The 144,179-nt window shown below is 31.9% G+C and overlaps 6 protein-coding genes across 6 annotated transcripts; 2 read left to right on the top strand and 4 right to left on the bottom strand.

Annotated features, from left to right (window-relative positions):
* Nucleotides 1-23,041: 23,041 nt before the first annotated feature.
* On the bottom strand, nt 23,042-40,534 carry LOC132757774 (glutamate receptor ionotropic, delta-1-like). Its single transcript, XM_060749161.1, is given in 17 exon segments — nt 23,042-23,356; nt 24,243-24,375; nt 24,660-24,792; nt 25,163-25,167; nt 25,986-26,210; nt 26,829-26,993; nt 27,361-27,538; nt 28,471-28,567; nt 28,846-28,946; nt 29,798-29,992; nt 30,333-30,440; nt 31,669-31,845; nt 32,152-32,342; nt 32,979-33,079; nt 34,275-34,354; nt 35,274-35,416; nt 40,441-40,534. Coding segments are annotated over 17 exon segments (2,403 nt in total). The 3' UTR covers nt 23,042-23,079.
* A 3,581-nt stretch (nt 40,535-44,115) lies between these two features.
* On the bottom strand, nt 44,116-52,907 carry LOC132757769 (major facilitator superfamily domain-containing protein 1-like). Its single transcript, XM_060749157.1, has 14 exons — nt 52,554-52,907; nt 51,917-52,125; nt 51,510-51,577; nt 50,525-50,633; nt 49,753-49,849; nt 49,252-49,368; nt 48,855-48,963; nt 48,312-48,368; nt 46,642-46,798; nt 46,234-46,331; nt 45,919-46,031; nt 45,423-45,470; nt 44,982-45,039; nt 44,116-44,745 (listed from the first exon to the last, which is right to left on the bottom strand). Exons 1-14 carry the CDS (start codon nt 52,684-52,686, stop codon nt 44,691-44,693), a joined length of 1,428 nt encoding a protein of 475 aa, XP_060605140.1. The 5' UTR covers nt 52,687-52,907; the 3' UTR covers nt 44,116-44,690.
* Nucleotides 52,908-55,825: 2,918 nt separating this feature from the next.
* On the top strand, nt 55,826-61,284 carry LOC132757768 (uncharacterized). The gene is made up of 2 exons (XM_060749156.1): nt 55,826-57,422; nt 58,177-61,284. Exons 1-2 carry the CDS (start codon nt 56,079-56,081, stop codon nt 58,891-58,893), a joined length of 2,061 nt encoding a protein of 686 aa, XP_060605139.1. The 5' UTR covers nt 55,826-56,078; the 3' UTR covers nt 58,894-61,284.
* Nucleotides 61,285-61,989: 705 nt separating this feature from the next.
* Nucleotides 61,990-67,134, bottom strand: LOC132757767 (stimulated by retinoic acid gene 6 protein-like). The gene is made up of 3 exons (XM_060749155.1): nt 66,947-67,134; nt 66,136-66,276; nt 61,990-65,723 (listed from the first exon to the last, which is right to left on the bottom strand). The coding sequence occupies exons 1-3, from the start codon at nt 67,104-67,106 to the stop codon at nt 65,353-65,355; spliced, it is 672 nt and encodes a 223-aa protein (XP_060605138.1). The 5' UTR covers nt 67,107-67,134; the 3' UTR covers nt 61,990-65,352.
* A 432-nt stretch (nt 67,135-67,566) lies between these two features.
* LOC132757773 (uncharacterized) lies at nt 67,567-108,551 on the bottom strand. The gene is made up of 32 exons (XM_060749160.1): nt 108,357-108,551; nt 105,306-105,490; nt 99,520-99,580; nt 98,210-98,295; nt 96,456-96,589; nt 95,840-96,003; nt 94,979-95,202; nt 94,557-94,639; nt 93,576-93,637; nt 92,773-92,944; nt 92,108-92,183; nt 90,836-90,914; nt 90,216-90,264; nt 89,796-89,910; nt 88,572-88,673; nt 87,960-88,123; nt 86,774-86,929; nt 85,844-86,350; nt 81,309-81,387; nt 80,852-80,912; nt 79,829-79,914; nt 77,396-77,526; nt 74,328-74,491; nt 73,560-73,783; nt 72,299-72,384; nt 71,988-72,049; nt 71,279-71,450; nt 70,501-70,576; nt 69,996-70,074; nt 68,735-68,783; nt 68,174-68,288; nt 67,567-67,636 (listed from the first exon to the last, which is right to left on the bottom strand). The coding sequence occupies exons 2-32, from the start codon at nt 105,377-105,379 to the stop codon at nt 67,567-67,569; spliced, it is 3,762 nt and encodes a 1,253-aa protein (XP_060605143.1). The 5' UTR covers nt 105,380-105,490; nt 108,357-108,551.
* A 3,749-nt stretch (nt 108,552-112,300) lies between these two features.
* LOC132757766 (zinc finger protein 678-like) lies at nt 112,301-121,986 on the top strand. Its single transcript, XM_060749154.1, has 5 exons — nt 112,301-112,386; nt 114,110-114,230; nt 114,755-115,252; nt 115,775-116,014; nt 118,057-121,986. Exons 2-5 carry the CDS (start codon nt 114,125-114,127, stop codon nt 118,917-118,919), a joined length of 1,707 nt encoding a protein of 568 aa, XP_060605137.1. The 5' UTR covers nt 112,301-112,386; nt 114,110-114,124; the 3' UTR covers nt 118,920-121,986.
* The last annotated feature ends 22,193 nt before the right edge of the window (nt 121,987-144,179 follow it).

Genomic DNA, 144,179 nt, shown 5'->3' with positions numbered 1-144,179 from the left:
TTTGAAAGTATCTCTGTACACAAGTACAGCTTTCTAAAACACCATATGAACATAAATGACTCGTAGGAAACAATTGGATTAAAAAAATATTTCATGCGACACTGACCAAATGTCTTCACAATGTTCAATGAAGCATTTATAATGTTAAAACTTACAACAAAAAGAAATTGGCTTTTAAATATAAGTTACTTGGACAATTCAGAACCTGCTGTCAAAAAAAATGGAGAATCTCAGTTAAAATTAGACAAAATAAGTCAAGAAAAGGCTAAAATGGTAAAAGAAAAAAAAATTATGTCAGTCAACATAAACAATTATGAATGTACTATAATAGAAATATTAAAAAAACAGAATAAAGCCTAAAAGCTACATTAAATAAATTTCATAAAAAAGAAATAGCTACATTTCGTTAATAAAATATGTTTCGTATCGACTCCCGTTTTTTTTTGGTGTCCAGAAAACCCAGGTGAGTTTTATAAGCCATAAATCTACAACTAAAAATTACATATGTAAAGTGTGCAGCAGAGCAGATAGTTATTAATAAAACTGTCTATAAGTGGTTAAAGGACAGGGAATAAACTTTAATATTCAAAGTTTCGAAACAAATCTGGAATTAAACCTCAGGGGAAATTCCTTTAACGATTCAATAGCAGCATAAGACAGGCAATGAATCTTAAACACATCTTTACTTCTTCTTGTTTGGCATGAAAGATTATATTACCATACTAACTGTTTCTAAATGTAACTAGAAGGATCTAGAAGGAACTGAAATCAATTGTGTAGCAGCAAAACAATTAAAGTTAAACAAAATATGGATTGTGTTTCAAAACTGATAATTATATTATATCTAATATATTGTAACACAAGTTAGCTAATTTATATTTTGTCAAACAAAACAAAACAAAAAAACGCATTTAAACGATTGGCTTTTAGGCAACAGACAAACACAGGAGAACCCAGAATGTCTCAAGTCAATAAACACTTATATAACTGGTAACAGGTGGTAAATTCAACATTTCCCCACTTTACAAAATGTTAAGCGATAATGACTATTTTTGAGGGAAAAAATGGCAACCAATTTAATTGTTAAAGCTTCACCTTAATTTTCATTCGTAAAATTTGTTTGACAAGAAATGTATATATAAGAACATCAAATTTATTTTAATCCTTTCAAATGAAAATATGTTAGAAACGCTTGCGTTTTTATTTAGACAAATGCCTTGTTATTCAGCGTTCTTGCATGTTTTGAATGACATTTGGCCATTTGATATATTTATTTTATTGTTGATTAAAATATACGGCTTGTTATATACACAAGAGGCATTGAAAATATTGTCTTATGAAATAATTGAACCTACGGAGTTTGTTGTTATTTCATAAATACATATAGTGTGTTTTTTGCCCATTTAAGCAGCGCTTAAGGCACATTTATCACGTTTTAATATGTCTGTTGAAATATATATATAATTAATTCATTTTTAACAGTATAAAACTTATGCATATTAATTTAAAATATATTTACAAATATGAGATTTAGTTTGCTTGACATTGTCATGTTTATGAAACAATGGCCCCACTGTTTGTTTTATGTCCCGGTAATGACTGTTAGTTCACAAAATAATATTTGTGCGATTTTATTATTGCTGAACACTAGCTGAAGAAAATATATGCATTCAGTGAACAATTTTGTTACTCATTTAATATATGATTACAACAGTGTTCTACAGGAAATAAAGTTGCAGTTTAAATAACTTTATAATTAACATCCATACTTTTACTGTATCTGTTTTTTTTCTGCTTAGGGTTTAACATATAGGAAATATTTAACTAGCACCATATTAAATAATTTACAAACTTAAATCAACTTCAATATTAGTTATTTGATATGCACATTTTTGTAATTTGAAATAAACACACAGCTTCGAACAAATATTCTTTGCAATGTTAAAAATCTTTGCATTCTGTTCGGTTTAGCAATAAATTTTATCATAAATGATGCAGTCTCATAGCCAAAAAAAGCTAGACACTAGTACTATTTCTTTTGGCAACCCACCAATAGCACAGGGTTTATGATGAATCTGAATAAAAATATCTATGGTGACATACCAAAATAAGACAACCACAGCAACAACAATAACAGCATAGATAACAGCAAATATCTTAAAATATGCAATTGTTTATCTTCAAACTGCTTATTTAGTCTTTATTTATCACTGTTTAAGGTGGACGAAAATGTTTCTTTTAAATATTAAACATAACCTCATTTTAATAACATCATCTTTACAATTAGATTTCAAATTTTAAAATGGTGGTCATTTTGGTTAGATTTTTATATTTCCGTGCTTGCACAGAAGAATGGTCTGGTTTTACTTATTTCTTGCACGACTAAAGTTATGGCTAAATTGTTTATGAACACTGGCTGCATCACGAATATAGCTGTAATGCTTGATATGGTGGATGTTTCCAGTGTTAAAGGAAAACATATAAGTCAAGTCTGGTAACAAAAATACCTGTAATTGACTGTCATAGCATCACAAAATTATAAACCCAAAACGTATATACAATTTATGGCAAAAAAATGGGACAGAATCTGTTCTTGCATTGCAATAATGTTTCCGAAAATACATGCAATTTAAATGACAACATATTTTCTAGTATTTAAAAAATATAAATAAAACCTTTGCATTACTATGAATTAATTGTTTATTTCAATAAACCTCTTTTGTTATATTCCATTTAAAAGTGGGATTGTAATCGGATTTTGTAATAGTAGCTACACATGGCGGGAGATTTAAATTCACGTATAAAAAACTTCAATGACTTTGTGTTAGATGATAATCTATTGTTTATATTTGGTGATGATGTACCATACCCAGAAGATGATTTTAATATGCCTAGATCATCTAAAGATACAGAGTTTAATCGTTTTGGATTATCACTTATTGAATTATGTTGTACTTGGTATACATGTTTTTAATGGAAGATATTTTGATGTTATTCCTGGTAACTATACTTGTTTAGCAAATAATGGAGCCAGTGTTGTAGATTATATGGCAGCTACTACTAGTTTGTTTAAATATGTAACATATTTCAAAGTTTATAATAATGACGAGTCTGTACATTTTCCTATTATTTGCCATTTTTCATTCCCTTCTATAGGTAGTCATAATCAGTATAATTTTGAAATTGGTGAGAATATGTCACCATGACTGAAGTATAAGTGGAAACCAGAATTTAAAGAAAATTTTATAAATAAACTTACGCCCAAGTTTCAACAATTTGATGAAATACGTATTAATTCACAGAATAGAACTTTATCCTCGTTTCTTCCAGACTTTTTAGATATCTTAAAAGTTTCTGCAGATGATATGAAAAGTAAACACCACAAAAACGTAACATCTCAACCATTATGGTGGGATAACCAATGTCAAACTCTAAAAAGAGATAAAACCCGTTTTCTTAGACAGTTCCGGGTTTCAAATGAAAGAGATGATTTAATAAAATATAAAACGTCCAAAAACAAATTTAAAGCACTTTGTAAAAATAAACAGTATTTCCACTGCAAAGCTAAACGGAAGCTGTTGGTTGATTCCAGGAAAAATGCAAAACAATTCTGGAATATTCTTAAAAAGGTAATAGTAAAGAAAATGTAGATTCTTTAATAACATGTAATGAATGGTATGATTATTTTAAATTACTCTTGAATCCTGTAACTGGGGCAAATAGTTCGATGAGCTACCCATGGTCAATGTGAATCGTGATTACTTAAATTGTGACGAAATTAAGTTCCTATATCTGATCTAGAAATAATGCAAAGTATAGACCATTTACGTGCTAACCGGTCGCCTGGACCTGATGGTGTCTGCTTAGAAATGTACAAACATTCTATTCATATAATTTTACCATTTTTGAATGCTCTTTATAATAAAAATTTTGAAAACGGAAGTATGGAGTCAAAGTATTATCACTCCAATACATAAGAAAGGTTCTAAATCAGTTCCAAATAATTATCGAGGTATTTCTTTAATAGATTCCTTATGTAAAATATTTGTTAATATATTAACTATTCGTCTTACTAAATGGTGTGATAACTATAATGTAATTGATGAGTCTCAGGCTGGATTTAGGAAAGGCTATTCAACAATTGATAATATTTTTACTCTTATGTCTTTGATCCAGAAGTACTTATCGAAGAAACGGGGTAGATTTTATTGTATATACATAGATTTTGCCAAAGCTTTTGACAGTATTCAGCATCAAATATTATGGGACGCTTTTTCTAGAAATAAGATTAATGGAAAATTTTTAATGATAATTAAATCTATGTATGCAAAACTTAAATCATGTGTTAAAGTTGATAACAAACTTACAAGCTTCTTCTCATGTAATACTGGAACAAGGCAGGGCTGTGTTGGAAGTCCGATAATTTTTTCACTTTTCATAAATGATCTAGTTACTTTTCTGCATGAAAAATGTAATAGAGGTATTTTTGTATCCAATGACATTGAAGAGTTAATTGCGCTTATGTTTGCTGATGATGTTTCTAGCTTTTCTGACACCGTTATAAATCTACAGCAGCAAATAAATTATATTGAAGATTATTGTAAATCTGTTAAGATGAAGATAAACTTAAGTAAAACGAAAATTATTGTTTTTAGAAATGGCGGTGTTTTGAAACAAACTGAAAAATGGTTGTTTAATAATGAACCCATTGAAGTTGTTCCATTTTACAAATATTTAGGTGTATTTTTCACACCAAAGTTAGTATGGTCCAAAACACAAGAGATGCGCAATTTTTGTGACTTACCATTTTTACGAGTAAGTGTTGTTGAAATCGGACAAGAAAATAATTTACATTATAATTCTATATGTAAAGAGTATCTAGAGTCCTATGCTATGATAAAAAATCAATCCACCGTTTTCTATAGAAAATATTTTTTATTCGCTACATTAAACGAAATATATTTTGCAGATCGTACCCGTTGTTATTAATATATTAAATTGACATAATTTCAATTTTCTTTGGATGCATAACTTCTGTGACATATTGTCACCAGTTATCTTGAAATATATTGATTTCCGTTTGCATATCGTTTTGTGCATTTAAAAAACAATTAACTTTTGAAATTGCCTCTCACTTTAAACAAATTATTTAGAAAATTAATACATCCTTTGATATTATCGATTATCATTAATGTCTACTGAGCGCTTCTAGACAATGTTTAACAAATACATTTAATCGTCTATTTTGGTAAATTGTTCTTTTTATTATATTTCATAAACATAATTACTTTGAAATTGATATTTCTAATAAATCTTTTTGAAGTTTTAGTTAAGTTTGTAATTTCTGAACTCGGCTTTAGTTTCCCCTAGCCTTTAAAATTTGACAAACAACATTGGTAGAAAAAGATAAATTTCGAAAAATTTAATTAACTTACTTTTGAACAATTTTTAACCTTATTAAATGTTGTTGCATCAAAAATGAAGGTGATTACAGTGAAAACATATTAAACAAAAAAAAAATGTAATAAATGTATCCGAGTTTCTTGATCAATGTATAACTACTCTTAAACACATATTTTACAGAATGATAAGCATTTGATTAAGAGAAATTTAAGTATTGATCTTTTACTGGTAATTATTCTTTTCCTTGCAAATTATTTTCTTATACTGAACTGTTTTGATAATTGAAGATCGTTGAGCGCGGCTTTAATGTTTTGTGTAAATGTTTAAATGTTTGTGGTATTTTCACACCTTTTTGACATTTCTTTCGAACATAGATGGTTCCAGTATTCCTTCTGGAAAAGTGTGTAATCACCGTTGCGATACGGTGCCTGTCATTTAACTTTGTCTTTTGATGTCTTAGCTGTGATATTCAGGCTTCATAACCTCTGATCTACTTTCAAAATGTCATTTTGCTTAGTTACGCCTGTTGTTTTTCGTTCAGGGCACTCGCTGTCTTTTAACATAGGCCTCTTTGCATGGAAAGGCAAGAAAGTATGACATTGTAGGTTTGTCTAGCAACAGACAATGTCTTGTCATTATTGATTGAGGCTTACAGAACAATGCATAAAATACATTTTTCATGTTACAATGTGGAAATAAAGTAAAATAATTAAACCTAAACAGATGAACTAATATATATCATGAATAATGTTCTCAAAATTGATTGTACACTTTTATTTACAAATTGAACAACACATTTTTAGATTACCGTTTTACAAAAAAAGAACACTTTCTCCAAATAAAAGAAAAACATTAAAAAAATAACACACATACATAAAAACAAAAACAAACAAATAAAAAACAAGAAACAAAAAACTTGAACTGTAAATTAAAACTTTGTTCTTATACGAATTGTCTGAACTTGTCAAAACTGTCAATGAAATGGACGTTTTTGTAAATAGTATTAAAATTAAATTAAAAAAGATGGTTTATAATAAAATTATTTTTAAGTGACAATGTTATATTAAATAGCTAGCTATAGGTATTTGTTTTTCCTATCAACCGAACGAGTCTCCTACTTGTTGAAGTTCAGGAGTATTTTGTGGTTTCCAGTTAAGAGTATAAAAAGATATATTTCTACAACTATTTCAAAACATGGAGGAATAGAGTTCACAACTGAACATTAAGCTAAGACGATAAAATATTATATTTCTTTTTGTTGGTGTTGTTTATTTGTTGTTAAAAGTGCGTCTTCTGTTGGTTCTATCAATTATTTTTCATTAGGATAATAGTGTGTGGGCGTTTAAATATTAACACCAGAAAGCTTTTCCCTAATTTAAACATTCTAAATTATTGCAAAAACAGATTTCTCTCCATATCAACGGATATCGGCAATTTTAACATCATTTTCAGTATTCATTAGAAAAACTGTACAATTTGACCATGTTTAGTACCCTTGTAAAATAAATGCATTTTAGACATTATTGCGCAAGTGCTGCGTCATAAACATATATATTGAATGAATTATGTTTGCCCATTTATGTTACTAATTTGATTGAAAAAAAAATAGTTTAATCAGATTTATTCCGCTTATGAGATACAGCAATAACTATTAAAAAGAAACGGAAAAAAATGTGGTGGTCTGTTTGTAAAATTGTGGAATATATTTGTTTATTGGCAACAAAACGTATAAAATATTTAGAACAGAGACTCATAGGACTTTACCGTGAAACATTTTATTGATCATTAGTTGCTTTATTATCATTTTGGTAGTCCTTCTTTATCTCGTCGTCAGATTACGGTGGTAGTTATTTTATGCATAAAGTATTAAGTGGTCTGAATCACCCTTGAATTACGTTTGATAGGCTTACGAAGATCTACGGAAAGGTTTATAAAAGTGCTGCTTATCTTTATAAGGTATATATATCATTTAAGTAAATTAAATGATGAAGGTGTTGTACTTTATGAAAAGTATACATTCTAAGCCTTAGAAACTTTTATAAGAAGAGTATCAGGTGTTCATAGACCACTTATTATACACTTTATTGATGTTTAGAAATAACACTTTTAGCAGGGTGTCTCAATAACTTTGTCTTAAGATATACAGATGAGACAGGAAAGGTGTGCCTTGTTTGTGAAAACAATAAAAAAAACTATTCCTTTCAAAGTAAGATGACCACTTAACTTCAGATCACTTGTTTAAGACTTAATTTGTTTTCATTTTCAGTTGCTATTTTGTCTGGCATGTGGATTATGATAAATAACTAACATGTCTTAAAATTACAATACACATTGTGTTAACGGGTGAGAAAACAGAAACAATAAAGAAGAAGTATTTCAAATAAATTATAATGTAGATCAAAACAGGTGTTATTTTCGCCAATTCAGTATCATGATTTTATCTTTTATTATAAAAGTATGTATTGATTGATGACAATATTTGTTTTACGATATAGTAGATTCTTCTACAGTAAAATGTTGATATTTGTGTTTGGACATGTTGTATCATATACTTTAGCTTGACTTTATACTGTATAAAATAGAGTTTGCTGGGAATTATCAAAAGATAATGTGTGAATGTCTCGTGTAAGAAGGTCGCTTAGACTAAATATCTATCCCTCAAAGGAAAACCATTGATATATAACGTTAGACAGAGTGTGGGCCGAACCATGTAGTGTTATAACTTGTTCATTTAAATCAAATTAAATATCACAGAAATAGCGTATTAATTACCGGTTAATTTTGTTAATAAATCGGTTAAGTATGTTTTATGTAAACGCTGTTGTCAATGACTTTTTGGACAGCCCACATATAAAGAAGTATTGAAACATGTTTGTTGTTTTACCACACGGAATATTTACAGGTCGAATTCGGAAATAAATGTCTGTTACCGCAGTATCAAAGAGATTTTACAAATGTTATGTTATACGATCATACCAATCAAAAGTAAGATATAAGTGTTTTAATTAAATAATGAGTTTTATATATTAAATATCATTTGGAAGAAAAAAAAAACAGCTGGTTAGTTTTAATATCACAAACCGTTTGACATTTTGCAAACAAAGAGCGATGAAAATTAACCAGGCGTAAATCTCTGTAGCATTCTTATCCGTAATACAATATTGACAGATGTGCAGCTTATTATTGTACGAAATATGAACAAATGAAATAAAACAGAAGTTTTACTAAATGAATTATCTCTTTGGTGATGACTTGCATTTGTTATAGATGCATCGATCATTCTTACATTTTCTAAGAATAGCATTCAAATTTGAAAATACATTTACATTGCTGTCTTATATTTCCAGTATTTTGCGCAGCAATAATATGTTTTTTTAAATATATTGATATGTTAAAATTCCATTTTTTTCTCGACTTGAGAGGAAAGTTCTGGCTTCAACTGGTTTTTGCATGGCACATTTTGACGCAATTTGAAATTTTATTTGAAGCTCATGAATAGTTTATTGTTTGTGTACAACTTCACTGATAAGGAGTGCTCTAAATATGATAGATATTCAAATTACATCTATTTAGATGCTGAGGGACAAATAATGTCAAACAAAGTGCAATGCTGAAAACTCATGAATTAAAAATGAATGAGAAAGTCGTTTGTGTGTGATATGATAATATTAAGTTTGAAGCTGTGTACAGATACAATATAGTCATCATTTTGCTCTAATGTGGTAGATCAGACTTTGGAAAAAGAAACCGAGATCCGAAAAGTACAACAGTGATTTGATAATTATCGTTTATACTGTGGACTTGAAATGGAGACTGATAAATATTATCTAATAGGAATTTATATAAGGAGATCACATGATGCAAAAACTTGAAGTTTATTGGCTATGTTCCACAAGGTGTAAAATAAAATTCAAAAATATTTTAAACGAGATTTGTCAGCGTGGAAAACTATAATATAAGTTGAGTATTCAATATTTAGAAGAAAAATTTAAACACATGTTAAAATAATTCTGTCTCCAAAATGATGAAACCCTACTATAAACATTGATTGGTTTTATCGATTTTCAGATGACAACACTGCCATTGATATTGCTAGTCAGCTGATGGTACATGCTTTTTTTGTAAAATATAACCCAGCATAAAAATCAGGAAAATAAAAAATATCAGAATTCATCTAAACGGGAAAATGTACAGTTCGATTATTGCTTCAAGCTAATATTGATTATACCAGTGTGGACTCATCAACTTATTACTCAATGATGTATTTGACATATTGTTTCTGAAATTATTAGATTTCTAACAACATGATACCAATAGTAATTGATCAAGTCAGAATGAGTGCAGGAACGATAATTGTCTCTGTCACTTTGTTATTTGTAGCATAAATACAGTTATTTTACTGACCATGCCACAATTAATTATTTAATTGTGATTGTTTCATATTGCATTTAATTTAGCATTACGCGAAAAGCTCTCTCTTTTTTCAAGATTTTTTGTTATAAATATATTGTTCAGTTGTAATAAAATCTAAAAAAATTTGAACGACTGAACTAAACCAGTATCTCTGTCAAATCAGGAAAATTGCTCCAGGAGAAATGAATTATTGCAAGCTTTTCACTAACACTGTAGAACAACCTTAATACTTTACACTCTTCTTATTTACTTTTTTATTTGTAATTGTCTTTTCATGCATAATTCTCCAAAGTTTTTCTCATTAATTGTAATTAAATGTTATTGATACCATTATCCACCTTTCTGTCCACTCTTTTTGTTCTTTTTATAGGGTTGGGAGCAGATGTTGTTGTTGTTTTTCGTGTCACGCTGAGTGTTAAACAGTTGAGACTGCATATAATGATTATTGATTGACTATTGGTCCATTTGTTGATCATAGCTTGAAATCAAACGTATTATTATATATACTTAATAATGTGCATCGTATGGATATATCACTCGATCCTATATATTTTACAAATACCGAATTATCATTATATTCTCCCTGATTGACTCTAGTAAAGTTTTAAAAGTTTCTGAGCTAAACAATAATAAATTTTAAAGAAAAAAAAACAGAAATGTATTATAAAGAAGAAAAGAATTCGTTGCGCATTATTTTGCATGAAACAATTAAGTTATATTTAAACAATACATTACTACCCAAACAAAACGTAAATTGTATCAAAATTGTAAATTAAACTTGCATTTCTCAACGTGAAAAAATGTATGACTAATTATATTGATAAACTGATTATATTTGCTTGATTTTTTGTTATTAGAATTAACTATCGAAATGCTATGAATTATGTAATGATTTAGTTATGACCCCCCCCCCACTTTGTCTATATAAGGAACTGTAAAATTGACAGCATTGGTCAGTTACATTCCTTAAAGGACGCCTGTATGCAATATTTAAACAAAGTCAACCGTATGGTATACGAGTTACCGAGATGTTTCTTGCTTTAAACTCGGCTATGAGAAGGGCTCTTTTTCAGAAATAAGGAACTCCAAATAACCTTTTATATCACCATTATGACAAAACTGTTTTACTTTTGAACATTGAAAGAAACAAATAATAGCTTAAGCTAACAAATCACATGAGCAAAATGAATGCCTCTAATCAAATGTTTGAAATATGTATAAAGATGTTGCCCTTCCCCACCAATTTTAAACACTTGTTTGACCATTTTCCTACGTAGAGGGCCGAATTCAAAATAACATTAAAATTTAATAAAATGAGCGGCTTTTTTCAAGGTTTGCCTAAATGTTTTTAAAGATATATTGGTTGATGTTGTCAAATATAAAATTATTTTACCGTGTAGATTTAATTTCATTAGACTTGAACATATCAGGTACCATATATGAGATTTAATTTGACATAATTTAGCTTATAAATGCCGAAAATAATTATATAATTAAAATAAAACACTTTTCTTTTAAAGAGTAATTCTAGGGAGACATAATTGTTTTAAAGAAAATAAATATAAAGAAAAAACATTTGCTTCTTTTCGGGTTTGACCCCGCGCCCCCGTTTAAATGCAGTTGACAGTCGTTCTAGCCTACCTCATCAAAGCGTAGGTATTGTATTTGGGGGCTCGCACCTAAACGTAAATTACTTTTTGCAGAAATTTATTAAATCAGGAAATTTCTTGGCCCTATGTACTTTCGGTAGTCAGAGAACCCAACTAATGGTCTTTCTGTTCAATATAATCGCCCTCTACATCAATGCACTTTGCCCACCTGTCCTCCAACTTGTTTAACCCTTCAAAATAGAACCCTCTATTTTGGTCCTCAAAGAACTCCTTGACCGCCTCCAGGACACCTTCATTGCTTCCAAAACGGCTACCAAGAAGCTTTGTTTTCAGTTTTGGAAACAGGTATAAACAACAGGGGGCCAAGTCCGGAGAATATGGGGGAAGGTAAAGAATGTTAAAGCTGCAGTCAATTACAGCAGCCATCGCGACTTGGTATGAGTGTAGGAGCAGAACGCCTTGAGTCAGTTTGCCCCTCCTTTTACGCGCAATGTCTTGACCTAGACGTCTCAATTCGTTAGCATAGTATGTACTGTTTATGGCTTGACCTTGATCAAGATAGTCAACCATTGTTATCTCCTGACTATCCCAAACAAATGAAGCCATCACCTTCCCTGCTGAACCAGGGTGCTTCCAAAGTGATGGACCCATGTTTCATTCTGAGTTACGAACATCAAGTTCATCCTCGTAGCGAGACAAAAGATATCTTAAAATATCAAGCCTGGTCCGTTTTTGATCGTCAGTCAACTGTCTGGGGACCAATCTAGCGAAAACCTTTGACATGCCATAGCCATCAGTCAGAATTGCTTGAACTTAACCAAAGCTTGTACACAATTCTCTAGCGATGCTTCGCAGGTCTTGCCTTCTGTCGCACATGACCAGATCGTGCACGGCTTCGGCAGTTGCATCTTTAGTTGCCTCTTTTGGCCGCCCAGGCCGCTCATCATCTCCAATGCTCTCCCTGCCCCTCTTAAATTCAGCAGCCCATTTTTTCACAGTTCTATTGGAAGGTGACTCCTTCCCAAGTGTATCCATGAAGTTTTCATGTATTTCCTTGGGGAACAGAGCCTTTCTTACAGAGGTACTTAATAACGGCTCTGATTTCAACTTTCTCCATTTGGTTTTAATAACACACTCTCTATTGATCAAAGTGTGTTTTACTTTCTTACTTTTTACTGATTTTTACTTTCTCTATTTTATATTAATATTCAATAAGATATCGGTATCGACGTATCGTGTGTTAATGTCAGTGTACTAGCTTGAAGTATATTGGGCCGAGGACTTTTCGATCATACCTCGTTTGCACATGCTCCATTTGATTTAAAATGCGCAAACTCATTTTAGAAAACTGCGTATCTAGATACTGGTCGAGTCAGTGTGGTCTCGTTTCTTATAAACAACCTGTCAATAGTTTTAATAACACTATGTTTTAATCCTGTTTTACCTATAGTTTGCAGAGCATAAGTGTAACGAACTCCCCCTGTGTGTACTAAAAAAATGTTTGCTAATTATTTAAGAAAGGACTGTATAGCAATTGTCAGAATTTTCATGAAATCAATTTTGATCATTTGAAGTACGAAGTTCTACAAAATAATAAGCGTGTCAGATGTTTTTATATCAGTTGTTTGGTGTTCAGAATTAATAATAATGAATAACAGTGTCTCCTACGCTCCCTCCGCTGTTTACTGAATGTATTTGACCGATGCGCAGGAGAGTAGGTGTCTCCATACACAATAAATAACGTAATTTTTCCCTCCTTAAGCTTGTTAAGGAAAGACACGTCTTGTTTGGCTGACCATTTAATATAAAATACAAAATTTATGGATTACTTGCATCTTATAATTTATTTGTCTGTCTCAGATATTATTTTTCTTCTTATTTTGTATCTTCTTTTTTCGTTTTCAAGTTGATTATGATTTTGTTTTGCTTCGAATTTCTTCGACAATTGGGAATCTCTAGATAATAAAATATATGGGAGTTTAATCCACTTTTCCAATTTTATTAAATTTACTAACACATATAATTTGTTAGCTCGTAGAATAATCAATCATAAATATTATATGATATTTAAGCTAGCAGATCTATTGTAATAAGTCAAGAAATATATTTTTAAATACTAATCCTAATATTCTTAGTAATAAATTCTTATGCATTAAGGTGTATAAAGTTATATATTTTCTGCCAAAAAAAATGCTTGAATTATAAAAGAAACCAACAATATTTCATAAATACATGTATAAAGAAATATGGTAGTAAATCGCTGGACCGGCAAATACACGAAATCATTGCAAAACGGAAAGCGCCCAAAATTGCAGAATAATATTTTGTTTCGGAACATTGTATTCTGTTTACGTACAATAGTCATGTGTGTTAAATAACAAAGACATTCCATGTTACAACTCTTTCGAAAATCGACCAAAGTGTGATGGTAAAACATAATTTTACTATTGATTAATATATTTAAAAAAATCATAAGTTATAGCTTTATACGCTTCAATAATTATCACGAAAATCTGTGTTACTTTGTTCTTTTTGAATAAGTTGTCTGGTTTAACAAACGCGACAGTAAGTTTCCCTTATTTCATCACAAAAGAGAGAAAATATTGATCTAAGTAATGTCACCGAGTTCTGTGTATAAATCAAGGTCAGCGCTGCCTTTCTGTGGCATTTCCTGACTCCAGTAATACTTTACTGGCATGAACTTCTTGACATAATTTCAACTGTGAATCATACGGTGTCGGTGCTTTATTGAAACATTTTGTTTGATGCTGTGTGTGGTGTTGTGTTATGTCCAGTTTTGCATCTTAGGTAACATGAATAATTCATATTTCAAAATTACTTTTTACTTGTATAATACATACATATTTGGAAAATGGGACATTTCCATGATAAAACGAAATATTTTTCTAAGGGTAGTACGTGCGTACTATCTATATCACATTCTCTCGTTTCCTGTAGTTCAGAAAATGCCAATGACCAACCAACTTCTTTTAAATTAGAGAACGCAACTGGTAACAAGCTTCACAAATCTAATATAGAATTCTTCAATGTAAAATCTTGTTAAACCCGCACTGATTTTGAAAGCTTATTGTCAGTTTACCTTTTATTTTTATAATACCAAGCTTTTATAATAATGTCCAAAATTGGGGAGCTAGAAATATATTAGAATATACTGACAAACGTATTACTTGCATACTACTAATAATAATGATAACCGTGTATTACTGTAAATAGGTATATTTTTTATTTTGCAATGAAATAATTATTTACATATTGATATAATTTTGATTTTTGGTCAGTTTTGTCGTAACTTGACAATTGACTACCTGATTTCTTGAAGCAATAATCTAAACATTCAAGTAATTAGATTATTTTCGTCAAGAAAGATAGTAATTCATTAAAATGTATATCTAAGAATATAATATGTGTGGCTTGGTATCAATCCATGGTTCGTTTTGGGCTACGATCCCTACAAGACCGTTCTGACCACCTATTTGTACGATTATTCAAAACCTATTCAAGGCCTTTACATTTTTGACATATTTTATGGAAACCACTGACTGAAAAAGAATGTTAACAATACATGTAGCTCAAAATAAATATAAACAAGCTATACAGCAAAAATATTTTGGCATGTTCAATTTTTGCTGTATTTATATCAATTATAATAACCAAGTTGTTTCTTTTAACTATGGTTCTTTGAGAATATTCTATTTTTTAAACAAGAATACAAAACTGAAGCATTGTACTTTTTATCTATGGTTTCAATAATTGCATTATTTTCTTGACAGTCTAAGATTTTTCTGTAACACTTATGTAGTTGAACGAGAAGGCATTTTTTCTATCTCCAAGTTGCTCAATTATTTTAAAATTGGGTTTCTCTCCAAAACACCGGATACCAGCAATTTTAACCTCTCTCTTTCATGTTTTCATTTAAGAAAGTGTAAGAGATGGCTTCGCTCAATTTTTATATAATCATTTTTGTTCGCTATAGGACATTAATTTTACAGAGTCAGTGTAATGTAAAATTCAATAAAACATGAAAAAAGAAAAGGCTTAAGACCAATACATTTTAATCAGGTACTACTTTTCCTTTAGCAATCATCTTTACACATATCTTTCTAAACCCCTACAGTGAAGTCGTTATTATGTCATAAAACGTGCCGTTGTGGTATCTTATGGTTGTTGTTTTAGTTTTTGTCCTGTGGACTGTTTAAAACAATAACAAAACAATAAACATACTAAATAAATATATTAGGCATAATATATAAGGAACATCAAAAAGAATTCAAGGTAAATTATGTAATGGCTCAATTTGAATAGAACGGTTTTACCTTAAATGCGTTAGTACCTCAAGTCAATTAGCTTGACGCTAAATCTGAAACGTCTAACATAGCTGCAGCTGCTTCTTTTGAGCAATTTGAATCGTCTTAGTTTCTAATAAGCGACTAACAGTTTTGTTATTCCTTCACTGACATTAAAACAGGTTTATTTCGAGAATGCTTAACTATTCTAACGGAAAGCGCTGATTTAAGTGCCACTAAAAATCATTAGGTTAATTTATTCTACGGAAGGTGCATGAATTATGTAAAATTTGAGGTACCACAAGATTTTCAAACTGAAGTTCAAGGATGCAATCTAAGTTTTAAAAATCCCAATAACTAAAGTTTCAGATGTTCGCAGACAACTTAATGAATGTTTAATATTAATGAATCGGTCTCTCCTAGACATCCTAAATCATTTTGTCTTATGCAATTCATATAAGTGAATGTACAATTTAACTACATATCATTTCATAAATCATTTCGCCAGGAACAAATATTACAGTTTAGTTTGGAATCTTATTTTCAACATTTTAACATAATAGAAACTTAAGCGTTTATATCAATAGTTTAAGATTGTTTACAGTTTATACAAGAAATTATAGCAGAACGTACAATAATACAATACTATAAAAGACATAAATATAAAGTTTATGTGACATTAGGTACATGTATGTTTACCCATAAATTACACTTCAATATTTTTGTATTGAAGCTACTATACACATGGCAACTACAATACTGTAAAAACAGCAGTTATTTCTTCATGATTCTAAAACCTTGTTGTTTTGAAACAACTGTCTGTATAAGACAACCGTGTCTTATATCGCCATACATTTATTTGATAAAATTAATTGACATGTAATGAACATTTTCCTGCACGTAGATCCCGTGTGTATTCTAATCCGGTAAGACATCACTGACAAGTGTACAATTTGTCATTATGTAAGTTATTGACAACCAAGATGAAACAGACGCTCATTTATCATATTATCTCTATTGCTGAATTGCAACATTTTTTACCAATATATTGTATTGCATTTGTAATAACTGTATAGATGATTCTCATATTTTCTCTTAAGGCAAACGTACATAAGAATATTAATAATTTACAGAAGTTCTAATACACGTTAATTTTTCATTGTTTTCGCAAATAGGATCTGTTTCAGTTTGTTTTACTGGCTTCAGCTGGTTTTAGTTTGATAATTTGGTTGGATACTCGAATGCGTAGTTATTAATATCATCATCATCATCATCATTGTTGTTGTTATTGTCGTTGTTGTTAGTTTTATCATCCTTCAGACATTTTGCCTGTCAGCAGCTAATTATATTTTATTTACTTACATCAGAAGACACATGTCTTATGACTAAAAACTATCTCACGTTCCCTAATATATGCTTTAGCAATTAATTGTTTTTAATTTAAAAAGTAATGGATTACAATTTTGACGCTTAATGATCAACAAAAAGAAATATGAAAATAAAAATGTAATTGCTTAACAAATGACGCAGGTAATAAACTCTCCTGTTTTTATGCATCATGGGAGAACATAGTGATGACTCCAGTAAAACAACTATTGTAATTATTTCTTTTTATGACTAAATGTTACACCAAAGACTATGAACATAACAATTTTATATTCCAAATTAACACATCTAACACATCATTTTCATATATATTTACAAAAATAGAAACGAATATATATATTTAAGTACATAGATGATGTATTTTAAAGCGAGTTATGTTTGATACATATTGAAGCTTGTATTAAGACAGAAAGGTGTTACCGGCATTTAGCAAAATAGCACATACACAAATAGCACTACAAGATGATAAGACATGTAATTCTGTAAAACTTTAAAAACAAAGCAAATGCAATGAGTAACTTATAACGCTAGCTTTATTTGGCAAATAGTACTGTTTTACTCTTGAAATACCGCCCCTGCTTTCCTCTTCATAATTAACTTGGCACCTCAGAATAAAGTTAAGTTATGCAATTATGATATCTAAAGTACATTTTCAGACCTTTGGTATTTGCGCCACATATTCGAAACAAATGATTTTTATAAAGATTTTATCTGTAATTCTCTCCGGATTTTTATGACTTGAACAAAATGTTTTATCTGATTTTCTGTGACAGTTTTCTGCTTGTTTTATCACTTTACAATATTCAGTCATTTACAAAATCTTATCTTAAAGTTGTTTGCTGAATTGATTTCTATTTCCGCATATCACTTTATATACTTTAAAAGTTCTCTTTGATTTGATATATGATACATGTAAATAGAAATAACATGTTACTTTTGTAAATATAAGAAGTTTAAACACTTTAAAAGTTCTTAGATTTGGTTACTTTAAGGTTACTATTGTACATAATTAGTAGGTTAAAAACCTCTTCATATTGTAGAAAAACCTGTCCTACACGAATAAATTGAAGTATCAATGCAATCATTATTCCTTTAAAATGTCACACCGTTAAATATCATGCAATTTACGTTTCAACCACATGTTGATGAAATGAAATATGACTGACAATGCACTAACGTTTTTAATTGCCTTAATGTAGACTCATTATGTAACACAAATGAAAAAAGAAAACAGAAACAATTGCCCGGTTCTTACAATTCTGGACATTTACGTTCAAGTTTTGAAGTTTTTATGTTTCCATAAAAATAAAGAAGCATTATCAAATATAATATGAATATCTATGAGCTAATACATGTCTGATCATATATGATTTTTTAATTCTTTCAAAACGTAGGTACCAAAAGTTATATAAATGTCAACTCTTTCGTTCTCTGTATTTCTGATAATGTATCAAATAAATTAAATACGACATTGCGTTAAATTTATTTCACCTTTAAGATATTTCCTTTCAAAAATCTAAAGGGTGATTTTAAACGTGTACAATAAAAATGTACTGTTTATACGGAATCAGATATTCAAAGCCCTCCAGTCATTGCCTAAAGGAATTTTCCATGAAACATTATGGCCTGGCCTACCATTACACATATTCCTTAAATTGTTTTGTTGATAAACGAAACGATAATTTTAACGCAAGGTATAAGAGGAGCGTGTTAAAGAAAATTATGTATAAAATAAATGTAAAACTCGGGAAAAAATAAGCGGTTTCACTCATGGGAAATTAATTTGCATAGCATTGTGACATCTGCTGACATAAATTACAATAAAAAATGTAATTGAATGTCTGTACCTGACTATCATAGACAGCCAGACAATATTTGGTTATTTATAAGTCCTTTGACTTATACATATATAACAGATTATAACATATTTTACTTTAGATAAGATGTTTCGAAACATGAAATATACTGTTTTTTACAAGACTTAGTAAAGTATACTTTATGTTCTCTTCTGGATATTGTGCCATAATAAATAAAATATTTTTGAAAGTGTAATTCCAAAATGCCTGTATAAAAGATATTTGTTGGTATATAATTCGTCAGCGCCTTCCAAATAAAATCTAATTTTAATTAAAGACCTGAATTCTGTAAACAATTATTTATTTATTCGTCATTTATTGATAAACCTTACATATTCGTTCTTAATAATGTGAAACAAAAAAAAACACTATCAAATTATATAATTAAAGCCAGCAAATGGAAAACGAAATGTTTTGCTTTAAACGTTGAAAAGATATTGCGTTTATATCGAACTTTCAAATAGGTCATAATTTACCATAGTAGATATAATATGGTTCTGACAAATAATATATCTTTCCAGAAATACTGTATGATTTTCACCGTAAGCAATAATGTTAATGACAGGTACTATTATATATATATATATATATATATATATATATATATATATATATATATATATATATATATATATATATATATATATATATATATATATATATATATATATATATATATACAGTAAAATGCCACCTAACGACCACGCCACAAATAGGACCACGCCGCTATTACGGGCACTTTTTAAAAGTACAAAATATTTGCCTTCTTTATTTAATGAGAAAAATGACCAGAATACCGACCACGTCTCTAATCCGGCATAACGACCACTTCTGTCAGACATTTGTGTGTATTTCTTATCAAAACATTAACCTGTATTACGACCATGCAACATAATGGCCAGACATCACTTGGTGTTTATTGCCCCCAAATTAATTGTCGTAATCTTCCCTCTGGCGTAAACAAATACACCGGGTCAAATGAGGTCATTAATATACATCAATTGATTAGACGCTTGCTTTACGATGTATCTGTAGCATTCAAGCGTCAACATGATCAGTTTAAACCACTTCTGGCTAATTAATCTCAGCAGCTATGGTGCGAGAAACGATTAATTTGTAAGCGTAATTAGGATGTGATAAACAAGTAAATAGCACGTAAAATTGTTTGTTGTGCATCACAATTTATAGCAAGTATGGTAAAAATTGCTAATTACACCAAATTATCAGTTCATGTGTGCTTTATTTCGATATGTAATTAATGTATAAATCATAATGAGAGTCATACATATTAATACCTCATATTTTTCTTCTAAAGTGGAAGTCGTAAATTAATGTTTTCATCATATTAATGATGTACAGTATAATAATTATTATCATGCATTAAAATTTTTTTTATTTAAAAAAAAATGTGTTTCTTTTTACTCATTTAATTAAGTACATTTACCATGTGCATAAAACTATACAAGATATACATTAAGTTTAGTTGGACTTCGTCGGCTGTTAAAGTGACTTATTCACTATTAAGACCAGTTCACTATTAAGACCACTTTGAGTCAGACCCGTTAGTGGTCTTAATAGAGAGAATTTACTGTATATATATATATATATATATATATATAGTAAGTACAACACGTAGTTATCAATAAAATATGAGTGAATCAAGGTCTGTAATTGACCGACTTAAGCAGAAAAATTGAACTCATATATTTTCAAGACGTTTTTATACTTAAATTCTATTTTATATAGTCTATTCTTATTTAATTTATTTCAAATTAGAATAGCAAAAGTTTTGCAAAACATAAAAACAAAATTGTATGAATCTTTGTTAAAGACAATATCATTAAACTAAAACTTAGTCGAAGAATGTTTCAATTTAAGAGATATTATGCCTATCTTAGTTCAAATGAACAATGTACGGGCGAAAATTAAAATAACATTTTCCATAATTGTGTTCAGTATTATACCGAAATTTTACAATGAAAAATGAATCAATAATCCACGTGACCAAAGGAAAAGTCTATAAATAATTCAGAATGTTTCGTTTAGATGAATAGGGTAGTTTTTGTTATTATAATTTAGGTCCTTTTTCGTATTGTAAACATTTTTCATTATAAATTATCGGTCTATCGCCATTATAAAAGTCAATCTTTTGAAATATTTTACCAATTCAACTCAGACTTGACAGCAAAAAAGAACTGAGCCACATGGCCCTTTTAAGAAGATATTTATTGAGAATAGTGTTTATTTTGTTTGTTTCTGTTTTTTTATTCAGTTGCTTAAATCGTGTGAACGGGTTTAGGAGCTTATTCTTGTCATTATATAGAAGTTAAAAATCTTACAATACTCTGTATAGGCCTCAACAGACGGTAGGATTTTGAAGAACAACATCAATTAAAACTAAGATGTACAAGCAAATCTTAATGTGACAAGGCTACTATTTCTTGAATTCGTAAACCTTAATACTAGATGTAAGGGATAGGACATGTTCTATTTTGAAAATCTTGTCGTACAGACTTCCCGCAATGACAAGTAACAGATTGCCCAATTATCTCCTGATAATGGGTGTAATGAATAAAATTCCAGAATAATTAGGGCTAAAAATGTAAACAAAGTAGTAAGATGGGGTAAAAATGATGTTGAAAAACTCTTCAGGAGACCCAACGTGATGGTATGTTCGAATCCAAATTAATCCGAAAATGATTATGTCACGGTATTGAACTGTTCTCTTATCAGGGCAGATAGTTTGTAGGCGGCCGGATAGCTCAGTCAGTAGAGCAGCAGTAAGTATTCCTAGGAAGAAAAATAGAGGTGCTTCAATCATTACTCGTGGGGAAAAGAAAATAATTCAGTGAGTAAAGTATGGAAGGGATCAATTAGGTGGGAACTTTTTTAGAGAACCTCAGATGCTTTTTACAATGCAGAATTACCGTCTGAATGCAAGTGTTGTACTGCTTTGAAAATTGTACATCGTATCTCTAATTAGTGTTGTACAACTTAATCCTACCGTCTGTTGAGCCTTAAGCGATACACTTTATTTGATCTGGTACAGATAATACCATCTAGCTCTAAAATTGAAGATTATTTAATATTAAATAAACTTAAACAATACCGAACTCTTTGACATGTTACTGATGGAAAGTTTAAGTCCTTCATTTTGTACAAGAAAAATAAACAGTTTTTTACTTTTGTTGTTAACTACATGTAATTCAATACACTTGCAGATAATAATAGTTAAAGAACAAGAGCATTCTATCGCAGACAAAGTAAAATGTAAGTTTAAAAATAAGCTAGCAAGTTAAGCTTAATTCGTTCACACCACAAACATTAAATTATGGTTTAATGTGCATTACCCATACCATTTAACAATACTGTTACCTTTATATCTTATTGAAATTTGATTTATCACGGTATCAAAATGCGTATGTTTTACTTTCAAGGTCTAGTTATCTTATCTTCTCGAGATCTAATTTCAGTATATGCGCAGCTGTGTGTTATCAGTGTAATCGGTCTTGTTTTCATGCAATTACTATGTAGTTTTGTTGTGATTAATGCTTCCGAGTGATCACTTTGTTTCCAGATTTTTATACTTCATTACAGCAGGTGTCAAGTGCTGTGTGGCAGCTGTAAAAATTTGCCTCGTACTTCACTTCAGTGTTGTTACATTTTTCAGGTCCTTCGGGATCATTGATGCAAGCACTATTAAGCGTTAAGAATTGAGTACCGCTCAAGCCGGTGATAGCGGGCGTGAGTGATGTTGTACTTATCCATTGTCCCTCATGTACAGACTCAATCAAACCGAGTTTACAATTTTCATGTACTTTTGTTGTAATTTATGTTTCCGAGGAATCATTTTGTTTCCAGATTATCGAAAATCAATAAGCATGATGACTAAAATGTTGAATATAATATGATATTTTATAATTATTTTATGATTGAACGATCCTGAATAACATACAAACACCATGTAGAATGACAAAATCCAACCAAGTAAAACGGCAATGCAAATCACGAATATATACACTTTTATAAGACAAACAAATTGAAACAACATATTGTGTTAAATCATACTTGGAGTTCACAAACTTATTCACTTGAAAATATCATGCCTCATTGGCTGTGTGATCCGTTATTCTTTATGTTTTCATCCTGCCGTTCGTTAATGCGATTCCTATAATACCATCTGTATTTGTTCAATACTATTTCAGTTAGAAAAGCAATCATACTAAGGACCAAACCAATTACACAAACATAAAAGGCACTTTGAACATCCATTAATGAAATTGGTTTTGCCTCTGTGATTGAATTGCCAGCGCAGAAACTTGACTTAGGCCACCATTTCCTTTTCCAAATTTGCAGTAAGCCTCCTTCGTGAATCTTCATCATTCTGACAATTAAAGAAAGCTAATTACCAAGATATGTCAGTCATAATTATAAGATAGTTAGTTTTTGGGGGAATATTAGTTCAAAAAGCCAAATTATGCGTTTAAGCAAATAAGGTATATTTGTGAAAATTGTATTAAAAAACTGCTTGGTAAATCACCGAACGGTAATTGTAGACGTAAAATGACTTTGTAAAGATTTTCGATAAGTACTTTATGGGGAATGAGGTATTAGGATTATTAAACTAACAATTTTACACTTTAAAGGATATGTATAAGAGGGTATAAAGCTATATCTTTTTTAATAACGTTTATTTATTGTAACATCAAGTTGTCTCGATAATCTTGGTCGATTCTACAGAGTTGGGACATAAAATGTCTCTGTTATTTAACACGAAAATTGTCTGTAAACTAAATAAATGTTCAGAAACAAATTATTACCCTGTTATTTAAGGTAGGGTTTTAACTGTAACGGTATAGAAATGAGTTTCTGCATGCGCCATTCGCTGTTAGGATATATACGAAATATTTCTTCCATTCAGGTAATATGGAAGTATTCTTAAAAACTTTTAACGCAGATATGTAGCTTTTTAAGGCGATTGGAGAATGTGCTAATAGCATGATGCCGACATTCCCATTGTAATAGCAATGATATAGAGGTCACGTCATCTATGCTAAAATGTATTTGATGATAAGTCAGTCCTGGTTGTTATTTGAATACTATTGAACGCAATATAATATAACGTACAGCGTTATCAATAAATTAGGAAGCAATCTGATGCAAGAATGGACAGGATTAACATGCTAACAAAATAACTTTTGAGCAGAAACTATTTTCTATGGCCTTTAGAAAAGGTTGAAAATTAGTATTTTGGACAGAATATTACTTACTGGTCTGTAAATATAGCAGCATGCGAGGACTTGTCCTTAAAGCCAAACACATAAATTAGTGGCATAAACTCCTCCTTGATTTTCATCAAACTGCATTCAGTGGCCATTACAATCTCTATATATGTTTTGTCCCCTACAAAATAATTTCCGAACTACAGACCTACTTACTTTTCCATAGCTTTGATAGGTGTTATTTGTAATGGTTTTAATTACAATTGTACTATAATACGTTTAAATAAAAGAACTTATATGTTGCTTCATATTGAAATGGCTTTTAGATATTAATGTTTAAATATAGTTCAGCGGCTTGCTGTACAGAATGTAGGATCAAATAAAAGCAAGAACTGGTTTGTTATCAAGGACCACATTGAATCGTAATTATTCATAAGTAATATGAAACTTTGTGCAAAGGTATACCTATCCAGGCATACTTCCCTTCCTTTACTCGATTCACATGATAATCTGGATCCAGGTGTAAAACACTTGGGTCTGTTTTGTTGAACTCTATAAATGCTTCTCCAGTTGCTCTGAATGCTGAATGACTAGAGTTCTAAAATGAGCATAGAACTACAAGCAATTATCTATGTCATGTATGCAGTATAAATATCGAATTTCCATACACACTGGAATTCAGCAAGGTGTAAAATTACCAATCATCAGAAACCAGTCAAATCAGAAAAGACTCGAGTAAGAAGATGAAATTTTAAAGCAATTTCTAACTTAACATTAAGGAGAAAGTGAAAATCGCAGATTCGTATTTTCGTGATCATCTGTTTCACGGCCTCTGCCATATGCATTAAATTTTATCGTATTGTCTGTCAAGAATCTAATTAACATAAGACTTCATAAATAAACAAAAGAATGCCTGGACACGGCATATCATAGTTTTATATATTTCTTTACATAAGGTGTACATGTACCGCTCCTAACATATGTAAGAATGTCATTTGGAAAGATTACGCTCATTGTTTTAACGCGTTTATATAGGCAACTTGGTGTTGCTTACTTTATTAATCTTACGTCAAGGGACTACCGTGGCCGAGTGATTATGGCTGTTGACTTCATACCATTTTCCCACCACTGTGGGTTCGAATCTCTGAAAGGACTTTGGATTTTTTTCATGTGAGGAAAATATGTAGCATGTTTACGGAACTTCAGTGGTTCTAGTCAGGTGCCCGTTCGTGTCTTAAGTAGTATTGCAAGGAGAGGCTCCGGAGGTCTTCTTCCACCAGTACGATGACGTAAAGCCCGGCTAAAGAAGATTACAATACTAACGTCGATAAGAAAACGTAAATAAAAGGTTGTGTCATTCTGATTTCGTTTTATTGTTAATGTATTTGGTTAAATATTAACAACAGAAGCATAATTTGAACAGGTATGATACAAAACTGGTTAACAATGCTATGCATAACAGGCATGACTTTATGCCTAATTGTGACTGACAAAAAGCTTAAGACTTGCTTTATCAAATAAATAAAATAAAATAAGGGAACGACTTTAATCCCGATGGCATGCTTTCTATATCATGTTGTAGATTGCCATGGCGATGCAATATGCTAAAATCTAAGACCTGTGTATTGTAGTGTATTGAAATGTTAACCCATTTAAGCACATAATTTGATTGTTCAATCGTTCTTGTTATTCATTACGAATTGAGGTTGAAAAAATATAAAAAAATTATGTCTAAATTTAAAGAAACAAATTAAACATACTGATATGACATTCTTTTCTATTTAATGCTACTTACTGGAAACTCCCACTCCCAGATTGTTCCGCCAATAGTCCCCCATTTATATGTTCCCTTCAGTTTATTCATTTCTTGTAAGGTATTGAATGGAGGTTTTTCTTTTGTTACGGTAAGAAAAGCAATAAGGTTGCCACAATATGTGCCTACGGTAATTATACATGTTAGCCACCAACAACTCATCAATGTCCTTCCAGCTGTAGATTCTGGTAAATGTACCCCTCCTGTGAGGTCAATTGTATTTTAAAAAATTATTTTATTACAATATTAAGTTTAATATTAGTATGCAGTATTTAAAGATTCAATTTAACGACTGTCGTAAGCTACAGCACGACTTTATCGATAGCCTGTTTTACCTTCCCCTGAATGCCATTAAGATGATCATTTCCAAAATGGCTGCCATTTTTGGCATGCGGGTGGTGGTGATGATAATATTGTAATATCTATACATGTATTAGAAGCTTTGTACATGCTATTCTTTTCAACAGTTCTAAAATGTTTTAGGGAATTTACAACTAAACAGCTCTGTGTGTGGCTGTTATAAAAAAATTAGTTACAGATAATAAAAACTGTTAAACTAAACTTCGCAAAATGCAAGTAAACTGAGAATGAGTCATTTCAATGGAAACTTAAGTTGTAAAAGAATGCTAACGTAATTGTGTTTAAATTCAGAAACTGATCATATCATGATTAGATTATTTAGGCTTGTAAAGATTCATACTTTGACAGTTTCACTCTGAACATAAACCATTTAATTGTGCTCTTTTTTAAAGTCACTGTAAATCAAACTTATGTAATTCAAAATTACTGTAATATACACATTTAGATATAACTCAATTTACCTTGACAGAACAACGCTCCAAATATATGCCAAAACGAGCGGTCTAGTGTTCTTGGTGTCCCGTTTATTTGTCTGTTTCCGCTTCGGTTGATGGAACTAGCATCATAAAATGGATTGTTCTTTTCAAGAAGATAAAATATTATGGTAACTATCAACACAGACGCACCTGAAAATAAGATACAGTACTACAATTTTCATTAAAATATTACAAAAACAGCATTCATGTTGTTTAAATAGCGGTCGTTAGTGTAAATTAGAACAAAGGGGCACCACAAACCCTTAGTATGCTACTAAATTTTACAATAAAAGGTATTTTAAATAAAATTTTTAATCATATTGGTAAATATGTTGACCCAAATATGGTTGTTTTCAGGAAAGGAATCGACAGTATGTCGAAGTATGTCTATAAGGTCATAGCTTCTTACACAATCGGGATCAAATAAATTCCGTATTTATTTTTTTTTATTTTATTTATTCATTTATCTATTAAATGTATATTTTACCGGCACATGAGAAGAGAAAAAATCATAAACCTATAGCAACGAAAACCTCCCACTTAAATGGATCGATTAGAGTACGCCACTTTGTAGCATTCGCATCCGGTTTTTTAACTAGCACCGTTGTATATTCATAAAAGAAAGGGTAACTGTAATCCATGACAGATTCTCTTTCTGCTTGTACTGATATTGGTGCAGCAACAATATCAACTTCCTGAAATTAACATGCAAACATGAACTCATTATTTTTGAATATAACCATTTAACAGTTCCTACAAATGCGTTTTACAATAAACAAATATTGACGATTAAGTAAATATGGGACAGGCTATGGCCATGGAATAGGCTAATGTGGTACTTGAATATCACATAAGTCTGGATATTCAACCAAATTTCCACCCTATAACTGTTGTATAATATATCTTAGTTTGAATTTTTCATTTACTCGTAGGTAACTTGTCATAATTGTCCGATTTTCTTTTTCACGCAAACAAGCCCAAAAAGCGGGCGGAAAGGGCAACCGTTGTTTAAGATTTTTTGGTAAAGCAGGTAAGTACACAGGAAAAAAATACACGTTTTTAATTTATCCTTGTATTTTTGACAGAAAGAAAACACTGTCTTAATCTGTAAATTACACATGATGATTGATGTACGTAACGTTGTTAATGATTGGTCGGACCTAGTATTCTATATAACGTAATGTCATTAACAATTGATGTTTAACAATCTTTGGAAAATTTTAATTTTTACTGTTTGTTCGTTTTCAGTACAATCTTGACAGCAGAGGTCGAAATCTTAACATAATCGTAACGTTCATAATTATTTGAATACATGTGGCTCTTATAATGGAATTTTTAACCTCACCGCACTATCTTAAAAATCTTTAATGGACTTGTACATATTTAAATTCCGACTATACAATGAATTTCTTTAAGGGGGTTTTCCTAATAGATGCTGACATAATAATGGATGTTGCAAACCAAGATTTTGGTCTGTACAAGTTGGGAAATACCAGTTGCAATTAGCACGCTAAAGTTTAAAAACCAAGTTAGGGCTGTTTGTTTGGGTTTTGAATGTTTGGAATTTAACAAGGTTTTAGATAGATATATAGGAATATTTTAAAGGTTGTTCATTAAGTAAACTAACCTCTCTCTGCAACTGACCGACTAGACCATTGAAAGTTAAATTCTCTTTATGGCTTAAGCCTCCCCATTTGCCATCGGCTGGTTCAGTCAGGTCATACCTACACGAAAGAGTAATTGCTTACAACATTAAAATACACTCCGTCAAATAATTATAATATTTAATGATTTTATATTTTAATAATTTTAACAATAACGTTTAAAATAAGTTCATGTTAAGATAATTCTGTACTTATGTCAGGTTTGTTTATAGTTTATTCATGATCTTCCTGATGAATACTAACGATGCGTATTCAACATGCGAACATTCGATAAGCAGGAACAGAGTGAAAATAAAGAATATGCATAATGACTAATCCTTGTAATTTAGTATATTTACGTAAAGTTCAGCTTGCTGGCTAGCTCGTTCAACAAGTCCATACAGAATCCTTCGTAAACATAGGTATTATTTACTAGTTTCTTCATCACAAATGGTGCGTACTGAAACAAATAAAAAAAACTAAATATATCCCAAATGTAAAGTAACAGCAGCAGCCCCCCGTTGACAGCAGATAGCTAAAGTACCTCTTTTCGAAGTATTTGTTTGAAAGTGCTTTGAGATTAAATCCCGAGCTTTGTAATAGAAGACCGATTTTTTTTACTTATGTTTCATGGTATTTACAAAAACAAAACACACACACTTAAAATGTTTATCCAAAACGAATTAAAGCCCCACTTAACAATATAAAATGTAGCAATAGTTTGAATAAGCCACTGGCCATAAGCACAATTTATTCACATACTTAGATAACATCATATACCCGCGCCGCTTTTATGATACCGTTAAAACGGTATTGTACTATTGGCATAATATAATTTGGCGTGACGTCTTTTGCATTATGGAAAAAAAATAGAGTAAATATGCGCTAAATGTTAGCGTTACATTAAAAATACGTCAATTTAAAAGTGTGTGTTTCTTTTTATTGTAAATAATTCTTGTTTTGCATATGTTATAAAGAGAATATACATGTACATGTATTATGCTTGCTGAAAGCTCGCACAATATGATAACTATTTTTCAACTCATTCAATAAATTCCGTATTGAACCTACCCTTATTCAATATCCCCTTTTAATATAAAATAATCTAGATCGTTCTTGACATAGTATACACTTTTTAGAATTTATATTTAAGCAATAAATAACAGCCTGTATTGAACAAAAAAATTCTCTTGCAAAGATTAAAAGGATATAGCAAGCTAAAGTTGATTTACATTTCTATCTTTGTAACTGAAGACACATTATATAAAGTGGTACGTTTTATTACATCATAAATAAATATATAACACTTACAGAGAGCGTAGAAACAAGAAACGATCTCCTATTGTATCCGTATTTTGTGTTTGGAAAAATGTCTGACAAAGCGGCAACATTGCCGTTAAAATCCGTATAGCCAATACGACTGAATTCTCTCCCTTTATTCGTCCACATCAGCGTGTCTATATGGTAACCTTTACATTTGCTGGTTGGATTCCAATATTTCGCTTCCTAAAACAATCATTAGAATGTATAAAACTACATGAAGCATGAAAACCCTGGACCGTCAAAGTAAAACTCAGCAAGAATCTGTTTGTCTATAATTTGCGATGATAGGTATTCTTTGATAAGTGTACTTGTTATGTGAATCAGATATTTATGATAAGTCTACGATGAACATATAAGGAAAGGTAACTCATAATGTGTCTCATATAGCATGGTTGTTATATCAAAGTAATTTTTAAAACTGATATTGAGTTTGAAACAAACGGAACTGTGACAGAAAAAGACCTACCTGAATTTATTATATACATTAAGCAAGCGTAACGATTTGTAACCTTTTCTAACCTACCCTTTCCAATGCGGTGATGAATCTCACTTTAAAGGCATTGAAATTTGTATCAACTACTTCTTCCCTCAAAGCACCATGCATAGTAGATTCGACATGCTTGCATAATGCCTTAAATAAAACGTAATTTATTCATGTAATTACCGTTATACAAGTATATGTTGTAGCTGGCATAGAAATCAGTGAAATTCCCTTCACAAGTGTCTTCCTAAATACGTTCAAATATAAATATAAAATATTATAAAATTTCAATATTTAAAATTGACTTTAATTCAATGTCTTACATTCTTATGTCAATTTTCTCAAACTTCTTTTCAAATTTTATCTTGTGGCCTTTAGGGTTGAGGCATTACAATTGCAATCACCGTTAAATTCCTGCGTGATCGTTGAAGACGAATAAATGGGTTCGAATTATAACCGTCTCTGATCTCTGACCTCCAGCAGGTTAGGTGGTTCTGACCCGCTGTGTTGCATTTAAGTTTGTAACACCTGAGGCCAAAATGCGTTTTCCATACTAACATAATTTTTTTGGAGCGCCGTAAAACAAAACCAAACACACACACACACGCGCGAGCACGCACACAGACACACGCACACATTAAGAAATGTTTTGTTCAAACATGTTCAAATCATATGATTTTGTGATATTTAACTAGATATTCCTTTCAACAATTAATGTACATATGTATATGCCACTATATGGTACTGCGTTTAACAAAAGGGCTCTGATAGCCGTGCATCTCTCACCAGAGGTACTTTGCTAGTTTGTTTGTTTGACGGCATATCAACACATAACTTGCTATACCGCGACGAACACTATCATTGTTAATATAAGATTATTAAACCAGAGCAAAGCTTTAGTACAAGGTTATTAAATGAGCAAGTTAAATTTATGAATACATGTTTATTTCCTTTAAGTAGTCCCTCACTTTAATTTAGTTCATCAATTTTTTGAAAAGGAACTGAGTAAGTGCATTTACAAGTGTTACCATTTCATGTTGAATGTTGAATTGTTTTTAAGCCGGTTCTTGTGGTGGTGGGGCGTAGAAGGTTGCTTGCAATTACCACTACCGTTCATGAACAGACTCGATTAAATAGAACCTACAACATTTTCAATTTTGCCTTTTTGAACACCCGTTAGGGATTATGTTTTGCCTTTATTTTATGGTCAGATCACTGTTATTTGTGCCGTGTGACGGCTGTAAAAAGTATCACCAAGGTGTCATATTTGGCGTTTTTCTAGACAAAAGACGGATGCTATTTTATAGCTCAACTATAAAATTACTTTTTTATGTTTTCTATATTATAGCATTATGCAATTAAAGAAAGTGATACATACTTCAATATCCATGGTTTGAAACTTTGGAACAGCGAGAATTACAACGTTGTCGAGGTTATTTGAGAACTTCTTTAGTAAATTCGAAGCTTTTCGGCTGTAATCGTACAGAGCAATCAACCATCTCGTAGACATCGTGAGAAGCGTCTTTTTGTGGTTAATTATATCAAACTGATTTGCCTATGATTAAATGAAAATCGAACAAGTACAATGCAAAAGAAATTTACTAATTATTTCATTTTGCACAATCAAATGTACTTACAAATCGTTGGTTTGTATAATTGGTTTCGGTGGGTAGCATTTTGCCTCTACTCCGAAACGAAAAACCAAGTTAAGTTCCATTGATATGAATATGTGATTGACTATTGAATAAATAGTTTACTTCTTGAAAGCAATCTGGTGAATAGTAAATAACGTATGAGACTACCCGTGAGCCGTTACAAAAAATAATTTAAAAATATAATAAACAGTGTTGCCAGTACTTACTGCTTTTAAAAGTTTCTTCGCATTGTCAAACCTGCACATAAGAACAACGCCTACACTTTCCTTAACCTCTCTTTTCTTTTCATATATTTCACTCAGAGTGTGAAGCGCATCTTGAACTTTTTCGACGTCAAACATTGCAAAAATTACACGCTCTTTTGATAAGCCATCAACAAGCTGAGTTGTCTCTATTTCTGTAGCAAATCAAGATAGTCAAGTTTCTTATAAACCTTCTTTTAAAATAAAAGAACAGATTTGCACAACAAGTGAAACAACGTCATAACCAATTTCGTATATATTATTTTTAACTTTCTCGTTTAATGTAATATTTTGGAAAAGGCTTTGAAAAGTATATTTTCTTTTTCAGCAATAGGTATTACCAATATTAAACAATAAAGCCGATATTAAGTTTTTTTTCCTTCATTTTTTTTTCAATTGTCAATTAGTGGTTTATTTCTCAATATTTTAACCATTCATTTTAAAATTGCACTTGATTGAAAACATTTTTTCAGTAATTTCATAGAAGTCTTTTATTTAAATGTCAATAAATCCTAGCAAAGTCATAAATAAAATGATTTATTTTTTAAAAGTACCAGAATAAAATAAATGTTTCAATTCGTAAATGACTCGAATGTGACATTTCTTTTTTTAATGGTTTGATTTATTTTAGCATGAGATGCCTAGTATTACTGTAACATTTGATCATTGCTATATTTAAAGACATAAACTAAACAAACTTGACATATATATGGAGAAACTTTCTGAAATTTTGAGACACGCCGTAAGGTAATTAGTCTAGCAAAATAAAGAAAAATGTGATCTTTAATTACCTGTTGAGATCTCGTAAAATATTATCACAGAACGCCATTTCAGCAATTTAACCATGGCACGTATTGCTCTAGGCACTGGCATTTTCATTAAAATATCGTCCCTGAAGGGAAGGAAACTTTAAGATAAGACATCAAGATAACAAGACTGAATTTGGTTTTTGAAGTGGTTTACAGGCATTGTTTATCACAAGATTGACAATTGAAACAATTTCTTACAGACAAGCCGTTAGAACGTATCTGCGGATGGTTGCAAAACCATATTTAACCATTCAATATGTATTGTAAAATAAATTTTGAATAGTGCTGGGGTCGTTGACGAAATTTTGCATTTTACAATACAGACCAAGAAAAGGCCCAATCAAAGAAAGTTTGCGGCAACATTTTGAATTTTGGAGTTGTCGGCGTTCTTTAGTGATTTCGTTTTATTCTATTTTTAATATTAAATACCATGGACCAATGGTTCATTGCCGTATCATGATGAACAATATAGTTTAGGAAATACGGTGAATATGGAAAACTGATATGCTACTAGGCTTTAAAGGGACTCCATTAAGGTTTTTGCTTAACGGAACTTCATTTTTCTTTCAAGAGTTGTGTACAATATGATGAAGTTCTGAACGTATTAAATTTCAGATTTTTTTTTCCAGAATTATCATTATTGAATTAGTGAATTTGTATAATGACACAAAATTGAAAGCGAGATTAACTATTTTCCCTGCATATTAAACAATGAAAATAAATTGATTTTTATTTAATTTCCTTACTCTTAATTTTTAAAATCCCGAGGCAATAACATTCCAAGGAAAACGTTTTTAAAATTTTTACCTATCCATGTTTGTAATGTTGAGATCTTTTAAGCAATACATGTCCGAGTCTGAGTTTGACATATCAGTGATCATGGAAGTTGGGTCACATACATTTGTTGTATCATTCTGTCCGGTATTATTTCGACACTGAAACTGAACGATTTTAAGTATTAATTTAATACAATACGCATCGAGAAAAAATATTAGATTTTGCCCATGCGCGTAATTACTCGATTCATATATTTATATATTAAGAGTATAAAATACACGGACGTGCATAAATGAATATTAATAATAATATAAGTTATAAATTCTTAACATTAAAATTCTTGCTTCATATTTGAATCAAATATTTGTGAATCACTACTCGTTATTAACACATTTAAATTGTATGTCAACCAAGCCACAAAAGCAGCCCCCACTTCACAAAAGTCCCCTAAATTTAAAATGCTTCATCTGGATTTCTTGAAGTTTCATAACTAGCACCCACCTGTGCTTCAGCTGAAGAAATAGAGACTTCAAGAGTATTTACTTCAACAGCAGCCGTACTTCATCTGAAGTCTCATCCAGCTTCTAATGAGCTTCTGAATTTGTGTGTATGTGCTTCAATTGAAGCACCAGGGCTGTTTAAGTGCTTTCTTTTGATAGTATTTGGTACTAGAAACTTCTTTGCTACTTCTAAGACTTTGACTGTTTGTTTGAGAGTTATTTTGATACAAAATGTACTTAAGTTCTGCTTTTGAAAATTAGCAATGCATGAAATGTTTTGAAGGGGCTTCAAAATGCTTTTAGAACTCTGAACATACATAATTGTCAGCTTGGAAAATATTCATACAGTCAATGAAAACGCATGTATAAAAAAGAAAATAACTGAGAAAAATCAAACACTGGAATAAATTTATGGTAAGTTATTTGAACTTATTACTATTTATATTTGTAATTCAATATAAAATAAAATGAAATAAATGCACAATGATTTTTTTTAAATTTTTTGTTTTCCTTAAAAAATATCAAATTAAGTTTTAAATGATAAGATCAGATTCAAATATTTTTTAATTTTTATAGTCTTGTATTGTATGATATAATTGTATAGCAGGGAATTTGAAATCTGTAACGGCCGTCAATGTACCTAATGTTTTCCAGGATAACTAACCAGTAATCTCCAATTTCTCGGCAAGTGACCGATCATTTGTGAATCAGTAGTAAAACCCAAATAGCCATTTGAGTGAATATCTGACATTGATATATACTCGCACGATGATTGTACCTTAAACACCTGGGTTACAAATCCAATGCTTCCTATTTAGCTGAGCGGGTGGACGAATATGTTTGCCATCGACGCTTCCAGAGACTATGTGGGAAAATATATAATCATTTGCAATAATTGTGCTTTACAAGGGTAAAAACGAATACGCATTATCAGCGATATCACATGCTCCGAAACCCGATCAACGGAGCTAACCAATACAAATCATTTTATAAACATTACCTTCACAATGTTAGTAGATCTTGCACCAAGTTTTATCAGCTTCTTGTGTTTTGTTATCAAAATATTTGGCATTCTCAGAACATCCCTGTCATAATCTAGCAGCATAATAACATCGACATCTGGGTTGTTGTCTAGTATTTGAACTAAAATAAAAGCATGGATTATATATGTCACGATTTTATGTTAAATAGATAAATTTAAGGTACAATGTAGTTTTTAGTCATTACCCGTGTTTATCTTGAAACAGAAAAAAAAAACATTTCACATGTAACACGATCTCGGTAAATACAAGTCTGTTCTGCTAATTTATGTATATAAATGTATCATATTTACTGATGGGATTTATAAAATTACAATTATTCAAATCTTTATTGTCATTAATACCATTATTTTACTTTTTATGATTATACAAATGTCTTTTATTTATTAAACTGTTTTACCGAGGCTATGTAATTTGGATTGCTTTATAACTTTATGCCCAATCCCAATATGTATTTTGTAAATATTGTTCACATGTTAAAATAATATGTTTAACAAAACTTCCAAAGGTTTGTTTGTGTAATGCATATGTTAGAAAAAAATGGATATTGCAGTAAAATTAAATAAAAAGTCTTCAGGAAAAGAAAAATTGTTGAAACGAGGTAATGAATTTACAAAGTAAAATATTTAATTTACCTGAAAAAATGTAAATTCTATTCTGCATATAATAATGTGCGTTAATTTTAATTTAAAATGTTGCAGCCTAAGAAAATAGGTTAAAGCTACAAAAGCCTGTCTTGCATTTACCAAGTGTTTTGTAAAATCCTTATCCATCAGGGCAAATTTTGTAACAAATGATGCTGCTGTCTTTTATTTCTATTTTCTATACTGATAATTGTTTCAATTATGCGAGATCAAAATACAATATTCAATATTAATATCAAATAGCATAAGAGATAAATATCTGTATACCTGACCGTGATAAAAGAAAAGTTTGCGTAGTATCAATGAGATGTTTAACAAACACAATATCACATCTTTGCTTCGAAGTTGTTTCTGTCTCTACAAAATTGTCCCCTTTACCAATTATACCTGCCAATGTAAAACATGCATTTATCTGTGCCCCTTTATTATTTTATTCAACATCATTTCACTTATGTTTTTACATACATATCTAAACAATGTCATTGATTTTGTTGCAAAATAAAAAGCCTAAGTTTGAATAAATGTCATCAAAAGGCATTATTCTGCAAATGGTTCCTGTATACTAGAAATAACTGTATAATCAACGTTTGGTTAAATTGCATTGTTTTTGTTGTTGCTATTGTTGTTTTGTTGTTGTTTTTGGTCCATTGACATCTATATACGATATAGAAACGTATTTTCTTCTGATACCCTTCCGCAATTTAATTTAAGATACATTTTTCGGTTATTGTTGTGTTTTTGTTTAGGGCATTCTATTACTTAACGACCACAAAGAAATGCAAGGTTGAGACTTCCGTCGATGCTTCTTAATTTCAAATAATCTCTTACTATTTTCGAACCAACATATGTGGTACAAACGTACTTATATTTTTTTAAGATTTAAATGTAAAATACATGTACGACCAAAACAGCTAAACTGAAATACTGCAGTCTCGAAAGCTACAGTTCATGCCCCTAGCATTAAAAGTCGTAAAAACATACGGTGGTTACTGAAAAATAATTATTTACGTTAACAATTGGTCCGCTGGAACCGACGGTGTCTTCCCTTTGCGACTCTACAGCCTGGCTAGCCTGCTTACATGTTAAGTCTTCTGCAAATGTTTCTTTATCTTGAATAATTTATAACCATTTTCAGATACTTGTACTAATGTGAAGTGCCGCTGTAGAGTGTACTGAACCTTGTTAAGATATATAATATTTGATTTAACCCTTTAGTTGTTGGATCGCAAATAACAAACATTTGCCACCAGTAATGAGTAAACTGGTATGCACATAGGGTCCAAATTTTTGATTATTGTCTTGTATTTTAATATTGAAATTCTTAAAACTTCAAATAAATTGTTCCAAATTCAAAACTTAGGCAATGTATTATTTGAGCCTAGGTCGTTGTAGTTATATATAATTTCATATTTCAAAACGAACTATTTCTTTCTGTTTTTATTACAGTAATATAATGCTGCCAAAATACAAAGTACAAACGTTATAGCATTTATTTGATATTAGAGAAATTACAGATAGCATATAATTAATACCCTTTTCATAACGAACTATTTTATGACTTGTCTATTGCAATGATAACAAAGACAGATTGCTGTTTGTCGTAAAATGTTAGTTTGATAAATTAATAGGTTGATTTTTTTACAAATCAGTACATAATGACAAGGTAGAGAAAAATGTACAATAATGCTCCCGGAATAATTATGATAACGTCTACAGAGACAAGACATTATGAGATTTAAAATATTATACATTTTCAGTAATATCATACAGCAGCAATTAAACTAATAGCATATTTTCAATGTGAGATTTACATATGAAAAGAAAATCCTAGAATAAATGGACAGACAAAGGAATTGAATCGAGTTTCAGAGCTTTTATAACGGAAATAACGATATTCTAGAAACTGATTTTGTTTTATAACAAATCAAGTAAAATATTTTATTGGCAGAAACAAATGCATGTTCATCGCTAAGCTACCGTGGCGGATATAACATACTTAAATTACGTAAGAAAAGTATAGTATACGGTTTACAAATACTACAAAAATATCAAAATACGAATATGAACACAATTAATAACGGGTGATATGTACATCAAACGTGAATTTACTCAATTTAGCTCAATGTCTGAAATACAAAACTTACTAAATTATAATCCGATATTATATATATTCTATCTAATGAAATCTGCTTTTGTATAGCATTTTTGTTCGATCGAACGAACCAATTGTCTTATACAAGACATTTTATTCGGTCTTTTTTTTTCGATTGATCGAGCAAAATGTCAATTTTATATTTTCATGTCATGTAACATGTCTTTTTTTATCTAATGAAATGTACTTTTCATTTAGCATTTTTGTTCGATCGTTTCCTTATTTTGAAAAAAAATATATATAAAATTTGGTAAGGTAGGTCATGATCATACAACCGTTCGGTCGACTGCACATTTTACTTTTCGATGTAAGAAAGAGTTCTTATACAGGATTTTTATCGGAATTATTTTGTTTGATCAATCGAACAATATGTTTGTTAAACGTATCTATTTATTTCATGTGTTAAAGGTCCTGTATGCCTTGTGATTGATATTGTTACTGTGTGTATACCACACTTGCAAAAACATTTATATGTATATAATTATGCAAATAAAACAATTTCAAACATCCTAAAATATGTAAAATGTGTACTGCAAATATTTGGGCACATTATATTTAATCAATAAATTATATGCATTCATTTCTTATTGGAAAATTTGACTTAGACTTTATAGAAAATAAATTTCAAATTACCTCCCTTTATTTACATGAAATGTTAAATTGGGTAATATCTTTATAAATAGTGCTTATTGGACAAATCTTAATTTGAGCATCATATTTATGAAATAAAACCATGAAAAAATGTGTAACAGGATCTTTAAATCAAATTTTCAATAAAATTATATGCAAAAAAGTAACTTGATATTTTAGGCATTTAACATTTGTATAAAACAACCTTAATGTTTACTGCCAATAAGGGTAAAAAAGGACTGAGTGGACAGTCTTTTTTTATTTTGGAACCAAATTTATATCAAATTGTGTACCTTTTTACTGGAAACAGATTGTAAACGACTGTTTTATTGTTACTAGCTACATTATTTCGTATTAAGATTGTGTGTAAAAATTCAAAACAAAAATACCTGACTTTTTACAAAGGCTTTACTTAAATTAAGTACAGTTTTTAAATTTTCAACGTATGAATTCAATAAAACTAAATTGAAAAAAAATCAAACTAAAAAAAATGTATTACAATAAAGTTATCGTGACTTTTATTAATTGATTGATGTGTAGTCTTTTTCAGTTTCAGTACTGATAACTCAGTAAAATGATCATTCTAAAATTCCATATACATGTATTTCTAGCTAATTATAATAGCAATATTTGTTGCCGGTGATATCTTTTTTTAACTTCATGTTTAATTTGCATTTCCGCTGAATAGAAACGCAGGAATCAAAAGAAGCAATATGGCGTTGATATGACATAACTATATTATTGAAAATACAGCAACAATGACTTGAATGTATTTCTTTAATTGAACGTAATTTGTTATTTATTATTCGGGCCATAAACCTTCCTCATTCTGACCAACCAGTCCGTTAACTTGCATATTGCCTTCAAGGCCATGTTTTATTTGTTAAATATAGATTATCAATTGGAAATATTGTAGGGCATGTATCATATTTGAACCAATAGACAATATCGTTTCGCTTCATAAAATAATAATAATAATAATAATAGAGACTTTATTTAAATATTACAACCCATACCTTGTATGCCTATTGAAAATTTAGATTGTAGACCAAAATTTATTTATAATTGATATGTTCCAAATTTTGTTTCGAACTAAATTCCTTATTCAAGTATATCATTTATAACTTCTTAACATCGTTTCGAAATCATAATAAAAATCAAGCGGCGTTTTTTGGTTTGTCCTAAAACATAGAACAATCTATCGTAAGGGAATTCCGTGGAATGTTCATATTACTCTTAAAAAATGAAGTCCTGATATCAAAGGGAACAGCCTTTTGTTGTTGTTGTTGTTGTTCGGCTTCTATCCTCAAAACAAATATGAACAAATATCAAAGTATTGATTTTTGTTTTTCTATAGTCCAAGATATATTATTTAAAAAAAAAACAGAACAACAACCAAAACAGCAACCAAAAAAAAAACAACAACAACAAACAAGCAAGACATGTAACACCTATTTTATAATTTTATTATGTATGTCGGATTGAATATTGCTTAAGACGGCGTTCGGGAGTGTGAAAGTGTGTTGCGATGTTTCACTGGAATAATCAAAACTCAATTAAATTGAGTCAGCTATTTCCAATTATTTTTGTATAATATTATACATTTTGCTAACGATTAAGAAATTGAAATTAAAATGAAATCAATACAAAATATTGTTTAAAAATTTGACATTATTTACATTTATCAAGAAAATAACATACCTATTCCAATACGGTTTTCATTGCATACTACATTTCCAGATGTATAAGCGAAAAACAGTCCCCATACTACAGCCGTTTGTATCCATGCAACCATGATTCTTTAAGAGGCTACCTATAAGTAGTGATTCTGTTGTCAGACTAGTTTTTCTTTTTCGTTGTCTGAATTGTTATTAATATATACGACCATTCAGTCGAGACAAGTTGATCGGATAACTCGCGTAGCGATTATAGCTTTTTTACTTCATTCAGCGTCAGCAGTGCAGTGAATAGAATAGTTTTAAAATTAACAAATAAATCTTATTAATATTCATTTAATGAGTCGGCTGATAAAATGTATCACTTTGTGTTATCTGCTGCTGATTAACGGCGACATATACAGATCAATTCTCTGTCGTTTGTCCGTCCGTCCGTCTGTAATGACCCTTTATTGATTTTTAATCGTAAAGTTTGTCCAATCTACTCCTCTTACACCACTAATGCCATTTCAATTAAACTTAACGGGATTGATCGGGATCTCAAGAACTTGCGCTTAATACATGGGTTTTCTGCTTGAATGATTATAGCTCTTGAATTTTAAATGCGTTTTGGCAAGTTGATGGTTTTTGTGTCTCTTGCTAAACAGTACCTGCAACATTCTATTGGCTATCATAAGGTTACACATGTGATTACTGATCGCTCTAATAATGTTAAATAAGAAAACAATATAAATGAAAGACATTGATTTGTGAAATTAAGTTAAAAAAAAACATAATCACATTTGTTTGTTTTGGGAAAAAAAAATTATCATTTTAAATTAATCATATTTCAAAGTAGATCTTAATCGTGTGCCCTTTGATGCGTAAAGGGTTTCATTCATTTCAGTAGTGTGACATCTTTTAAGTTCTTCTAGGGATATATATTATTAGAATATAAAATTTAATGTATTCAAAATATGGATTTCGGTAAAAAAAATGCGTTTTAGCCAATGAAGTGATGCGATAAACGCGCTTCCTCAGAGTTCTGATAGCGCGAATAGTTTATTCGCCGGTATTTTGAGAGACAAGCGCGTTATGTAAAAACTAAAGGTTTCTAGTTGTTTTCTCGTTTAAGGCAAACGCTTTCTTTAACTTGGGGACTACACCGCTTTTCATGGACTGGCACGTTGAAGGTTCTATTATTCCGGCTGTATGAACACATCTGCTGATGTTTCTTATTCAAAAATGTTAACAATACATGTTTAAATGTTGAATACTGCTTAAGCTGTGCTAGGAGGCATGGACGGTAGTTTGCACTTGCCAGTACCGTCCATAAACAGACTCAATTAAACCGAGCCTGCAATATTTTCAATTTTGCCATTTTCATGCCTTCTTTTCAATTTTTTAGTTTTAATATTACAAAATTTTTAATGCCTGGAACCAAACTTTTCCTGTCTCGACAAAATTTCGCATTAAATGCGATTTAGAATCTAGAAACTGCGTATCAATAATGTATAATAATTTCTAAAGATAATGTTATACTGGTGATTAGACGTTGCAATGCTTACATTACATATATGTTATTCCCGAACGAACAAAAATTGTAATACATACAATATTTATATGGCATTTAGAATTGAATACATTCAAATCTGAATATATATTTTATATACAAACTCGATATATTTTGATATCGATAATTCTTACATCGAATCAAAAACGATTTTGTACATGTTTCCCTGAAGACATTTTTGATGTTCATTTTAAACAAAGAAAAACAGTTTTCTAATGCTTTTTTTGCTTATGCAAGTGTGCATTATATCACAATAATCAAAAGGGAATCCTTAAGAACGCATTGTAAATTTTGCCTGATCATGCTCCTGGACGGTAATGGGAAGTGCAAGTTATCGTCCACGCCTTCAGCACCGGCTTAAGCAGAATGCAACATTTAGTCATGGTAATGGTGAACATTTGAATAAAGAAACATCCGCAGATGTTGTCATACGGCGGTTATCACGGAACCCTTCGGTATTTGGTCTGACATATGTTTGGTTTGATGAGTGATAGATACTCTTTTGAATCTGAGGGAATATATTGCTTTGCTGTCATTTTCAAATTGAAATTAATGATTAATACTTTAAAATATGATAATTTTCTAAAATGAAGGCAATTATTTGATTTTGCCACTGGTGTTATGGCACCAAGTAAACCTTTGATTATATACATTTGATCGACTTTTTGCCTTGATCTATTTCTTCAACATGTTGTGTTTTCAGCTGATCCAAAGTTGAATAAAAGTGATTTGTCCCAAATAATAAGACATTTTTTAAATCATATGACAAGCTGATAATTTCTTCATAATATTAATAACTTATTTTTATATAAGAAGGACAAAAAGTAATTGAAAAATACAGAGGAACTTATTTAAAAGTGTTTAGGAATAAAACATAATAAACATAAAAAAGGAAATACTTTTTTGTGTTTATGCTTTATTTTAATAGTATCAAAATACGAAGTATTTGTAGTATCCAATGTATACAGTGGACTGGAAATGACCCGATGAAAGTAGTTCCGTCAAGTTCAATATGTGTATTGTTGAGGTGTCTGATAAAGATAAGGGTGACTGGTAAAGCTGAATTTTCAAAGCATGCATTGTATCAACAGAAATAATTGTAATAACATGATAAATAGAATACCAAACAAGTGTCTGATATTACAAAATTTATCAGGCAAGGCTAAGAAAATAAAAGAAGAGCCTCGCTCTAAATTGTTTTTGAGACGAGTGTGATAAATTTTATAAGATTAGACACTTGTTTGGTATTCTATTTTTTATCATGTTTGCAAGATGTTTAGATAGTAGATATTGTAGACTACTTATTGTAAGAAAAATCTCCAGACGTTTCGACCTTTGATATTCAAGTCATAAATAGACAATATATACTGCATTTCAGTCAAAAGGTATATATAAATAAATGATATATGTCACATATAAACATAAGAAAACGATTTACAGTCAACTCTGTTTTGAAGACATTATTAGGAACATATGAAATGAGGCTATATCAACTGAAATATGAAAAACAAGATCAACAAAGAAGGGAGACATTCAATGAATGCATCCCTCAACAAGTCAATATGGAACTGGTTGATATGCTAGAAACACTCAGCCTTAAAAGATGGGTGACAGCAAAAATGAAATATTAACACATATTTCTAACTTCAAATAATATATACTAATCGTCTTATCAAAATTAAATTCAGTGTGCAATAAGATGCTTTCATTTGAATATCATATATAATTTCACAGAATGCACATTTGAACTGTTTTGCATTACGTTACGTTTGTAATAAAATTGACATTTTCTCGTAATGAATAAAATAAAACAGTTTAAATGTTGAATTCTGCTTAAGCCGGTGCTAGGGGCTCGGACGGTAACTTGCACTTTCCATTACCATCCACGAACAGGCTCAATCAAACCGAGCCTGCAACATTTTCAATGTTGGACTTTCTTTAGGGATTCATTATTTCTATCTTGTTATAGGCTTATATATAAAGTTGTTTTTATTCACTCCTTTGATGTAATGAATTCGAAAACGAAACAACATATAGGTAGTCATCTTGTTTTGTAATATATAGAGTTTAATGTCTTCTTATTAAATTTCTCTGGGCTTAAATCGGAATGCAAACATAAAATATAAAATTGAATACTTTTTACTTCTTGTGACAGTTACTGTACATTTAAAATACTTGCTTCAAACAAAATTGTGCTATATATCGTGTTGTTTAATGCTTGCATGATATAGATAAATGAATTATCTATGTTTTACACTTTATTTATCTGCACAATATTTACACATTTGTTTCACAATAATTTTTATTAACAAGATTGTTTCACAATAATTTTTCATTAACATACAAAATAAACAACATTACTTTCAATAATATTCAGATCATTGGCTTATCCTTATACTTATTAACTGTCTGCGTATACTGTCTTGAAATTATGTTGTCTTTCTAGTACAAAGTACGGATTTTTTCAAGAAAGGAAAATTGCAGTTTCGTAAATTCATGTAAAACACATTCGACACGCTTTATAACCGTGTTCAAATATTTGTTTGCTAAACGTATATAACCATTTAAGATTATACAAATCCACAGAGAACCGTATATACTGATCCAAATAATCTGTCTCAGAGATTTAAGTCTCAGTAGACAACGTCTATTACTGTCATGAAGTTTCATTCTAGATTTTATTGTTAAATAAACCTCCTGTCATTGCATAACGTACTCTCTAACTATGGTATATTTTGTTTCTGAATAGCTCGATCTGTGCATTTCACAGTCTTTTCACTGAAATATATGAAACATTTCATACAATATCTTAAAGTGCTCGCACTACAAATCTTATAAAGTACATATATAACGCTTTGAACAAGATATTTGTTCAGTCAACCTATAGTAAGACAAATTGGAAAACTAAACAAACTGAATATCATGCACTAATACAATGAAAGAATAATAACTATTTGTGTTCACATCTTAAATGTAGGTTAAGGGTTGGTTAAATGTGTTCAAAGGGTACATACATTGTTTGTCGTCTCGGCATGCATGCTCGTTCTTTAGCACTGAGATTGATATCACCTCCTATTAACCAAATTATAATTGTACATTTAAAACCTTTCAAAACTACGTTTTACATTTTTACAGAACAATACAATTTTAAATGAAGTATTAAATAAAATAATGATATCGAAATGATTCACTTAGTGATTGTCATATTTAAAAAAAGGAATTATTACTACCAAACTAGGGTCGTGTAAAATGTAATATATCGATACAGTTTAAATAAGAAAACTGATATATGAAATCAAAGCTTCACTATTGAGAAATGAATTATAATTATCAAACTGGAATCATGTAAAATTTAATCTATCTATACAGTTTAAATTAGAAATCTGATGATTATATCAAATCACAGCTTCAGCTTAATGATATGTTTCATTCACTTTCTATCTAAATAATCATACCTCTAGACTGATTAATGATTATGAGTAGACATCCGAGTATAAGAGACACTGAAATACATATAAAAAAAAGTTGTATCGTATTTTTTAACTTTTAAATTAATTTAACGTCATATCGACAGGTAATTGACAAAATATATTAGCATGCATTGTATTTGCACTGATGTACATGTATACATGAACACAAAACACTAACCAAACTGACATTTTACGACCATATTGAAATACCATACCCAAACAGCGCTCATACTCTCTCAACATGCTGCATAATTCTGTACCAAACATGTTAGTTCTAAAAAACACATACACTAGACAAAACAAGAAGAGTGAATAAGGTAACCAATTCAATTCAATTAACAATCTGTAATCGTTTAATACCAAACATACAAAAACGGAACAAAAATACGCATTATTTGGTACGGACACACATTCTTACCATGAATGCCACAAAATAAAAATGCATAAAATGACTTTTCATGTAATAAATGTTCAAAATCACCTGTCATGCAAGCTGTGAAGAACACCTCTAATACAAGGTAACCGTAATTATCTGTCAGGTACCCGGCAAAATAGGCAGCGCCTGTCTGGCCAACAGCTGTCATTGCGTTCATTCTAAGTAAATTCAATAATATTATGATATAAGAAATATAAATGTTACAAATTTTGTTGATGTTTTTTAAGTGTGACACTTATGTATTCGTACCTACCTACCCCTACCCTACCCTACCTACCTAAATATTAGTTTTATTGTGTAAAAGTCCTTAGTTTCAAGTTCCAAGTTTCAACAATGTAATGTCATTTTAATTTTACATACATGCCATATGCTGTTCCGAGATGGTTAAAAGGTATAACAAAAGATGCCATTGGCCACATTGTTGCTGTAAAAATTGAATAACCAAGACCCATGGATACCTGAAACACAAAAACAAAATACATAAAGCATGTAACGTCATGTGTACAATGTTAGACGTAACTAAACGGTTACAAACATCTAAAATGACGAATTCTCAGTTACTTTTACACTTGCCTATTTCAATGTTAAGTATATTATACTACTGGATCTAATTATTAACAAAAACCATCATTTCTTGATAAGATATATGAAATAAATAAACACAAATATAATAGTAACGATGAAGTTTGTATCTTATAGATGTTTTTATTCCAAAATTTAGGTGAGCAGTGAGAAAAGATGATTATAGGTAGGTATTGTTATACTCACGGTTGCTATATATGGCTCTAGAAATGTAAATGCAAGAATAATATGGCTGCCGATAGAAAGAATAATCCCAACAAACATCCAAATAAGACTTTTCCCAAATTTGTCTATCATATAACCAAATAAAGGCATTGTTATTGCAGCCATTAAGTACACCATACTATAAAAGAAATGAAAAGGCTCTTTCTAAGTTAAGATGTTGCTATTTATGTCAAGTTGTAAATTCATTTTGATCTTATTGTGCTAAATGAATACAAAAATAAAGCTAAATGAAGAAAGCACAGTCAAGTCTAGACTTTAAGAATATTAAGAAAGTCTTTACTAGATTAAATATACAGTGAACATTTTATATCATTGGCTATTAATATTTAAATTTTCAAAGCAGTCATACGAGGATTTATCAAAAAGTTCTTGGTCTGATGTACTTCCGGTAGTCAGAGAACCCGACTAATGGTCTTACTTTTCAATATAATCGCCCTCTACATCAATGCACTTTGCCCACCTGTACTTTTTTAACCCTTCAAATCAGAACTCTCTATTTTGGTCCTCGAAGAACTCATTGACCGCCTCCATGACACCATCATTGCTTCCAAAACGTCTACCACGAAGCTTGTTTTCAGTTTCGGAAACACGTAGAAGTCAGAGGGAGCGAAGTCCAGAGAATATGGGGGATTGGGAAGAATTTCAAAGCCGCAGTCAGTTGCAGCAGCCATCGCAACCTGGGATATGTGAGCTTGCGCATTGTATTGCAAGAGCAGAACGCCTTGAGTCAGTTTTCTCCTCCTTTTACGCTCGATTTTTTGACGCAGACGTCTCAATTCGTCTACATAGTACGTACCGTTTATGGTACGACCTTGCTCAAGATAGTCAATCATAACTATCTCCCGACTATCCCAAAATATTGAAGTCATCACCTTCCCTGCCGATGGCACCCTTTTGAATTTCTTCGTAGGGGGTGAGCCAGGGTGCTTCCACTGCATGTTCTGTTTTTTAGATTCTGGATCGAAGTGATGGGTCCATGTTTCATCCTGAGTTACGATCCGGTAGATAAAATCAGCTTCATTCTCGTTGGGAGACAAGAGATATCTTGAAATGTCAAGCCTGGTCAGTTTCTGGTCGTCAGTCCACTGTCTTGGGACTCATCTAGCGGAAACCATTGACATGCCATAGACATCAGTCAGAATTGCCTGAACTGAATCAAAGCTTATACCAATTTCCCTAGCAATGCTTCACAGGTCTCGCTTTCTGCCGCACAAGACCAGATCGTGCACAGCATCGGCAGTTTCATCGTTGATGGCCATTTTTGGCCGCCCAGGCCGCTCATTATCTCCAATGCTCTCCCTGCTCCTCTTAAATTCAGTAGCCCATTTTTCAGAGTGCTATAGGTATGGGACTCCTTCCCAAGATTATCCATGAAGTCTTCATGGATTTCCTTGGGAAAATCCCTTTCTTACAGAGGTACTTAATGACGGCTCAGATTTCAACTTTCTCCATTTGGTCCCCTCTACTGATCAAAGTATGTTTTATGTTACTTAATATGTGTAAAACCGCGTGTAACTTGGTCAATATTTTCAATACGATATCGGTATCGACGTATTGTGTGTAAATGTCAGTGTGGTGGCTAGAAGTATATCGGGTCCAGAACTTTTTGATCATGCCTCGTAAGTACTTACCTGTTTATGCTATCAGCTTGTTGTGGCTCTCTTTCGTATTTCATTTCATAAAATACCCTTTAAACAATAAATACAATTGAAGTTATATATGTCATGAAAAGTAAAAGAACAATTTCTGTTTACTCCTTAAATACGAGCAAATCGTGATAAAAAAATAAAAGACGTGAAAACCAAGTGATAATGCGGTATCCTTTAAAGGGTTTTGAGCGAGTCTTCTAAACTGAAACATTTTGCATATTAAAATGAAGAGTTATACGACCACCATGGCCAATGATACGAATCGCTTTTTTAAGACTCCTCTATGTCATACAGTGTCCGTTATATTCATGACAAAAGTAACATTTTCACTAATTTGAATGTGTATTCAACATATGGAAACGTGTACGGAGTATACATACAAAACATCACTTTGGCAACTCTATACGATATTGATCGAAAACTATTTCTTGTATAAATAATTGAAATTAAGTAAGATACAGCTAAAATGATTGTCCTCTTTCCTTATTGCATAATGGTGAATCATAAAACAAAGTATAATCTTACTGTCCGAGCCCTACGAACGGAAACAGCGCCAGGTAGTAACACGTTGTAGTCATTGCTATCAGCCAATAAGTGATCGGGAAATTTTTGACGTCAGACACACTAACTTGGTCTTCATAAAAAATATTTCCAAACACAAACGCTTAAGTAAATAAAACAACAAAAAGGGCAAATAGATAATTTGATATAGCATAACGCAGCTTAACAAATGTGACTTTAACTCAACAGCCAGAATACTAGTATTAAAGAACAAATAATGAACTAATCAAACAAAAAGTGTATTATGTCGTTTTAAGAACACCGTTGCAAAGTATTTATTCAGGAACAGTAATATGACAGTGTTCATTTAACATTAGTTATATGTTTTAAAGAAAACATCAGTTATTCTGATAATACGTACCAATGGCATCATGTTTGATTTTAATTTCTTCTAATGTAAAACTCATTCTGTCAGCTCGTTTATCCAAACATGCAACAACAACTGACGACAGAAAAGACAAGAATGCAACAACCACACCTGAAAATTGATACTCAAGCAAGATGATAATGTGAGAACGAAGCAAATGAAGTATTTAGAAATTGAAATCTAAATAGAGTAGTAATGTACGTAAATATATGTAAACAGATAATGTGTTAAAAAATTGTTGTACACATGTGTTATTATGATATAAGTACAGTTTATATACATGTATGTATTATTTTCAGCGGGAATATCAAGACACTCAAATTAACAAAAATTAACGTTTGGTCCGTTAAACTCATTGAAAGTTTTTTTGTTGTTTTTGTCTGATATTCTGCATACCTTAGATATTTGCCACACTACTACTGTCATATAATATGATGTTAATTCATTTACCTAACGCGGTGCTCGTTTTGGGCATAAAAGGTATGTATGTTTTACCTGTTAAAAGTGTTAAACCTAAACAAATGTGACCATGCGACACCTGACCAATGTAGTTATATAATGAATCCATAACGTTAATGTCAACCACGCTGCTCTGAATGAAAAGAACACCAAAATGCACACTTAAACACAAACCGATACTAATCAAATACTAAGCGAAGTAATGAACCATTTAGACAGTGGTTACAAATCGATTTGAAGGCAATATGATTTGTCTAGCTACACACACAACATTTTTAAGCTTTTACTGAACATGTCTGTTACAATTAAGCTTGATGTTGCTGATAGAAGCACATATCTTATATCAACCATTTCCGAGTCAGACTCTCCTTTCTGGACATTTGGACCAAAACCTGGACTCGAAGTTATGAAGAAAGTCTTTGTTCTTCAACTCAGATATCATGTATTTCATTGATCTGAAAGTGCCACAGAAAGTACACTTATCAAAGAAAATCGTAAGATTTGAGACAGGCCCCTGAAAACAATATACACTTAGGCCAGTCCTAGTGTCATATATGAAAATACAATAAGGCTCGAACCAATGATACCTAGTTAAAATGGCAAATACTTCAACCACGTGACAATCGCTCCCGTCGAACAACATGGTTGAAGTATTTGAATGAAAACTATCTTTATGAAGCATATGTATATAAATATAAAATAATTAGTAATAATATATATAGCTATGTAAAATTTTTAGTGAAACAAAACAAAAGAGCAATTAAACATGACATTTTTTTGTTTTTTATTCATAGGCTTTGTAACTTACCACTCGAGCAATACTTGTTTTTAAACCAAACACCATATTGATATTTGTTGTTTTGAACCACTTTACTGCCATATTATCATTTGCTATTGCCATTGGTCCATTAACGAATCTAAAAGAAAGTAGTTAACTTAGAGTATTTTTTTTATTAATTTATAATTATTTCTTTTCTTTTTTAAACGGCAAAGTTAAGATATAATAAGATGCAATGCAACAATCTTATACACTTCTCATATGTGTCTGCTTTTGCCGTTAGAATGATGTTCCTTTATAGGGGCATATGCGAAATATGCACATATCATTTTCTAGAATGTTGCGAACGAGAAAATGAAATGTCTACAGTCGATACTTACTGATGAGACTTAAAATTTAGAAAAATGAGCCTTTCATTTCTATAAAGTGTCTGAATACTTGTAGAGAGATACTAATATTACAAAGTTTACAATTATATCTTACCTGACATTACCTAACGGCACTCATGTGCATACATGGTGCCGGACTTTAATTACTTATAATTATAATGGTGATGTCTATCTTAAATGTTGATTGTTTTCGGTACAATGAAATCACATCACAGTGAGCGTGATAAATGTAGAAAAATGTTATATTAATTGACTCAAATGCAACACTTCACTCTACATTAGGTCACGGAAAAACGTTACATTTCCCTCTACTTTAGGTCCTGGAAAACGTTACATTTCACACTACATAAGGTTACGGAAAAACGTTACATTTCACTCTACATTAGGTCCTGAAAAACGTTACATTTCACTCTACATTAGGTCACGGAAAAACTTTACATTTCACTCTATATTAGGTCATGAAAAAACTTTTCGTCGCGAAATACAGCGGTGTTTTACCTCTAACAATGGTTTTATTGAATATTATAGTATAACATGTACATATAAACTGTGCTATTAAGAAAAAGGAATTATGTTCAACTATATTTTGTATTTTGAATTAATTTAAAATCAACATAAACACTTACCCATACACAGCTCTTGCCACAAACATAATCCAGTAACTATTCAATAAAGCTCCCATTGAAAACAGACCCTGTAGGTTAAAGGATAAATCTTTAAAAACAGTGATATAAAACTTATATAAGTATTCTAAACAAGAAAATCTAATTATTTACAAACAATTGACTTACTAGCAGACAGCACAGTTGATATCTGGAATTTAACTTAATACGATTTCTAGTACGTCTGCAAGATATTACACAGTCAAGAAGAAGTCAAGACAAAGAAAGCTTTAAATATACTTAACAGAAGATATGTAGATTTACATAGATGAGTTCGTGTTTACAGTAAAGAATAGCTTCTTTCACAATAATGCAAAAATGTGTAATGTTCGAGAGACGGTGTCCATCTGAACACATTGTACTTATCTTACATGAGCACACGTGACTGCAATTGAAAACATTGTAATTCCAATTCTGTTTCCGAATACCCTATCTATTAAAAAGCCGCCAAATAAACATGACACAATACTAGTCCATTGTATATTTGAGTAAAATGACATATATTTTGTCTCTGATATTTTAAGATCTTCCAAGAAATGATTTTGTAAAGCAGCTGGACTGTCGGTACAGAAGTAATCTCCTGCAATATATAAAGAAGAAAAAACGACGCAACTAAAAATCAACAAGGCAAAGGACAAAGCCCCTGACACACCAAATTACCTAAATAACGTCTAAACGGCATTATAGAAAATATTGCAGACTCGTTGTAAACTGGTTTAAGCCGGTGCTAGGGGGCATGGACGTTAGCTTTCATGCTGAATCAAACCGAGCCTGCAACATTTTCAATTTGTGGTTTTAGATGTTCTTTAGGGATATCGTTTTCTTTTTTCTCTTTTTGATTTAGCCTAATTCAATTAAACGGTAAATAACGTATTTCCATGTTTGTGAATTTATTAATCAGTTTTAAATTAGCATTTTTATCATTTAATTCAAAATCAAAAGATGAAACATGGTTAAATTGTGGTATTTGATTACTGTGTTATAAAAGAAACGTGAATGATAACCTACCTACACCAATCAAACATATAAATACTAAAAGTATATATAGATGAAATCTAGACTTTGGATCACATGATAAACACATTTTTGAATGTCTTCCAGTTTCTTTCTCGCCTAATAAAGCTTGGCTTTCTTCCTTCATAATTCTTATTGCTTATAGTTGTCAATTTTTTCATTAACTATTTCTGCCATCTAGGTAATAGTTTGTATTTCCTTTGTTGTTTTCCGTTTCATCTCTTTGTCTTTTTGTGTTTTATTATTATTATTATTATTATTATTATTATTATTATTATTATTATATTCCTATTTGTTCATAACCAAAACAGACTATTTTGTTGTGTATTCTCTTAAAATTCCTCACTTTTTCACTAAAACGTTTTACTTAAATTTAACTGTAAATCAAAAAGATAGTTGACATTTGAATGACCTCTTTAATAAGTGATAACTTAAATGATAGCATGTATGGTACAGATGAAATTGTTATAAATATTATCGAACTAGGTCAACATAATCTATAAATGTAAACTTCTAAATATTAATCTTTTGAAACAATAGTTATTGCTCATTTATCATAATTTTGTTTTTAAAAAACAGAATGTCAAATAATTGTATATGGACATACTATCAAAGGTTATCTACTTTAAAAATGTATTTTGAGAACACTAAGTTTGTTCGCAAATACCTTCTCTTTGTATGGCTTTATGTGGTAAAAGGGGTAACCTATGCATTTTATAAGGTCTTGCGAACACTATGGCTGTCTGTTTACTGTGTTCTGTAACCTGGAAATGACGGTTCTGGTAGTTAAGGAGAACCAATGGATCTCCAGTGCCCTTGAATATTTCTCGCTCGCTCTCTCAAATGTGAGCAGAGATTATTTATATATATATATTTTTTTTTAGCAGAACTTGCTCATTGCTACAAATAACGTCTGCATTTAAGCTACATGCCTCCAGATGAGTCAAAATGTTCCAAGAAAATCAAACTTGAGAACAATGTACTAAGATGTAAGGAAAGTAAAAGTTCCAATATTCAAATAATACATGTATTTACACATTATTTTGCCATTAATGACTGATTTTTCATTATTTACAACAATATTTCTACTACACAGTAAAGGCTATTGATGCATATTTTGACAACTTTTTGGTAATTTACGTGGTTTGTAAGTGCCATGATTGTTAATGTGTAAATTGCTTCCTTTTGGTTACCTTACAATATTTTACATTCAAATGCATTTCCAAAATGTTCATGAAAATTAGCATGAATCTGGATGCACGCTTTAAGTAGCGTCTCTGCTTCTACAGTTTGAAAAATATTATGACATTATGCACTGATTGGAAAAACATAATAAGCGCAACGATTTTGGAAATACGTTTCTTTTATTTTAATAATTCCGCTGTGTACACATTTATTATTCATATATGTGTAACACATTACTGTGCCATAAATGCTCGTACCGTAACGCCTAAATAATGTGATAATCAAGTTACATATTGCTACTTTGGTTCCATACACTGATTAAATGGTTTCATATATTGAAAAAATGAATTAATATATTGATATTCATATTAATTTTGCATTTTGTTTAAATCGGTACCAGCGGGTGGAAGGTATTTTGCATTTTCTAGTACTGTCCATTAACATCTTTTAGTTTTGTCGTTTTAAACGTTCTAAAGCGATTTTATTTATGTCTATTTTTCAAACTTATGCGATTGAATTAAACTCGACCTGCCACTACAAATGATTGCCTTTCACTAGCAACAGTGACATTTGTAGAATAGACATTCAAAATTAAAATTGCACGTGAACTAAGGAGACATATCAATAAGTTGTAAAGAGTGTTGACACATTACTTTGTGCAGTATAGAACATTCGTCTATTGACAAGATATCACAAAAACTACTGAGGCCCTTAGAAATGCGTAAATAAACGTCTGAAGGAAATTCAATCTTCAGAGAAATAAAGAAGCTTTTAAATAAAATACTAAAACCACTCAATAGCTGCTGTAAAATGCATTAGAAAAGACACAGTATTGCACCACATTCTCCAAAAAAATAGAAACTGTTTATTGAATATTAAACTTGCACAGATTTAAAAATGGTTTCAAATTCAGTTATCATATCATGATTGACATTTTAAGTGTCAAATACTGCTGTAGTTTAACATAATTGATGTTTAAGGGCTAGGTTCACGAAACATGTGAATTGGCCCAGCAAATTAGTAAAATATAAAGATTGCAATAAAACAAAACAAATAACATATCTCGCAGGCATGATACTTATTCATTCTAAGCATGGTCTAAAATTTTATTTAAATTCATTTCTGGAAGGAGTAAAATACGAAATAAAAACACCTATGTCGAATATTTCACGTGTTTTCGTCATTTTCGCCATATCTTTCAACGGAAAAAAATATGAAGGCATTTTCCCGACACTTGGATATTTCAAACATACTTTACTTTAATATCAACTAATTGGCACTCAAAATTTCAAGGTGTCGAAATAGTGCCTTCATTCTTAATTTTTATGTAATATACTTAGCAGATGGTCAAAGTTACGAGTGACTCGGGGTCGAATTACAAGCTTTTGTTTGCAGGCTTTCCTTTCATTAATTGATTGCTATTGTATTTGTAAATTTTATTTGAATAAAATAAAATAAATGACAGTGGCATTAATGATATTTTCATTACTCACTCGCATGAATCTTGAAGTTTGACAATTGAATTCCGTGTAAACTTGTTATGCGTTAGAAGTGTAGTCTACACGACGCAAGGGGCGCTACTCTTACTGACAGTTCATCGTTATAAACAACGTGCACATTTTCATTGTTACGCAGCAATTTGTTGAATTACTTGACATATGTAGACATGTAAAGGTATGTTGAACATATTCTTTATAAAATTCATGTTTCTTTTTCGTTCGCTGTGCCATTTTAATTTGATTTTCTTCATTAAAAGTGTTGATCTGCTTGCACTTGCAGACGATAAGCCTAATTCTCGTCCGTTAAATATGACTTGGGATAAAACCACGAAATAATGTTATACAGTCGGAATAGATATTTGTGATCAATAACAATCTATGAAATACATTATCGGCTGTAAAATAAATTATGGGTGAATTAATTTCAACAAAACACGGTAGAATAATTATATAGTTATAATTATCTTCCTCAGGTTATCGAAAGTCTTCATGGCGCAGTGGTTGTAACGATGGCATGGCATGTGAAAGGGTCAGAGTTCGAAACCTAGATGAGGTACAATTTTTTTTCTTCCTTCCTTTTTTTTTTTTTTTTTTTTTAATTGTTGTCATACTAGATTTAATATTTCAAAGCTCCTATTCAAATAATATTTTCATAATTTCTACAAGAGAAATAGTGTTGATAAACTGGTAACCAAAGAAATACTACTTGTAACAGTTGCAATCAATTATTTTTAACTTATCTTTTTAATTGATAATGGAGAAATTTTAAACATAGATCTCTTTCATTAAACTAGATGCATCAATTGAATCTGAATTTATTTAATTTAATTCTATAATGTTTATATTCTATTCTAGGATGGCTCCAACTCCATGCGTTTTGTGTGGGAAAAGACTAAAGATACATCAAAGGAGGCCTGTGAATCCATATCTTATCCGGTATCTCAGAAAAACGTTCATGCTTGAAACTTCAAAATCTGACTACATATGTGGAAAATGTAGCCGACCGGCATATCCTTCTCAGCATAACCAAAGACCTATAATATCAGCATGTCCTGTTCCTGTCACAGCAGAAAAGAATGATATTCAACAATTGCCAAGTCCACCATCGGTTTCTTTGAGCTTAAAAACAATTTCAAAAAGTCATTCATACTGTTTCATTTGTAAGAAAGTAGGATCTAAATTAATTGTTGTTCCATCAAAACTTAGAACAGAAACACTTGTGAAGCATAATATCCTCATAACAGCTGACAGTAGGTGTTGCCCTGCTCACCTGAATAATAATCGTAATGGTTTCCAAGCAAATGTTTTAGATAACGTAAAAACATTAGAGTCTGTTTTATTAAACCGGACTACAATTGTGAATGTTATAAATAATGTCAGACAGTGTATACTTAATTCATCGTCTAATAGAATGTCATTTGACAATATTGATACATTTTCAAATGACGATTTGTGCAATCTTACAGGTTTGAACAAAGAACAGTTCTTAGATTTATGCTCTATTACTGAAGAACATGTTAGAAATACGCCAGTTAGAAGCAACATTACTACACTGGGTATATTTATGTTTAAACTTAAGTCTGGATTATCAAACAAAATTCTTTCAACACTTTTTGATGTATCTAAATCAAGCATAAGAAGAGCAGTACATACAATCAGAAAAGTGCTTGTTTCTGAACTTGTTCCTAAATATCTTGGCTTCCAGCACATATCAAGAGAAGAAATTATAAAAAGCCATACTCGTTCCCTATCACAGTCACTACTTGCAGAAAATGCCAGCCAAGCTATAATTGTTTTAGATGGAACATACATATATATTAGAAAAAGTACAAACTTCAAATTCCAAAGACGTTCTTATAGTGTACATAAAGGGCGGCCACTTGTTAAACCTATGGTAATAGTCAGCACCACTGGATACTTTATTTCCGTATTAGGACCATATCTTGCGGATTCTAAAAATAGTGATTCAGGAATTTTAAACCATGCAGTAAGGAATAACATAGAGGAAATCAAAAATTGGGCTCAGCCAAATGATATATTTGTTGTTGACCGTGGATTTCGTGACTCCCTGCAAGTGCTGGAGGAGATGGGAATAAAAGCACAAATGCCAAAGTTCATGCCGAAAGGTGCCAAACAATTAACAACCATGGACGCTAACCACAGTCGGTTAGTAACAAAGGTATATATGATTTATCGTTTACCACATTATTTTCTTAAATGAACTTAAAGGGACTCCACTGAGTTTTTTTGACATGATGGGACTGAAAATATTTTTTCCAGATAAATGTACCAATTGATATAGGTGTAGACCATGAATCTTTGTGCAACCGTTTAGATCATTTGCTCACTTGGTTTTTCCATAATAATTATTCAAATTGTAAAAAAATGACCCAAAATGAAAAGCGTTTAAACGCTTTCACTCAAATTAGACTTTAAAGAAAAAGCATAAAACTACAATTTTCGATTTATTTTAAAGTATATTTCTTAACTATCTTTGCATATATTTCTGTTTAAAGCGCCCCAGTTAAATTATGTAAGAAATTCTAATGTTATGTTTTAGGCTTTTAAACCTCAGTGGAGTCCCTTTAACTGTCAAAGTGTTAGTCTGATCATTAAATTTTGCTTATATTTTCTTTAATTATTTTATCTTAAATTATTTATCGAAACTATTCATACTTGAACAAAATAACAAGTGTGACTAGACAGACATGTAAAAAAAAGGAAGACCCTTTTTTTCTTTTTTAGATTTGTTTTTACTGTTTTTTTGCCATTAGAAAAAGTAAAAAAGTCGAGCGTTGCCCCCACTCTGCGGTGGCTCTTTTTATGATATCCAACTTTCTTTAGAATAAATACACCAATTCAATTGATTTGCAATTTTTTATCACATATGTGTTTCTAATAATTGATATATATTTTTTGTTTTTTTTTCTCAGGTCAGATGGGTAGTTGAAGCATCAAATGCTCGAATAAAGAGATGGAAGTATCTTGACCATGTATTGCCTACCAATCAAGTTCCGTACATTGGTGATTATGTCCGCATTATTTGTGCCACATGTAACAAATACCTTTCACCTCTAAATGCAACCAAAGATTTGATGGATGACACACTTGTAGCAGAGAGAATGAGAGATAAAATCCAGAATGTTAACCACTTACAATCGTATGTTCAAGAAAATGAACTGTATAAGCGAAATATTTCAAAATGGCAAGCAGTGCAAGAAATTGACAATTTCCCCTCCATAGATGATTTTACTCTTAGTCTTTTGACTCTTGGTACCTACCAAATGAAACTTTGCCAGTCATATGCACAAGAGTACCTTGATGGAGATTGTGATATTTTGGTGTATAAAGAATCAAAAGACTTGTTGAGGGTAAGGCTTCAAAGTCGTCATGTATCGTCCAAGTCTTATTTTGTTTGGATTCAGTATGATTCAGACCATGTCAAGGCTTGGTACTGCCAGTGCAAGGCTGGTGCACGGACAGTTGGAACATGTTCACATGTGGCTGCGGTGATTTGGTATCTAGGCACATCTAGGCAGCAGTCTGACAGGTACGGAGTACAAGACTGGACTCAATACCTTGATGATGCTGCCGAGATGCCGCAGCCAATAGATTCATCTGACTCGGAAGACAGTATTGTAGAGGAATAATAAGTAAAGGGAATCATACCAGTAATATTGTCAGACTTGTTATTTATATACATAACATTTGTAGAAGTGATGTATCCAATGATTGTTTCATTTAATTAAGTCTGCAAGTGAAAGGTTATGAAGATAAAAGACATTGTTACTTAATTACTCATAAATGAACATGAATGTTTTTGTTGCCATTTTATGAATCATTTTTGTAATCTGCATATTTTCATTTTAAAGACTGATTCATGTAATCATAGATGTGCAGACTTCCTCTTTTTTAAGTGATAATGCCCATATAGTACATTGTATGGTACCCAGAAATTCCTGTTTGTTTCAAACATATTAAAAAAATGATGAACATATGAAGTTATAAAAAGGAATATGTGTTGACCATACATAACATGCAATTATATTTATTGTACAAGTAACTATAATGGAAATTATGTATTTATTCTTTTTTACATTTTGTATATTCAAAGCAGATCTATTTATATGAAACCTTATTATCTAAAACTTTAAGAATGGTTGCTATGGAGATTATGATTGAATTTCATTTCAAAACATAATTATTGATGTTAATATACATGTAGTTTTTTATACACTACATAAAATATTGTTAAGGTAAGATTGTTAATAGTGGTTGCTACAGAGATTATGATTGAATTTCAATTCAAAACATAATTAATATACATGTAGTTTCTGTACACTACATAAACTGTTGTAACAGTTTTCAATTTATGATACCATTTAGCTAAGAATATTAATAATTGTTGCTATATAGATTATAACTGAATTTCAATTACAAACATAATTATTTATGTTGATATACATGTAGTGTTTCTGTACACTACATAAACTGTTGTTAAGCTAAGATTGTTAATAGTGGTTGCTAAAGAGATTATGATTGAATTTCAATTGAAAACATAATTATTTATGTTGATATACATGTAGTGTTTCTGTACACTACATAAACTGTTGTTAAGCTAGAATGTTAATAGTGGTTGCTAGAGAGATTATAATTGAATTTCAATTGAAAACATAATTATTTATGTTGATATACATGTAGTGTTTCTGTACACTACATAAACTGTTGTTAAGCTAAGATTGTTAATAGTGGTTGCTAGAGAGATTATGATTGAATTTCAATTGAAAACATAATTATTTATGTTGATATACATGTAGTGTTTCTGTACACTACATAAACTGTTGTTAAGCTAAGATTGTTAATAGTGGTTGCTAGAGAGATTATAATTGAATTTTAATTGAAAACATAATTATTTATGTTGATATACATGTAGTGTTTATGTACACCACATAAACTGTTGTTAAGCTAAGATTGTTAATAGTGGTTGCTAGAGAGATTATAATTGAATTTCAATTGAAAACATAATTATTTATGTTGATATACATGTAGTGTTTCTGTACACTACATAAACTGTTGTTAAGCTAAGATTGTTAATAGTGGTTGCTAGAGAGATTATAATTGAATTTCAATTGAAAACATAATTACTTATGTTGATATACATGTAGTGTTTCTGTACACTACATAAACTGTTGTTAAGCTAGAATGTTAATAGTGGTTGCTAGAGAGATTATAATTGAATTTCAATTCAAAACATAATTATTTACTTTAATATACATGTAGTTTTTTTTTGTACACTGCAAAAACTGACATTTTCAATTAATGATACAATTTAGTTAAGCATGTTAAGAAAAGTTGTTATGGTGATTATCATTGAATTTGAATTCAAAACATAATAATTAATGTAATACACATGTAGTTTTTTTGTACATTGCAAAAACTGACATTTTCAATATTTGATACAATTTACCTAAACATGAAAAGAATGGTTGCTGTGGAGATTAAAATTGAATTTCAATGTGAGAAACTAACAACATATTCTTATCTAAAAAGTTAAGGCAAGTTTTACAAATATATGGAACAAATGTTAGTCATTAAATGAGAAATATACATGCAATTAAATATAGAAAAAGCGATTTTAAGAATGTTGTTTAGCGTTGCTATGGCAACAGGGATTATGTATTTACATTTAACATTCTATAATTTCAGTACATGACTATTTATGTTGATATAGATTTTGTATGTTGACATTTTAATGCTCAATATACTGAAGTTTTCAGTATATGATACCATTTAGCTAATTATTTTTAGAATGGTTGCTATGGAGATTATAATTGAATTTCATTGTAAGAAACTAACAAAATATTTGATTTTACAAACTTTAATGCAAGTTTTACAAATAAATGAAACAAATGTTAATCTTTCAATCAGAAATGTACCTAAATGGAGAAAAAAGATAATTTTAAGTATTCTGTTTTGCGTTGCCATGGAAACAAAAATATAGTTTTGAAAACAAAAATTTGTATGTTTTACTTTTAAGCCTTCCCTGGACAATCATATTACAAAGTTTGAAGAGTTTCGATGATAGGGCAATTTTCAGTACTTCGTGAACCTATTATTTCATAATCGTAAAAATTGACTGAATATCAAGTTCTTACGAAATGGAGTTGTATGTAGGTGTGTTTATGTTTTGTTCTTTTGTTGTTTTTCGTTGTTTTTTGTTTTTTTTTCGTTGTTTTTTGTTGTTTATTTTGTTTTTGTTTTGTTTTTGTCATATAAATCATGTTCTATGAATTTACAGAATAAACGACAAAGGTCATCTTCATTCTTCAATATGTAAGCCAGGTCGTCTTTCTCACAATTGACCTTTTAAAAGGGTCTTGTAAAACCATAGTGCTTCTTTTTAGGAAAATCTTATTTCAAAAATGTTCAAATTGAATATTATTTTTTATAATATTTTTTACAGAATAAACGACAAAGGTCATCTTCATTCTTCAATATGTTGCCAGGTCGTCTTTCTCACAATTGACCTTTTAAAAGGGTCTTGTAAAAAATACTTTTGGAAAGTCTCATACATACAAAGATACATATACGCACGCATGGACGCACGCACGCAAACACACACACAAACAGACACACACACACACGCACGCACGCACGCAAACGCACATACACACACACACACACACACACACACATACACACACATACATACATACATACATACATACATTGAACAAAGATAGGTATCCTTTTTCTTTCTTTAAATCGATAGGGTTTTTTGGATAGTTCAAAAAATCATACTTAAAACTAATGAATTTGCTATAAAGTAAATCATTTATATGGCTGACAACTTAAAAAGTATTTACAATTATTTTGTCGTCTAATAGTAGCGGGATTTCAATCATCCGTCTACCTATTTTGTTATGTCACTTAACGTATTTTCATTGTTTTAATTGTTTTAAAGTTTTTGTTGTCTGTTTCACTTTCGAAATTTTCTGTTCTTTTTTTTTCTTGTCAGATTGTGGTATTTCATTGTTGCTATTGTTTAAGAGCTGTTGGATGTTCTGTTAAGTTCTTTGTTCTGTAACGTACTTATGTATGTTCCGTGTTTGCTGTATGCATTTGTTCTCATATTCCATTGTTACGTATTCTGTTATCAGTCATCGCCTCCATTCTTTTATATTTGGTCGTCCTCTCCGTTCTTATAATTTGATTAAACAGAAAATACAACAAAATAATGAAAATAATTAATAGAATAAATGCCATTTTCTAAGATAAACCTGTTATATATTCACCTGTCTCTACTGTTTCAAAAGGACAGGGAAAATTTGCTGGGAAAATTTCCTTAATTTTAGTTGACAAGATTCGTAAGCATTTTGGCTTTACCCATCACACAGAACATATTATATTTATGAAATATAAAAAGATTTTTCACTAAGCATATGTCATAAAACATTAAAACTAACAATTTGACACTTTTATAAAGTACGTATTGAATACTACCTTCTACACAATAGTTTGTCATTTTCCACAAGTCTTAAATCAAAAACAATGATTCAATTTCAGCATTAACAATTTTCATTACTATTCCTTACATTGGCGTGCATACATTTGAAATTTTACAGTCATGTATGCAAATCAATATACATAGAAGAAAGACAAAACTAAAATGTATGAATAAGAATGCAGTCAACATACACAGATTAATAACATTCGGCTATAAACACGACACATATAGTTTTGACGGATATTCACCTGCATATACATAGGTTAAAATCATTTAGAGTTCTTTTATATATATTAAAAGCTAGTGTACATAAGTGCAGAATAAAAACAGAAAACAACTTACTTTCATAGATTGTGATACTGCTATAATGTCGAAAGATGTTTGGGTTTCAAAAGTTCTGTTGATACTGCTAATGTTTAAAGTGAAAGTGAAATTTACATACAACCAAATACCTACTCCAGACAATATTTCTACCTTGAACATTATCAGTATCAACAATACCTTTTGTAACCCAAATGTCACACGAAATTAAAGCTATATCTTAATCTATAAAAGTCGTTTCCTGTCTGAATTCTGTACTTCAGTACAAATATAGAAAAAGGAATTAACAGAATGACACGATTCAGAACTGTTCACTATTTAGGAGAGAAAATATGCAGCCTGACGGGGACTGTATTAATGCACTTTGATAAATATATTTCTATAGTTTACGCTAGAGAAAAAAGGCGCCAAATGTGATAGTGTGAGAAAAGTGTGAAACTAGACTGGGACTCGAACCCTGGACCCTCGAAATACCGTACCACTGCTCTCCCGACTGAGCTTTCCGACCGTTTACACGTTAACTCCCCTAAAAAGTGTACAATTCTGAACCATAACATAAATGTTGGGTAAACTTGTTGTAAAATTACTAACTTTTCTGTAAATAAGTTTACTTTTATCCTTTTTAAAAGGTTACAATTACATTCTGCTTTATATATTTTATCAAATGTGTCATTTTCATTTAAGACGGTGCGTAACAATACAATAATATTTAGCTGTATTCGGATGTATTCGGGTATTGACAAGTCGCATTACGCATTTAATGAAATTATGTATACAAGTGTTTCATAAATGAAATAAAATTGAAAATTATGTTGAGAGTGTGAGATAACATTTTGTGATGCCATTTCGTTTCTCTAAATATGCTAACTAAACACTCCTAAAATTCTGTTGCTTAGCAAATTATTAATCACCAAGGATATATTTTGGAAACTAACAAATGCACTAGCACTTAAAATTGAAATTAAACGATGTTTGGAGGTCGTTAACATGTGTTTTACTTAAACACTCATTGAATTCTCTGATGTACTCAAAGAAGTTACTTAAACGGAATAACTCACACAAATCAATACTCAAAGTTTTTCTATTAAACTTCGCCCCCGCTATTCTAACTTGTTAATTTTTGACTTTTCGCTTGGCGGGGTCTCGGGGCGAAAACATGGATGGTACAAATCAGCAACCATATGTATATAACATGAATGTCAATTTTAAACTATCTTTAGTTATTGAAAGTCCCTACTCTGACCTTAATTGAATAATTTTAATAGATTTAACCAAAAATATTAGACTGTGCATTTTTGTAACAAAAACGTTGTAGTGAAATTCTTATTGTTATCCGCTCACCTGTTTTATAGAATTATACAGGTACGGGATATATGTATTGGGTCGGTGTTAAAAACTATTACGTCACAGTTGTTGAAATGCGGTGACATAGTGTTGTAAGAGGAATATAAATTTTAAGAACCGTATCTTATAGGGGATCAGTCTTTAAAAATAAGGTTAGCCAGAGTTATCGTTCTGCAACTATATGAACATCGAATCAGTTATGTCTGCAGCAATGACATAACAAATTACATGAACTGCATACTCGGTTTGATTGAGTCTGTACAATAGGGATAATAAAAAAGGGCAACATCCCTAACACCCAACTGGCACCGGCTTGAGCGATATTCAATTTTAAACACTTAAGTGCTGAAATCAATTATCCCGAAGGACCAGAAAAATATAGCAACACTGAGGTGAAGTACGGGGAAAATTTCGACGGCTGCCACACGGCACATGACTCCTGTTGTTGTGATGTTTAAATATCTGAAAAAAGTGATCCCTCGGAAGCATTAAAATGGGCAAAATTACATGAAAATTGCAGCCTCTAATGAAAATGTGCAAAATCACTCAAACGCTCTGACATCGACTTGAGCAGTGTTTAATTTTTAACACTTCAAAAGCTGGAATCAATTATTCTGAAGGACCAGAAAAATATATATGTCTTGGGCATACTGTTAACAACAATTAGTATGATTTTAAATGATTTGTCTGTATATCGTGTGTAACAACAAGCAAATTATGAAGAAAGGAAACATTATGCATAACATACAGAACAATAAGCATTCGTCAAGAATAAGCAATTATACGAAAAAAGATCTTTTAACATGCAGATAATTCTTGATTTAGCATGTCGCATAAAAGACAGATAGACCAATACAATAAATTGTAGCAGTACATTTTAAAAAACTCAAAATAAATTATAAAAAAAGTTAAAGCGTCTTGTTCAGGTGCGTTTGACTTATGCGTTTTCCGGCGAATTCTCAGAGTCATCATTTTGTACCTTCTTTAAGAATTTATTTACAGCAAACAAAACTTTCCAATGGTCAACATTCGTTAATCCAAATCCAGCTTCAGCTTTTGTCAACACTGAAACATCGTCAACAGAAACTGTTTCATCATTTACAAGTGATTTGTTAACATGTTTAACTAGATTTCCGATTGAAGATTTGTTCATTTTGTATTGTTTGGCGAAACGCTCTTGCACTTGTTTCACATAATCCAGATAACTTTTCCTGTAAACTCGAATTGTTGGATTATTATGTAAAGTGTAAAGCAAATACCAATTAGTTCGAGCCCTTGTCCTCGCCTGTATCGATAATCCATTTGCCTCTGAAATCAAATTTAATATTGACATTCCCATTTACGTTTATTAAAAGGAAGAAAGATCGAATAGACAAAAAGGAAATATAAGTAAAAGATAAGTAATAAATAATCAGCGGTAGAAGTTACACACCCTATCAAAATTATATTAGCTAATAAAACACAATCAGCAATATTTCTCACAGAAACACAACTTTCTATTTACGATAAATATATCAATTTTGAATTACTCACAAGAATATGTATATTTAATATTTTCTTCCAACATTTGTATGTGCCCTACTACAAATATTGACGACAAATGCATTTAAAAATTTTCATCTAGATCTCAGTTGAAATTGATACAACTGTAATACACAGAATAATGTGTGCGTATAGGCAACGCTATATATCATTCAACAAGATATAAATAAATAAGTACCTATGTCAACAGTTTTTTTCATTTTCACCTCAGTTTGTCTATGCTTTTCAGTGTTTTCCATGAGTATTCGAAGGAACATTATCATCACTGGGTTCGTATGGGAACATTCCGTATGAATAAATCCACAATAATTGGCAAACCCTTTAATACAGATATATGCAAGTCAAACCTTCGGTTATGGACACAAACAAAACCAAATTACAATTGATTAAATATGATTTCTTTGCACGATAAACTTATATATAACTAAACTTATATCACATGGTTTCTTATTTCACATGGTTTTTAGATCAGCAATAAGATACAGACATAGTTATTATAGACTCAATTTCGGAGATCATTTGTCCCAGAGAAGAATTTTCACCTATCCCTTATATCAAACCAACCATCCCTTAATACAACCTCAAACCAAAATAATAATCACAAAAAATAATATCACAAAAATAACTGAAAATAACAAAATTAAATCAATAGACAGTACTATGATAATAATATCAAGTGAAAATGTAATATCTGCTAAAAAATACGATCTGTATAAAATCCAACGTAAGGTATCTCTTGAATATGTGTTAATTCATTTAATTTAAGGTAGTACTTTTGAGGTTAGTTGACAAACTACTTCGTCGATTTTGTGTTATTCCGTTTCTGTCAGTGGTTAATATAAAGGTGCAAATTTATTTTCATGATTATTGCGTTTCTAAGGGTGAATGTTTAATCATCAACACAAAACACAAAGCTGTCATCAGAAGAAATCATTGATCTAATAGAAACATTTTGTCGTTACGATGGGTATAAACTTAAAACAACTTACCTGGATCTAGCATTTGAAATCGCCTTGGTAAGGGACTTATATCTAGCCGAGGCAAAAATATGGTGCCTATTATGATTGATTTTATTATCCGCAGCATACATGACAATATTCCAATAAAAATGTTGTAAAAGAACATGAAGAAGGAAAAACTAAATAGCATACGTCTGAAAAAGAAAACTCATTTGTAAGATATAAGTCAAGTAGTGCAATATGTAAAAAAAACGCATCAATAGTTCTTTATTAAAATGGTTTTGAAATGTTTTTAGAAATTTGAAACGATAAACATTATAACACGAATACTATTTGGCCACTAACTTGTTTTCACCACAACGATTGGGTTAATAAGTTTCATCGGTGAAAAATTACCATTGGGATTTTAAAACTTTAATTATTCTCGATCGTGAAAATATTTTAAAATAACCAGGAAACTATATCAGAATATGCAATGCTCATTAATAACCAAATGCCGTCGGACAAAGTCTGGAAATATTAATCAACGGTCGCGGATAATGTTTTAACACTGTATGTAATAAAAGGATTAAAGTTCCTTCTACTCGTGTAAAACCAACGAGTTTAGCATCAATTACCCATTCTCTATTGCCTGTCACCTGGGCCGTTTTTCAAGAAAAAAAATAATCACAAAACCGTATAACTAACACTATCAGGAAAATAGTCATCAATACTGTGGGCCTAAAACATTTAAAGATATGCAGCTGTGGTTATTTATTCAAATTTAACTGTGTACCGTTCTTCTGCTATATTTACAGAATTGTTTGCAATTTTATAATTTTATTACAAATGATATGTTGATACAACCCTTAAAATTGGTAAAAACATTTTATTCAGGGGAGAGTCTTGATAATTTAAAAATGAAGGCCTATATAATAACTAGCGTAGACATTCGGCCACTTTGAACAAGATTTATGCACCGCCTATACAAAATATTAGGTAATAACTAGGAAAAAGACAGGTATGCCTGTTATTTAGTGCGCTATATGTTTATTTCTTTATAATTCCATATTAGTGCCATTAAACGCTAAATCAAGAGGTGGATCTGAATAACCTGTGTCATCAGATACTATAAGAATTAGTGTAAATAATTCAGAAACACAGGTATGTTAATATTTCATATTTTTTTCAAATCAAAATAGTACAAAAAGGTATACTGCTGAAATAATAATCTATCTCAAGGACCAGTAATATAGCAAAATAAATAGTGAAACATACCAAATACCCGACAACAATGATAGAATCCAATCGTAATAGCCGTACCGAATCATCCAGATAATAATACACAATATAAGAGATAGGATGATCAAAATAATTAGATGAATAACAAATCCTGAAAATATAATGTGTTTGTAAAGAGATATTTTACATTGTCAAAATATGTAGTATTAATTTAGCAGCGATTAATTAACGCATGTATATTGATTAGATAGTGCAATATGCTGTGCAATAGCTGTACACTTTATATACAAAAAATGCGAGAATTTACTTCTATACACAGGTACACACTTGACTATATGTAATAAAAGGCCTGTTTGTTTGTTTGTCCAAACACAATTCGATGTTTTAAATGTATGAAAATGTTCATACTAGGTGTTCATGTAAGCAAGTAACATGACATTTTCACTGTAATATAATTTTACAAAATGCAGAATATATTACAAAGAGAGAGAGAGAGAGAAATGGAAACTATTTTTAAATAGTTGTTAATTCAATTTGTTAAAATGATATGCTGGTTATTTCATTATCTTTCATATGTAATTTAATAGAATTTATTACCCCATGTTATATATGCAACTTGGTATCCGGCAAACTTGATACTTCCAACCTTAAAATAAAATATGTCTTTCAGTTTCACATTTGACATTTAGCGTAGTGTTTAAATTGCAAACATAATAAAACTTGTTATATCAAAGGTAGGTTCAACGTACATGTAAATGAAGTATTCAAACCATTATTAAAAAAGTTCTCTCAAGTAACAAGAGTAGTTACTTTGTCAACACTGTTTGTTTACGGAGGTACCCTGAACTCTTGATAATGTCCATGCCTAAATATCTAATAAAATCGGACTTAAACCACAAAATAGAATAAATTTACTTTTATAATCAACATAGTCTAACAATATACATTTTAATTTAAATATAGTTAAATATAGTACATTGGCAATTATACCATGGTTAAGGAATACTCGACTAATTGTTAATCGACCTTATAAATGAAGTATAGGCACAATTGAATTACAAAACAGAAACTTCATCCCGAAGTCCCTAACAGAACAGTGTGAAAATTTTAATATCCTTCGAATTCTACATCTTTTCTTACTTTTCGCATTCCTAAACCTAAACATGTACAGATAGCTTTAAAAGTGACAAAGAAAAATAATAGTATCCACATCAGTAGTATGCATTTCATCTAATAGTATATTCAATTGCAATTAGTGTTTTCTTCATTTGTATTTGATTAATTTATACATACAAAACTTATGCCGTTAGAACAATAACATCGTTACTTTATGTCTTAATTCTGATGTTTGTTTTATGTTTCTTACGTATCAATCAATGTGTCCTGTTTGATATGCATGTATTTATATTCCCCTCGAATTACAACTGATAAATTATTACAGCATTTGATTAATATCTTATTACTATGTCCTGCTTTATCTCATATATCAGGTGAGGAATTAACTTAAAATCATTGACTTTCTCTGCACTCCTGTTTCTATATTGTAATGCAATTTGTATATGTACATAATCCAAGGCATAAAATATTGTTTACATTAAAAAACAGGTATTTACAAAAATTTACAGGGGTCGTTTAAGACAGAGAGACTGACTGGAATAAATAAATTCATTACTACTTTAAAATGCTCGATTAAACCGAGAACAATTGATAAATTGTCAAGGAAGTAATGTTTTTATTTTTGCTACTGTTACAGTTACAATAAATTATGTATATGTTTCGTTACTTTTTATTTCAGTTTTATTGTTTTTGTCATCACTATTATTAGACACATTAATCACGATAGCAAAAGTAAAATTACCAGTAGATTTTTGTTTTCCAGAGTCGATCTTGGAGGTATATTGTTATGAATTCGTTTGTAAAGGTCAAACAAATTCGTTCTGAAATGAAAACCGGAAAGAAGTCAGGTTTATAAACTGAAAGGGTTTAGTATTGTTGTTCATTTTCGAGTGTAATCAATTATATTTGTTGACAGTTTGATGTTAAAATTTGACGTCAAGATATATAGTAACTCTCAGCAAAAATATGACAGGGATCATGCAAGATTACTTTTATATAAAACTGTTTTCGTTTTTATTTCTTTATTAAAATATGTTCGCTTGTTTTATCATAATGAACTAGGTATGAATACTGATGCTTTTATATCATACTTGCTGCAATAAAACAGTTTAAAAACCAATGGCTACAACAAGTTGTTTAATAAATCTTTATTTTTAAAGACTAATAGAGAAACAATAAAATTGGTGCATATACATTTATGTATATATGGACAAATGGAAATGAATTTATTTTAGATATTGTCTTACCTGTACGATGACATCATATGTAAAATTGTGAAGATATTTCCGATATATGCCGCACAAATTGAACAAATGAAACAAACTGAAATGTAAAATGAGGGGCTGTTTTTAAGAAACATTCTATTGAACGTGTATAAAGCTATATCTGATGTATTATTTTATATATAAAAGAATCACTATAGAATTATGTTGTTTTCATAAGCTTATGGTCGTTTCTGGTCAGTTCTGCAACATAAAATGTGTATGTCCTTTAATGTATTAGTCGAAAATCAGAATAAAATCTTCCGGAACGAAATATTCTTTTGCAATTGTGTAGGTTTAGCTATGACGCAACTCGCTTTCAGTAAAATATACTGGCAAATTTTATTCACCTTGTATTTTTTTCATCACAATTTAAACAATAATTTTACAATCCACAGACAGGAAAGGTACCGCTTTATACACTTTAAATCAAGACCCGTATGATTGACAAATATAAAGTCGCACTCAACCTATGAGCTAAAGTATTATATGGCACAACTCCATATCTGTGGCTTTTTCCAACGTCTGTGATTTTTCTTGCGGGGTCACAGTAAAAACAATCAAAATTAGTGTTAAAATGACATACGTATAGCTCTTTGCGGATATAGGAAAACATATTAAATAATATAATTTTCATTGAACAAGATAAATATAAACAATACTAAATTTATAAAAATTTAAAACAAAACACCTTACAGCGATTTATAGCAAACACGACTTAAGTGATTAATTAATCTCTTGGTATATTTATGTTGTAACATACTTCTTATGTCAGATATAAGAGACAGGGTGATATTTATCCCTTCCCTTTCGGCAGATATGTCCTTGGATTGGTTTACTTGTGAAGACATTTCTATCTGATCTAATTTTTGTTGCAGCAAAACATCGGAAGCGTTGAAAACTACTATTATCGCAGCTGTTATCTGGACTGTAATCTAAAACAAACGGGTTTTTCCTTTTAGAAAAATGTTTTTTTTTTATATTAAGAAAATATAGTGAAATATAACAAACTGAAAAATTTAAAAATTGTTAATATTAATTGTATTTACATATATTTATAATCAAAATATACAGAAAGAGAGAGACAGGTATACGACATGGATACAAAATCATGCGGTGATTTTGTATGTGATATGCTATATAACTTATCCGTATGGACTTCTTGTTAAAAATAAATAGCAGTAACTTTTTCAGTGTCTCAAAATAACTTGGGAAGTCATAAGCAGATACAGAGCCTTTATGAATCCACATATCCCTATTAGATTTGGTAATTATGATATAAAATTTTAACATCAAGGTCAGGAAGATATTATCTAAGCCAAAACTTTGCTCATGCACCCCTCCCCCGTCATAAAAATAAGTAAAATGTCAGATTCTTTCTGGAATATGCATCATCATTTATCGAAATTTTGTAACCCCCATTGACAAAACATGAAGCCGCAGTAGGTACAATTTTACAAAAGAGCTTTTACCTTGTATATAACCATCAGTCCAATAACCATGACAGAGATCATTCGGGCTGAGTATCTAAAACCTGTTTGATAATATTATGAAATCATTTTATGAATATGAACAGCTTATTATGCAAAGTTTATTCAGAATTCAACTAGACAACCTTCTTCATCAACATATAGATGACAGACGAATTAATGACAGAAATATCTTACGAAGTTACAAATTTAGAATTGTGTTTCTTGAATCTGTTCAACATAAAATGATATTCAGGAACAAAACATTCAAAACATGATCACGGTATATTTTTATTTCAAAGAATCATATTTACCTGGTTCACGTTTATAAATCCAGTCACTAACGAACGTTTTGACTTTCAAACATATTTTGTCTTTAAGTAATATTGGTTCATCCTCTCTGTAAAATAAACATATAAAATTGCTGACAAATTATGGCATAATAGGTATGCTCTTTACCACGATGAAAGAAAATAGTTTATGTTTGTGATTTACAAGTCAGCTTCAAAAGCACTACAACGAGTGTAGGACAAAAGCCCTCCCGGACAAAAGCCCTCCCGTCAGAAAGTGAAATGGCGGACAAAAGCCCACCCGTAAAAATGACAAGGCGGACAAAAGCCCTCCCGTGAAAATGACACGGCGGACAAAAGCCCTCCCTTAAAAATTACAGTGTGGACAAAAAAGCCCTAAATAATAGGGCGGACAAAAGCCCTCCCGCAGCAAATACATATAATATGTACGTTGAATAGTTTATATTTTCTTTTCAATGCACTCAACATATTAAAATTGTAATCATGAATATTTTTGTTTTCCATTGGCATTTACTGTGTTTGTATGAGCTTGAGCACATTCCTGAGAGGCATCTGAATAATTAGTGCTAAAGTCTGTAGGTGCATATTTATTCACGTAGATATGAAGGTTTACTCCTATGTGAAGTTAAGATTAATAGAGTAATAAATGATGAAAAGAAGTTAAAGTTATCTAACTTTAAAGTTAAAGACATTAATAATGTGCCTTGTAATGAATCAATTACTTTTCAAAGTGACTTTGATTTTAACGACATTTGTGTAAAAAGTTACCTCATTAAACATTTCAGGAAGGTATATTTGGAGTAAAAGGTGGCTCTAGCTCATACACATACTTAGGCCAATTGAAAATAACAATAAATATATGTAACAATTTTAATATGTTGAGTGCATTGAAAAAAACACATGTATTCAACATACATACAACGCATGCAAGTCGCTAGAAGTGTTTTTTTATGAAACTATCGTATTGTTAAATGTTGGTTTTTAAGAGCTCAATTTGAAATAGTTTGTAAATGACGGAAGTTGTTTTGAACAACCAGATAAACACTTAGCCTTATTCCAATGCAATGCTTCCAATTCAAATACTGCATTCAAAGAGATTCATTCAACCACCTTACGTCAGTAGTTATGTTTCAATGCAAATGCATTTTCCCTATTTCAATCACAATGTGGTAATTCTTACAGTCAAAAGAATGGTGTATGCGAATACCATAATAAAAATGAATATTTAATTAATACAATTTCAAAACGTCAAAAATGTACTTACATGGGTGGCAAAGGAGGTTTAAGTAATTGCTTTACATGTTTTGCTTCAGGCGAGTTCTTTACACTGATTGATCTTCTAAGTACTGATACTTTCTCCGATGACGAAAACAGCCTGATAGATTTTTTACGCAATATTCTAAGTACTTGAATAGGTAGACTTATTGCAAGATATCCAAGACAAAGGAGATTTGGTATATCTCCAAATAGTAACGCGAAACGAAATCGCTGTAATGAGATGTAAAAAAAGGAACAGGTGAAAATGGCTTTAAATCATCTTAAATATTTCTTCAATTTGTAAAGCTGTTTTAACCCAAACAACTTTGCATCTAAATGTAGCTTCTTGTTAATACAATATTTATAATACTGCACGTTTGTAGCGTCGCCTTTCATTGTAACGTGGCCTTTCATTAAATGATCGAAACGCTTGTATTATTAGTTCTAAAATGTTTGACGGTCGTGTTAATATGGCCCGATATAAACGATTGTTTGCATAATATAAGTCGACCTATTTGTATACTACCCAGAATCTTCATAACGAATTTATAAAACAGCCCATGACAAAATGAAATTTCTTCGTAAATTGACAGTATCGTGTATATGAAACTGTATAAACGTCGCGTTTAGCCAATGACAAGTTGTGTTACAAAAGTGCAGTATTAAGGCGTATATCATTCAGGTCAGGTTACCCATTAAGGGAACAAGTCAATTAGATATATCTTTTGTCTGATTTCAAAAATCAATTTAATCAATCAATATGAAAACTGCTTACACCCGCTAAATCACACTCAGTGTCCCGGTATATTTGTACAATCAGAAACATCCATGCATACGCTGTTCCTATTGCATACCCTACGTATGATTCAAAAGCGAAGGCCGAAAACATCGGAAAATAGTCAATTCCTATAACTATCATTGCTAACACTGTTTTGAAGACTGTAAATAGAAAACAAAAATCCCAAAACAAAATATATGCATACAATTGTTTATTGATACGTTAAAACGATTGTGAATATAATCAGAACTTATATACGGACAGTAGTATAAACGTTTGGGTTGTCAAAAATAGCGTTTTTCGTGCTACCTTTTTTCGTGTAACGTGCGTGCGTATATCGTGCAACGTGCTTTTGATGAAACGCTTTCTCAAGCGTGCATCGTTTACAAGCTTTGAACGTTTATTGTTTTCCGTGTATCGTTTTTCGTTTATCGTGCGTTTGAGAGCGTGCGTTTGTTATCGTTTAGCGTGCGTATGCGTCCGTTTATCGTTTGGTCCAGAACGTTTGACATGTTTGAATAGCGTGCGTCTGCGTCTGTTATAAGTTAAGAACATATAGTCCAAGCAGAATGATGGTCAACTGTATATGATAATATTTAAGAGTTCTTTTTTTTTCAAGTAAAATCGTTTCTAAAAATAACATAAATTTAGTGTTTTTAACTCTAACATTCGATCTAGTTTGTGACCCTTAAATGAAGTATCATGAACACCGTATATCGACGCGCGTTATTCACACCGGAAATTAGGAATTTGATTATATTTTACAGACACCAAAGATTTAATTACTCTTCAATTGCAAAGTTGTTGTTATTAAAACATTTTTTGAAAAGTAGCAGACAGGGTGTAAGACAATTTTTGCAGAACTATCAACAAACGGGGAATGTAAATGTACTAAAAAGGTACAGTATGATTGTTTTCGTTTGTTTTGAAAAATTATAGGCAACTTCATATGATTGAACAATATAGTACAGTGTACTCTACTTGTTGTTTAGTAAATTTAGCTTGAGAACATTACAAAAGATTGTGTCAATTAGCGCATTATACACAGATAAAAGACTCCATAATATCCCCTCGACATTGTTTTCAGAGACACCTTTCTTATTTGTGAAGGGTAATTAACGGTCGGGTTTTCTGTTATTGTAAATGTGTGAAATTCAAAGGACCAATTTAACCTTTTAAATAAAGATCAATTGCTATATCAACAAAAAATAATAGAAAAAATAAATGTTTGATGTTTAACAATCAAAACTATTTTAATTTACTAACTTTTTTGTTATATATGAATATAATAGGCAAAATATTGCCGTTGAACGTTTTGAAACGTTTGGACAAAACGTTTTATTTTTCGTGCGTTTCAATGCGTTAAGAGAAAGCGTATATCGTTTCGCGTACAGTATATCATTTATCGTTTTTCGTTTTGCGTGCGTTTGTGTATTTCGTTTTGTATAGCGTGCGTTCAACGTGCGTTCGTTTTAAAGCGTGCAACGCGCGTGCGTTTTTTCCCGAGCGTGCGTTTTGGGTTTAAACTGAAACGTTCACCCTACTGTATATATAATGAGGGACAGTAGTGGATTATCTTCCCTTGATAAAAACCGAGGTTAACCAAAATGTAAATAGGTCCAAATATCTGGAATCCTTTGCTTTTATCGTTGAGTTTTATGTAAGACAGGTTGATATGTCTTAATCAATTATTTCCACATGCATCAACAAATATGTAAACCTTAAGAAAAAATTGTTTCATTTATGTCAACAGATTCTACATCTTATCGCAATATTTAATCTGAATATTACAAATGATCATAATTAGCCCTAATTAATTTAGTTTGCTACAAAGAAATAGGCGATTAAGTCCGAGTAATCCAATTATTAGGACCTATCTATTTATAGGGAGTACTCAGGGGAGGTTATTCACTAATGTCCCCCATTAAATATCAATATTTTCTTGTTTTAACGCTTCAAGCAATGTAAAAACTGTGTTGTAATACTATTACAACACAGTTTTTACATTGCTTGAAGCGTTATTGAACACGCATAATACGAGTATTGTGAAATTTTACTAGATGTATGTGTAAGTCATATACAGATAAATTAAATATTGTTTAGATAGATTTAACTCGCAATATCATAATGTTTAGATAATAAATATTAATTCATAGTTCATCTTGTGGGTGCGCCATTGAGTATTTCATAGACAATTATACTACTTAAAACGCAATTTACAGTCATTCACTTCTTGTTATCTAAAGGGGCGTATATACTAAATGTAGTAAAGTGGACACTCTGACTTTGTGAATAAGATTGAATAGTGTCGGGATCGGATAAGTACATTATTTTAGATAAACATGATTGTGCATGATTATTGTTAACGTGAAGAGGACAGAAGATAAATATACTGCACTTAAAACAAATAGTCTAGAAAAACTTTAAAAGTTTATAAATATACGAATCAGCCATCTACAAATGAGTATGAATAGACATCAAATCACAAGCACTTTTATATTTTGAGCGTGGGTCATTTAATGAGTTTTCCGTACTTTACGTAGCATATCATATACGTGTATTATATTTCATATGCTTTCTATTTTAATTAATAATATCCGTGTCATGCCTCACTTTTACAAATACATTAACATGTATATACTTGTGGCAATGTGATGTTTAATGTACTCTTATACAGAACGTTGATGGTTAGTTTGATCTTTTGAGAAGTCTGTTTTATCAAGTCGTATGTTTCAATTTAGGCCTACGCGCTGTTACTTTAGCACATCGCTTTTCAGATTACACATTTGTGGTCAACAAATTTGAGAAGCAATGTTGAAGCAAAAAGAAATCGACTTCATAAGAGATAATATACGAAGAATCTCTTACTGTTCAGTGGAACTTTTAAATGAAAAAAAACACAAGTGTGCATACGATATGCTATACAGTAGGGTTATAGTTCTGAACGCGAGAGAAAGTCTTAGCTTTATTCATTTATTCTAGGCCAAACATCCTCTAAATTGCTATAGATTTTTTTGAAAAATCTAGAAATATTCTAAAAACTGAATGCTCTTTTAGTGGGCTACCTGTGACATACGGTGGTCCCTCTAGTTGGACGATATCATTTTCAAACACAAGTTCAGCTGCCAAATACGCAATGGATCCCCATGCAGCTCCATACAGAAAACGATGAGACTTTCCTAGAATATTCATCGGACTAAAACAAAAGATAAAATGTGGACAGGTGAAATGTGTGTTACATTATGTATATTCAAACGAATTGTGATAGCCACTGACAACAACAGACAAAAATAATGTTCCTTTAAACCGGCTGTTTAATGGCAATTAAAAGTACATGTGTTCCACAAACAGTTGTTCTTTCCTAACAACAATTATAACTTGAAAGTGAATCTTGCACTTTTTATTGGCGGTTTTGGCTCCCTTAATTAATTTAAATAAACTTATCAAGTAGAGAGATAATTATTATATTAATAGTTATATTTTACTTGATTTGTCTTGATCAAACGATCTAATATCGGCAGTGTTACTGTGGAACACTCCGCTTGTCTGATTACATGTGCATCGCCAGACCTAACCTGTAATCGTGATCAGCCTTTTTCACTTGTATACAGCATGGAAAATCTGCACATCATCGCAGTTTTTTACCAAGCTCTATCTTTTGGAAGCTTAATACGTGTATGTTATTATTCGAATGAGCTGTTCCAAATTTAATAGAAGACATGCATTATTTATTACACATATTCACCCAGGTTAGGGCTTTCCTTAGCCTAAACACATCTAGTATACGCAAGTCCAACAATAACATTCCAATGCTCAGGATATCTCACACAGAATTAAAAAGGGTCTTTTGATCAATACACAGCTTTATCGTTTACAAAAGATTTTTAAAATCATTTATAAGGACATGACGATAAAGTTATCAATATTTGCATACTCTATCAACAGTTATCTATTCTTATCTATGATATTGTTAGTTACAAAATCCTCAGCTAAAAGAGGGTGTTTTTCATTGGTGGAAAGACTGGCGGTTATGAAATTTAAGGACAAATTTGTAATCTTTAGTTTACTTGTCTCTAAGATTAAAGTTGTATTAAAAATATTTATACAATCGTAAACTAAATATCACAACGTTATGACCAAAACAAAGATATATCAAAATACAAAAATATACAGTACATATGATTTCATGTACAATTTATTTTGTTGATAATATTAACAACAAACCCAACTTTTTGTTTTTCAGCCTTTACTTAAACATTCGATAACTACTCACTCGTACTTTATTTGCCGTAGCTTTTCTGTTTTCTATGAAAATGAACGATATTTTTGATCAACAAAAAGATTCTCCAGAGCTGATATGAATTGCGAAAATTAATATATTTAAAATGCAACATTATCATAAAGAATCGCAAAACTTTTAGTATAATTATTTTTTGTGCGTAATAATAACAAATTAATTTATTCATAGTTATTCGGCGTTTGTTTACACCGGTAGGTAAATTTACCGAAATACACCCCAATTGACTACCTCAATCTGAAACTGTCTCACTTGATAATCAGTTTCATTGATGGGTTATGCAAAATTGAGTTTAGTACTTATTATAAGATAAATAGATATATTTCTGTATATATGGAACAACATTTATATTTTACATTCCACATTTAAAGTACATTGTAAAATATAACCTGTGTAGGTGTACGACACGTAGCCATGCCAGTAGGCTTAACTAGTACCTCCACCTCATACCCCTAGTATATACAAAATACTAGTCAAGCTGTGCAATTTTTAATAGAAATCCTTTTTTTTATAAAATACATAATTATAACTTTTACTAGTTAGGTTATGTTTAACTTTTGATTTAAGTCTTCTATTATTCATTTTCATTGCCAGATAGATAAGAAGGCATTATAAATAGTATAGTTCAGAGTTGATATGTTCCATTGATTGTTTATTACAGTTTGTTTTCTTTCATAAATAAAAGATATAAACAACAAAAGATTTTGGTGTTATTATCATGACTTAATAATTGCAGCATTTTATGCACAGAAGTGCTTTTACAAAATGAAGGTCAGATACATATAAGTTAATATTATTTAACAATAAAATTCAAGTTGTCAGCTGATTGTGGCCTTTGCAGTCTCTAAATTTGGTAGTGTGGTTGGTTATTATCAGGTATTGACTTTGAAACCAGTAGTCAAAAGTCACGGTGACAAAAAAGCTTCTAGCATCTATAATAACATGACTAATTTGTTGACATTATAGGAGCATACATGTTTCAGCTAGCCTAAGTTTAGACAACTGTCATAGATTATACTAGTAACCACCAAATATATTTCAATTTAGACATTTATATTGTTATAAAGTATAAATAGCATTAATTTTGAAAATATTCTAAAGCTATGAGACATTTTGCACTGAATTTACGCCGATTATCTTTTTTAAAGATATTTCTTGTTTTAAATAAGTACAGGTGATTGTGTAAATGTTATTTACTTACTATATAACACCGGGACGTCCGTGTAGTATATTCAGCCATTTGTTCTTTCTAGGGTGTGTCCATGCTAGTAACAGTGTTGTTAAAATCTAAAACATATATCAGAAGATAGGTAGTTTAATAGCTATATAAGTCGATTTTAATCCTAATTATGTTAAATATCTTAAATGGACAATCAATCTTTCAATCTGGACAAAACAATTCATTACTTTTGGGGGGAAAATGAACTGATTCAAAAGGCAACAGTATATACCATAATCGGACGGCACTGAGTGCTGCCTCACTTTGATATGCACTGGTCGCTGGATAGAATATGTTTCCGCCAGTAGGTTTAATGGTACAATGTCCGTTAAAATGACTGCATATGCTATTATTGCGTCCAGAAATGTTAACTAAACGGCCACTTTACCCGAAAATTTTATACCAGATGAATAGCAGTCAAACTATCTTCTTTTTTAAATTAAACGATAATAAAATAAAAGAGAAGTGTAGTAGATTAGATAATTATTGTTTTGTAAGAACGGCTATATCTTGTTTGTTTGCTTAATGTACAGTATGTACGGACAGACCATGTTTGATCTTTGTCGTAAAATATAACACAGTTGTTATCTCAGGGGGGCTATGGTTCACAATATTTGTTACTTCTCGGTTTGACACACTATGTTATATTGAATATAATAGGCTAGTATATTTTATGTATTTTGATCATTTGATAATTATCATACATGTTTGTATAGAATAGGAGTCATGTTGGCTCATTTCTAAAATGAATAAAGCATACATTTATTATCACAGGTAGTTGATACGGTTTGGAAGTTTTATAAAGTTTGATATTATAAGTAAATTAAATTTGATTTATAAGTTTTTTGTTGTTTGTTTTTTGTTGTTTTTTTTTTGTTTTTTGTTTTTATAATGTGCTTATATTCAACTATTATCTAATTTTAAATGGATCTATGGATCTTTTAAATGATTATTGGTGATTAAGTAACAACTTTGAATATATGAATATATTCTTATCATACTTACAGATGGTATCATAAGGTATAAATGAAACGTAGAACGTGGCACCTTTGTAATGCATTCTCCCCTAAAATTAAGATAAAAATGATCACACATCTACAAAACAATAAAAATCATATTAAGATAAAAACTGATTTGGTTGTTTAAATTTAGTCATGTGACCAAATTAATTACCATGAGTTGACATTTGATACAAACTTTTGTGAAACTCGTCCAGGAAGAAAATGTTATTAAAGGTTCGTTTTAACCGCATTTTGCTGAACTCTGGTATCAAAATGTAATGAAAACTCAATCGAGATTCCAAAATATCAATGTAGCAAATTTGTCATTAATGTCACATATACTTAAAACAAATCGAAAATCAAACTAATAGGAAAGTTCGATCATTCTTAATCTTGAGAAACAGAAACATGAAACTGCTTATTAACAAGAAATCTTTGATTACAAACAATTGCTAACTTACGTTTCCGTTTCGTTTCCTTCTTGTCCTCTGTGCGTGTAAATGTAGCTTAGGATTTCAAAAAGTTCTGCCATTGTCAAGTCTGTTTAATGCTCTCTCCTTTTTTTCTCTCTCTCAAATTTCAAATGGCGCAGGATTTAATCCTCCTCGTAGCCTTCTTTAATAAGATGAGGAAATAAGTTATACTTTCATTTTGTTTGTTCATTCATATTCGATTTGACAAATGTTAACATTTTAAATTTATAAGCGGTACAATGTGCATGAAATACCGGTTTAATGTTAAATAATCATCTAATTATCTGAACGCTTATCCGCTTTTTCTTATCGGCGGAAACACTCATGTAATGCATATGTATTTTATTAATAGGCAAACAGAAGAATGCGGAACAAAATTTCCCAAATCATTTCCAATATTTTGACTGCACTTTGATAACAAACGTGCAAAATTTGCAATCTACTGTGCCGCTATGATAATGTGAGAGTGACGTTGCATTTTTTGCGTAAATACTATACGAAAGTTTAAAATATCTGTCTGAAAAGGTAAAACAGGTTTTATAGAGGCGAATATAATACAAGACAAGAAACCGATTTTGATATGTCTTGATGGCAAAGTTATCAAAGTCATTGGGATGCAATGTAACTTAAATTTTATCACGAGTTCGATCTTACAAGTTGTAGAACATTTTTTCTCTTTCTTTTCTTTCCTTATTATTTTAATTTTACAATAGATGCAAACGGATTGGAATATGAAGATATTTTGTTTATCATCTCAAATAATTTGAATATACCGGTAATTAAATTTTTTATCCTCTGTTGTATGTAGAAGTCATAAAACTTGCAACTCAATATTAGGTTGCACCCACATGCTAGATGTTAGTACATTGAAAACAAAAGAAAAACGTGAAATGAGAAAAAAAATAGAAAATAACACAACACTTATAATCTCTACAAGACAAAATACAACATGTTCGTATTTGATTGTTATTATAAGAAATATTTTTGGCGAGAACCTTCCTTGCGGACATGAAACAGATGCACTACACTGAAATCTTTACAAAAGAAGTTTTCTTCCGATCCCGACACATACTATGTCACTATGTATATTTATACAAGCATACACACGTAAGACACTGTAATAGGATATCAAAGTATTAATAATTATAAAGAAACAAATAAGACTATAAATGTTCTGTTTATATGTGTAAAATATATATATAATTTAAAAACCAATTATTAAACTAAGTTCTGGAGAAAGGGGGATCCCTCAGAAGCATTAATCATAACAAAATTACATGAAAATTGCAGACTCGGTTTTATAGAGTCTGTACATGAGGGATAATGGAAAAGTGTCACAGCCTCCAAGCCCTTTAGCAAATTACATTTTCAACTGTATACATGTAGATTACACCCATTTATCTTGTTTTCACTGTACTATCAAGTTAAACAAGTATTTACTTGCTGTGTAAAATTATCTTAATATGTCAATTGTGATACATTATTTATAAATGAATAAACAATAATTGCTTTACTTACAGAAGCTTCCTCAACGCGTATGTCGTCCAAAGGAAGATTTTTTAAAAATAAAATCATTGCTTTATCTTGAATATGTTCATGCACATGTACGATGCGGTGAAAAGATATGTTCAAATTGATATAAAGGTAAAATGTCCTATAAACAAAATTGCAATCTTTATCATGATAAACGTGACCTAAATACCATTTATTTTAATATCTATTAAATGTATAGTAGGTTAACAAAATCACTTCCCTTCCTGTGCTTTTAGAAATAATACAAGTTGAACTTAAAAAGTTTGCCATAAATCGTTCTGTGATCGGAAGTTACAGGTGTTTGTGTTCGCTATTAACCATAGTTATTGAATTATAAAGTCTCACAATAAATGATACAGTGATTTCTTTTATCCATTGAGAAGTGTGTGTTTATAACAAATCAGTTTGTTCACAATAGTTGAAACGACTGAATGCAACATTGGAATATTGTCCCACAAGTGTGCAATATGCGTTCCGTGACATATACGGTCCCACACAGCTCCATCAAATTGAAGGTCATCTTCAAATAATCGTCTATGGAGTTTTTTCTGCGACACACGAATAGAAATTTTGTCACACGAGCGATGAATGTTTCTGTCTCTAAGAGCCAATTTCTTGCTTCAGTATCAATTAATAATATTTCGTGTTTACTTTGTAAATATGTTGATGACAATTAAACAGTTTGTGAACGAGCATTTGAAAGACAAAAACCTCATAATCATTCTAATTTTCTGAGAAACTCTTTTACTGTATTTCATACTATTTGTTACAACGGTTTTGTGTGTCCGGCATCACAACCGTTTTGATTTGATGCGTGAAGCCGTGTCCATAGAATGTAAAAACTTTACACTAAAAAGATAAATATGAAACATTTAAGTAAAATGAGTTTTTTTTTTGTATTTATTTTTTCTTTTATTGATAAGTTGATAGTGTTTAAAACTTGTAAAATGAAATCAAACAAATAAAAAGTTGTTTTCTTGTTATATCTTATTAGTTTATACTGACGAGCTATGGAAATCTAACTTCATACTCGCATTTTAACGTCTCGGAACTGGAAATGATTGAACAACCTACAGAGAGAAAAATTGTAAGATTAAATTTAACATTAAGTTCTTGTTTGTAAAATTGATGTGTATGAATCCGTATTGTTTTAAATTCACACAGGAATATGATGTTTGACAAATTTGTCAAACATACCTTTTAATTAAGACTTCGTCATTTGATTACACATCGTTCAGTGTTTTTTCAGCTGCATTGACATTTAAGAAAAAAGATTATATTTAAGTTCGTTTTGCAAAATAATTTGTTGGTGACATTTGAAAGTATTTGATGTGTTTTTGTAAGGAATATCATTCTTGTACAAAATCTATTACTTCAAGATTTTAATTTCTAGTGCATATGTTTGTGCTTATAATTTACAATTTTTAAAGAAAATTCCAAAAATTAATACATGTAGTACACTCCGTCTGACTTACTAAAAACATATTGAAACAAAAATTATTTACTTGTAACTGTTACGATGTTTCTTTCATCACAGACAGAAAAAACTGAAATTATATAATGAATAATAAAGGTATCTGACTTTAACATTTTGGAAAAAAATCAATTTAATGATACAAAAAATAGAAACACGTCCTTTTTTCGTTGTTTATTTCCATATTATTTTATGAATATAAATAATATGTTTGTCAAAAATGTCATGATACTGTGATAACGCATGAATTATATACTTGTGGGAAAGGCCAGCTTTCAAATGTTGTTAAAACTTGTGGCCCAACCCGTTTTGCTTTTATCATATAGACATACAAACCAACTTAAATAGCAAATTAAAACAGCACTGGTTCAATTTAGACACCATCAGGGTCTTTATCATACCTAAAGACATCGTTACCGTCGTCTCTGAAGACCTTTGTCGATCTTTGTCGATATTTTAAGACATTATCACAATCGTCGGTTTTTCTTAGTTAAAACAGAATAAATGTTTGTAAAGAATGTCATGAATTAATGCAATAACGCATGAATTACAGACAAAAAAACTTCTGAAATAGAAAAATAAAAATAGCACAAGTTCCATTTAGACATCATCGCCGTCTTTATCATATCAAAATACATGTATATCATAAAATGATTGCCATCGTCATTATATCTTAAGACCTTTGTCGGTATCTCTTTAGACATTATCGCCGACAACAATTATCACCGTTGTCGGTATCTCTCTAGACATTATAACCTTCGTCGATAACAATTTAGACATTATCACCGTTGCCAGTATCTCTTTAGACATTATCACCGACTACAATTATCACCGTCGTCGGTATCTATTTAGATATTATCACCTTCGATATCTCTTTAGACATTATCACCTTCGATACCTCTTTAGATCGTCATCAGTATCGTCATCATAATCAACATTGACAAAACTACATGTATAATGTTCTATTAAAATGAACGATCTGCCTGGGTCTTTGGAATAAAAGAAATAAAATCTGCAATTTATCTTTCATAATAGACTAAAAAAGTATGTAAAATTAAATAAAACGAAAGAGCATTGTAGAAATGTAAAAAAAATCAAGAAAAGAACATTTAAGAAATATATAAAAATAATATCATTTATTGTAAAGACAAATAAAGTTTAAAATATAACAAACATCTAAAGCTTAGATAAAATATTTCAATCTGATTCAACTATATTACAAGAGTGTAATTTTAAAAATAAATTTGCCATTACTAAAAACATAATGATTATATTTATATATAAATTGAAAATAATAGTATACAATAAAATTATATTGCTATGACAGTTTTTATCAAGCTAGAATTCACCTTAATAATATAGAAACAAAAAACATTAAAGTATTTAACTTTCCGACTTTGGAAATTGTACGAGCAAGGCAGGATTTTACCCTTTTAAAAACCAAGCGGTGCCTTAAACTGGCATCATTCATAAACATAAGTATGTAAAAAAGTTCTTATAGTATGTACAGTTTATAAATTAGTACTTGGAGTGATATTTTTTGTTGAGAGTGATGAGAAGGCTGCTTTCTGCCACATACCCTTTGGGTTTTTTACTATCACATTGTTACCAGAACCTTTATTTTCATCACTCTCTGTTTGATTATTCTGTTCGTCAAAATCTTTAGCAAATGCTCCGGTCCCTTCAGCCATATCCTTTTGAATTTGCCTCATTAATTTGTTCATACCAAACAGTGCGTTCCAATTTGCCTGTGCCGCATTAAATCCTCCATTCACTTCAACTGAGATATCATTGATGTCGGCCTTTCCATTGTCTGTATAAACTGTATTAATTGATTTTGCAAGGTTTCCCATGGTTGCTTTGTCAAGGTTATAATACCTTGCCAAACGTTCTTGTAGCATTCTCATATACTGCATATATGATTTTCTGTACACCCTTATGGTAGGGTTATTGTGCAAAGTGTATATCAAAAACCATCGTGCTCTCGCTCTTGCGTTGACAGGTTTAGCTTTGCTGGATTTACCTAATATACGAATATAAAGAACTTAATATACAATCAGGGTCAGGTGGCATCATTATAATCAGTTCAAATTATATTTCAATTAAAATTCAAAGATAAAATATATCTTTGGTCATCGCTGTTCCTCAGCAGGTTTGGAAACAAAACTTATTAGAAGATGTCTGTAGAAAATATAGCATAACGTAGCTGTCCTTTTTAATATTTGACGATAATGTTAAAAGGTGTACATAATGTATTGACTATTTAACCAAAACGTGTCTCAATCTTCAAAATGCCTTGCATAACTTTTTATGTAATTAAAATAGAAAAAGAGAAACCCTACAGAACGCCCAGAACAGCAAAATTGACAATGTCGCACGGTCGGTGTGATTAAGTATGTTCATGGATGGTACGTACTGGAGAGTAAAAGTTTAGAATGTTGTTTACCTTTACCGTTCATTTCAACAGCTGTATGATTGCTATCACTTGACTCTGACGAATTTTTATCCTCATTTATGTGAAGTAAAATTCTCAAAAACATGACCAGAACAGGATGCGTGTGAGCACATTCCACATGTATAAAGCCACAGTAGTTTGCAAAACCTTAAATACATACAATTACAAAATGTACTATATGAGCCGCGCCATGACAAAACCAACATAATGAGTTTGCAACCAGCATGGATCTAGACCAGCATGCGCATCCGCGCAGTCTGATCAGGGCTTACAAACCCTATAACATGTAGAAAAAATGATAGCGAACAGCATGGATCCTGATCAGACTGCGCGGAATCTGGATCCATGTTGGTCGCAAAACCATTATGTTGGTTTTGTCATGACGCGGCTCCGTAATGGATATTGGTGTCAATCAGCAACTTCCGCGTGACTTAAGCCACAGTTAAAACCATAACGTAGAAAATCAAAATACTGGTAACTGCAAGCTACCGTCCACGCCCCCACCCAAGCACCGGCTTCAGCAGAAATCAATATTCAAACATGAAAAATGTCGTATTACTTGTCATTTGAAGCGAACTAATAGGTATTGGAATATAAGCTATACATACATGGAAGTACAATAATCTCATGAAGCTATCTTTAAAGATAGCTGGATGAATAAAAGTACTTTCGAGTCTTTGATATTAAGTTACTAGTTTATAAATTACAATAATCATTTGGAATACTTCTACTTTCAATAACATGATAAAACGTATAATTATACTTTTACAACAGTAAAGTTAAAGTTTTGATGAAACATTATTCAACATAAAATGCATCTGAATTACATCATATCCGACAGAACTTGTTAGAACATATTTTATTTATCTGTTTTTGAATGAGAATGAGTACAAAATGATGACTTTATGTATATCGCCTTCTACTATCCCTCGTTTTAGTTAGGAACATTTTGCCAAAAATTGGTCGCTAGATTCAATACGAACTTCTGAGATATAATGACTATCAAGAGAAAAACAAGATATGTAATGAGTTAACAAAATTGTATATGACGCATGTATTTATAAAAACTTTCAGTTATATACTGGATTTAATTAAGAGATGTTTTATGAATGCTTCCGCTTTGAATATATCTCCTTCAAAGTAATGCCACTTTAAACAAAATAACAAGAACACTTACCGGGATCAAACATCTGGAATCGCCTTGGTAAAGCGCTGTTGTCCAAACGGGGAAGAAATATTGCCCCGATCACGATCGATTTAACGATTCTTAATAAGCATGATAGAAATCCAACAAAGATATTGTAGAAGAACATGAAGAACGTGAAACTGAATAGCACACGTCTGGAAAAAGAAAGAAATAAAAAATTTAGTTTCAACTACATATATGTTCAAATGTTTTTGAACATAAAATTTAAAAAAAATGTTTTTTTTTATCTTATCACATCTTTTGAAATATGTATGGCTTTGTAGCTTATATATTTGTATTGCCTTCAATTATTTTGATAAGTGATATTAAATGTCAGACATCAAGAAAAGATGAAAATCTATTGCGTCCTAAATGAGAAATTATCAATAGAAAATTATAATATTTGTGACAGTTTTCTGTGTGGACCTCGTTTTATATTACAAAGTGTACTTTAAAATCCGTGCAGAGTAAAACAAGTATGGTTAAGAATATAGATATGCAAAAGCTGCATTGTTGTAATATTGGTGCTATAACATTTATAAGGCCAATGCTATCTCACATATATGGACCATTTCTGTGCGAGAAATAATCTAATGGTTTTACCTGTTATCAATTGCCAAAAATTCCCCTCTTCCTTGTAAGAATGCAAATTTGGATAATAGTGTCTGAGTCAACATTATAATAATTGTCATTACCGCAGCTGGCCTGTAAATGGAAAACATTGTGTAAGGTTGAACAATACTTTTAGTATATCTTTACACTGGATGGTAAAATGTCAACAACAACAAAAATGATTCAATAATGTCATACACATTTTATGGGAAGTATTTCAGTAAAATTATTCAAATCATTGTAAATGATATAAACAATTTAAATCTTTCCCTCGTCCATTACTAGAGAACAGTGTTTACATATCTGACATTCATTCTATATCCATGTCATATAAATATAGTTAAGAAAGTTTTCAAAAAAGCTTTACAAGCTTCCTACTCAATCCGTAAATTTTATTTTATGTAATTTATCATGTACATATGTGGATTATAAATAAACTAAATATAGTTAACGTAAATAAACTGAAACATGTGTCTAAAATAAAGAGAGGTTATCCCCCAGCTTGCTCGTGACGAGTGGCAATTACCCCTGTTAGCAATATTATGTACATTTTGGGGTTTTCCCAGCTAATTACAGTTACAGATTTGAAAAAAAAAACAACAGATTTTACTTATCTATTGTGACCAGTGGTGCACCGTGAAGCTGTTACAGTAAAAGTTTGTTTGTACCGGTGGATTGGCCCCTACTCTGATTTGATTTAAATTTGAATAACAATAGATTCAACCACAAACTTAGACATGTGATATCTTGTTAACAAATATGTTATGGTGTAATTATTGTAATCCGAACGTAGCAAATGTTGGGTTTTCCGAACTTATCCCCCGGTAAAATGAAACTTTTACCGGTGCACCTCGTCGGATAACCACGGCCGAACCATTAACATTTATATTACGTCACATAATACTCACGGACATGCACCGGGCACGGATCACGGACGCGAGTCACGGAACGCGTACCAATAGAATAGCGGCCTTAATCAACAGTGGTTATCCGGCGATGCACGGCGCGCTACCTTTCATAATAAAAAAAATCAATCTGCTGCGCTTATTTTCGAAGCAAGTTTGTCACCCGGATTAGCTGGGATTACCCAAGATACTAAGATTACATGTATTCCGGAGTACATCTATTAAACTCGGTAGATTAGGTACCTATCCATTCATTCATTTAACCGTATTGTCAAACTTATCCGATGAGTAGAGTTTTAAATAAACTAACCAAGCATTGAAAAGAACTGTCAGCATCCACTGATAATACCCATATATTATCATTGTAATTATAGTGCACAGGGCAACAGCAATGATCAACAGTATGATGAAATGCAAGACTAAACCTGAAATAGATTATTTATTCATGACTACCAAATGAAAACAACATTAAGTGTGCAATACTGTGTCTTTTTTCAGGCATTGGAGAAAAGAGAAAATGCTCGCGTGTTGTTATTACATTGATTTGGTTGCGGGATTTAATAGGAGGTTCAAGGGTGTAGCAAGAATCAAATCACATGCATTCGTATTAATCTATATTCCAAATACTGACCATAATAATTTGTTCTAATTTAATAATGTGTTGAAACTTTTTATCAAAAGTCTGTGAAAAGAATAATTAAATGAGTTAATAAAAGAATGACATTTTTACCCCATCCGATGTAGGCCACTTGATACCCTGCATATCGCATACTTCCAACCTTAAATAAAGAAAGATAATAATTATAAGAAATAGAAAGAGCATCGAATCGCGAGGCTATCTGATTTGTACGAGGGGGCGTATCCCCCCGAGTATTAATCAGATTGCCGAGTGTTTTGATGCTCTTTCGTATCATAATCAAACATAAAAACACGTTTCCTGTTGCCACAATATGAAACTCCGGGAAAAAATAACCAATGAACGAGCATCTGAATCTGATATTTCTGTCGCTTTCCCTTTCTCTTCCATCACAAAAAGTAAACCCCAGCAAAAATGAGCCAATCAATGAGCATGCTTTGGAGTGCGAGTTACTAATACCTGCACTCCAGTTACCGCACTGTGCATGCATATGTATAGGATTTAACCTTGACACATTTTCAACAGAAAGGTCCCCAAACTGTGATACAATAATAAGTCAAACAACGTTACTATTCTCAACAATCGTTGGTGTTACTTACATAGTACAAACACTGTGACAGTGAAATTCTAAAATTTTAATTTCTAACACAAAACACGTATGACATATTGCACAAGTTCTTCGTATTGTCAAAATATATATGAAATGTGCCTACCAACAGTGACGTATTAGATCTTGTTGACCTATGTGGTATATGAGTATTATCTCCTTTGTACAAGTCAAACAAATTTGTCCTGAAATAGATAGTAAAGATAAGCATAATACATATTCAACGACACTAGCTTTAAATATGGGAATTCGAACAAGGATTACTTTATTCGTACGTCAGGTTTTTAATGTGCTTGAGAAGCGATTTTTAAACAGTCACATGTGTTCATTGTAACACTGATTTTTTAAAGCAAACCTGTTTGGTCTTAACATATCAAATGTGACCTATATTCTTGCACGAAAATCTTAGCCGTTTAGTATGATTAAGTGGCGTTTGTTTCTTGCATATTGATTTTCAATTTGTCGAAATTCGGGACAAAATGTCTACAGCAAAATATAAAAACATGTAAATGTAAAATTCAAAAACTTCTAAACGAATGTATGTATGATTTGGACTTTGTTTGGATGTCTAATTTTGGCTTCCGTTTCATTAAGAACCGTAAAACCTTGGCATGTGCATGAACCAAGCGACAATATTAACAGCAAAAAAATAACAACTCAAGAAATGAACAGATAAAAATATAATTTCTAGTGAGCTATACAGAGCTTTAATCTTATTCTATCATTGATTTTATTGTAGTTGTGATGATAACCTGATTCTTTACCTTGACCTATACATATCAGAATTATTCCATGAATGCTTAAATGCGCAGTTCTTAATTATAGACAGGCGATTCCCGTCAAAATTAAACTTGATAAGCAAACATCTGTGTTCTTTCTTTAATCTTTGTCACATTTGAGCCGCGTCATGACAAAACCAACATAGTGGGTTTGCGACCAGCATGGATCCAGACCAGCCTGCGCATCTGCGCAGTCTGATCGGGATCCATGATGTTTGCTATCAGTTTCTCTACTTGTTTCAAGGTTTGTAAGCGAACAGTATGGATCCTGATCAGACTGCGCGGATGCGCAGACTGGTCTGGATCCATGCTTGTCGCAAACGCACTATATTGGTTTTCCATTGCGCAAACTCTATTACATGTAGAGAAACTGATAGCGAACAGCATGGATCCTGATCAGACTGCGCGAATGGTCTGGATCCATGCTGGTCCCAAACCCACTATGTTGCTTTTGTCGTGACCCGGCTCATTTGTAAATTATTGAACTCCGTATCCGTAATAAGTTTATTCACATAAAAAAACAAAAGACATTACAGTAGACACATACAGGAGGGATAACACGTGCACACAAGATTATCCATCATATTAGGAATAATTACCTGTATGACGATAACATGTGCAGAATTCCCAATATGCCTGCAACACATGCTAATGAGAGGGCAACAATAAAACAAACTGAAATAAAAACGACCGTTTATTTTACAAACAAATTATTATAAAACAATAAATGTGAAATAAAATTTTATATCCAATGAATAACTATTACTTCTAACTGAGATACATAGGTCAGATAGTATTTTAAATCCTTGACATTAATCTAAAGTTTACAACTAAAAACTTTCATCATCGACTTTTACCGTTGGTCCATACCTTTATCTGTTCAGTATTGTTATAAGTCCAAGTCATTCGGAATCATTGACTCCAGCATGTTTAATGTTGAAAATTGTATACCGCTTCAGCCGGTGCTGGGGGGGGGCGTTAGAGATATTGCATATTTACATATTAATCCCTGGTGTTCAGACTTAATCAAACCGAGACTGCAATTTCCATATCATGTTGCTGTTCCATTGCTCCTAACTTTGATCTATTGTCATAACGGGGTCGACAACATCATTGATGACACGTATGTTATAAAAAAAAAAACTTGCTTATCTGGTGTGAGTGCGCAATTCAAACATCCCATTTTAGAACATATAATTTAAACTTTGAACTTTATAAAGAATAAATGAATTGAGAAGTATTTTTAGTGTTGTAGTTTACTTACTTCTTACATTGATGAGAAGGAAATACATAAACTTGGTGTAATCACGTATTTGTTTTACGTATGCTTCTTCGTCTATTTCTGAGTCCCAACCAATAGCATCGAGCGTCAATATAAAACCACGCTCAATGAATGCAAATATCCCTATAGCAAGAGTCATCACTTCGAGAGTGGCCTGTAAATATAAGATACCGTGTCATTGCGCAATATTTGAGCCGCACCATGACAAAACCAACATAGTGCGTTTGCGACCAGCATGGATCCAGACCAGCTGCGCATCCGCGCAGTCTGGTCAGGATCCATGCTGTTCGCTATCAGTTTCTCTACTTGTTAAAGGGTTTGTAAGCGAACAGTATGGATCCTGATCAGACTGCGCGGATGCGCAGGCTGGTCTCGATCCATGCTGGTCGCAAACGCACTATGTTGGTTTTCCATTGCGCAATATTTTATGTTTATATCTTAGTAGTGTAGTGTATTACATAATTTGTGTGCATTCTAAAATCAGATGACACTTCTAAAATCATGCTAGACACTTAACTATGAGACAACGTCTGTACTGCAAGTATATCGCCACACAGTGCAAAAAAGTAGCAGTTTATCAGTTTTATTATTACGATTATTACGACTTAAACAGACTTACGTCATTTATTGATTGGTTACTATACGACAGATAAGTTTACATTCAGGACACAACATTGTAAGACACATGTTTGTCCTTTCTACAGAAAGTAATATTATTCAGAGAGATGATGTGCATTTAATTACAGTTTAGAGTATCATAAGTATATACACTTATCATAATTTACCTTGTAAATCAACATAAACCCAATTAACATGACTGATAGAATTCTGGATGAATATCTAAATTCTGAAAAATATAAAACATAATTTAGGTGAATAAACAAGTTACACCAAGAATGGAGTATACATTAGTTCGTGTAAATTTCACTTTGTTTTTAATTTTCACAGCAGAGGACAAAATTGCTTATGCAAATTTTTGTCTATATATATGATTATCTTTGACACTTCATAGGTATCTTGTTTGTTTGTTTGTTTGTTTGTTTGTTTGTTTGTTTGTTTCATTTTACGCCCTTTCCAACAGTATTTCAATCATATAGGCGGATAGTTTCCTAACCATCGTTCCTGGAGAGTTACACCAGAACTAGACTACCTTCCTCCGTGCTAAACTACCAAAGCATCTCCCGATGATCAAACCCACGCCAGAGAGGTAACTGGACTAGAAGTCATCTACTCTAACCCCACGACCACGGAGGCGGTACTAAGGAACATGTTTAAATAATGTATTACTTAATGATTCCTGAAAGTGGTCTTCATAGTTCTATATTTGTATGAATGTTCATGCACATTGCATTATCAACTGACTTTATCCATCACGCTAGTCTTAGACATGTCTTATATAAAAATTGAAACATTTATCAATTTGTTTGTATTTACTGTAGATATCTATTAATGATTTTGATAGATCGAAAGGGTTATCAATGATAAAGAAATTGAGCCGCGTCACGACAAAACCAACATAATGGGTTTGCGACCAGAATGGATCCAGATCAGCGCATCCGCGCAGTCTGATCAGGATCCATGCTGTTCGCTATCAGTTTCTTTACTTGTTATAGGGTCTGTAAGCGAACAACTGGATCCTGATCAGACTGCGCGGATGCGCAGGCTGGTCTGGATCCATGCTGGTCGCAAACCCAGTATATTGGTTTTGTCGTGACACGGCTCAATTAAAGAAAAAACGAAGTATTGAAATGAGAGAATATTTATACTGTGCTTATTGTGGTATATCCAGTCGCCGATGAAATTCTTCACTATTTGCATCACTTTACCTCCCAATGTTGTCGGTGGGGGACTGAAATAAGTAATTTTGTAACATAATATCGTAAGGATGTGTCTCATTTGAATTTTTTTATAATATTATATATATAATCCCGAGGACGACTTTAATTATGAAATAATTTGTCATTAAAGTGACCAAATGTAAACAAAATAGTATTTTGACTTCCATACAAAATATTTAATCGCTATAACTGTACTAATTGCCAAAAAGCAACAGAAAAAAACATATTGTTATGGTAATTGGCCATGATCAATTTCAAGTAAACCCAAATAAATAGTTTTACAGAAATGAAAATAAAAGCCTTTTTTGAGACATAATGGGCCTTTAAGGGAATTAATTTGCACTACTCACGGCGGAGGGGGTACTGGCCTGAGAAGATGTTTAATGTGAAAGGCTTCTGGTGACAAATCTTGATCTTTTTCCATGTTTAAAATAGACACCATCTCAGATGCGGATAAAAACCGTATTGACTTTTGCCGGACAGACTGAATTAACCGTACTGGGAGGCTAAACGACAGGTACGCCAGACAGAGAAGATTCGGAACATCTCGTAGTATAAGTATAAGGCGAGTTTGCTGGAAAAAAATAATAATATTCTCAATTTAAACCTTGACTGACAAAATTCAGTCATGTACATGTACGTATTCATGTACGGACACTACGAAATCCTGTCCATAACATCGGCAGGCGAAAACTTATGATTCAATTGGCGGATGTTCTTGTAATAATCATTACAATTTGGTTAAACCTCTAATTTGGTTTAAACATATTTATTTAAGCTCGATTGCGAAACAAGTTCTTGCAACTTATATTTATTACTTTCGAGTCCGCTTCCTGGAACCAACCAGTACCAGTGTCATATGAAGAAACCTGGTTGTGACCCGATTTGCGCGCGAACCCATGATCTCTGGGTTTAGAGGCAGTCACCTTAACCACTAGGCCACCGCTCCCCTTTAACCCGTAATTTGCATGTGTCGGTCATACAAAATTTATTTTATATTGTTTTATTTTGTTTTTATTCATTTATTTAATAGTGGGATATCATTGTGTAGAAGAAGATGTTTTAAATGGAAATATTATACATGTTTCAGATAAAAAGATAATTATATCATTATATAAAATATATCATTGCCTATACCGTAAAGAAATCAAAGATTTATGGAAATTTGACAAAAAAAAGAAAATTCAATTTAAGATAGAAAAAACATTTACATATGTCAGATCGCATTCAACTTCCCGAAAAATCTGGATTGCTAGCAATAACCAGGCATAGGCTGTTCCTACTAAATACCCAACCGCCGATTCAAGAGAAAGCGCAGCAAACATTGGGAAGTAGTCCACACCAATAACTATCATTGATAATACTGCGTTGAATACTGCAATAAACAAGGTGTATTATAACGAACAATAAATGTACCGATTGTGTTACGAACTGTTAAAAATGCTTTATGTCGTAAGTATTATTTGATTGCGACATTCCTCTGAATACTTGAGAATAACATTTTATTTTCTCAAATTCTTCAAGGTGAAAAATAAACCTCTTATTATTATTATTATATTATTATTATTATTATTATTATTATCATCATAGTTGATGTTGTACGGGGTTATTAATTCAACATTGTGTAATTTCTATTTAATACTTATCAGGGACAAATACGCTATACACAGTACAGTTACTCTCCATGTTTAGATATAAGTAAACTCCGTACGGACCGGCAATAAAAATAATATGCGGTCTGACCTGTGTTTGAAATCACTAAATATCAGTGTTGCCTATATAGCCATCTGGAGAATAGTCTGTTCAGACGTTGACACTTATTATTACCTGTAACATAAGACGGTCCTTCAAGTTTTACTATCACCGTGCTTCCGAAGACCAAATCAGCGGCTAGAAATGCAATGGAACCCCATGCTGCAGCATACGAAAATCTATGTGACTTGCCCAGAATATCCATAGGACTGAAAATATAGAATGATAGCTTGTTACCATACAAATGTAGTTCATACAAATATAGTTCATACAATATATTTTAAACTAAGCTGTATTGAAACTCAAATGCCTCCCTTGCCCAATCACCCATCGAATGATGAACAATATACCGGACAATTTAAATGAAGTAGTGAATAAAATAGCAAACTTTAATATAATTTATGTAGTTCAATAACTTATTTGAAACAAATGGTCAGCATCGTGTTTGAAGGTATATGATATATAAAATTTATATCAGAGGGTCTATTTCAATGACCCTAAATTTGCATATATGATATATTCTTAAAATTGATCCCTCTGAACCCGAGGTATTTAAATGGCACATTTTTATTCGTATATGCATTTAAATAAAAGCTATCATCCCTGAATCAGGATAAAATCATTATAATGCAGTTTGTAGATTTTTATACGCGACGCAAAAGCAAATATAAATCAATTTAATAAAATTTAATTTCATAATTTTATTTGATTCACGAATAAACAATTAAGTATAATTTATAATTTTCATAGTATGTTTAAAGTGAATAACTATTGTACTGAATTATAGATTTCGTGAGGTACAACCAAGGGACCAACTGATAAGGAAAGCACGACAAGTGTCATATTTTTGCCTTTCCGACCCGCCGAACTAATCTGTCAGTGTGCACAGTAGGTAAAATAAATATCGATTATGGAAATATAATGTAATTGGTATATAATCTATTCAGAAGTGTGACCAAATCATATAAAAATGGGCTTAATCTTTTAACATATTTCAATAAATGATCAATTATATACGATTAGTTCTTCTGGTTAACACTGGAGAGGTAAAATACTTATTGTAGTCTAGTGAAATGCAAAATATCTCCCTACAATTTTTTATAATTATTGTTCATTTAAGATTTAAAAGAGAAAAACCAAGACAGAAATATCAATAATAATATTTTGAGGGGCAAGTGTTTTGAAGTCAACGACCTTAACCACTCGACCACGGACGTCTTTTGAGAATCAATTATAAAATTAAAGAAACAGCATGACTGCTTTTACTGTTAATGACATTTTAAAATCCATTAGATTAACGTGTAGACAGTTCATCTGAAAATCACATGTAATGATTATGTGTCAGCCTCTCAAAGGGGCCGTGGGTTCGAGTCTACTCGTATTGAAGTAAGTTTTGTGATAAATCCCAAGAAGCGGATCCGGAAGTACTTGATATATGTAGCATGAGTTTGTTACCAAATCGAGCTTGAATATCATGTATGTTTAGACTAAAGTAAACTACTTAACGAATATGCCGGACAAGAATGAAAATCGTTTAAATAATAAAATTATGATAGAAAATGTTATTATAAAAAATATAATAAACAAGATCAACAAGGAAAGGCGGCATTCAAAGTAAATTAAGCTGTATTTTTCTCCGTATGGCCCTTTTGCAACACACATATGTACTTTGAATTTTCGTACATACTCGTACATAGATTTCAACATCATGACACTTACTACACTGGTACCGTGGTAAGTTTTGGGTTATTAATTAATCTTCTTGTAAATAACATTTAATTTGCGTTACAAAAGCCGCATAATATAGATGGGTAATCAGTTTTACTTACAACACGGCTCCCGGTCTTCCCCATAGACATGTCAAAAACTTGTTCTTTCTTGAGAACGTGCATGCTAAAAGTAATATCATCAGCACCTGAAGACAGATTTTAAAACTATAAAATATCGTTTACTGACATGTTTCTTTGGTGATTTTGTTATGGAATCTATATATTTAATAATGCCAATGTTAAATTAGTTAAGAGGTCAATTTTCACCTCATGGATATACGAGTATTATAGAATAAGACATTTTTTCTCACTGCCGATGAAAATTGTGTTACATACTGCTAAATTCACACCAGTGACAGAAATAGACCGATATGACCTAGGTATTAAAGTAAACGTAAAAGACCATGGTGTTTTACAAAATCCATTGTTACATTGTGTCAGAAACCTTCAGGTCACTAAATAATTGATCTCAGCATGGAGAACAGGTAACAAAACCTGTATAACTTTGATCATGTCATTTAGTGTCACTATAATACAATGGATAGAATGTTTCTTTGTTATGTTTGGTTATACGGCGAATTAACACATTTATTGTCATAAGGCGCCGAAACAGGAAATATGCTTGTTGCTAAATTCAGATGCAACACATTTTCAGCAACACCAGGAGTCAGAACTACTTCACCTGCTGGAGTAAAAAGATGCATAGACTCAAGTTATTCGAACTATTTTAGCTGTCTCTTGCGATCAAGCATGTTTAAACAGTGGCTATACAATTCTAATGTCTCAACCCGCAACCGTTAAATGCAACCATTCAGCCACAAGGGGAATGAATAGCATGTGTTTTAGAGGATGTTGTATGAATTGCAGAATGATCAACCAGGCGATACGATAACAAAATGCGATTCAGTTGTCATCGAAGCATGGAGTTGAACGAAAGATGACAAGGACCGCCTGAAATTTCCAGCTAGGAATCGGTTTAGGGGAAAGGTGAATGGGAAAGGACAAGAACCCTGGCCTTTATTTATGACGTAATCCAGTCGCGCTAAATTTTCTCTGTACTGCCAAGTAAACATAAACATCGCCGCTTTATTTAGAATTGAATCTTTGCATTATGATGTATCAAGTTACTGCATTGGGCTGTACTTATATATGGCTATTTCTTCAGATAACTTGTTTGTTTTGTTGAACAGATAGTTTTTGCATTAAGGTGTACTTACCTAAACCACTCTTATGCATTCAACTGCACTCACCGGTTTAAAAAATGTTGCATTTATTGCATGCACAGATGGCATTATCATTGCATTTATTGCATACACAGACGGCATTATAATTAAGCCATTATTGTTGCATAAAACGAGAATTGTACTTACAGATGGTATTGTGATCCAAAAATGAAATGCCTGGGTTGATATCTTTGATGTGCATTCTGTCCTAGAAAAATATAAACACACTATTAGAGCATGCCCAATTTTATCAATATACTAGTATGTTAGCTAACATGCTATCTATCACCTCTTAGTTTTTGCAAGCTTCTGCTAAATATCGTTAGCATTGTTGTTGTCTTTTTTTGCCAGCTATTGCAAGGTCAACCAAGATCTAGATCTTGGTTACATATTGATAGACTATGTTTAATGATATAATATAATATAAAAATTTGATATATGTACTGGTACCAAATTACAAATGCATTAACATATTGAATAGATAGATAACATTAAAATATTGTAAAGGGGTATGTGAAACGTATAAAATTGACTTAGCAATTCATTCAGCTATAAATTTGTTCCTTTCTAATCTAGCTTATTATAAAGACGGATGTAAATAATTACTTCATGGTGTATAGGTTTACCATTATTTGCGTCTTTTTTTATTTGCAACAACGCTGTCAATTAGTGATATCCATGCGTTCTTTTGGTGGTATGAAGAGTTGAATAATCGGCCCATTGTCATCTGCAGATGTCAATTATTTATATAAATCTTTTACAAAATATGACTCTAGCGCGTTGTTGAGGCGTCAATTGACGAGAAGCGGACAGACATTCAGACAGACAGACATATGGACGGACGTTTGTACATCGTATAAGCTTTATCTGTCAGCTCTCAACGGTTTATAAACTACGAAATTTGAAACCCTGACTTAACAATGAAAAAAGAACTTGTTAAGTAGGTAGTCCCACTAGTTATGAATTGGGTATAAAGAAATTCACGAATGCAACAGTGACTTATGTTAATATATGACCGAGTTTATAAATACTTCCCTCTTTTTAGCTAGATTTAATCTTTTATGTATAGAGGTCAATAACTCTTTGAAATATAGTGTTACATTATTCAAGGGTCAAAATATAATACAGAAAGTCATTTCAACCAAGGTTTACATAAGATACACTAAATGACTTTAAAATTATATTTATTTGGACCGATTCAGATTATCTAATTTCTTTCGAAGGTTTTCTTTTTTTACCGGAGGATTTTTTTTTGTTTCCGAAAATAACTGTTAAGGCAAAAAAAACCTACATACATTATATGAGAAGCATGAGTTGAAATACAAGAGCTAGCGTTTACGAGTAACATATAATTTAATCGTATGTACGACACAAACAAATCCCCCCTTTTGTCAAGCATCATGCACTCTTATTCATGAAGTAATCAAACTAAGAGGTCACATTATTCTTGTTGAACTACTAAGAATTTGTTAATTTTTAAAATAATTTTGCAAATATGCTTTTGTTTGTTTGTTTGCTTCATTTTACGCCTTTTCCCAACAGAATTTCAGTCATATAGGCGGGTAGTTTCCTAACCATCGTTCCTGGAGAGTTACACCAGTACTACACTACCTTCCTCCGTGCTAAACTACCATAGCATCTCCCGGTGATCGAGCCCACACCAGACAGGTAACTGGATTAGAAGCCATCGAATCTAACCCCTCGACCACGGAGGCGGTATTTGCAGATATGCATGTACTTCTCATAATTACATAAATTTCACTCACGGCAGACAGCATTTATGACAATATTTAGACTTATTTTCGATATATATTCTGTCCATCCACACTCAGATTTAGATATAGGCCGGATAGTGTGAAAAATACATTTTCACAATTTATTGTGAAATTATCAAGTGAGATATAATTTCACTTTTTACAAAAAAATATGTACTAAAGGAGGTTGTTCGAAAAAAGCAAACATCATTATTCCTTTAAAATCGTTATCCGACAAGAAGAGCAATAATCTTCGATGATAAACATTTCGCAGAGCCAGACCAGCGTGTTAGATGGCTGACTAATTTTCATCTTCATTATATGAGCCGCGTCACGACAAAACCAACATTATGCATTTGCGACCATCATGAATCCAGACCAGCCTGCGCATCCGCGCAGTCTGATCTGGATTCATTCTTTTCATGTTGTCCATCAGTTTCTCTACGTGTAATAGAGTTGGTAAGCGAACAGTAAGGATCCTGATCAGACTGCGCAAATGCGCAGGCTGTTCTTGATCCATGCTGGTCGCAAACGCACTTTATGTTGGTTTTGTCGTGACGCGGCTCATATATATTCCCAAAATTCCGTAAACGGAAGCTGGACAAGTTAAATTAAAGAAAAAAACATCAACAATTTAAGTGTGAGTAGGTTTAACACAGCAATCACGCACATATATATTATTATGGGTCATACCAGTTTGAACGTGTGAAAATCGTTCAAAAACGAATTACTTCGCACGCTGGAAAACGTCTATTAAGTTATACACAAAATAATTTCAATACTGATCGGTCACTTTTAAAACATACAAAAAAGATTCTGTTTTCGGTTTATACTTTAATTGCAGATATACAAGAAATCTTAAACTATGAATATTTCTCAAAAATGTCTAATATAAGAGTTAAGCAAAGTTTTAATCACTTAACAAAAATACATTTAAGTGTTACTTTATATTGTTCTATTATTTGTCTGTCTGTCAAAAACAGAAATTGTCAATCAATTTCATATTTACGTTAATTAAAAATGGCTTAATAAAGTCAGACACTCAGTAAACGGCAACTTTGATTTAAACAAATAGTACTGGATATAACATTTATCAGTCGGCAATTAAACTCACAACTGTGTTTCGTTTGGGTTTCAGTGTGTTAATGAGAGGTTAAATTGAAATTATACTTGTTACCACAAAACGCTCCTGAAAAAGATGTTTGCAAGGTATATATATGTATACACATCAATGCACAAAGAAGTATAAAACGGCATTATATGCTCACAGTATATAAACAAGTCTACTTCCTGTACTCGCAAGAAAGATACAAGTCAAAAGATAAAGGCTCACAAGAAGGATACAGTGATTGGAAGTAACATGTGCTTGTACTCGCAAGACAGAGTATACATTGAATTGTACAGGCTCACCAGACAGAGTACACATTGAATTGTATAGGCTCACAAGACAGAGTACATATTGAATTGTACAGGCTCACCAGACAGAGTACACATTGAATTGTTTAGGCTCACAAGACAGAGTACATATTGAATTGTACAGGCTCACAAGACAGAGTACACATTGAATTGTATAGGCTCACAAGACAGAGTACAAATTGAATTGTACAGGCTCACAATACACGGTACACATTTAATTGTACAGGCTCACAAGACATAGAACACATTGAATTGTATAGGCTCACAAAACAGAGCACATATGGAATTCTATAGGCTCACAAAATAGAGTAAACATTGAATTGTATAGGCTCACAAAACAGAGTACATATTCAATTGTATAGGGTCACAAAACAGAGTACACATTAAATTGTATAGGCTCACAAGACAGAGTACATATTCAATTGTACAGGCTCACAAGACAGAGTACATATTGAATTGTAAGGGCTCACAAAACAGAGAACACATTGAATTGTATAGGCTCACAAGACAGGGTAAATATTGAATTGTACAGGCTCACAAAACAGATTACACATTGAATTGTACAGGCTCACAAAACATAGAACACATTGAATTGTACAGGCTCACAAGACAGAGTACATATTGAATTGTACAGGCTCACAAGACAGAGTACAAATTGAATTGTACAGGCTCACAAGACAGAGTGCACAATGAATTGTACAGGCTCAAAAGACAGGGTACATATTGAATTGTATAGGCTCACAAGACACGGTACACATTTAATTGTACAGGCTCACAAGACAGAGTACATATTGAATTGTATAGGCTCACAAGACAGAGTACACATTGAATTGTATAAGCTCACAAGACAGAGTACATATCGAATTGTATAGGCTCACAAAACATAGTACTCATTGAATTGAACAAGCTCACAAGACAGAGTACACATTTAATTGTACAGGCTCACAAGACAGAGAACACATTGAATTGTATAGGCTCACAAGCAGGGTACACATTGAATCGTACAGGCTCACAAAACAGAGTACACATTGAATTGTACAGGGTCAAAAGACATAGAACACATTGAATTGTACATGCTCACAAGACAAAGTACATGTTGAATTTTACAGGCTCACAAGACAGAGTGCACATTGAATTGTACAGGCTCACAAGACAGGGTACATATTGAATTGTATAGGCTCACAAGACAGGGTTCACATTAAATTGTATAAGCTCACAAGACAGAGTACATGTTTAATTGTATATGCTCACAAAACAGAGTACACATTGAATTGTACAGGCTCACAAGACAGAGTACACATTGAATTGTATAAACTCACAAGACAGAGTATATATTGAATTGTATAGACTCACGTGACAGAGTACACATTGAATTATATGGGCTCACAAGACAGAGTACACATTGAATTGTACAGGCTCACAAGACAGAGTTCACATTGAATTATATAGGCTCACAAGACATGGTACACATTGAATTGTACAGGGTCACAAGACAGGGTACACATTGAATTGTTCAGTCTCACAGACAGGCAGGGTACACATTGAATTGTACAGGCTCACAAGACAGAGTACACATTGAATTATGTAGGCTCACAAGACAGGGTACAGTGATTTCGTTTATATAATATGATGCTGTATTTGATCAATGTTTTAACAAACTATCTGTTTTCAATGTCTCTCACTGTCCTGATCATGTTCATTTTCATGTTTTTACTTTCTCTCACACCTTTTACTAACACACCCGACGCGCACAATTTCCTGCCTAGAACACTCGCGAGAGGGGTTGGCAGTACTCAGAGATAGATAGATAGATAGATAGATAGATAGATAGATAGATAGATAGATAGATAGATAGATAGATCACGTTAGGGTTATAAATATAAAGGATCCATGCTGTTTGCAATCAGTTTCTCTTCTTGTTATAAGGATTGTAAGCGAACAGCATGTATCCTGATCAGGCTGCGCGGATGTGCAGGCTGGTCTTGATCCATGCTGGTCGCAAACGCACTATGTTGGTTTTGACCTGACGCGGCTCATATATAGTTCAAGTGATATCCCGCATTTCTATAAAATTACAATTAAAAGAATATTTTACATGAAACAATTATTAATGACATGTCTGTAAATTTTAAACGATGCAGTAAACGAAAAATACCTGGAGTTAGAAATCTCGAAACAAGGTCGACAACTCGTGCTGTTTACTGCTGAAGAAAAACGGTTTAAAAAAAAAACTTAAACTGAAGATAATTTTATTATAAAGTGGGCAAAAATTAAAGATGTAATAAAGATATGATTGAAAATATTTCGATAAAATTTAATTAACAGTTAGACACAAATGTCCATAATAGCTTGATAAGATTCAATGCCCGAGAGAACTTTCGCCTGGTCTGAAGTTCTCCTACTGAGCTAAATGCGTGTTGAATACTACAAGAATTAGGCTCTAATTTTTGTGTTGTCGATAATGAAAACATTCTCACTCAATCAACAAGAACTTCACCATCAACGGAAGATTATTGTATGATAATTTTACAATTATTAACGAAACAAATCGCCCAGGTGCTTGTATTTGTGTATGTTTGTTTTACGATTGAAAAAAGATTTGATTACAACAGAGTAGATTTGATTGACAAATTTACTTTGAAATAGTCATTTAGTTCTCGACAGAGGCAAGTTTATCCCGATTTCCAATGACAGAGAAGAAATAAAGAGAGAAACAAGTGCCATTGTACGTGGTTTACAAAAATTCAGTGAAATTTAACTTACACTTCTGTTTCATTGTCATTTCCCGATCCAACATTCTCGTAGAATCCATTCAATGCAGATAAAAATTCCGCCATCTTCCGGTATATCTTTATGATCTATTGTTTAATTGTTTCCTCTACTTATATGTTATGTACACCTAGTTGTTGTTCATTTCCTTGAGATATGGTTTATTTTCTTTATATATCCTGAAATATGAGGGGAAAAACCTGATTCAATTTTGCACATTAAAGCACTCCTTTTTGGGAGATGTCAGTCGCCAAATAGCTGAAATAAGCAAATAAAAAAGCTTTATATCCTATAGAGCTTTACTGTCTGTAGCATTATTTTAAAGTTAGAAATGTATAAATGACAATCATAAAAAAATGACTCATAAAAAATCCCTTATTCTCGATGTATCGCATAAGTATATCGGTCGGTCGGCAATCGGTCGGTCGCATGGTCAGTCGCAGGTCGGTCGTTTTTCTGTTGTTTTTGTGAAGGGGGGGGGGTTAAACATCGGTGGTGACATTTCAACTTTTTGAATTATCGAGCTCATCTTCACGAATTCAGGTTTTCAACTTCATGCATTCACGATTTCAACTTCATGAATTCACGTATTGAACTTCACAAAGTAGAAATCGTGATTTCAAGAACTTGAATCGTGAAGGTCAAATCGTGAATTCATGAAGTTGAAATCTGGAATTCATGAAGTTGAATCGTTAGTTCGTGACTTCCGTATACTGAAATCGTGAATGCATGAAGTTGAAATTGTGAATTCGTTAAGATGAGCCCGAGAATACTAGAAGTTAAAATGTCACCATCGGTCTTTAACAGTCGATTTTAAGGCCTCAACAGACGGTAGGATTTTGAAGTACAACACCAATTAAAACTAAGATGTAAAGGCAAATCTTAATGTATGAAGGCTACTATTTCTTTAAACCTTATGTCTAGATGTAAGGGATAGGACATGTTCTATTTTGAAAATCTTCTCGTACAGATCTCTACAGACCTCCCACAATGACAATTAACAGATTACAAAATTATCTCCTGGGTGTAATGAATGAAATTCCAGAACAATTAGGGCTAAAAGGTAAACATAGTAGTAAGATGGGGGTAAAAATGATGTTGAAAAACTCTTCAGGAGACCCAAAGTTGTGGTATGTTCGAATTCCAAATTAATTCCGAAAATGATTATGTCACGGTAATGAACTGTTCTCTAATTAGGGGAGGCGGCCAGATAGCTTTGTCAGTAGAGCCGCAGTACAGTATTCGGAGGGTCCCAAGTTTGAGTCTCGGTCAGGCTTCACATTAAAAAAAAATTAAATGGAGATGTTTCTATCAATTCTCATGGCGAAAAAAGTATTTAGTGAGTTAAGTATGTAAAGGATCAATGTAAAGGGATCCTTTTTAGAGAAACCTCAGATGATTCCTACAGTGTAGAATTACCGTCTAAATGCGAGTGTTGTATTGCTTTGGAGATTGTACATGTTATCTCTAATTAGTGCTGTACAACTAAATCCTAACGACTATTGAGGCCTTAAGATAAATTTAATTACTATTGTAATATCGTACGCAAATTTGAATAGTTTTAAGCATGCAGAAGTGCATTTGTATTTCAATTGCAAATGTTCTTTTAAAATCCAGCCAAGCGTTTAGAAAATTAATATAAGTATTTTAAAGTTAAATTCATTTTATTATATTTCCAACAACATTTACTGCTTCAGAAGCCATATAGGTTTTATATTAAACGTATATACTTGACAGTGATTAATAAAGAATATGCAAACCAATACTTTCTAATTTCAATAAACTGCACATTTTATTTTCCTGGGTTTAATGTAAACCTTTTCAAACAGCATATTTAAAGCAGACGACATAAAAGTGAATGTAATGCAAAATTATTTTTTAAAAGGCTCAGTGCAGAAACAGCTAGGCTCAAAATGGTGGGGGATTTATCCCCCTTCCCGTCAAAAATGTATTAGTTTGCTGACATAACACTTTAGTCGAAAAAAGTTAAGACGACTTGAGAAAATATCACGTTCTGTAACTTTATCACCAACTATGAGTTGTTCTAATGTAAAGCACCGTAACTCTAGACTCACGCTATCTTTTATGAAAAATTAAAAAATGTATTTAATAGTAAAATATTGTGAAGTGAACAAAGAAAGTTGCTTAACACGTTACAAATGGCACTCACAATCCACGCAAATTATCAACCAAAGTTGAAATATGCAAAATAATCTTGCGTTGGTTATGCAGATAAATAGTGCAAAATAAGTTTGTTTTCTTGAAATATTTTAGCCAGGCAGTTACAAAATTCTATTGCGACCAGTTTATGGGTCGTGAAAATCAGGCCACGCTTTCATAATGGTAAACAGAATGCAATAATCACAGAATTCCCTTCTCCTGACAGGTAAAGCGATAATATAATCCTTTGTTGTCATCCCTTAGTAAGTCCAGACAATAATATCAAAGTAAAATCGTAGTTACATTAAACAAATATTTGCAATTATACTTAGTTTTCGACCGACCCCAATAACTTCACTACATTAACAAGTCTAAAGTTTATTTTTACTAAAATTATTAGTTACACAAAAAAGAGAGACATATAGAATCAATAAAGGAAGTCCAAAACGGCAAAATTGAAAATGTTGCAGACTCGGTTTGATTGATTTTCAACCACCTTGATAAATTCGTATACTTTCGATCTAATTAAGTTTGCGTTAATATTGTATTGCCGGATGATAAGTTTATTTCTATAAATACAACAATAAAAAAACGAGAAAAAAACCGAACATCTGCGAAATGGTGTTGTACTTTAATGTAGTCAAATATCTTATGTGAAAAAGAAAATAACTAGTCCAGTTATAGAAAATCAATACATAGAAGGTAACAAGTTATTAAATAAATCTAGGTTAAGCAAATGTGTTTAGATATTTGCTTTTCTGAAATACGTATAATGGTAACGTTATTCTTTCGAGAAATTATGTGGCTATGAAATAAATATGAACTTAATTACATAAAACATTTGATTTCACATTATGCGCATCGATTAACCTAGAGTTCACTTACCTATGGTTTTATCCATTCATTACTTAAAACTTGTCCTTCAGGTAAGATCCAAAAATACTATAAAGTACCTCCAAAACCTATTTCAAAACACCACAAGAGAATAAATATAACATTGTCCATTCAACATACCACGATCCATGCGGATCACTCGCTTTTAATCGGGTAGGTCGCCAATGTTTACAAATTTTACAACACATTCAAAACGACTATTCCAACCCAGAGGGGAATGGCAATGCAGAACGTTGTAATATTGCAACGGTTACCGCGTCCATTCGTTCGATCATTATCGGACTACAATGACCTATTATTAACAGGCAAAACAGCCTGCAAATTATAAAATATTAGAAAATGAAACACATGGTAATTCAGTTATATTAAATAATGGTATGAACTGTTTTAATGGAATCATGGGCTAGGTATGATTAATTCATGAAATGCATGCTTTAAACTCCCAAAACAAATTAGATATTAAAGTGTTTGATTAATTCTGTTTGGAAAAAAAATGTAAATGTTACAAGCATTGAATAGTGCTATTTTAAGTCTTGGTTTGATTTCTTTAGTGAAAGTTATTTGCATGGATATGCATACAAATGTATATTACATGTACTTGCAAAATGCAGTGTTGCGAATAATGTATAAAATTAACTTTTAAAATAAATTATGTTATGAACGATCATTTTACATAGTTACACACTTTCATTTAACATAGTTACAATGTACACGGTTACTTGCATAACTTAAGCTGAAATGAATAAGTTACTCTCAGAATACATATACAAATAATAAATATCAAAAGCATGGCTTTCAAAATTCCATTTTATTTAGTTCCGCCCATTAATTGCTTTCTCGTTTAGGGCAAGCGCAATTTTTTACTTGGGGGCCATATGCCGCTTTTCATGGAATGGCACTTACGTGTCACATTGAAGGTTCCATGATAACCGCCATATGAACACATCTGCGGATGTTTCAAAATTCAAATTTCTACCAGTTCATATTAAATGTTGAATTCTGCTTAAGCCGGTGCTTAGGGGGCGTGGTCGGTAGTTTGCACTTGACAGTACCGTCCATGAACAGGCTCAATCAAACCGAGCCTGCAACATTTTCAATTCTGCCGTGTTAGGCTTTCTTTAGGGATTCTTATTTTCTCTATTAATACAAGAAATCAAGCGTGTTTATCAATACATACGAGGGTTGTCCCAAAAGTCCGTGACAAATTTTATAGCCGGTTCATTTTTAACGCCAATAGAAAATAATTCACACATATAACCGTTAAGTTTATTATTTAACATTACAACAAATCATTTACAAAAAATATACCCTAGTTATTTAGAAATTTTCAGTATTAACGACATTGGTTTGAGTTGCCGGCGCACGTCAAATAATTTACATTTTGTTCTGAATAGGCTGAAATTAATTACGTATATTTCAAATATCTGATGATGTGTCTGCACAATGTCACGTTGACTTCCTCTGCTGCTATGTTTAAATCATATCTGAAAATTTTAGTTAAATAACTTAAAAAACGGAAAAGATACGAATAAATGAAAATTTCTTATATAAAATAGGAAAGTTAAAATGGCGACGTTCGAAGAATTTGCGGCGCAGTGAACAGGTCACTCAGGTTTCATGACTATTTCGAGATGACACATGTAACGATTTTCAACAAATATACCAAATATAACAGTTTAGCAACATATTCTGAGCATTTGTGTACAAAAGGCATGAACGGAACCAGAGTTTTGCGCTACAAAAAGCGAAAATAAGGAAAACACGGATAGGAAGACCGATCTTCGTCGCCTATTTCCTACAGCTAAAAACAGGAGTAACGAGACCGGAAGTTCGCGTATAGCAAAAATGAATGTATGCCATCCAAACAATCTACAGACATTAACAACCACATGATTTAAGTCAGAAATTGACGATTTATGGGTACCATTATTGCGTTGAAAGCCATTGAGAGTATTCGAGAAAGGCGCCTTATATAGATTTAACGCCGTCTTTGACGCTGGACTTGCGCCGCGATTCAGTTAGTTGCCATGGTGTTTATGGCATATTTTTGTTGTTTGTTGATATTTATCTATGAAAATTTGTGAAAATGTTTAAATTATATGGGTTTATAACATATTAAAATATCAAATTCGTACCTGTTTTATTTAGCTTTTAATCAATCTTGTCACAGAATATTGGGACAACCCTCGTACATGCAGTGGAGATTTATTTATAGAAGCGATATTTTAGTTTAGACTTTGCTTCACTGAATATGAATGTACAAAATTTCAACAAAAAAAAAATCATTGAAAATCTTTAACCGTATCGCCGTCGAACCATAATTGCATAAGGAGCACTGCTTTAAACTTAAATTTACCAATTTTCGTTTGTAAAGGAAATATTTGTGTAGGCGTTTAATTCACAAACAATTTCGTAATATATGTGTAGTGTTTTATTTCAAAATGTATACATTTATATGGTTATACCTGACTAAGCAATGAGCTAGCTATTAAACTCTTAAATCATGACCTGTATTGAACTACCCACTTTAGTTTATTTGTTTATACCCATGGTCAGTTATATCTGGGCGACGGCTTCCCTGTGAAATGAGTAAACTTCTCTACAAATGACCAACTTCATGCATGATTATGAGAGACAAATGACCATACGACTCAGCAACACAGCAAAACTGCGCGCATATATTTGGTACGTGTATACAAATTAACAAAAATATTTGAGAAATTAAACATCTGCATATAAAGCAATCGAACTCTACACAAAGATTGATTGAACTGTTTACTGTAAAATTAAGAAATAAATAATTTGAAACTACGTTATAAGACGTTTATAATCAAATCCACATACGAGTATACCCGAGAAATAAAATTTCAAAATCAAGTCAATATATGGCAAATTGAGTAAATGTGCTCAATGTTCTTGTTCTGGCTAGAAAATTTCTATATAACAGATGACAAAGGGCGTTCAATTATGCTGTCATACATAACTTCAATACAAACTAGGGAGGCTACGCGATAATTGAATTGTGGTTAAATATAAAGACAAAATGTAAGGACTTTGTAAATATCTCCATTAGCGAAGTGACTGTTGACCTAAGATTTGATGTGATTATATTGACATGTCTTTCCATTTCATACCATCTTGTATGAGAACACATGTTTATTTAAGTTAGATAAAATTCAACATGGTTGTCACCGAAATTTTTTCTCTTTCGTTTCGTTTTCTTCTTAATTCTTTTCCTTAGCCTCATCATCACTATTATTATCAATATCAATAACATTGTTATCATTATGAAAATCATTCTTGTATAGATATCATCATCATCATCGTCGTCGTCATCATCATAAACATTATATATCAATAATTAATATTAAATATTATTATTATTATTATTATTACTTCCTTTTCATATTGTTTTAGGTTACTGAACAATTAGAATCTTATTAGTCACCGTAAATTGGCTTTATTTTGGCTCAGAATTCATATCTTTGGCTAATTACTCCGTGGAAATTTCAGGGAGGTAAATTATCACCACTGACTGCATGGTGGCATGTCCTGGATCCATACGCGACTACGAAAGCTGCATTCGACAGCGGATCGACCCTCATTGAACTCAGACTATAGACACAAATGCTAAGAATTATAGTGAACCTTAATTATTCAGTATAATGATCAGAATAAAAGACAAAAAATAAAAGCATTACAATATATACATGTATTTATAAGGCAACCTAGCTAGCTGCAAAACATGTTTTCTTTCTTTCAACATCATTTCCATATTATGTGAAATTAGGCTAATAATAAATACAAAATAAAGAATGGCGTCTCTATTATCCTGATTGGCGTTTCAAAGTTGTGATACCTGTGAAAATAAAAGTACTATATCCTTGTTGATACTCGATTAAATATTTTCATTAATTTAGAACATGTTCTTCTGCCTTAATTGTAACAATCAAACCTACCATGTTTTGATCAAATCTGAACCATTTCCACTGCATATTTTGTGTTTTGGGCCGATATTTGTGTAAGTACAGAACGAGTATTCGTATAGAGTAATTATTTAAGTAGGGTAATGGTATACTTCACTTTTAGCGACTTGACAGTTAACATGATTGCAATTATCATCAGATTTCACGACATTCAATGGGTCAAAAATTTAGGTCAAACTATAATTTGTATTGATTTTCCCATAGACTTATAAAGAGAAATGGTCCTTAAACCTACATTAAAATGCTAACACGTTACAAGTGCCAACCATAAAAATTGCCAATCAAAATGATCATAAAATAAGAATGCACATAAAAATGCCTGTCGACTATTCTCCCCCTTACCATTTCCTTCCCTGATGTTTCCTTCCTGAGTGACTTACCAGTTTCTTCTCTGAAGTTTCCTCCTCCCTGACTGTTTTCCCCCTATTCTGGGGGAGAATTTTCTGCATTTTTGCGAGATTTGACCACCAAAATGGGACAACTATCAAACCTGGACGGCCCCGTAAATGCCTGATTTAATTTATATCTTTGTTAAGTGGCTGTCAATCTGTCAGCAACCTTTTTATCAACAGTAATTGCATACTTCTTCTTTAATTTTTCTTTTGATACATGTTGTCCTAATATTGAAATAAATAAGATTTTCCAAAATCTACAGCAATTTTTAAAACAAAAGTTTGTTTTATTTGGATTGCTGAATGTGATACAAAACATCCTGTCTGCTGATTTATAGAAGCTTTGACAACATTGACTGGTGTTTGCTGATATTAAGGCAATTGATTGTTTTAAGGGTACATATAGGCAGATTCACAAGCAAAATTGTATTGAGGTATGGAAAAGTGCTTAATTAGAATTTAAATAAAGTGACAATATTTATATAAGTGTGGTGTAAGAGTGAGACATGTCAACACCAGGACAAGATTTACAATAATTTATATCAGTCATCTTGTTAAAATGTCAAACAATTGACCTTCATAATCATGATATCTGGAAAGTCTTCTGCAGGCTAAGGGCATCCATTAGGGGAAGTTTTGGAGTCATTACGAATTACTCCTGATTTTGACTTGTGACTTCAAAAGTGTAGAGCTTTTCCTTCTTTACCTCACCTATATAACGTTTCTTTCAATATCAGACATTTTCTGTCTTCCAAATTTTGGAAGTAAGTGATGCCCTGTTTTGAAATCGCTTTGATGACTATGAAATTATGATACAGGAAAACAAAAGGTGTTTTCAAGAAACCTGTCTTATTGATTGCTCCATAGGGGATGAGGTTTGTGAAGCAAAATTTAAATTTTGATTTTAAATTTTGATGTTAAATACAGTATGAGCTAAGTTAAATCCAATAAGCTAGGGCTCTTGAAAATACCTATTTATAATAAATAATTTGAATCAACTATGTTTTTGGTTATTGATTTCTGTTCACACAGTGTCATGCTTATTAATTGGTAGATACATGTACTACACATGTATGTCATAGTAAAGGGGTACACACCTCACAGATGGACCAAAAAAAATACCTTGCTTTATATATGTTATTCTGATTTTATTAAGTAACTGTCAACATTTTTTTCACTTTTTTGTTTGTATTATATTAATATACAAATTATTTTAGCGATGATATCCCTCTTAAGGTTTTTTTAGAGCACACCCTGTCGGCAATTTTTGTATAAAGTACCAAATTTATATGAAAGATTCACTAAACATAAAAGTATTAAAAAGTTATAAAATTTATCTAAAATATATGACTATTGTGTTTTTCAGTGTACATTGACAAGAATGGGAGAGGTGTACCAGTACCATATTACAATGTTGGTCACTGATGAACAGGTGGATGCTATCAGAGCCTTTTTTAAAGAGAAAAATTGGCCATGCTGGCTAAAAGGTAAGAATTGTATTAAATCTAGAGGATAAATTATGTCGAAAGAACATTGATGTTATAAGGTAAAATTTTGGCTTGAAATGAAATTCATCCCCTCTGCATAAGACTATAAAAATAGTGTCCATGAAGAATTGTCTAACCTATTCTTTTAATAATATTAGTCAACCAAGAACCCATTTACATTTGAACGTTTTGTAATTTGTAATACACATTGAGGTTTGCACATTTTGTATTGGGGTACTTTACTTAGTGGAATCGGCCGAATTACCAGAATCGACCGGAATAGGCGGGGAAATACTGCAATCAACCTGTAATTTTGTTATTACTGAACTTTTAAAGAATAGTCTTGCACATTTTATCAGATACAAACATAATCAATTTGATACTTAGAATAATATTGATTCTACTGAATAAATGTATAGTACATTATTTTACATTAAGTATTTTTACTTTAGTGTCTTTTAAGTTCAAACATACCAGTATCTGACATCATTTTCATACCTTGCAAATTTTGACATCTCTTTCAGTGTTAACAGACGAAAATGTAGCTGGACTAGTTCAGGGTGGATTTACAGATTTATTCCCGATCATGGCAGCCGGACAAGATGGCGGCATTGGACATTCTATATTTACTGAGATCAAATCTGAAGTAGTTGATATAGATGAAGACTCAACTTCATCCGAGAAATTGAATGATTTGCCGAAGAAGCTAGAACCACCAGAGATCTCTGATGATGATGAAAATACAATGGATTATGATATGATGTGTTCAAAAGAGATAGATTCTGGTTCTGAAAGTAACACAAAATCGAATGAAAAAAATGAAACAAGTACAACATGGAAAATTTCTATTTCCGAAGTAAAGGACAATGATGGAAAAGGATCATCGAACAAATTAAAGTGTCCTTTATGTGAAACTACGTGTGTAACAAAAACCATTCTAAAAAGACACTTCAAAAGGCGGCACAAAGGTAAAAAATGGCTTGATGTTGAATGCTCTGATTGCAAGGAAAGGTTTACAACAAGTAAGTATATCATTATATGATATTTTAATTCTGAAACTGAAGTGACTGAAAGTGATTTTCTTTTCACACTAGTAAAGGGCCATGCAAGTCTGCCTTAAGTTTACAACTTCTCTGGCCAGAATCTACATGTATACTGTTCAATGTTGGTAGCTAATTTTTGGCTTGGTTGAATAAGTGCATATCCGGGTTATAGTATAGTGAATGTGGGGTGGCATACAGGCAGGGAAATAATTTTGTAACAGTTTTCTCAGCAACTACTGATCACAACCTCTTGATATTTGGTATAAGCATTAACATGTAGTCCCATACCATGGGAATCAATTTTTCAGGTCTGTCACTCATCCATTTCCTGTTTAGCAATTTTGTTAAATTTTCAACATAAATGGTCAATGGTAGACAATTTTTGTAACATCACATAGAGCCTTATGATAATTGGTATACAAATGCAACCTTGAACGCGGCCATTGATCACTGTGGGTGCTGCTTGAATTCAAATATGAACAATGTCTGATTCATTTGTAGAGGAAGAACTTTGGGAACATAGAAGAGAAGTGAACCATGACCCTCCGAAAGAAAAAACAAATATGGTTTCAGTCAACCAGCTTACGCCAGAAGAACGTATAAGATTGGGTCATTTGAAGTGTCAAATTTGTGCAAACTTTTATCCGCACAAACGATCGCTGAGAAGACATATGAACAAAGTCCACAAAGATGTGCTTCCTAAATGGAACTGTCCTATTTGTGACATTGAATTTGAAAATCGTAAGTTTTAAATTGAATAAAGTAAGGGTACCATTTTTTAATGACTTTTCTGTATTGAACTTTGGGTCATTTTAGTCGCTATTTATCCCTTTTAACCTTTGGCCAGCTGCAGGCAACTGATTTCTACTAATGGGACCAATGCAGACCAAGATCAACTGGCACAGCGGTGCTGTCTCATCTTAGTTTAATGTTTGATATTTATTCACAATATTTCAACTTCCTTTTAGAACAGCACGCCCTCAGATATATGTTAATTTTCATGAAAATTTTGGAAATGTATTTAAAAGTAAAATATTGTGAGTTGAGCAAATATAGTAATTTACATATTGCAATCAGCACTTACAATCCAAGAAAATTACCAAAAAAGTCGTCAACATATGCAAAAATAGCGTTTACTAACAGTGTTAGTGAAGCAGTAGAAATATGATTATAAAACACTGCAAAATCAGTCTTAAACTGCACATAACATGAAAAATGTAACTTGGATCTTAAATGTTTTACCTTTCTTAAAACATTAGTACATTTTTCTCAATATTAATTTCTTGAAATATTTTGGCTCATCTGGAGGCGTGCAGCTTTAAAAGTCATACAAAAATCCACTTTTCATCAGGTTTTTGCATTACTTGATATTGTATCATTCCTATGCGTGCTTAACAAAACAAAGATATACCCTGTATTTAATGACCTGGCAACAAAAATATTATTGGAAAATTCAAGCTATAATTATACCCCCGCACAACAAAGTTGTAAGGGGGGTATACTGGAATCAGATTGTCCATCCGGCCGTCCGGCGTCCGGCGTTTTTTTCTTGTCCACCCAATAACTTAAGATTCCTTTGACCCACAGTCTTCATATTTGGCATGGAGGTTAGTTGTGATTACTAGATGACCCCTATTGATTTTGAGGTCACCAGGTCAAAGGTCAAGGTCACAGGGGCCTTGACTTCAAAAAGCTTGTCCGCCCAATAACTTAAGATTCCTTTGACCCACAGTCTTCATATTTGGCATAGAGGTTAGTCATGATAAGAAGATGACTCCTATTGATTTTGAGGTCACCAGGTCAAAGGTCAAGGTCGCAGGGGCCTTGACTTCAAAAAGCTTGTCCGCCCAATAACTTAAGATTCCTTTGACCCACAGTCTTCATATTTGGCATGGGGGTTAGTCATGATAAGTAGATGACCCCTATCAATTTTGAGGTCACCAGGTCAAAGGTCTCAGGGGCCTTGACTTCAAAAAGCTTGTCCGCCCAATAACTTAAGATTCCTTTGACCCACAGTCTTCATATTTGGCATGGAGGTTAGTCATGATTAGTAGATGACCTCTATTGATTTTGAGGTCACCAGGTCAAAGGTCAAGGTAGCAGGGGCCTTGACTTCAAAAAGCTTGTCCGCCAAATTACTTAAGATTCCTTTGACCCACAGTCTTCATATTTGGCATGGAGGTTAGTCATGATAAGTAGATGACCCCTATCAATTTTGAGGTCACCAGGTCAAAGGTCAAGGTCACAGGGGCCTTGACATCAAAAAGCTTTTCCGCCCAATAACTTAAGATTCCTATGACCCACAGTCTTCATATTTGGCATGGAGGTTAGTCGTGATTAGTAGATGACCCCTATTGATTTTGAGGTCACAGGGTCAAAGGTCAAGGTCACAGGGACCTTGTCAAAATAAAGCTTTTCCCCTCAATTGCTTCAGAATGCCTAACCAGAGTGTATTGATTTTGACATTTTCACATTTGAAGCATGTAGAATACATAACTTAGCAATGCACTGGCTTAGTCACCTCACATTTTGCAGGGAGGTTGTCCTTGAGTTCTAAATGGCCACTGTTGATTCTGACAAAGTGGTATGCGGGGGTATTCACGCCATGATAGTGGCAGTTCTAGTTATAATAGCTGTAATTTCATAATTTCAGACATGTTTCAGTTTGTTTTGTTGCATCAAGCGCTCAAATTTGTTACAACATTTTAAAGGTATATATAATTGTATTTATTTGGTGGTATGTTTTTTTTAATGGAAATTTTATTCTATTTTTAATACTATAGGTGATGCATTATGGAAGCATAAGCGTGAATCAGGGCACAAAACAAATATATGGGCACTAGGCAACTATCAGTGCGACTCTTGCGGAAAAATATACACAAGATATGATTCTTTCCAGGAGCACAAACTTTCTTGCGAAAAAACTGAGAGTGAAAAACAAGCAAGCTGTAAGTATCCATGTGATATCTGCGGTTTGTTGTTCAAATCCATGCTCCGCGTCAAATCACATAAACGTGGTGTTCATACAGTAGCCCCCGTGGTTTGCCACGTTTGTGGGGCAATGTGCAAGAACAAACGTGCATTACTCGTTCATCGCAGGAGGCATGATATGAAGAATAAGAAATATGTTTGTGATGACTGCGGAAAATCCTTTTTTAACAGCACACTTTTAGCTCAGCATGTCCGTACCCACACTAAAGAGAAACCATACAAATGTCCGCTGTGTAACTATGCCTGTGCTATTAAGCAAAATATTCATAAGCATTCGATGAAGGTTCATAAAACACAATGCAAAGCCGTTTGTCTAGATGATGTCAAAGACCAAGCTGAGGAAGCTTCCAATGAAACATTATTACAATCTCAATCACAGAAGCTACGGGACCGACAGTTACCTGAAGTGTCAGGTAGTATGGTGTCCGATAAGAGTCATAATCAGCCATCAGAAAACTCCTGTCATTCAAACTCATTCCCACAAGAAAGTATGGTGACTGATAATAGACATGGTAAAAATTCAAGAAGTTCCTTTGGCTCGGAAACTATGGTGACAAATAATGGACAGAATTTGAATGAGTTCCAGGAAGTTTTGGACTACAGTGTGAACACACAACCTCTAACACATGGGAATTTTCAGCATCAATATCAATGAAATAATATAATACTTTTTCAGTCCATCGTTTTTGTTAAATGTGTACATGTATATAAGTATGTAAGGGCTCGTTTGATTGAACAATTGCATATTGAGAACATATTGTAAAAATTAAGAGGAATTTAAAAGTACATTAAATTGGCATAAAAATAAAATGGAAATAGTAGGTCAAGTATGATTTAGAATTTTATTTCAATTTATTGAATGATATCAGGTAAGATTATACATAGTTGTTATGATTTTGTACAGGTTTGGGGCATTTAAAACTAAGTGAAAATTTGGTGTCCTATCTTGACGTAGATTGAATTACTGAAAATGGTATTATATATTTACTTACCTGTTTTTGAGTTATGAATAGATTGCTACAATGTTATCAATGTTTCTTGAATATACAATTGTATAGTTGTTTTGTTTTTTGTTCATAGTTTTATTTTTCTGTCATTATGTGAATATCACACTGCACAACAAAAAAATACATATAAGTAATTGGATAATTATAGTAAACTTATGTGGTTTCCTGTCCTACTTTTTGCAAAGTTTACCTCCCTTTACAAAAATTCTATTTTGGGAGTTATTTTTCAATATTATATGTGTATACATTTTATTCACAAAATATGAAAATAGGCAAATTTAATAGATTATTTTTACTAAAAAGGTTAATTGTTAAATTGACTTTAGATAATTATTTAATATTAGCAATTAAAGAAATGTGGGAATTTTTTTTATCTATAAAGGTTATGATAATGGGAATGGCCCTCAAAGCGGTGAGTGCCATGATATGTGAAAAGTGTCTATTACTTAGCACAGATAACTTTAAAGTTGTAAAGAGGTTTCATGAAGATGATTAAAATATAAGGATTTTTACATGTATATAAATTATTGGGAATGACCACAAAATTGTGTCCAAGTGAGGTAATGCATTGGGGCTTAATCATGAGTTTGCTGGATACTAATTGGTTTTGATTGTTTTACATGTGGTGGCGTTCAAGCTGGAAAATTTGATTATGTGTTGATTCAATTTCATTACAATGAACAATGTTATTTTTGTATATTGTGTTTATATGGAGCTGTCTAGCTGTTTGTTTCTGTTGTTAAGTGTACTGGGAATGAGTCAGGTATGGAACGGTTTGAGGCTTTTCTATTAAAATGTATCTACCCGGTATATGTTTGTAAATATATTTGTACATGATAAAAAGGTTTTAGCTTCTTAACAAGCTCTTGCATTCTTTGGTTTAGAAGCTTCTTTGCTTAAAGGCCCATTAGGCTTAAAAATATAAATATTTTTAGTTTTCAAAGTTTTTGTTTTATTTTTGATGTTTTATTATTCATTGGGCATATAGCTTAGCCGTTTTGTTCTTCCTTCATGTTTTGGCTATTAGTACAGTTCTAGCGATTGAATGTTTTTTATGGAAGTCAAAATACTACTTCACTACTTTACTACTGTTATCAGAAATTATTTTTCATTCGAACCTATTTACTTCTGGTGATAAACATCTTTAGTGTTCTAATCCATAATACTGCTGGCAGCTGTTTCGCTGTATTTTCATATTTAAACAAAATATAGATGGTTTTAAATTGAATTTACAAATGTTGGTCCATAACACAAAAATAAGAAAGGAAAAGCGTTTTGGAATCTGTTTGCTTGTTATTGAAAGTTTTTTTATGAAACTAAAGTATTCGAGATTTAAAGTTGAGAAGAAATTATAAAGTTATGAAATATTGAAGTTTATGTACTGAAAATTTATAAATTATCAAGCTTTTCTCAAGCTTATGATAAAAAATGAATAATTATACCTTTTCACAAAAGGAAAACTATTTAAAATAGATTTGATAGGCATATGAGTTGACTGTTAAAATCTAAAGACATTTTGCTGATATTTTATTTATCTACACAAGAGATAATTAAAAGATAATTTTTCACATTAGTCAACAAGACAAAATGGCAGCGTATGAACCCGTCTTGACAAGAAAATAAGGTAGCACTTTACCCTAGTTGCTTTTCAAATTCATACTTTGTCCAATATTCCTGAAAATATATTATTTTGTTTATTTTCTTAATTAAAGGTCTTTGGTTTAAACATATTTATGTAAGCTGGATTGCGAAACAAGTTCTTGCAACTTATATTAATTATATGATCTTATGACACCAGTACTGGTTGGTTCCAGGAAGCAGATTCGAAAGTGATTAATATAAGTTTGTTGTATGATATGATTGCTTCATTTTTTTGTTACTTACACATTCTAGGTTCTCTGTGTTTAAATAATCAAAAACACAGGTTGTTATATTAGTTTGTCAATTTTTACATACTTTTACTCTTATTTTTCTTTTGTAAAGAACAGGAAAAAGTTTTTACTTTATTTTACAACGAATGAAATTGCTTTATATAAATTTTTGATTGCTTGAATAATCTACAGAATACCTTCCTTTTGAAGTATTTTGAGACTAAATCTGTAGCTAATAAAATTCTACAATATTTATACATACTGGTACATGTATTTATATATCATTCATGTTGGCAACTGTTTAACCTTTACTTTGAAATGAATCGTAATCTGATATGATAAGTTTCATGATCTCAGATTAAGCAAGTAAGTTTTTTATTTCCACTGAGTCAAACATTAACCATTAAGACATTTTGTCAGCCATCACTGCTTCTTTTTGGCATTTTCATCTTAATATTTTGAATTAAGTTATGAAAAAATACTTCTAAAAGATTGATGTTTTGTTGATTTATTTTGTAATTTTGTTGTCATTTATTGAACAAATTTTTCTCCATAAGCTTAGAAGATTAATTGTTATATTGATTTAAATTAAATGACATCTTTTTAAAGAAATGATATATTGAATTATACATGCTTATTTGTATTTTTGTAAACTCATGTTTCTTGTTGGATGAAAAAGAAAATTTATATGAGCATGTGAATTGAATAAAGCTTGTTGATTATTATAAATGTATTGACACATAACTCACTGAATTTCTCGTATGGATTTGTCTTCTTTTTCTGTCTTCTTTTGAATTGGCACAGTCCCTGTCAAGTTGAAGGGATTTTAATGTTAAAATACAAGGATTAACCCTTACCAAAATGACTTTAAGTGACTTATATGTTTCTTATATGCAACTTATACTTGACCTATAAGAGAACTTTAAGTTACATATAAGTCACTTATAAATCACCTAAAAACCTGTCTAAGTCAGTTATAGGTATATGCTACATATAAGTCACTTTTGGCCATTTTTTCCCCAACATATAAGTCACATACAAGTCACCTATAAGTGCCTTATACTGGTGAAGTTTGAAGTAACCAGTTTCTATGTTAGATATAAGTGAAAACTTAGAACTTTTGCGAGACTTTTTATTACTGAGCAAAGCTGAAAAAATTACTAAGTACAAAAACATGAGAAAAATTGATAAAATTTATTGAAGTTGATTTGTAATTCTTTGCTTTAACACAATGGGTATCAAAATACTCAGAATTTAAAATACTATAATCTTACACCTTAATCACAAGATTTTTTTTTAAATGTTGCTTATTAATTTTTGAACACAGCTGGGGGTTTTTAAATAAGATAATAGGAAAAATGATTATCAATTAAGTATATTACCTGTAAAAAATTTTGGTACATATTCTGTGCGGAATTCAGGGACAGAAATGGCATTCAATCAGTGATTTCTAGGCTACCATGGACAGAAATGAAATTCCATGTCATTTCTTCTCACAAGGAAAATATTTCACATAAAAGTCACCCAAGGCATAATTCTACTCTTGTTTTTTTTTCTAACTTGAAACAGACATTGAAATCTATATGTTTTTACCAACTGTACATCTTACAGACCTAATTTCGGGGAAGTAAGATATTCTAACAAGAAAAAGAGGTGTATTTTTCTTTAATATACAAGTGTTATTTTTAAGACATTTAGGCCTAGTGTATTTTAGATATTTGAACAATAAAAAAAACAGTGCTTGAAATAAACAGTTTATATTGCCCTTTTAATCTATATAAAATCAAGGAACCAATGCTTATATTTTCTACATCCACTGATACACCACATAGATCAGAGGTCTGATAAAACTGGCCACCTGCCTTTGCCACCATATGTGCATGACTAATCTTTTGACTGGTCATTCCTACAAATCAGACTGTTCCATGTGATTATTTTGGGGAAAGATAACATTTCCTATCCTGAATTTGTAAAATAAGGACATTGCATTTTCTTTTTCAAAAATGTATAATGATTTTTAAACTTTACATATCTATTACTTATTTGATTTTTTTTCACATTCAATGATTGTAAGATAGAACTGATGAGTGCTTTGATTTTTGGATTAATACCCTGTTTTACATAACATTGGACCTGCCCAGGTACACAGTTGTAAGTCTGAAACATTTAGGTTAGCAAGCTGGTGGAAATCACAGAGAATCTTCTTGATGTTTTAGGAATTTTAGAGATATTGTTTTGTTTAAGATGTTTAAGTATAGTTATGGTAAATAAGAATGACAAGAAGAATCACCTTGGACAAGAAGATATACAACAAAATCAGGTAAATACCTTTGAGTTACATTTATGCAGAATTGATACAGGTTATATACATTTGTATTAAACAATCAAAGTAAGATGGCAGCAAACTAAAATTTGTAACTTGAGACATCATGGCTGTTTTTATTTCTAAGCTTCATACATTAGATTTACTAATACTTGTAATTGATTTAAATCTAGATTTAATAGTTAAATTAATTGAATTTTTATAACTAAATAGTACAATCAGTAGTTTTATGCAGCTGAATAAGACAGGGTTATCATAATCATTTATCATTTTATTGTTGTTTTCAATGGAGAAATCTGATATTACATTTTACATACATTGCAGGCTAGGGGGACCAGTTCTTACTTTGAGATGCCAGGTGAATAATGATATGCAGTATTGAGCCTGAAAAGGTATATTTTTTTGATCTCTATACTTACTGCTCTAAATCTTTCACAGAAAAGAGCATAATAAATGTTGTTGCAAATAGTGCAGTTAATCAATTCTTATAGAGACTTTTAGCAATTCTTAAACAACACTGTTGACTTGTGCACTAAAATGAGACACTGTGTAACTTAGTATATTTGTATATGCATAAGCATAAATAGCTAATATAGTTTGATGATATAAAAAATATGAAATATAACTGCATATACAATGGTCGGAATTTATTCAACATCTTTTTTAATTAATTATGAATTTTATCTTTAAAGGTGAACACAGCCACATGAAGTTCTCCGAGGAAATAGAAGCAGAGCACTGAAACAGACATCAATAAAAGAAATAGTAGTTTGAATAATCAGAAACATTTGATCAAATTTATGATTTGAACAGTTCCTCACCGACAGACTTCCAGCAAAATAATTGTATAAATAAAGTGTTTGATTCCAAGAAAACCAGTACCTACAAAAACTTGCTGCTAGAAATGAATATTGTTTTTGTTATAGTGAATGTAAGATGATTGAACTGAAGGATATGTATGTTGAATTTTGTATTTTGCTCATTTATATGACTATGAAAATAAATTAATAAACATTTTTGAAATTAAATTACTAAACTTTTATTTTATTTCAAGCTTTTTTGACATCAAGCAATATATATGCGACTTACATGTGACTTATATGTTACTTATAAGTGATTTATATTAAGTCACTTATATGTAACATATAAGTCACTTATATGTTACTTATAAGTTGAGCATATCTTTGACTTACATGTCACATATTTGTGACTTATATATAACTTATACTTCACTTATATGTCAAAATGCCAGACATATACTGCACTTACATCTAATTTGCATTTAAAATACATATACTTGACTTATAGGTGAATTGACTAAGTGAAGTATAATCTACATATAAAATAGCCTATAAGTGACTTATAAGTGAATTCCGTAAGGGTAAGCTATCAACAGTTTAGAGCCTGGTCAGAGACAACACAGATATAAGCAGTCTGCCATGGCTGTGTCCTGGTGGGCAAAGTTTAACACTTTCTGATACAACAGGTTAAGGATTTAAAGTTTCTCACATTTCTACATTTGTCAGTTTCAGTTTTGAGAAGGCTAACTTTAAATCTCAGATTCCTAACCCTAAATTGTTCTGTAAAGGGCATTCAATTCCGTTAGTGACTCATGGTAACTTCTGTCTAACCATAACCGTAAAAGACCGATTCATATTGACCCTAAATCTGCAGAAAGTGATTAGCCTTGTCACCAATAAAGAGCCAGGTCAACCTGCATATCAGTTTTACTGTTGTCTGACTATACAAAAACTTGATAATTGACACTTCAAGAAGGAAAATGGAAGCTGGACAAACCCATTGATATATTATCAGTTGAGGACATATCACCAATTTGTAGAAAAATATTAGTAAATGAAGAAAAAAATAAAGTGATTTATTATTGGAAGTAATGAGTTTTTAGCTCACCTGTCACAAAGTGTCATGGTGAGCTTTTGTGATCGCTTTTCGTTCGGCGTCTGTCCGTCCGTAAAGTTTTACTTTAACAACATCTCATAAACCTCTAAGCCAATTTCATCCAAACTTCACAGGAATGTTCCTTTGGTAGTCAACTTTAAAAATTGTTCAAATAATTAAATTCCAGGCATACAGAACTCTGGTTGCCATGGCAACCGAAAGAAAAAACTTAAAAAAATCTTCTTTTAAAAGATCGAAGGAGCTAGAGCTTAAATATTAAGCACGAAACATTGTCTAGTCAGTGTCTACTAAGTTTGTTCAAATAAAAGCCCTTGGGTCAAATTTGGCCCCGCCCCAGGGGGTTATTTATTTTCCTAATATGTGTATAGTAAAAACTTAAAAATCTTCTTTTAAAAAACCCAAAGAGCTAGAGTTAAGATACTAAGCATGAATTATCTGCTAGTGAGTGTCTATTAAGTTTGTTAAAATAAAAGTCCTAGGGTCAAAATTTGCCCCGCCCAGGGGTCATTGTTTTTCCCCTATATGTGTATAGTAAAAACTTAAAAAAATCTTCTTTTAATAACCCCAAAGAGGTAGAGCTTAGATATTTATCATGAATGGGTGTCTACCAAGTTTGTTCAAGTAAAAGCCCCTGGGTTAAATTGGCCCCGCCCCTGGGGCCTATCTACAGGTGAGCAATTTCAGGGCCATCATGGCCCTCTTGTTTATTAATTGAATACTTGCTTTAGAGTGATATGAGTTTCTTTTTTGCATGTATTTTATATAGTTTGTCAGTAAATTCATTTAAGCAAATGTTAAATATTACCTATACATTCCAACAGTTTATTCAGACTAGAGAAGAATACCAAAAACCACAAGTTTTATTTTTTTCAATGGATTATTGTGTAGCTAATAAGTGCTCAGAGGCTAGCTCTTGTGACCTAGTAGTTAGTAAATGGCACTTTTCCAGAAACGTTGCTGCATGCTGACAATTTAGTCTAAAGTAACAGAAAGAAAGCCAACTTAGGAAAAGTTACATTTTGTTTGTAGTGTAAGGAAGTGTATAAATTAACTATATCGGTGATATTTTGAAATGAAATATGCAAAATACCACATAATCAAATTTTTATCACCATATTTCTTTTATGAGGCATCATGGCTGAGTGGTTAAGGACTATAAACTACCGTTGTGGGTTCAAATCCTGATAGGGACTTAGGCTTATTTCATGTGAGGTAGCTAGCTATCTAGCTAGCTCATGGAACGTTGGTGGTTCTACTCAATTGCCGGTTTGTGCCAGGAATAGTGCACTGATGGGCACCTGAGGTCTTACTCCACCATTTACATAAAAAACTTGAAATTAACGGTTTCTCCAAAATCACATGGGACAGCATTTTTCTGCAAGTTTTGAAAGTTGTAACAACGATATCGGACTTTTTAGGTATATTTATATTAATTTAGGTGTGGGAGACAAGCCCACATTTGGCATCTTTTTTAGTCCCCTACCGGTTTACCGGAGGGGACTTTAGGTTTACCCTCTGTCCGTCCGTCTCTCTGTCAGTCCGTCAGTCCGTCTGTCCACAAAACTGGATCCCGCGATAACTTAAAAAGTACTGAAAATATTTTTATGAAACTTGATATATGGATAGATGGCAGTATGGAGATTATGCACGTCTTTTTCTTTTCTTCCTATGTTGAAAATTCTGGTTGCTATGGCAACAAATAAGCTGAAAATATGGCAAATTTTACACATAAACTGGATCCAGTGATAACGCAAAAAGTACTGGAAATATTTTTATGAAACTTGATTTAAGGATAGATGGCAGTATGGAGATTATGCACGTCTTTTTCTTTTCTTCCTATGTTGAAAATTCTGGTTGCTATGGCAACAAATAGACTGAAAATATGGCAATTTTTACACATAAACTGGATCCAGTGTTAACGCAAAAAGTAATAGAAATATTTTTATGAAACTTGTAATATGTGTAGATGGCAGTCTGGAGATTATGCACGTCTTTTACTTTTCTTCCTATGTTGAAAATTCTGGTTGCTATGGCAACACATAGACTGAAAATATGGCAAATTTTACACATTAACTGAATCCAGTGATAACTCAAAAAGTACTGGAAATATTTTTATGAAACTTGACATGAGGGTAGATGGCAGTCTTGAGATTATGCATGTCTTATCTGTTCTTCCTATTTTGAAAAAATATTGGTTGCCTTGGCAACAAATAGGCTTAAAACATGGCAAATATAACAATATTTGTGATTAGTCAAAAAGAGCTGAAAATTTTTATGAAATTGCATCTTTAATTCCAGAGTTATCTCCTCTTTAAGAATTTTGCTTTTGAAAATGTTATATTTTGGTAACAGGGATGTTTCAAATATTAACTTTAGAGTGTCCTTCAGTCCGTCTGTCTGTCTGTTCATAAAAACTTTTTCCTGTGATCACTTTTAAAGAACATTTCCAACAAATTTACTTAAAATAGAGAAAAATTTAAACATTAGTGAATGGCCAATGACCCTTCAGAATGCTGATGGGGTTCTAACCGGTAGGGGACTTATGGATTGCTTGCAATACTATGATAATTGCTTGTTGTTTTATGAATCAAATGAATATTTTCATTATGTTAACTCTTTACCTATGTTAATTGCTTATGTCTGAAAAGATATCGGTATATGTATTTTTGCATTTATTTGTCATGTAACTATGTTGATGAACATTATACATAATATTGAGGAACTGAATAAATGTATAAAACAAAGTGTTCTTGGGTTTTTTTTTGCACAAAATGTCATTTGTAGTACGTTGAGCCTTTTATGCCCTGTCTCGAAAAGAACAAATTTTCTCAACCCCATTTCATTTTTTATCTGAACTGGTACTGCTTTAGTTTAACAATAGCTTTGTTTCCATATATGTTCATGTTTTTTTAAAAATAATCTCATCTCTCCAAAGTATTTTCTCTCAGTGTTTGTCTACATTAGATCACGGGGGAAGAAGTGTTACACGAGGGATGGAGTTCTTATGATAACTTGTTAAGGAGTTCTTGTGATAACTGTCACGGAGTTCGTCGGAAAACTTTTGTATATACTACAAAACACTCGTCAAAAATGGTAATTTTCATCGTAGAAAAGTGAGTTTTAGGTGCTAAATTAATCTTTAGTGATTAAGCTTGCCTTACATATTGTATTATGTGTCAAAAACTAATTCATAGTCCATTTTTCATCGCCTCTTGCTTAAAATCTGGTAGTTTTGAGTAAGATTCAAATTATTTGCCTATTCTCAAGTATTGAAATAGAAAAACCTTGTTAACACTCTAGCGGTCACATTTTTGCATCAATCATCATCAAACTTGGTCAGGATGCTTGTCTAGGTGATAGCTCGAATGAGTTTGAACATGGGTCATCTGGGATGAAAAACAAGGTCACCGGAGTTAAAAATAGAAAAACCTTGTTAACACTCCAGCGGTCACATTTTTGCCTCAATCATCATCAAACTTGGTCAGGATGCTTATCTAGTTGATAGCTCGGGTGAGTTTGAACATGGATCATCTCGGATGAGAAACTAGGTCACAGGAGTTAAAAATAGAAAAACCTTGTTAACACTCTAGTGGTCACAATGTTGACTCAATTGTCATCAAACTTGGTCAGGAAACTTATCTAGGTCATTGCTGGGATTAAATCGAACATGGGTCATCTCGGATGAAAAATTAGGTCACATGAGCTAAAAATAGAAAAACACTCGAGTGGCTACTGTTGTGATCCAAATATCCTGTTAATTGGTCTGAAAGTTTGTTTTGATGATTTCTAAGTCAAGTTCGAACATGGGTCATCTTGGATGAAAAACTAGGTCACACCGCCCAAATATGGAAAAACCTTGTTAACATGCTAGTGGTCACATTTTCGACTCAATTATCATCAAACTTGGTCAGGATGCTTGTCTAGGTAATTGCTCGGATGAGTTCGAAATCGCATGTGAAACTAGGTCACCGGAGCTAAAAATAGAAAAATCTTGTTAACACTTTAGTTGCTACTGTTTTGATCCAGGCATCCTGGAAATTGGTCTGAAAGTTTGTTTTGATGATTTCTAGGTCAAGTTTGAATATGGGTCACCTGGGTAAAAAACTAGGTCACACTGCTCCAATATGGATAATCCTTGTTAACACTGTAGTGGTCACATTTTTGACTCACCTGTCAAGAGACTTGGTCAGAATGCTTGTCTAGGTAATTGTTTGGATGAGTTTGATGGGTCAGGTGAGCGATCTAGGGCCATCATGGCCCTCTTGTTTATTATTCAATAAGGTTGTAAATACTTAATATGAAATATAATACGCGCATCCTTTGCACAAAAATGTGTGGATATATTGTTGATCTTGATCGAGTGTCTGGAAAGGATAAAAAGGTGATAGGCTATCATCTACAGTAAAGATTGAATCAGCGGCAGTATCATAGCCTAAACCACAAAACAAAAATGTCTCAAAACTTACACGTTGTTCTCAACCATCTTTTTTAAGCAGATAATATATAGTTGTGCATAGCTTATCTAAGGGCTAAGTAATTTGTATCATTTTATACCATAATAAAGAAGTACGGAAATAAAACCAGGATAATTTCTTCAAACCTATATGTTTCCAAAAAGTACGACAATATGATAGAAACTCAACTGCGGTTGGCTCTATAACTACCGATCATTCGAACAAATTTGCAAGTCCCTCCTGGTTCAAACGAGAAAAAGTTTAACTGAAATATATTTTGTTATCAATTTCAGCAATATTAACAGATTTATCTCCACTAAGATTACATAGGGGAAATGCCAATCAAACACCGGCAGAAAAATATACATAAAGACACCATACTTGAGCGCATTTAATTATGAAAGTCAATGCTCTTCATTTAATCCTTATTCCAGTCTACGAAATTTGAGTCAGCAAAAATACCAATAACATATCTCTGTATTATCTCTTTAACTAAAAAACACTGGAAACCAACATTATCACTGCGGTATACCATACCCCGGATATTGCTCGATATAATGAGGACTTTCATCCTATTTTGCGACTTTGAACGAGGAAAGAAGGTAAGTTCAGTGACGATATTTAGTCATTTTGAATTGGTTTGATATAAATTTTATAGAAAAACAAATACTTCGATAATTTCTTTAGTTACTGAAAACCTAAAAATGTTGAGAAATAGCTTTGAAATGTAATAAAGAGGTAAAATTCGTCTCTTTGCTCGCGTGATAAATGAGCTCGGATCAGTCAAATTTGATGTTTTTGTGCATATACTTGCTTAAAAGAAAAACTTGAATCGAGTGAAATGTGATAATGATGATAATGTTTATGTTGTAAATATTCAATCAACAATAGAACATTAGATGACAGTGCATTTTGAGAATAAATACACATGTCAGTGTACCGAGTATTGCGTTAGAGTTGCCTGCCGGTGTCACGAGTATTGCTTTTTAGTGTAACGAGTATTGGTTATCAATATAGAGTAAATGCAAGTAGTAAACACAGAGTATTTGCCACATTTAATCTTAAATATTTCTTATTGTGTATACTTATTTACGATATATGTGCAAAATAGGCAGAGTTCGGGGGTACTCTACTGGATACATCTGCGAATAATCCAGATTTTCATTCCTGCTCATGAAAAATCTCAGTCGAACGAACTCAGCAATTTTTTGTGTTTACAAAGTTCTCGTTGCTATCGAAGGATCAACCTTTCCAGAATTTGTTAATAATTATTGCATATCTTACTTTAAATAGTAAAAAATGCATCCAAAGTGCATTAATGCTGCCTCAAGAGTGTCAATAGTAGACGGTTTTGAGCAAGTGTGTGTCACGGTTCAGAACTGTTCACTAATTCCCGGGACCCTCGGAATACCGTACCGCGGCTCTACCGACTTAGCTATCCGGCCGCTTTCACATCATCACACCGAAATAGTAAACAGTTCTGAACCGTGACATGTATCAACCGACTTCCTACTATGCCAAAAATCCATATAAAGATAACTTTCGGTCATTTTGCACCTGAACTCTAGCAACGGAAGACTGTCTGCACGTGAAATTTGTTACGTCATTAGCAATGAGTTACCGTATGTCTGCCGAGCGGGTATAGCTCAAAAAAACCGAATAATGGATTTTAATAAGATTATGATAAAGGCAGCAAATGCAATAAAAAAGTTTTGTTCCTTTCACCTCATAAAGGCGTGTTTTGAAGGATTTACACCCCACAATTTTTGAGGCCTCAAATAGTGTAAAACATGCGCTATCTAGGTCCGAACACTGTTTTTTTTCGTTTGAGAAATGTTGTTCAAAAGGGTGATCACTTTTCGGCGCCACCCCCATTAAAAAGGTACATCAAGGGGGTGCTACAGGGGGAATGTGCCCCCTTCTGTTTGGGGGTTTGAATTGCCGAGAAGATTTGGGACTTTTGTGGGAGGCTGGGGGCTAAAATGGCCTGAAGGAAAATGAAAGGTACCATGTAATCAACGCCGAAAAGCCTTAAACTTTATCTTAATCAATTGAGAAGTTGCTTCACCTTGAACTCAGTTTTTATAGGAAAAAACAATGCAAAATAGAGATTTTTGGCAAATTTGAGACGTCTCCACGTTGCCATGGTAAATGAAAATTTAAAATTGAGCATGCTATTCCACAGGCTATGGTCCAGCCAACATTTGTGCTCAGTTTGATCAGTATTGAAATATTTTTTATAGTTTCATAGCAGTTTGAACTTGTAACAGGAGGCTTAATTCAATGAAAACAGCCATTTTTCACGATATGCTCATGCGGTAAAGGGTTAAGACGATACCGGCATGCTTGGACGGCATAAGCCCGCGGGCAAATATTTTACTAAGTGTGTCGATATGTTTCTTAAGGCAAACTTGCCCTGTAAAAACCTATTTTTAATGTCATTTAAATATGTTTTTGATGGGTCTCCTTGCTCTACCCTGCTCCCAATCCTGCTTCCGACCCTTCACGCACTTTATTTCATCCATAGTGTGATTTTCAATCAAATGGGAAATTAAATCTCTGTATTTGCCCGTAGAAAAAGAACAGTAATAACACTGAAAATGCATTGTTGAATCTGAAATATTTGAATAAATATCATATAAACAGTACATTTTCAGCAAAATAAAATGGAATAGATAAACAGACGTAAAAAATAGACAAAAATATCGATTTTCCATACTAATGTGCTTATTCTGTTTTGCAATACACTGTACACTTAAGTTGGGCTATTTTGCAATACTCTGTACACTTAAAATCAATACTCGGTACACTTTCTTGTATCTTTTTTGGCCTGTATCTTTTTGTACTTTCACACTTTTTGCCTGAAATTTGGCCAAAGCATACTTGAATTTTGAATAAAAAAATTGCTCGATTCAATTTTTTTTATATTGCTAATATTATAATTTCTAACGATTCTACAGTATCGCAGTCAGTATTTTCTAGTGAGCAGCGGATCGTTTAGGGGTATTTTAATCAATTTTACAAATACCCGTAATACTTTTATGTCTTTTAGAGCTACAAAAATACCTCTAGATACATGTATATAAAACCCGTTTAGATAAATAAAATAGCCAATAGTTTGGAAAAAATCGTCGCTGAACTTACCTTCGTTCCCCGTTCAAAGTCGCGAAATGGGATGAAAGTCCTCATAATATCGAGCAATATCCGGGGTACGGTATACCGTGTGATTATATATCATCATTTTTGTGCAAAAAATAAACGTACTACATTTCATAATGATTTACAACCTTGTTGAATAATGAAAAACGCTAAAACGTGCTGTGATTTAGCACAAGAAACACTTTGGCAGTAACAAAGGTTATCATAAGAACTCCAGGACACATTTTGAGTTATCACAAGAACTCCGGGACATTTGAAAAATCGGGTATAAACTTGTTTGCCGGGGCTTTATGTTTGCAATTTTGCATTATAGGTAGTTATGTATGGCAAGGATGAACACTTGAAATAAACAGGCCAATACTTGCTAAATGGCATAAAATTTGAAAATTTTACTCAAAACTACAAGGACTATGAATTAGTTTTTGACACATAATACAATATGTAAGGCAAGCTTAAACACTTAAGATTAATTTAGCACCTAAAACTCACTTTTCTACGATGAAAATTACCATTTTTGACGTTTTTTGCAGTATATACAATAGTTTTCCGACGAACTCCGTGACAGTTATTACAAGAACTCCATAACAAGTTATCATAAGAACTCCATCCCTCGTGTAACACTTCCTCCCCCGTGTAGATGGATGCTTGCAAAAACGGCAGTACATCTAAAGAAACATAATTTGACAAAAGGATGACTCCTCATGAATATAAACTTGATAATAAAAAAGTTTATCGATCTTCGGTATATCAAGTTTTTATCAAGGAATGTTTCTATATAACGCTTTCTATTTACCATAGGCTGCTCAAACCAATAATTGATAACCTTAAATGTCCTTTATAAGTTACTTATCATGCGCCCGTTCGTATTATAGCTCCCCCCTGGCGAGTTGACGTCTTATTTTGTCCGGAGCATATCTCCTACATGCATGGAGGAATTTCAATGAAACTTCAAAGAAATGTTCATCAAAATGAGAAGCTTTGTCACGCACATGAACCAGGTCAAAGGTCAAGGTCACACATAGAGGATCAAATTTCAGATAATGATATGAAAATGTGTATTCGGACCATTTGGTCATCATTTATAGAGGGATTGAAACACAAATGGTCATTATCATGAATACTGGTGTGACACATGTAATTTAGGTTAAAATAATGCATGGTCAAGGTCACTTAATATGATAATCAAGATCACTAAAGATGATAAAATATATAGATTTTGTCCAATGCATCTCCTACACATATGGAGGGATTCAAATGAAACTTCATACAAATGTTCACCACTATTAGAAGCAGTATCATGGTCATAAACTACGTCATTGAAGAACGCCCGTCCGGAGCAAAACCTCTACATGCATAGAGGGATTTCGATACTTGACACAAATTATCACCATTATAAGGAAAAGTGTCGCGTGCACAGTTCATGTCCCTGCGGGCAAAGTCAAAGTCACACAAATAAGTTAAATATCATATAAAACTATAAAAATGTGTATTCGAACAATTTAGTAGCATTTATTGAGGAATTCAAACAAATGATCATTATAATTACTATGGTTGTGAAACATGTTATATAGGTTAATATATGCTAGGTCACTAAAGATGATAATATATATATAAATTTTGTCAAGAACATATCTCCTACACGCATGGCGGGATTCTAAAGAAACAAAGAAATGTTCAACACTATCAGAAGCAGTGTCGCGTGCACGAACCGTGTCTCTGGGTTAAAGGTTCAGGTCACACTTGGAGGTCATTGAAAAATGCTTGTTAGTAGCAAAACTTCTTCATTCAGTATTGGACTTTAATGTGACTTGGCACAAATGTTCAGCATTGTAAGGCTAAGTATTGCGCGCATAATCCAGGTCCCTGCTACCAAAGTCAATGTCACATAGAGAGATTAAGGTTAAGATAAAAGCAAAAGATGTGTACAAGGACCATTTAGTCATCATTTCTTGATGGATTGTAAAACAAATGTACAAGTGTAGTACTTGCAATTTAGGTTAATATTTGCAAGGTCAAGGTTACTAGAGATGAAAAAATATCCAAATATTGTCTGGATATTGCCCAGAGCATAACTCCTATATGCATATCTATTATACCCACATCTCTGTCAAAAGCTTTTGTGACGGGCATAGTTTGTGACAATGTTGCCCTTGTCGACACTTAATAAAACAGTATGGTTTTAGATGGGTAGCCAGATGGCATCCGTGGCGAATAGTTAAGGTCGTTGACTTCAAACCACTTGCCCCTCACCGCTGTGGGCTCGAATCCCAACAGCGATTTGGATTATTTCATGTGAGGAAGTTACCTAACGGAACGTCGGTGGTTCTCCTCAGGTGCCCCTTCGTGCTTGAAATAATGCACAGAAGGGCACCTGAGGTCTTCATCCACCAGTACAACTTGAAAGTTGTCATTTGACCTATACTGTGTATTCATCCACTATTGGACTTTAATGTGACTTGGAACAAATGTTCAGCATTGTAAGGCTAAGTATTGCGCGCATAATCCAGGTCCCTGCTACCAAAGTCAATGTCACATAGAGAGATTAAGGTTAAGATAAAAGCAAAAGATGTGTACAAGGACCATTTAGTCATCATTTCTTGATGGATTGTAACACAAATGTACAAGTGTAGCACTTGCAATTTAGGTTAATATTTGCAAGGTCAAGGTTACTAGAGATGAGAAAATATCCAAATATTGTCTGGATATTGCCCAGAGCATAACTCCTATATGCATATCTATTATGCCCACATCTCTGTCAAAAGCTTTTGTGACGGGCATAGTTTGTGACAATGTTGCCCTTGTCGACACTTAATAAAACAGTATGGTTTTAGATTGGTAGCTTGGTGGCATCCTTGGCGAGTAGTAAAAGTCGTTGACTTCAAACCACTTGCCTCTCACCGCTGTGGGCTCGAATCCCGACAGGGATTTGGAGTTTTTCATGTGAGGAAGCTACCTAACGGAACGTCGATGGTTCTCCTCAGGTGCCCGTTCGTGCTTGAAATAATGCACAGAAGGGCACCTGAGGTCTTCATCCACCAGTACAACTTGAAAGTTGTCATTTGACCTATACTGTGTCAGTGCGACATAAAACCCACTCTAACAAACATACTAAGACTTTAGCAAAATAGAATAAAGTGTGAAATTCTTTCTTCGCGTGCCTGTTTGTTGGTTGTTTTAGGCTTATCTTTGTATACGCGTCTCTGATGCTCAAAGCTCTGGTCGGCATTGTGCAGATGCGGCTCTTGTCTTGCACATTTTTCACTGACTTCAATTGCTTTGCAGAAAATGATGTTTTTCCCTGCGACATGTAACTTAATTAGTGGTCTCGAGAAAAGTTTACCTGTCTTCATTCTTTATCACAAACTTTGTAGCAGGAGGGTTAAATAAGGGCGGTTCCTGTACTAGGTCCCTGTCATTAACAACCATGATACCGTGTTTAAATAAAATTAAAGCATAAGTTAACCTTTCGATACACACTATTAACCGTTTATATAACATTACGTGAGAAGAATGGAAATCTAGTTTATCTTGTCAATAAACCGTTATTAAGATCATATAAACAGTTTTTTTTGCCTTAGCCGAATATATATTAAAATGGATTCTCTTTACGAAAAAAAAGAACATTAAAAATGATAAGATAATAACTTATGTACCTTTAAAAACAAGTGTTGAACATTCATAGTATTAAAATTTTCTATACTTTTATCTTACTTAAAATAAATACTTACGTTTAAACATGCTCAAGTATGATTTTTGAAAATACTGATAAATGTCAGGGTGTGGTCTCATTTTAAATGTAAAATAGATATCTTTTATTTACACAGTTTATAGGTAAACAACATTTATCAATACATACATGTAGTGTCATTGAAAATTATGGCTTGCATTTTTGAAACAAAGGGGGCAAATTGAATAAACCAGTAATAGGGAATGCAGTTTTTCAAACATAGTTTTCAGGATCTGTATTTCAAACATTTTTACGGTTTCTGTTTAGTGTGAGAAGTTGAGAACGGACATGGTGAGCAAACAGTGTGCTGTTGTAAAAGGATTTCCAGCAGTCATCACAATCATATTTCTTATTCTTCATATCATGCATCCTACGATGAACAAGTAACGCACGTTTGTTCTTGCACATTGCCCCACAAACGTAGCAAACCACGGGGGCTACTGTATGAACACCACGTTTATGAGATTTGACGCGGAGCATGGATTTGAACAACAAACCGCAGATATCACATGGATGCGCACAGCTTGCTTGTTTTAAGTATAGACCTTCAAGTTTACCAGACAGACCTAGACCTTCATCCATTAAATGACCTTGATCTTGAAGGTGAAATTATTGATTTTTTTCGTTTTTTTTCCATGTAACTGGATATTATTTTGTTAATTTTGAGTTATTGAATGGATTAACTTCATATGATAACAGAATACATTCCTTAGGACAGATCGTCATGCATATTAAACTCAAATTGCCCTTGTTTTTTACATTGATATTGAAAGTTAAATTATTCAATTTTCACTGGATTTTGCTATGATTGACAGTGACGTAGTAATTGATAAGTGGATTTTCTCCATATTTTGACAAAACAACATTTTTGAAGAGACTTTCTAAAAGGATAAACTGACCTTGACTTTGAGTTTTAAATGACATTGACTGTGAATGTCAAATTTTTGAATTTGGTTAAATTGTCATAATTTTGTTCTCTATGTACGAATTTGATTGAAACTTGAACCAAAACAAGACCTTCTACCATACAAACATATCGAACAATTTAGATGTGACCTTGACCTCATATTGATCTTTGGCATTAAGGTCAAATAATGAAATTCTCATTTTTTCCAGTAATGTGCTATATAACTGTGTTATTCATAAATGAACTAACTTCATATTAAGACAAACCACCTTTTTTGGTCAGGACCTTCATGTATATCAAAAACATATTAACATTGATTAACATTGACTCTTGTATGACCTTGAAGGTCAAATTATTCCGTTGTCACTGCAATGATATCGCTGTAATTGGCTTTTATGTTGTAATTAATACTCAACCTGCTGTGTCAGTCTTCAACCTTTGCTACCAGTAAAATAGAGCTAGGCCAGCCTGCACTTCCGTGCAATCTGACCTGGCTCTATATATTTAACTTTTAAATGACGACATTGATCTTCAACTCAGTAACCCTTTCACTGCCATAGGGACGGCTTATGCCGTCCCGGTTATTTTCGGCATATTTGCCATATGGACGGCTTTAGCCGTTTCTATAATAATAATAGTAATAATAATAAATTAATAGTAATAATAATAAAATAATAATGAATATAAAGAAAATTATACCATCGACAATAATTATTATTATACTCACAGATTTGGAAACATATATAATTATTATAATACTAATAACATATAATAATTATTGTATTAATTAATAATATGGTAATTTCTTAGAAAACCCTCTGGCAAATAGGTGATCATTAAAACAATAACCTTCTGGCAGCGAAAGGGTACTTCAAAACAACATGTGTGAATAGACTAATAAATGAAATACTTAATATGTTTTTCTTTTATTGTCCTTTTAGTTATGTTTAAATCGTTTATTTGTTTTTAGAACAAGTAAAAAAGGTTATGTGTCTAATTAAAATATATTTGACTCGGCAGTTTCCCAGCCGAATGCTTCGAGAAAAAGAAAAAAAGATTTTTTGCAATAATTGTGGAAAGCATTTATTACTAATCTTCTCTTGATAATGCATATGCGTACACATACGAAAGAGAAACCGTTCAAGTGCCATATTTGTGATCATAGATGTGCAATAAAACAAAACATACAGAAGCATTCATTGAATGTTCATAAAAGACAAATAATGTGCTGACATAATTACAGTTCCTGGGTTATAATTCTGCAAAACAACACGATGAAAAATTCAAAGCAACCCCTGGGGTTGTTGATAATACAAAAAAGCACACTCATGGCAAATCACTACATAAAAAAGACTGCATTCAAAATGACAAAATAATAGATTTTCAAAATGATTCAAACAATTTGAGTCCTGAAATTTTCACAAAAATTACCCTTAGTAATTGATGTAAACAGAATAAGGCCGTCAGTGCAGAAAATGAAATATAAGAGGTTTCTCTAGATTTCCACTCTGCTGTCACAATATCACAAGCTGCAAATTATACAGAGTTTACAACCTGTAAACCTAATCCATTTTCATATTCTCAAACCATAATGGTCTCCTCCCAATTTCAAATTTCATGGGAAATACTGAAAAAGATAGCATTAATTTTGTTATTAAGATACAAACCACTAAAGTATTATCTTTTTAAATGGAAATAAACAATTTTTATTTATTTAATAACGAATTGGCTGCAAATCTTACTACAATTTATTTCCAGGGCACTTTAAAAACTTGGATCTTTTGATCTTTTAGAATCTATAGTTGTAATTTTTTATTCATCTTCAAATCTGTAAATTAATCTTTTAATTGAATTGAACTTGTATTGTTAGTAGCTGCTTTTAATGTCCCCCATATTAATGACAAGGAGGAACACAGTGTTACCCATGTCTGTCTGTGCATCTGTGTGTGTGTGTGTGTGTGTGTTTGCGTGCGTGCGAACGTGTGTGCGTATGTGTGTGCCAGCGTGTGTGTGCGTACGTGCGTGCGCGTGTGTGTTTGTTCGAAAAGCTTAAATTGTCAAACCATAACTCTGTCACGCACCAAGGGAGCTATAAATATTAATCATGATGTGATGCCCAAACCCCAAGGTCAAGGAAGCACTGAGAGGTCAAATGTCAGCAATTAGAAAATATTGTGAGGCCTATTACTATGTCATGATTCAAGAGAAATAAATTGTACCCAATGTCAGGCATGATGAGATGGTGTGTCATGAGCAAGACCTAGACCAGTATCTTCGTTGAAGGCCGCACTAAGAGATTAAATGCCAGCAGATACAACATTTTGTCTGGCCCATTAATCTGTCCTGCATCACGGATTTGAAAATAAAACATTTGCTAAAATGTTAAATATGGCAAAATGTTATGTGCACAATATCCAAACCCCTATTCTAAGGTCAAGGACACACTTAGAGGTTAAATTTCAACAGACGATCTTGTCTGGCCCATAACTATTTATGCCTCAAGAAAATTATTCTGTACAAATATGTGGCATGATGAGATAGTGTGTCATGCTAAATACCAAGAATATTTGCTTTTTGGCAAAGTAACGTTTAGGGGTCAAATGTCGGCTCTAAGAAAGTCTTATCCGAACAATTACCGTCAAGCATCAAGAGATTTTGAAACATTTTGGAACATATGTTTAGCATTATGAGATAGTGTGTCAATCGCAAGACCAAGACTTCTCGCTCCAAGGTCACACTTGAAGGTCGAAGTTAGCAGTCTTCATGATCTTGTCCAGGTCTAAATGTGATAGAGCCTTCTTTAGGCAATAATGTAACGTTACTTTTTCGGAGAAAGAACTGTTCTTGTCATGATCGTCTGGTTTTGAACACCAGTTTCTGCTTTTCTCTCAATGAATATGCAGTTATGTCACAAACCTGATAAAATATTTGAAATGATTCCACAACATAACAACATCGCAGTAAAAACAACAGCAACATAAACAGAAAAAAAACAGCAAAACAAACAAACAAACAAACAAAGAACAAATAACGAAACGTTTGTTTCTTTTAAAATCTTAAATACTTACAGAGACAAAGACAACTTCTAGCTAGTTAAGATATCACAGTGCATGCTAAATTTTAAACGTGTAGCAGGAAAATCTTAAACAAAAGCAGTAAATTTAAAAAGCTTATACCTTTGTCTATGACTGCAGGTAAACATTTATAATTCCCATTAAATAAATGATACACCATTTTATGAACTTTTGTTAACATAACTATGCATGTGATGAAAATCTTGCTCAGTGGGTATACTCTGCAATTTTATTGGTTGGTAAAAGGCAATATTTTAACATGCAGCAATAGATAAAAGATTTAATGTTCAAATGATGTATACTATAAAAGGATCAAATATACATTCATCTACATAAATTTTAATTGTTACAACATGCCTATTTCTTACGTTTTAATAGGCATGTGTGATGTTTCAGTGGAGTATTACAAGAGCTGTCGGTATGACTTCATACCAAATATGAGTTGTTATAGATTATATAGTGAACTTAAAAACTCTTCTTTATTAACCTAACTTGCCAAGATTGTTCAATGGGTGAATGGCTTCTAAAGTTGTTGAAAAATTCGATTCAAAGCAAAAATAGGGTTGCCTGCCATGGCAACAAAAAAGAATAATAAAACATTTTAAAATCTTTTTTTAAGTCCCAAAAGACTGAAAAATCTGAGATATTTTGCATTTTCTGGTGGACCTCTAGCACGATTTTTCGAATTTTCGTATTGTTGCCCTTGTGCCAAATTGACCCCGCCGAGATGTAATGTGTTTTGCCTATATGTTAACAACTGGCCATGTCCAAGGGGTCATTGATTTTCCTTATTTGTATATAATACAAAACAAACATGTAAAGGCTTTAACTTAGATATTTGGTATGAAACATTGTCTGGCGGGCCTCTATAAAAATTGTTCAAATTATAGCCCTTGGGTCAAATAGGGGGACACAGATTTTCTGAAAGTGAAAAAGTGAAAACTTCAAAGCACAACCTTGGTCTTTTGACACGAAACACTTTCTAGTAGAGTTCAAGATATAGCCGTTGGTCGAAAAGGGTCTTAGCATGTTCCTACAAAATAAAAATACTTCAAAAATCTAAATGAAAATTGCAAAGTTATATATAACAATATTTAACAGGACACAAAGTTTTTGTTCAATTAACTTTGTTACCATGTAGGGACATTTTCGTGGTATGGCCAGAACGTTTATGTCCTCTCTGTGCATTTCTTTTACATCGTTTATTACTCTATCTCGTCACTGTCAGAGATTATTGCTATCTCGTCATTGTTAGAAATTATTTCTATCTCGTCATTGTTAGCAATACTGTCTAAAAGTGACGAACAAAGATCTTCTAATGTCGTATTCATATTGTACTGATTATTTTCAAACTTCCATGAGACTCTGGGTCTTTTCCTATAAGGTTTCAACATTGGTTGTTCCATTATAGCTTTATCGATTGTTTCATTTGCGCATAGTACAATAGGCTTTTGAAGGCGGCATGCAGTATCTAAATCCAAAGAGCAGTCTTTATCGCAATGATAACTGTCTGACACGACCGCAATTAATGAAGAGGATCTCTCTATACATTCTGAATTTCCTTCCAATATTTTGTGACCATATTCTACATGCGTATCACTCGTAATGACTAAATTTCTATTTATTCTCGTCATCTGTTTGAGATTTTCATTCAATTGTTCATACAGATAATCATTCACAAAGTTATTATCGTGGTCACTGTAAGACAGGAAAACAACAAATTCACATGACCCTTCTCCGTTGCGTAGATTGTTAATCAATTTTATTCTGTTCGCTTTCCTCTTAGCCATCTTCTTATATCTGTAAACGGCAACTATAGCGACAACAGCAACAAGGACCATAACTCCGCTAGCTGCGCTTGTCGAAATAATAATAATTCTTCTCTTGCAAATGCCTTGAACATATTTGAATGTAACTTGATCAATGGCTCTAAAAGACTCATTCTCGTCACTGCATTTTAGATGGGAAAGTGGAATTATCACATATTTTGTACTTAAAAGCCAATATATAAATGCCTCTGTCTCGCATTTTGAGCATGACAGAGGGTTATACTCCAGATATACTGTTAACTTATTGTGTGTCATGTATGAGATATTGGCAATGACGGAGTCTATATTTCTCATTGATAAAACATCGAAATATTTGATCTTGTTGTTCTGTAGTCTTAGTACTTCGAGATTTACTAAATGGTTTAATGTAAAAGTCACCTGTTCAAGTTGGTTCCAAGAAAGGTCAATAAATTGCAGATTATGATTGCCTATAAACATTTTTGTCGGTATGGTACTTAAATCATTTGACGATAGATTTATTATCTTAAGATGGCGCAATGAAAGCAATGACTGTGCAAATAGCATTTTGTGTCCGTGAGCCATTTTGAAAAGTTGGTTTTTAGATAGATCCAGTTTTTCTATGTTTGGCACCATAGCTGCTAAACTTGGATTTAGAAATTCGAGCTCGTTCTCAGCTAAATCAAAATGCGTTATCATATCTGCTGTGTAGGTGTCACTATGGATTTTTATATCAACATATTTCAAATGGTTTTTGCTGAGTATAATTTCATGGCTCTGCCATTGGACAGGCGTGTCTATTATTAACGTACAGTTTATTAATCGAATGTAACCTATACCATGGAAGATATTACTGTAGTTTACAACATTAGGTGCGAGAAAAAAATTATATCTCGACATATCCGAAAGATTCTTTGTTATGTTGACTAAACTGACAGTTGGAATTAAGCGGAATAATGTAGAATAGCTCCCATCAAAAGTATCTATATTCAATTGTTTAAGTTTCGTGGTGAAGATGATCAAAATAGTATTTGAGATAGAAGAATGAGAAACATTCAAAACTTTCAATTTGTTCATGTCTAATGCCAAAGCTGTAAAATTTATGTTTGATATACTTGTTGAGCTTAAATCTAAAGTTGATATATTTTTGTCTTTCAGCGCGTCTGTAAATCTTGTGTCTATGTCAATAGGATCCCAGATACTATTAAGTTTCGATAGTATCAAATGCTGTAACAGTGGTAGTTTTGTTTTACCATCCACGCAAGGAATTAAATCAGTCAAAGGGAACCGCGTACAAGAATCCAGGTCTAATAAACTTAACTTTTCTATGCCTAGGAAGACATTCAAATCCATTATAATCCTTGTCAGTAAATGCATGTGCAATTCCTCCAGCGAATGTAAACCTACAAAACATGCTGAAGGGAAACTAAAATGATTGGAAGGTTCACTCAAATTGTAAGTTAATTCAAGTTTTTTAACTTTTTTCCAGTTGTTCGTTCTAAAAAATGTATTATTAACGGTATAATTTGAATTGGGTTCCTTGAAATTCCAGAGTCGAACAGATGAAACTCCATTTGGAATGTCTGTTGGAATATAGTTACACTCAAAAGATGTATAATCCATCCGTACACAATAATTTCTCGCACACAATACAAACGACATGTTGATAAAAATAAATATAATCCATGT

The sequence above is a fragment of the Ruditapes philippinarum genome, unplaced genomic scaffold (assembly GCF_026571515.1).
Source record: "Ruditapes philippinarum isolate M1 unplaced genomic scaffold, ASM2657151v2 ctg6_1_1_1_1, whole genome shotgun sequence".
NCBI classification, from domain to species: Eukaryota; Metazoa; Mollusca; class Bivalvia; order Venerida; family Veneridae; genus Ruditapes; species Ruditapes philippinarum.
The sequence above is the reverse complement of the archived record's forward strand: the minus strand, read 5'-3'. Positions and strand labels throughout refer to the sequence as shown.

What these genes read in the sequence shown, in the direction of transcription:
- LOC132757769 (XM_060749157.1), bottom strand. Translation starts at nt 52,686, where the DNA reads ATGAAGGAAGAAAGCCAAGCTTTATTAGGCGAGAAAGAAACTGGAAGA. An exon ending in GTGGCAAGAGCTGTGTATGG is followed by an intron (nt 50,634 to 51,509) that starts GTAAGTGTTTAT and finishes ACTTTCTTTTAG; the next exon opens with ATTCGTTAATGGACCAATGG. An exon ending in AAACAAGTATTGCTCGAGTG is followed by an intron (nt 49,850 to 50,524) that starts GTAAGTTACAAA and finishes CTTTTCATTCAG; the next exon opens with AGCAGCGTGGTTGACATTAA.
- LOC132757768 (XM_060749156.1), top strand. Translation starts at nt 56,079, where the DNA reads ATGTTTATATTCTATTCTAGGATGGCTCCAACTCCATGCGTTTTGTGT. An exon ending in ACAGTCGGTTAGTAACAAAG is followed by an intron (nt 57,423 to 58,176) that starts GTATATATGATT and finishes TTTTTTTCTCAG; the next exon opens with GTCAGATGGGTAGTTGAAGC.
- LOC132757767 (XM_060749155.1), bottom strand. Translation starts at nt 67,106, where the DNA reads ATGCTATTTAGTTTTTCCTTCTTCATGTTCTTTTACAACATTTTTATT. An exon ending in ATTTCAAATGCTAGATCCAG is followed by an intron (nt 66,277 to 66,946) that starts GTAAGTTGTTTT and finishes TCTGTATTAAAG; the next exon opens with GGTTTGCCAATTATTGTGGA. An exon ending in GAAAAAAACTGTTGACATAG is followed by an intron (nt 65,724 to 66,135) that starts GTACTTATTTAT and finishes ATTTGATTTCAG; the next exon opens with AGGCAAATGGATTATCGATA.
- LOC132757773 (XM_060749160.1), bottom strand. Translation starts at nt 105,379, where the DNA reads ATGGCGGAATTTTTATCTGCATTGAATGGATTCTACGAGAATGTTGGA. An exon ending in AGGCCAGTACCCCCTCCGCC is followed by an intron (nt 94,640 to 94,978) that starts GTGAGTAGTGCA and finishes TACTTATTTCAG; the next exon opens with TCCCCCACCGACAACATTGG. An exon ending in GACTGATGGTTATATACAAG is followed by an intron (nt 71,451 to 71,987) that starts GTAAAAGCTCTT and finishes CGTTTGTTTTAG; the next exon opens with ATTACAGTCCAGATAACAGC.
- LOC132757766 (XM_060749154.1), top strand. Translation starts at nt 114,125, where the DNA reads ATGGGAGAGGTGTACCAGTACCATATTACAATGTTGGTCACTGATGAA. An exon ending in TTGGCCATGCTGGCTAAAAG is followed by an intron (nt 114,231 to 114,754) that starts GTAAGAATTGTA and finishes CATCTCTTTCAG; the next exon opens with TGTTAACAGACGAAAATGTA. An exon ending in TGACATTGAATTTGAAAATC is followed by an intron (nt 116,015 to 118,056) that starts GTAAGTTTTAAA and finishes TTAATACTATAG; the next exon opens with GTGATGCATTATGGAAGCAT.